Source organism: Sapajus apella, unplaced genomic scaffold (genome assembly GCF_009761245.1).
Source record: "Sapajus apella isolate SASKATOON/1434 unplaced genomic scaffold, GSC_monkey_1.0 scaffold67, whole genome shotgun sequence".
In the NCBI taxonomy this organism is placed as follows: Eukaryota; Metazoa; Chordata; class Mammalia; order Primates; family Cebidae; genus Sapajus; species Sapajus apella.
Genome location: NW_022437007.1, coordinates 9319144 through 9463322, shown reverse-complemented (window position 1 = coordinate 9463322; position 144179 = coordinate 9319144). Strand labels below are relative to the sequence as shown.

The window sequence follows — 144179 nt, the reverse complement described above, 5'->3', positions numbered from 1 at the left end:
ATAATATTAATATATTTTATTGAGATTTGTTGATATTAATTGAATGGCCAAATGATGCTTAATTCTGTGCTAAGTGCTTCTGATAAGGCAGTGAAATATAGGAAACATGGATGGCTTTTCGTTTAGCTGATTTCACAGGAAAGTGAAAAAGGAAGGTAGGAAATTACATGAGGATTGCTGACTTCTTTATCAAGCACAGACCCTGGAAATGCATAAACTTCTATGTATAGTGAGATTTCATTTTTTCAAAAAAAAGTTGAAAAACAACACTAATAAGTAAAATAGAAAAAAAGAATATATAGGAAAAAATTTCTTGTCAAGTTGTCACTTACACAGGTGTCTTTGTGTCTTCACATACAAAGAATCCAGTAAAATAAATGCAAAAGATTGAATAAATTTGGTAATAACAATTTAGGTTGCCTATCTGTATCACTTCCATGTTTTTGCCAAATGACTCAGAGCTAGTAGTTCTGTCTTTCAATTTCAGCAGAAAATAATCATTGGCATTCCAAAGTTGGATAAGCTGAGACCTGCATTAGCTGGTTTGATTAAGGCTGGAAAATACCAAACTTGATTTAATGACAAAGACAGGCTAATGAGGAAGATTATTTAGAAAATGTCTTTAGAGATTTGAAAAGGAACTAAAAGATAGTTTCTCAAGAAAGTGCCAAAGGGGATGAGAAAATCATGATAGAGTCTAGGGCACCATTTTAGAAACTGTAGACAGACAAAGCAATTTTACAGTGTATGTTAACATTAGCATGATATATAGACAAACGGTAACTTCTGATTGGACTGAGATGAACTAGTTATGTTCACCCTCAAAAGATGGCAAAGTGTGAAATTTGAATTAAAATAACTGTTAAGGTTTTCTCAGTACATTCCCTGCAGTGGCTGGTGGTCCACCAAGAGAGAAGGCCTTCTCAGCATTTTCAGTGGAGGAGGTGATCAGGGTATACTGGGTGAACTCCAGGGCCATGGTCAAACTCTCTGAGTTCCTATCTCACCTATATGCCTCCTGAGCTTTGGGGTTTGGTCACATCACTGAAATCTGCACTCTGTCATCTGTGAGTGGAAGGGATTGCAATAAATAATCTCTAACTCCTCTTCCAGTTCTAAACTTCTGTGATGCAAATGACTCTGTATGTTGACTTTCACCTGAAGGGTACTGAAATTAATAGGAAAAATTGTTTGGTGTTTCTTTCTTTCTTTCTTTCTTTCTTTCTTTTTTTTTTTTGAGACAGAGTCTCACTCTGTCACCAGGTGCCAGGCTGGAGTGCAGTGGCGCGATCTCGGCTCACTGCAACCTCCGCCTCCTGGGTTCAAGCAATTCTCCTGCCTCAGCCTCCCAAGTAGCTGGGACTACAGGCGCGTGCCACCACGCCCAGCTAATTTTTTTGTATTTTTAGTAGAGGCAGGGTTTCACCATATTGGCCAGGATGGTCTCGATCTCTTGACCTTGTGATCCACCCACCCAAAGTGCTGGGATTACAGGCATGAGCCGCTGCGCCTGGCCTGTTTGGTGTTTCTTTAAACTTTATCTATTTTGAATCAATTAGATGACAGAAGGCATTAACAGAATATAGCTGTGGATTTGGATTTAATGGGAAAAGACTCAGCCTTTCTCAACATATATATATATATATATATATATATATATATATATATATACCTGCAAAGGACATGTTCAGAAGTCAAAATTCATTTCTAGTAATGATTTCTTCTAAACTAAATCATTATGTAAAAACTGGGTAGAACTGAATTTATGTTGGAATTTGCTGCATGTCTTTTGCTAATCTGGTTCCAGCATAAGCATCAAGGATCTGTGTCCCAGTGTTGTGATAAAAGTTCGTTTCCTGTCTTAAGAATCAGAAAGCGCTTTACTGCTGGTCTGAAAAGTAGAAAACGCACCAGACTGCCCGTCAATTACTAATACCTCAGTAGCCTGTTCCCCTAGGTCACCTCCAAAGAAACATCTGCTGAATCTCCAGGCCTCTAATCTCACTCTTGCCTTCACTTTTATGAGATTTTCTCTAAGGTCATAAAAGAAAATTTCTCTGAGAAACGTACTTTGTCAAAGTTTCTTCCTCGGCTTTGTTGTAAAGATCCTTTAAATGTGGCAGAGAAACCGACAGCCTTTTTAGCTGCCTTTCAATTCTTCTCTGATCCCTAAAACTAGAGTGGCTCAAAGTAAAGTTTTGGAAGGGAGTCTCCTTAGAGTTCACTGGGACCCTGAAAACATCTCTCATGCCTTCATTTTGGAAATATTTAAGCTTCGTTGTCTTAATTGACATGCCCAACAACCTGATCTCTCATTTTCTTCTGAAGTCCAGCAGATAAATTTTAGTCTTTGTTTTCCCAGAATATATTTATTACTAGGGGAACTTGAATAATAATCACCGTGATACGTCAAAAGCTCCTGGTTTCTCAAGGCAACTCCACAGCATGGGCTCTGTAGTTAGATAGGGTTGGGTTCCTTTCCTGTTTCTGCCACTCACCAGCTATGGCCAAGGAGAAGTCACATGATCGACCTTTCAGATTCTTCTTGTATAAAAGATACTAAAATATACAAACACATGCTCACACACCTTTCCCATAAGATTGTTTGAAGATTAAATAAGATAACGTCTGTGATGTCCCCAACAGCTCTTTAAAGCATCAGTCAGTCAACAGACCCCATCAAGGACAAGATAGTAGCTACTTAAGGCTTTGCCAGCCATGAGACCTCCGTAGCAGTTACTCAGCTGCAGCGTTTGAACACAGTAGCTATAGACAGTGCACAAATGAGTGAGTGTGGCTGCACTCCAATAAAACTACTTATGGACATAGAAATTTAGGTCTCATATAGTGCTCATGTATCACAGAGTGTTCTTTTGAGTTGTATTCACCATTTAATAATATAAAGACGGTCTTAGCTTCTCAGCTAGATGAAAGCAGGCAACAGACTGGATTTTGGCCCACAGGCCATCATGTGCCAGCTCCTGCTTTAAAGGCTCCTGAGCTTCCGCTGTTCTCCTGCATGGTGGCTTAGCTTTGCCTGACCCCCCTCAGCCCTTCTCTGGCTTCGGCAGCTCCTCCACTGCCTGAGTCTCCCCCATTGAAACATTTGTTCTTGTTCTCCTCCTGTTTTTGGTTTCGGTTTTTTCTCTTTGCTGTTCCTTCTGTAGCCAGGCCTACACGTCATTAATGTGTTCTTGATTAGGTTTGGTAAGATTCTAACTCCAGTAGTGCATAGAGATCTTAAGTTTTCATAGCTATATAAGTGTCAGGTCCTTTCTCTCAAAGAGCTTGAGAAAATTTCCAAAGGCTGGATTAGAAGAACTGTGAGAGTCACCAGTGTCTCTTATTCTAGAATTTTCTTTCCAAATATGACAAGTTAGAGTCCAGCCAGTTTGTCTTGCGTCTACCGCTGGGTGAGTTCTGTACTTACAGGTCACTCCTTCCTTCCCATCGAGGGTAAGATGACCTTAGTATCTTCTCATTGCTTAGAATGGTAATTCAAGTGTTCCACAGGTCAATCCAGAGTCACTTCACTTTTGTGAGGAATCCCTGTGTCTCTTACTTTAACTGGACTCTGGGTCACCTATCTTGGTTCCACAAATATCTTAAAATGAACTGCCAATTAGTGTATCACCTCTGCTTGCTCACCACCTAAACCTTTCTACCAAACTAACATGGAGAAAGTAAGTAGATTAAAGAATTATCACTGAGTCAGTATTTAGAAGAACAGTTAGCAATAATTGGAGCCAAGATTCCTTGTATAACAAATACTAATCATTTCTCAATATGGCATTCTAGGAAAAGAACATCAGACACCAGAGAATTTCTATTTAAGCTTGGTTGTTATGAGATTTTGTTTTGTTTTCAAATTTCCACATTGGGAATAATATGAATTAATAAAAAACAACGTGGTTTATAAAATAGTTTTGGCTTAATGAGTAGAAAATGAGGTTTAAAATTCAACATAGTAGCCCAATTTTTACATTCTAATATTTCATTGAAATTATTCGATATGCAACTTATTATGTAATAGAATTAGATGAAACCAAAATGGAATCTTTCTGCTCTAGGCTGTGCTGCACACTCTATTATTTTATAATTCAATAAAAACAACCCTAACTATTTACTTAGAGCTTTCTTGGTATTCTGTAATGCCCATCAAGTAAAGATTGTTTTCTATATTTGTAGGATCATGAGCATTTGATATATTATCAGAGTTCCCCAAAATAAGATTTGATTAATGAAAAAATGATTTCATAGGTATAAAACACTACTGAATCTTTCCGAGAAGATAGGCTAAATTGTCAATCATTTATTTAATAATTTATATCAGCAGGATTCTCTTGTAGTGTGAAATGAACGTTAACATTTGCTTGTATGTACCAAAAAAAAAAAATTTAGGGCTGCTCTGAAGTTAGCAGGCAGACAGTGATCCTTTTCTTCCTGTCGTAAGAAGTAGCCTAGAAAACTGGTAGAAGAAGCATCACAGCTTTCGTAAGGAAAGTGATTTCAGTCTTGATCCAAGAGAGGACGTTTATCTTGTTTAAAAATTATGGACCTATGGATGCTAGGCAAGACCAGGCACTTTACATATATTATTCCAAATTCTTAATTTAACTCTGTTACTGTACATCCTGACTTTACTATTTTATATGTGGAGTAACAGACCTCATGAAGTTATGAAACTTGTCCAATGTCACGCTACCACTGCATAGCAGTTGTGATAGTCAACATGTATTCCTGCCATACTTGGTGGCAGTGCTTTTCTAAGCAAGCTATTTATTGCGTTGTTTAATCTCACAACACATTTAGGAGATTGTTGCTATTATTATCCTTATTTTTCAGATGGAGAAAATTGAGGTGAAGTTCAGTTAAGAACTTGACTAACATCACAGAGCTAGCACATGGTAGACGCAGGGAGCAAACACAGGCCATCTGTTCATGTAGCCTAAGCTTTTAACTGCTATGCCAACTCCACTGCCTCTGGGCACAACTGGGCATGGCACCCACTTTTATGTGAATCCAATCCACCAAATTATGAAGTCTCTGTCATGCTAACTATCTGTATGAGACACATACTCATATACACACATGCCTGTATTTCTCAGAAGTGAAAACTCACCATTATAGAAGAGGAAAAATAAGTGTGTATATGTAAGTATGTATGTGTGTGTGTGTGTTTATGTATGTCTATGACATCAAGGATATAGAGAGTGTACTTCCAGGCCTTCCTGCCTGACTGAAATTTAAAAGAAGAGAAAACAGAGAAATTATGATGTCATGTAATCATCAAGTTCATTGTGTCGCCTAAATGAAATCTATCAGTTAACCCAATTATTTAATCATCAAGGATTTCTTTTCACTTTAAAAGTTTCATCAGATTATTTTACCTAAATCCTAACGTACTCTGTGGAGTCTCAAGAGAATGTGGTCTTGTTGAGTGTTTCTTCCAGGATGGTAAGCTGGCTTTTCACCTTATCTGCAAATTTAAATCAAACATTGATGAGAGTAGAGGTATTTTTTATATAACACAATGTAGATGTTCTTGGAAAACTCCATGTGTTTCAAAATTCTGCACTAAAAATAAAAGGACTTAGGGGAAAAAAAATGTGGTGAAATCACTCACTGCTTATGAACACTAACAAAAGCAACAATAAAAAAAATCCCCCGAAATATAAAAGTTTATTTAAAAGACATATTGAATTCAAATGAATATTGCACCTCAGTAATTTCAGACCTTGACTTACAGGGATAAAAGTGAAAGTAGTTGGTGGGAAAGAACTATAAGAAAGCCTTGAGTCTGCTGAGTTACGGGGACAAGAGGAAAATAAAGGGAAATTGTGCCATCAGTGCTTCCATGACAGAGCATATGGTCAGACTGGGCTAAGAGGAAGAACGGGGAGCAAAAGCGATCTAGCATGCCTGCCATTTTATCCTGACATTATTTCCCTAGCGATAGGTGTGCCTGAGCCGATGACATTCCCAAAATGCACAGTACTTATTTGAAAACAGATAAAAACAAAACGGCTGTTTACAGAGTAAAAAGGAATTACATTTCTTCCTTAACTCATTTCATAATCATTAGTATATTTACAGTAAGTATATTATAAAGTGCTAAGCCTCTGTGAGGAATTATTTTAGCAATGTAACTATGATGAGAATCATAGAAAAAGATGCAAGAAATTTTTTTATATATTAGAGGGAAAAACCATTGAAAAGCTTATCTGATTTCCTCATGATCAGCATGATGCACCGTAAGTAGTGATGATACTTAATTTGAAGATGTTTAACTGCATGTCTTCAAACTGTAGTGACTATCACACAGGAGAGTCTTAAAAATATATTTTAGGATTTATAATCCCAAAGGTTTTGCTCTTAAATTAGTTATAAAACATTCTGTAAATACTTTGATATGAAAACTGAGAAAAAATGTTAATTCAAGCAGTTAAAATCTTCCTGTTATAGAGTGTACTGAATTTTGCTATTACTTCAAAGATGCCACAGAATTGCCTCTTAAATCTGATTTTAAAAGATTATGGATTGCACTCATTTTATTTTAAGCAAAGATTTAATGTAGCTTATTAAACACAATTATGTCCAGTGCTATAGTTTTATCAAGGCAGTTGCCGTCCGTCAAATCGGGGGCCAGGAGGACTCCAATGTGATTATTGAAAGTGAGGTTGCTGTTGTCTTTAGAGTTGACCTCTTTGTTTTGGGAGAATTATCAGTATGGGCTCTTGAGTTACAAAAATTTAAGGTAAGCATTCTCCTCCTTAAAAATACCTTGAGACAGCTCACACTTACATAGAGATGCAGTTCATTAGGAAGGTCAGTGGCCTGCTCGGTAACAGAAATTCGAATGAACAACTTCTGGGCTTTTGAACAAGAAGGAGAAATTGCTTCCCAAAAAGAGATTTTAAGAGGAGAGTTGCAGTAACCCAACTCCCACAAGATGTTGTATAATATTTGCAATCCAAGCTGTAGGCTTGGTTCTGATTGAATAACCAAAGTCATGGGCAATGTATTATGGACTATTTTGATTGTGCCCTATGGTCCCTAGAGTTTTTTCTTGGCTGTGGTATTGAGAAGTCAAGTCAGAGGAATATGTCTTTCCTCTGCTTCGGCCCCCACACCCAGTCAGCAGCCCAGGCCTGCGGATTCTCTCAGAATGACTTCTGCATTGGTTCATTTTTTCCCCCAGGGTCACTGTTTTTGCCCGACCCATATCTACCATCTGTCCCACTCTGACCCATTTTTCATTCTACATTTCAAATAATCTTTTAAAAATGCAATCTAATGCATTTGCTCTCTTGCTTCTTAGTCATTTAGTTGATTGCCCTTAGCATAGAGTATTACCTTATTTAATGTGGTTTGTAGAACACTGCAGAATCCTGATCTCTGCCTATTTTGTCTCTCACCACCATTACCTTGCTCTCTCTTACCTCGTTCATGCCTTTACTATACTGGAATTATTTCTATTGCTAGAACATTGGCTTCCAAGCATGCTGCTTTTCTGAAACTCACTTAGCCTGGCCCAGCTCAGCTGTTTCTGAGGGGACCAGGCTCAGAGCACTGATTTCCATTCCCAGAGCACTATATCCCTTCCCTGTTTGCAGCACAGGCTACGCTTGGAACTGATGCATCAGAAGTAGTTTCCCTTCTGGATTGTAAGTTCCTTGAGAGCAAGGGGTGTCCTTTGCACAACACTCTTGTGCCCTTGTGTCTAGAAGAATGTCTGGCACAGAGCAGGGCATCCATAAATATTTGTTGAAGAGGAGGAAAAATGAGCAAATAAATGAACGCATGAATGACGTCACAGACAATCCAGCGATACCAAGGAATCCGTTGGAATTGAGATTATTAAAAAGAAAATGCAGATAGATGGAGAATTTATGTTAAAAGCCAAAAGAGTCTTGAGCTTTAACTTTTAGGCATCATCAAATTTATCAAGGAGATATCAGAAAGATACTAAAGCAAAGACCAGATAGTTCTAAACTTAAGAATAAATATGATGTAAGGAAATGAACACAACCCATAAAGCCAACCTTTCTGAAAGAGTAACAATAAAGAAAGAAGGTAGTGCTAGAGAGGAATGATGAGATGACGGAGTCTGAGACTTTTAACTCTTTTTAACTTTGTGGTGGAGAGAATTGGGCATGATCACCAGTTTTTCTACTGCTTTCTCTGCTTTCCTGATACTTCACAAGAGAAAGTTCATAAGCATTTCCTACTACAAAGTGAAAAGAAACACATTCTAAAAGACTGATTTATGGGATTTTATTTAATATTTTTCAATTTGGGGGAAAGGAAAACTTTCTAACTTTTCAGTCTGCCAGAAAATGAAGCCTTTTTTAATTTATGAAAATAGTTGTTACAATTTGTACTGAAGTGTACAGGCTTCATCCTTACTAAGACAATTTGCTTTTAAGTTTTCTCCTCCTTTTGGCTACTCTTAAAAATCTGAACTTTTAGGTTTAATCTTAAAAAGCTCACATCTCTTTAATCACAGATATTGGCATGTCCAGGTGCCAGGTCTGATGGTAGACATTTGAGAGAGTGAATTGCTTTTATGATGGATACATAATTTTTAGGCTTGCTTCTTCCTTCTTTTTTTGGATATTTATTTATTTTATTATTTATTTATTTTAACTTTTATTTTTAGTTTGGGGTACAAGTGCAGGTTTGTTACATAAGTGAACTTGTGTTACGGGAATTAGTTGCACAGAATATTTCATCACCCAGGTTTTAAGCCTCCTACCCATTAGTTACTTTTCTTGAACCTCTCTGTCCCTCCACCCTCCATGCTCCAAAAGGTGTCGGTGAGTGTTATTCCCCTCTATGTGTCCATGTGTTCTCATCATTTAGCTCCCACTTATCAGTGAGAACATGTGGTGTTTGGTTTTCTGTTCCTGGGTGAGTTTGCTCAGGATACTGCCCTCCAGCTCCATCCAGGTCCCTGCAAAGGACATGATCTTATCTTTTTTATGACTGCATAGTATTCCATGATGTATATGAATGACATTTTCTTTATCCAGTTTATCACTGATGGGAAATTAGGTTGATTCCACATTCTACTATTGTGAATAGTGTTCCAACAAACATACATGTGTATGGGTCTTTATAAGAGAATGATTTATATTCCTTTGTGTATATACCCAGTAATAAGATTGCTGGGTCAAATGGTATTTCTGTCTTTAGGTCTTTGAGGACTTGCCACATTGTCTTCCACAGTAGCTGAAGTAATTTATACTCCCACCAAGAGCATATAAACATTCCTTTTTTTCCACAACCTTGCCTGCATCTGTTATATTTTGACTTTTTAATAATAGTCATTCTAACTAATGTTAGATGGTATCTCATTGCAGTTTTGATTTGGATTTCTCTAATGAGCAGTGATGTTGGCTTCTTTTCATATGATTGTTGGCCACATGTATGCCTTCTTTTAAAGTGTCTTTTTCTAACTTTTCATCTGTTCCTTAAGACCTGCTTTTGGAGAACAGTATATCAGAGAGTATGGTAAGGGATGCTTTCCTTGAGTCTACATGACCTTTTGACATATAGTAAACCAGATATTCCTGCTTATTTAAATTCTAGGACAAGTGCGGTGGCTCACGCCTGTAATCCCAGCACTTTTGGAGGCCCAGGCGGGCAGATGATCTGAGGTCAGGAGTTTGAGACCAGCCTGGCCAACATGGTGAAACCCTATCTCTACTAAAATACAAAAATTACCAGGCATGGTGGCAGTGCCTGTAATCCCAGCTACTTGGGAGGCTGAGGCAGGAGAATCTCTTGAACCCAGGAGGCAGAGGATTATGCCACTGCACTCCAGCCTGGGAGACAGAGTGAGATTGTGTCTCAAGAAAAAAAAAAAAGATGTTAATGCTTAATTAAATTCTAGAATTTAAATGATTGAGGGTTTGAGGGTTGCCTTACTTGAACAATAATCTGTCTCTGTTATTAATACTAGGCCAGTAGCTGGGTCATTATTCTCACCACAGCAAAGTTAATCACTCACCGGTTAAAGAGAGAGAGCATTCAGTTTATTTGGAGGCTGTTTAATCGCCACCTTCTGGGATGACAAGTACCTCTTCCAGTTTCTGAGAACATCGTATTCCACTGCTTGCCAAGGCCTGTTGCCAAATTTGTTATTTTAATTTATTTGTTTTTCCCTTACCACGTTACTACCCTTTCTACAACCAGCTATGTACTGAATTCATCAACTGACCAAACCGTTTCTGAAGTTACCGCTAACGTTACCCATAAAAATCTTCACTAGTTTAGTAGAGACATATTCTGTATTCCTGGCAGGCAAAAGCAAGACAAACAGGCTTCCAAGGTATCAACACTGCGTGCATCTGCTTCAGTGTAATTCATCAGTTGAGCAGATGAAGAATGCTAATTAGTTTGTTTATACGTATGTAATTTAATGAGACTAAACACTTAACTATCTTAAAGTAAGCACAACTTGTTTCCTGTTAGCTGTTTTTGCTTTAATTAAAAAACACTGTTCGGCACATTTCCTGGAAATTATAGTACCGTGCAGTACAGGAAAAGAAATTATTTCAAGGAAAGTTGACTAGTCAATTGTATCCTGCTGCAGCTGGATTAAGTAGGAAGATAAGAATTAAAATATTGGACTTGGGTACCAACATTGAAATCCAGTGTGAATGAGAGAGATTATGTTTAATGGAAAGGTCTATTATAAATTATGTTATGGCAAACATCTAAGTCTAATACTAAAATTCTAATATATGCCAGAATAACGTATTTTAATAATAGTTCTATGCCATCCTCAGATCTAATCTCTAATCTTCCATTTCTTATTGTCTTCCTTTTGTTTTTGAGTATCCTCTTCTGCTAGTTATTGTAGTTAGATTTTGATATAACTGAAATAGTGCATTCAGTTAATATAGCTCTTTTTCCTGAAAATGAATATAAAATAATGGCACTATTATTTGTATAAATAGTTATTTAATTTTATCTAATACATTCTCCTTGATTACTTTCAAGTTGTACAGAAACGATCCCAGCCAGGCACGATGGCTCATGCCTGTAATTCCAGCACTTTGCAAAGCCGAAGCAGGAGGATTGCTTGAGCCCAGGAGTTAAGAGACCGGCCTGGGCAACATAGTGAGACCTTGTCTCTACAAATAATAATGAAAAAAAAAAAACCCACCAAACCTCCTTCCCCTCCACCAAAAGTGGATCTACATAGGCTGTTATTTTTGGAGAGGAGTGACTGGAGAAGATGAGGAAGTAACTTTGCTTCTATAGTCAAAATTACACTTTAACTAAAATGCTTTAGTTAATTTACTCAGCTAATTTTACAATCAGGGGTCAGCAAACTACCAGCTGTGTTCACAGCCTGTTTTTATATATGAGATTGTATTGGAACACATCACTGCCCATTCCTTTGTATAGCATCTCTGGCGGCTTCACGCTGCAATGGTAGGGGTGAATAGCTGCATTAAAGACCATGGAACATGCAAGCCTGGCAGTATCTATTCTCAGGCCCTTTACAGAAAAGGTTAAAGCACTTTTAAAGCTTAAAGATGATCATGGATTTAAAGCTTAAAACAGAAGAAAAGTTATTAAACAATAACAGAATTATGTTGAGATGTAGCAAAGACTAAGAAACAAATATTTATTACATTAAGTCCCAAAACAAATATGGGTTAAAAAAAAATCTAAGAAAAATCCTTAGGTTTTTAGGTCTTGTAGAATCTAAGTAACCATTCCCCTTATCTCCATTTTATCTTTGGACCACTTCAGTAGTCTATTGAGATAGACTGTTCCCATTCTGTTCTGGCAGAATAAATTTTCTACTCATAAATGCATAGGATTTTTTTTTTGTCTTTTCTTGAAGATTCATAAATTTTACATGAGCATAGATTTTGGTTATAACTTTAGGTAACAGAACCCTGGCAGCTTCTTCTGGCCTGCCAGCTTCCATAATCTTCTTCTATACCTAATATCCCATGACATCCCTCAGGGATCAGATACCGAATTTAGCTTCTTTGTTGTCTCAGTTCAGAAAATGAGTTGTTTACTGTTCTAAACTTGTTAGATGACTTATCCATGACAATTTACAGGCTGTTGCCTATACACACTGGGAAGATATTAAGGGCATTGAAGAGCGTAGAAAAGAAAAATACTAATTGAACTCCAACTCTAAAGATTCAAATATAGGGTGCTGTATCCTGGATGATTCATATACCGCCAGCCAATGAGCAGGAGAATTATGTTCTTGACTGAATTTTAATACAAACGTATAAACCATATTTTCAAGATAAATATCTAATCTTAGTTGATAAACTAAGCCTGATTATGTAGAAACTGTTCTAACTTAATAATTATGCGTTTGGAGTTACGGAAAACACATTGGCTCCATAGTCAGATGGATCTTCATTGAACCCTAGCTCTGTCATTCTCTAGCATTTCAAATGAGAGAAAATGACCTAAACTTTTGAGCCTCTCACCCACTGGGGATAGTAATACCTCTGTTACGTGGTTGCTGTCAGCATTAATTTTAAGTATAGAGTTCCCGGCACTCTGTCAGGCACATAGTACTTAGTACACATGTGGTTTACTAAATGCAGGTTCTTTTCCACTTTTTGTTTTTCTTCCCCAAGGAAACAGCTGGTGGACCCAGTTAATCAAGACAATTAGTATTGTTGATGAGCTAAATTCACAACTTGACAGTTCCAGTAACAAATAACTAATGATAAATGGGTTGTGAATTGTGAGAGAATTTACAACTACAGCATCAACAAAAACAGTACAGAGGACAATGTGCTGGAATGGCAGTTCATATGATTTCAGTGGGAAGTGGGTAGTTTTTGACTCACTGCAGTGCTGCCTAGATTTGGATCCAGGGACACCTGCAAATCCCATGGTATGCTCGTAGGGATCAGGAATTCTGATTTTTTTTTCCATTATGATGATAATATTCTTAAATTTATTGTTTAGAGTGATAAAAATTTTCTTTTGCCATAATCATCTTCATGGAACTTTTTTTCATTGAACTTTTTTCTTTTTTAATCTAAATCAATGCTTGAAAACACATACTTGGGGACCATTATACATATTATTTTCCCTTAGGTATTTTTGGAAGCCATTGGTTTTTACTGTTCTGACTTTTCAGAAAGGAAAGCGTAATGAGAATGTATTAGTACAAGCATTAATAAAACATAGATTTAGATGTGGCTTTTGTCATAAAACCATGGTGTCCCATTCTTCTGAAATCAAACTGGACAGGTTGGGTACAAAAAAAATGGAAATCAGTAGTTGATGCTAAGGACATTTGGGAAAAAGTGTATTTTATTTTACAAGTTGAAATATTAAGAGCAAGTATTTTACTAATGTAGTGAAATTCACACAAAAGATCTTTGCCAAATGTCTTGCTCATTTTATAATTGCAATTTCCAGCAGAATTTTTTTTTCGCTTGAAAATGACATGACTGTTGCTTTTTCTCACCTGTCTTTTCCTGTTTTCATCTGTGCATAAAGTCATTCCTCTTTCTGTTCTGACTTTTTGCTGCCCATAGACATCCCAGTTACCAGTGTCCTTGAATTGATAGTGACTTCTGTTTGTCAGTCTCATATAAGAACTACAGCTCATCAAGAGGAGATCGCAGCAGGGTAAGAGACACCAACACCATGTTCTGCACGAAGCTCAAGGATCTCAAGATCACAGGGGAGTGTCCTTTCTCCTTACTGGCACCAGGTCAAGTTCCTAAAGAGCCTGCAGAGGAGGCAGCAGGAAGCTCAGAGATCTGCAAAGCAACCGTGCCCATCTGTCAAGACATTCCTGAGAAGAACATACAAGAAAGTCTTCCTCAAAGAAAAACCAGTCGGAGCCGAGTCTATCTTCACACTTTGGCAGAAAGTATTTGCAAACTGATTTTCCCAGAGGTGAGTGCTTGCCCTTTAGATTTTGAAATTGTATTACTGTGAAACTGTAGAATAATGTTTTTCTAAGGAAAATTTAAACAGTTGCTTTCTCACTTTCAAGGCTACAATAAATGTAGACTGTTTCCTTGAAACACATAAAAATATTATTTTAAAGCAATTGTGCTTAATCTGAAAATGTTTATGATCTTGAATTCTTTTCAAAATAACACTGTATCCTGACAAACTTTATGATTTGGGGCAACTGGCAAATGCCTCTTTATCTCAGCTTCCTTATCCATGAAGTGGAAATAATAATGACAACCACCTTCTAGAGTTTTAATGAGTTTTAAGTAAAACCATCCATAGCTCTTGCCATACCAGAAGCTATCAGTAGTTGTTAGCTATTATTTTAAAATTAAGTTCTTCAAAGAATAACTTATTTTCTGCTGGAGTTTTGTCTCTTAATTTTAAAGAGCATCATTTGATCCCTGCCAGTTTTCAGAGTTTGCCTATACCTGTGTATTATTAGCTCTGATACTTCTTCAAATAGCCCTTCAAGCTCCATAGCATAGTGTCATGTTGAGATCCGGAGCACCTTCTGTCAATCCACCTTTAAGGAAACTTCTGGGAACAGAACATAGACCAAAACAGGTCAAATGTCTTAGGAATAGAGGGGATGTGTAGAACGCTTCTCTCCCTCTGCAGGATAAATAGAAGAGCAGTTGAAGATCTTCATGATGTCTCCCTCCCTCTGTCAGTCTTCACAGTTTTATATAGATTTGTTTAACCTATGAATTTGGCTGAACATTGACTTAATCAGACACTAGCTAACATAACACATTGATAATTTTTAATTGGCTCAATATCAACACTCTACTGAGTGCAAAACACCAAAGAAACAAGACTGGCTGATTTTCAGAACTGAAAGAAATTTCACAGATAATCTTGTTTCACTCCCAGGAAATGCTAGGGAAATTCAGTAATTTGACCAAAATTATACAACTTTCAAAGGGTAGAGCAATTAATTACTATTGTAATCAATCCAGGCTGGAATAACTGCGAAAAAAGAAACTTAAAAATTGAAGTTTGAAGAATGGATAAATTAGACTTAGCAGAAAGTTGAGGGAGTTTATTTCAGATATAATATTAACACAATAGTACTTTGGCTGATAACCTTTGAAATGGAAATACTTAATTATTCTTACCCCACTCTAGTTTCTAGACAGCCAGCATTGGCTAGAGATAACTAGCCCTCCTTAGGGAGTTGGTTTGTGGCACAGTCTGGGAAACAATCAATGCTCTCATTTCCAAGGACAGAGTGAAATGAACAGAAATGAACAGATGGTGATGATGAAGATGGTGATGATGAGGCAGGTAGATAGCTTCTATGCTTTTCCTAAATCCTGTCATTACTATGTTGGCTTCATTATTTTGTTTAATAGATTTTGAATTTCTACAATGGAAGTCATACACATATCGGACTCTTTTTTAAAAAACATTCTGGTTCACTTGATGGTGCCCCCAAAAGTTCCACAGGCTTCCTTCACCATTTTTCATTCATTTTCCATTTCAGTCTTCTGACTGAATAGCTTCAAATGACCTCTCTTTAAATTTGCTGATTCTTCAACTTGATTAAGTCTGCTGTTGAGGCTTTCCATTGAATTTTTCAGTTCAGTTATTCTATTATTGTTTCATCCCGGAATTTTGGCTTGGTTCTATATTTGTGGTTATCTCCTTGTTGATATTTGCATTTTGTTCATGTATACTTTTCTGATTTTATTTCATTGTCTATCTGTGTTTTCTTATAACTCACTGAATTTCATTATTTTGTATTTTTTGTCAGTTAACTCATTGTTCTTCATTTCTTTAGGGTCAGTTACTGTAGATTTATTTATTTATTTGGTTGTGTCATATTTCCCTGATTTTTTTCTGTTCCTTGTAGCTTTGCATTGGTGCCTGCACACTTGAATATGGAGTCACCTCTTTCGTTCTTTGCAGACTAGCTTTGACAGAAAAAGACTTTCAGCAGTTGGCTCAGCTAGAGATTTTGAGAGCTTCTCAAACATTTTCTAGGGATGTGCATGTTCCATAACTCTTTTTCCTGCTCAGGGAGGCGTTTCAGGGTGGTGTGCTTTCTCCTGATCCTGAAGAGCCATACTGGCTTCTGTAAACTTCCCTTCTCTTTTTCCTAGGAAAATGTACTGAAAGACTAGGATGCAATACCAAATCCAAGTTCTGTATGTGTGTGTGTGTGTGTGTGTGTGTGTGTGTGTGTATAAAATTTAGTAGTTTGTTGTTTGTTCATTAGTTTATAAGAATAATCTTTAAGATTTTACTACAGTGTCATGTAACAAAGAGGGCAAGACTATAGGAGATGGAAGAGGTATGTTTGGCATTAGTGACAAAAACTCCTCTCCAACTGAGACATTATCCTTATCTAGTAAATGTTCCAGTGTTGAATACATTTGAGTTGTGTAGTAATCAGTCTAGATGACTTCAAACATCTAGTTATCTTTGAAAATACCTGTTATGTGGTTTTTTCCTGATTATTTGTTGTTTATAGATTTAATGCTTAGTCTACTATTTAGTTTCAGTTGTATTAATAATCCAAAGTAAGATACTTAAGATCGCATTTGACATCACAATTTTTGTTTTAGATAATCAGAATTAACTTCCTGATTATATTTTTATTAGTGAACAGGCAAGTATAAAAATGTATTTTCCTTAGCAAATGTAACAAGTGAGAGGTCATTCCTGAGTAATGAAATACTAGAGCTTTAAAAAGTCTTCTTGATCATGTAATGCAAACTTTTCATTTATATTTTAAGAAATGGAGGCACATAAATTTAGATCTCTTGCTTAAAGCAAAAGGTAACTGGAGAAATGGAAAACTCTCTGCATTTTATTCATAATCAATTGCTCTTCCTAATATAACATAATATAATACAATGTAATATAATATAATAAATATAATATAATATTGTTTGATCTTTTTTCATGGATGTTGTTTCCCAGTAATTCTGTAAGCTCCTTCAGGCTTACAGAATTATTGTAAGGATCTTGAAGACATTGTAATCAATGTCTTGAGGAAGTTTTTAATGGGTCCACAGTCATAGCAAATCAAAAATCACTTACTGAATTGGGTCAATTGAATTGGATATGCTTACATAAATGATAAGACCCCAAATCAAGTACTTAGTAACAGTATCAGGATTTGAAGAGAATCATGAGATCTATAGGTGTGTTCTAGAGTATTAGGTTGCAAGAAGAAAAAAAGAAACAGTACTACAATTTATCTTGTGAATTAAAATATCCTTGGTCTAGAAAAACAGTAAACACTGTAAAAAAGCTAAAAAGCCAATGAAAATAGTGACTTATCCATAAATCACAGCAATGAAATTTCATTAATTAAAATTCACATTGTTGACAGCAATGTTGCATCAAATAGCAGTTATTCCTGAAGTATTCATATATGGTATATTTGTGGCAAAAGTAGATGTTTTAACAATTTAGTCTATTGTTTAGGAAGCCAAAAGATAGTTATTTAGTCAAGAGAAACAAACTTGAAAGCAATACAAACTATTTGCTTTGAGGGACAAGTGTCCCCTCCGTGAATCAGAAAGTCCACAATCTACAACACTTCAGGATCTAGTGATTATACAAATAAGAGGACCTGTTTCTCCAAAATGAAGGCTTTCCCAAATAGTAGGGCATTTTAATGATAGACAAGTAAAAGATCTACAAAACACTGCTACACAAAATTCAAATATATTGAGGTATAAGAAATTAATTTAGAAGGAAATACTGGATTTAGTTCTAAAATCTGAAACCAAAAATTAATATGTAGAATGGTTGGGGTATGGAGGAGTCCTGAAATGGTTGGCTTTGTGTTATGAGTTCCTCAGGTTGGCCGTGTGTGACAGACCTCACTTATGGATGAGCCTTATTTATGATTTTATTGTGGACTCACATCATCTCAGGGTCAGGATATATCACAGGAAATGCAGCACCAATGTAGAAAACTCGATGCACCGGCAGCCTTTACCAAGAAATATTCTGCCTGGAAAACATGTGAGTTCTGTTCCTTAGGGGCTTTGTTTTGAATTTACAAAAATGTTCTAGAGGAGCGATGGTATACGATGAACGTAGATTCCCATAAAAGCCCATTCACTCATATTATCATTCAAGCATGCTACCAATGCTTTGCTCAGACTTTGTTCCTTTTTTCCTTTAGGAAAATAAGTTTTGATTCAAAATGGAAAGCCAAAAATACATTTGCTCCACCAACCCTAGCAATTGGAAGGGGACTATTTCTCCTCCCCTCTTACAATTATAGTGTATATGTTAGAAGGAAAGGACCAGAAAAAAAGACATTTCTGATGGCAGTAGGAAGGAAATGAAAGACAAATAAGGATGCTGACTAAAAGAGTAAAAGAGTATACCCAATGGCTTAATCAGGGATGTAAAGAAGAGTAGAATATCTCCAGTGGCATTGAAGAGGAAGGAGAAAACATTCTTCAGTGGCAGAATTGGTTGAGTTTTCTTTCTTCGTGGTCCATAAAAAGTTCCTGGTTAGGGCAAGCATGGTGGTTCATACCTGTAGTCCCAGCTACTTGGGAGGCTGAGGCAAGAGGATCACTTGAGCTCAGGAGTTCTTGGCTACAGTGAACTGTCATCACCACTGCACTCCAGCCTGGATAACAGAGCAAAACTCTATATCCAAAAAAAAAAAAAAAGTTCCTGGTCCAGAAGCAATTAATATATATAAACAAATATAATAGAAATAGTTTATGTTGGAAACAACCTAAATTAATATATATAAACAAATATAGTTGAAATAGTTTATGTTGGAAACAACCTAAATTTGTTTGTAAATAAGGTAAGAGAGTAACACCTCTGTATTTGGCTTTTTTACTTCACAGATAAGTTTTATAGATTAAGCCTTCAAGACTTTGAGTGGCTCGCAGGTGAACATCATTCATTCATTCATTCATTCAGTAAATATGTATTGAACATCTCCTAGGAGTAGGTACTATTGTAGGTTCTGGACATAGAGGGGTAAACAAAACAGACATTCTCTGCCCCTTTGGAGCTTCTACTGTAATGGAAGAGACAGATTGTGGAAAATTTACAAAGTTGGGGAGGAAATGAAAGAAGACTGAGAGCTCAAGCACAAAGGCAGCAACCTTATTTTATTGAAGATTTCTTTTTTCATATGAATATATTTTGCAGGAAGAAGGAAATCACAGCCACCCATGCTTTCATGGATCTGTATCCACATTAATACTGTGTTACTGGAGTCGTTTTCTAGTGCACCAAGTAGATGGTTCTTGAGAAGTTTAAACACTTCAAGCACCCTGACTGATTTACTTCATGTACAGCGTGACTAATTTAATGTTACCTTCCTTTTTCCTTGATGAGAAAGATGTCTAGGAAATATGCCCATAGTTTCTTTCTCCAACGTATTTCTCAACTGCCCTTTGCCTTTACACAGCCCACCAGGACCTGCTCCCAATCTGCCCGTGGGTGCGTCTTCCACCAGCTTTTCTTTCATTCTGTGGCATATGTTATCCCTTCTCTATATATCTGTACAGTCTGAAAAGTTGTTCCACATTGTAAATATAATTCTCTTCCTCTTTCATTTCTTTTTAGCAATTGTATTTTCTTTCAACACATTTTTAAATTTTCTTTCTAAACTTTGTATATGCATATTTAAAATGAAAAGCCCTTTTCCTGACTCATTTCATTAAAACAGAACCTTTCTCTATTTTGGTTTACTCCAGTACCTCACTTGACTAGTGGAAACTCTACAGGAGATATAAATAGGCCTTAAGGAAAAAGGAATTTCTCAACTTGGAACAGAAAAAAATTTCACTTTCCTCTGGGCAAACTGTAGAAAGAATCAATGGTTCTATATATATAATATATGGTTATATATAGAGACATATATATATATATAGAGAGAGAGATACACACACATAGATACATGTGATTTTTACATGGAGTGTAAAAAAATGGAAAACGCAGCTTATCAATGCTCTACTTTCCACTTATTAGAGACAATCAGCTGCTAAGAGACATTAATAGCTACTAAAATACTATTTATTTATTTAATAATAAATAAATAAATTTACTAATAGGTAGTATTTATTAAATATAAAAGCTTACATGCAAATGTCTTGCAAAATAGGAAAACTTATGAAATTCTCAGAAATCAATAAAGGAAAATAAAACCATAAGGGTTTGATGAGAATTATTGATTCAAAGAAAGGAAATCAGTATAAGCTATGGTAAACTCAAGGCTTATTTCAAATAAATGATCAACTATCTTTGGCAACAGATTAGATTTAAGAGATTAAATAAAAGGAGGAGACGGAGATAACTCCAGAGTTTGCTAAACAAGAAGATGATATGAATGTATAGTTAAGGGCAGAGAGTCACTGGGGCAGCTGAGTGTGGAGTTTGTGAAAGGAACAGAAATTTGTTTGGCTTTGTCCATGCTGAGACGGATGTGTTGGCCGCCCATCCAGAGGGCTTTTCTGACCTACAGGAAGTGATGCCCATGGAATCCTTATTACAGAAGACCTAACACTGCCAAACTGAAGTCTTCTGTTTGGATACACACTCAACTCAGCTATTCTGCGGCTGTCAGTGAGACCACCACCAAAGGCTAAACTGTGGACAGCAACACATATCCAATCTCAGATTAGCCTCAGCTCATTGTTTTTTCCCCAGTTTGAAAACACATAGAAAAATCGGTTCCAGTTTTCAAGGTGAAAATTCACAACATTTGTCGTTCAAGCAGTTTTATAATGCTTTTCCTTCTCTAAAATCTTGAGGATGCATTTTTAAATATATATTTTCAAACAAATTATTATTTAAGGGAATGTTTAAAACATTTCTTTTGAACTTTCAGTTTGAACGGCTGAACCTTGCACTTCAGAGAACATTGGCAAAGCACAAAATTAAAGAAAGCAGGTAAGTCAAATCACTTTAGTTGTTGTGAACCTCTTGTTCCAGTGACTGCTACTAATGGCCAGCACTCACTGAATGTGTCAAATGTCAGAAACTGGACAGAGCTCTTTAGCTGATACTAATCTGAAAGTGAGTGCATCTGTTTTTCACATTTTATAAGTGATGAAACTCAGGTTTATATGAAATGTTTAGAATTGTTTAGCTGTTTAAGGAAAAGACGGAGCTGGAGTTCAAGCCTGGGTTTTTCAGAGCCCATTATTTTAAGCATGTGGTAACAGACTGCTGCTTCAACAAGCTCCCACAAGGCCTATTCTTCGATACTAATGGGTAACTTCTAAAATATTTAACAACAGATAAGTCATGGATCCCAAACTATCAGAATAGACTTCTTACCTGAAGGATGCTGCCAAAGTTTTGAGCAGGGTCCCAGCAGGTATCCCTGCCCCAACACACACCTCAACAACATGTTAACCCTTTAGTATCTGCATCAGGAGGAGGTAGAAGGATCAAGGGCTTAAGAGGAGGGGGACTCGGGGTTCTGTGGATAGCAGGTGTTTATTCATCCTTAGGGAAGTGTTTCAGTATTCTCAAAACTAGTTTGGTTACATGAGTGAACATCAGTTTTGTTTATACCTTTTTTACTGTATTCTGACATTTTCCTTTAAAGGGTTACTTTTTTTTTCTTTTAAGAAACAGGATCTCGCTCTGTCATCCAGGTTGGAATGCAGTGGTGTGATCATAGTTCCAGCACACTGCTGCCTGGAACTCAGGGGCTCAAGCCATCCATCTGCTTTGGCCTCCCAAAAAGCTGAGATTACAGGCATGGGCCTAAAGTTACTTTTTTTGTTGTTGTTGTTGTTTTGTTTTTTTTGAGATGGAGTCTTGCTCTGTCACCCAGGCTGGAGTGCAGTAGTGCAATCTTGACTCACTGCAACCTCCGCCTTCCTGAAAAATGGCTGAAGCCATTTTTCCACGTCAACCTCTCGAATAGCTGGGACTACAGGCACATGCCGCCATGCCCAGCTAATTTTTTTTTTTTTTTTTTTTTTTTGTAGAGACAGGATTTTTCCATGTTGCTCAAGCTGATCTTAAACTCATGAACTCAAGCTTTCACCAGCTTTGGCCTCCCAAACTGCTAGGATTACAGGCATATCCCACCGTGCCTGACCTCTAAAGTTACATTTTAAAAATCTAATTTATTTACTGAATTATACAATTTGGCACATTTACTGCTGACAAAAAATGTAATAGAGGCTGGGCATAGTGGCTCACGCCTATAATCCCAGTACTTTGGGAGGCCAAGGTGGGTGGATCACCTGTGGTCATGAGCTCGAGAGCAGCCTGGCCAATATGGTGAAACTCCATCTCTACTAAAAGCACAAAAATTAGCCAGATATGGTGGCAGGCGCCTGTAATCCCAGCTACTCAGGAGACTGAGTCAGGAGAATCACCTGAACCCAGGAGGCAGAGGTTGTAGTGAGCTGAGATCACGCCACTGCACTCCAACCTGGGAGACAGAGTAAAACTCTGTCTCAAAAAAAAAAAAGTAATAGGCCCCATTTTCAATTCCCTGATATTTTAAGGATTATTTATTTATAAATAAGAGAGTAAATGCTGGTGTTCAAATTTGTAGAACTTAACTTTGAAGTTTTACACACCAGTACTGTTGTCAGGAATGTTTTTTCAATTAATTCATCTGTCTCCTACTCCTGAGTGATCATGCTGTGGATTATATGTGCTTCAGTTTCCTTGCTCACTAACTGGTCCCAGACTACAGGCAGCAGGACCAAGCCAAGAAGGGGTCATGGACAGGCCCGGAAGGAGAGAGCGTGAATCTATGTGTCTGACAGAAGCTTTGTTTACTTACACGAGTAATATGAAAAGCATTCCAGAACGCCTCTGACCTTAATTCCCAGTCAAGCTGATAAGACAGCCTCAAGTCTCCCCCTGTGCTACTGTGTCTGTCTGCTTAAGTCCTTGGCAGCCAGTTTACTCAAAATTTATTCTCAGGGCTTTGTGTTCTGAATTGTTCCTGCAGCTTCTTGTAATACTAAGTTATGATGTGTTTCCAGCAGTATATCTCTCAATATGATCTCAAAACTTAAGCAAACAATAATTACTTTTTGGAAATTTTGAAATTTTTTTGCCACTTCCCTGATTTCCCAAAAAAAAAAGGAAATCTGATTATACTTTTAAATTGTCTTCATGAGAACTATTCAGTTTTTGAAGCAAGATTTTGCTCATAAGCCTACCTGCTGATATGTTAAATGGCTCCTCTGTGCGTTTTTTAGTTTTGGGGTATCCTCTGGTTTATGCTTGTTACTTCACTTTCTTGTTGGCAAGTTGCGGCCAATTTTACTGCTGTCAGTTTGCCAGCTGCTGGACACACCTTAACCCCTTTTTGTGCTGCTTATTCTCTTAAATGAATTGAGAAACAAAAATCCAGTAAATCAACCAATAAACTGCCCTTGAATGAAGGACTAGAGCCGCCCCCTTCATCTTTGTTTTCAGTGAATGAGTTTTAGTACAGCTATGATATCTCTCAGGATTGGTTGCCCACAGAGTTCTTGCCTAGTTTCTTTTTCTGGGATCTTTTGATTACATCATTATGTGTATGAACTCATGCTGGTGTGTGTGTGTGTGTGTGGTGTGTGTGTGTGTGTGTGATTTGTTTGAAGTACACATGTGTTTGCTGGTGCATGTGCAATTCTTACACCCACTTGTATTTTTTGGAGATGAGAGTAGGAATCGTAGTTTGAATTGCACTATGTGCTATTTGGACTAACTAAGCTTCGCTCACGTGGCAAATTTTGTCATATCACTCATCACTATCAGAAATCATCACTAACAATTAGGCAAGTTGTGAATCCACAAGTTGTGCAGTTAAAACTGCAAAAACCTCTTATCAGTGAAAAAGTATGCTATTATATTCTCAATTTCTATTCTGTAAAAACAAGTGCAGTAATTGAATGAAGAATAGGTTTCTTTCATTACTAATTTTTATACAAAATCAAGGATAAAAGTTTAATATAATGATATCTGAGAGATAAATAGAGCCTTAGACTAAGAAGGAAAAGTTTCTATGTATTTGCTTTAGGAAGATACATAATATTACTTAAAAGTGAAATCTATCTGTACGTAGGTTTTTCTTGGTTATCAGAATTACCATCCTCTTCTTGGCCACTTCACATTTGAGGGTGCTAGCCAGGGAAGGTTCTCTTTAGTACGGAGTCTCCTTGACTTACAATGGGGTTATGACCAGATAAACCTGTTATAATTTGAAAACACCCTGAGTTGAAATGCACTTAACATGCTTAACCTACTGAATAGCTTAGCCTTGCCTACCTTACACGTGCTCAGCAAATAAAGTAGCCTACATTTGGACAAAATCATCTGTCCACACAGTGCTCTGGAGAGTACTGGTTGTCTACCCTCACGATTTCATGGCCACATAAGAGCTGTGGCACATTGCCACTGTCCAGCATCACACGAGAGCATTGTACTCCATACCTGTAGCATGGAAGCAAAATCAAAATGCAAACTTTGAAGTACAGTTTCTACTGAATACTTACAGCTTTTGCACCTAGATAAGGTAAAAAATAAAAATTTAAAATAAAAAAAGTCCTAGGTCTGAGACTGTCTGTGTTTATTCTATGTAAAGTTCACTTAAAAGGTAAAGATTCCATATGAAGAATAACAAAACATTCTATGTCATGTATATTTTGGGGTTTCCCAACATTCTTCTGGATGGTACAAGTCATTGCTCCTTTCCCGTAAACTTGACAGTTAAGATTTGCTTCTACAGAAAAGGTAAACTATTTTCTATCATTATTTCTGTATATTACAATCTGAACTTTTAGCATGTGTTTATGAGTTTATAACTTAAAATATTGAAATATTTCTAGGAAATATTTGGAAAGAGAAGACTTTGAAAAAATAATTGCAGAACAAGCAGTTGCAGCAGGTAATAATAGCATTGTTTATGTAATTAGAAGGTAGACCATATACCTGTAAAACACTTTCTCCAAAACTATTCATATTTATTTGTTGGTGACTCTCAGTATGAAGCGTTAAATATTATGTATTCTGTGAATGTGAAGAGTGACTTTTCTTCATACTGCATGTTTTTGGCTTACCTAAGGCATTTTCTCTGTTTATGTTTACTTGCTGAGAAGTAGATAAGGCTGGATGGGAAGCGGGCTCACAGACGTTCACAGGCTTTGATCTTAAACCTAACTAAGTGTTCCTCATTTATGCATGAAAAGTTCTAGTCAGCAAAATAATAAAGAATACTTTTAAAAATTAGGAGCAATAATGGGAAAAATGGTAACAGTGTTCTCACATTAATAATTAGTTAGAGAGAAAAAATTGAAGTGTGACTTTGTCTTACTGTCCTTTCCAAAGTTTTAGTACATGAACCAAGAGGTCGCATTTTTCTACAAGTATAAGATATTGATGATGCTAATAATAACAATGGCCAACATGTATTGAGGCCCTTCTGGGAGCAAGGCCCTATTCTGAACATAAGCCCCACACATTACAACAGTGCTGTGAAGGGGACAGTATTCTGTATCCCACATTACAGATAAAAAAAAATGTGATACTCAGAGTGTAAAGAATAAAGGCGATTATAGACAGGGGAGATCATACAAAGCACCCTTGACATAACTAAGTCCATCTTTAAAAAAGACTCTGTTTTGTATTTCGTAGGGCATTTTGCCAATAAAAATAACATGTTTTATTTAATAAATTTTAAAAAATAAAAACTATATATAACCAGATAAAAATACAAACATACTTTTCCACTATCAGTTCTCACCACAGGACTCTGTAACTATAAAAAATTAAACCTTCAACAACTCAAGACGGCCATCCTAACTGACACCTTCTTACAGTCACTGGTGATAAAAACTTGATGTCTGCCACCTTGAAGAGTCTTCCTTATAAGACCAACAGATGGCCCAGCCCAAACCAAGGCTCCTTTTGTCTTCTTCATCGTATCAACCCTAGTTTGTTAATTCTTTCTCCTATCTCTTTTTCCTTTTGATGATAAATGTTACTTTGTTCTAAAATATTTAATCTACAACATTTCTATTTTCTATATTAATTAAGCATACTATTATGTATAGTTTACAATATTTACTGACTTGTGGAGTGACCTGAGCCTGTGTGCCTGTAGCTCTGAGAAGCGAGTAAACAACAGGTACTACAAAAATTGCCTCTTGGCAAGATGCAGTGGTTCACGCCTGTAATGCCATCACTTTAGGAGGCTGAGGAGGGCAGATCACCTGAAGTCAGGAGTTCGAGACCAGCCTGGCCAACATGAGGAAAACTCGTCTCTACTAAGAATGTATATATATATATATATATATATATATATAAAAGATAGCTGGGCATGGTCGTGTGCACCTGTAGTCCCAGTTACTCTGGAGGCTGAGACATTAGAATTGCCTCTGGGTGGCAGAGGTTGCAGTGAGCCGAGATTGCACCACTGCACTCCAGCCTGGGCAGCACAGCAAGACTTTGTCTCAAAAAAAAAATTGCCTCCTTAAAAACTTCATGTAACTCATAGTTTTTATAATAAAAAATAATACCAATAAAAGCCTAACATTGTAAAAAGACACAGACATGCATAGGCTTGATTATTTCTAACCTTATGCTACTCGTGAAGATGCTATAGAAAGTAAATTATATATTCCAAGCAGATATTCATTCAGCTAACACTAAACAACAAGAATTCTATTTTACTCTGGAAAAAAAATGCTTTATAATCATTTCTAGACAAAATTGAGTTTCATAACCAGTAATTTTAAATTAACTCCAGCATCTGACCCTTTTGCTGCTGGAAACCCTTAGAAGGGAAGAACCTCTTCATGTGGATGGATTGCTTTTGTTGTTAACAGAAAATTGGAGGGCTTTTGCTAAAATGTACTTAATACTAGAATCCAAATTGTTCTTTCATAGTTAGATTTCAGGGAGATAATAAGTTGTGTATTATAGTCAACCAGTCATTCTTTTTTAATTTGGGATTTTTCTTCAGTTACTAGAATGTTAGAAGCTAACTTAGGTAGATAATTTGGATATAGGGGTTTCATTTTGGTTGGAAATGTTATTATCAGACATAAGAAAAGCTAAATCAGTAAGTAACACAATTGAAAATCGGAATAACAGCACAGCTCTACCAAGGTGGCATATTTGATATGGCAGAACATGTATTATGTGATTGCAGGAGTTCCAGTGGAGATCATCAAAGAATCTCTCGGTGAAGAGCTTTTTAAAATATGTTACGAGGAAGATGAAAACATCCTAGGAGTGGTTGGAGGCACTCTGAAAGATTTTTTAAACAGCTTTAGTACCCTTCTGAAACAGAGCAGCCATTGCCAAGAAGCAGGAAAAAGGGGCAGGCTTGAGGATGCCTCCATTCTGTGCCTGGATAAGGAGGACGATTTTCTGCATGTTTACTACTTCTTCCCTAAGAGAACCACATCCCTGATTCTTCCCGGCGTCATTAAGGCAGCTGCTCACGTATTATATGAAACTGAAGTAGAAGTGTCATTAATGCCTCCCTGCTTCCATAACGATTGCAGCGAGTTTGTGAATCAGCCCTATTTGTTGTACTACGTTCATGTGAAAAGCACCAAACCATCCCTGTCCCCCAGCAAACCCCAGTCCTCGCTGGTGATTCCCACATCACTCTTCTGCAAGACATTTCCATTCCATTTCATGTTTGACAAAGATATGACAATTCTGCAATTTGGCAATGGCATTAGAAGGCTGATGAATAGGAGAGACTTTCAAGGAAAGCCTAATTTTGAAGAATACTTTGAAATTCTGACTCCAAAAATCAACCAGACGTTTAGTGGGATCATGACTATGTTGAATATGCAGTTTGTTGTACGAGTGAGGAGATGGGACAACTTTGTGAAGAAACCTTCAAGGGTAAGGAAAATTAATATTATCTTGAATATGAAAGTTATTTTACATTTAACAGCAAGAAACAAAAGTAAAAATATGCGCATTACTTCAAATTTTTGGTAAAACATGTTTGAAACAACTGTAAAAGAATTGTAACACTAATAAACTTAAAACAGAATTCTTTCTGCATTTGCTTGCTTACTCGATTCATTACTCCAAAAGTATTTATTAAATGTAGTCTGCCTTTTAATATCTTTATGGAGAGTTTTATAATGAAATTTGATAAATGTTTATATAAAATATATTTTCAAGTATCAAATACATGACTTAGGTTGAATAACAAGAGACATTATTTTATAACAAACAAGTCTACTTGTTTCTTGTAGGAGGCAACTAAATGGATTTTTAATCAACATTTATTAGCTAGGAAAAAACCAAATAATTTATTTGATTGTTACCGAATGTAGAGGTTAAAACATATTCTGTCATCTCATGGTAGAGAACTTTGGTAATTATTTAGTCTCAGGAAAGAAAGTTTGCTAACTCATAGTTGATCATACAAGCAAAGCTGGGAGAGAGGCTTCACACATGTATACAACTCCAGCAGAAGCACTGTTTGTTCCCCAGAATGAAAACAGATCTACTGTTTTTCTGTCATAAAATAATGAATCAATAATGAATCATTTAAAAATGAGTAATATTGAAAGATATTTATTGTAGCAAAAAAACGAAAAACGAATTATATACATTTTTGTTTAAAACAAAAAATACTATTGTAGCAAAAAATAAAAAACTAATTATATACACTTTTGTTTAAAACCAAAAATACTATTTTACAACTTCTTTTATCAAGAAACAATATATTTTGTGCATCTTCCCATGCCATTAGATATAGGTCTATTCAGCTTTCTTGGAGTCTTAGTGGTATCCCATTATATGGTTGTGCACTACTTTATTTTATTTATTTATTTATTTAGAGACAAGAGTCTTGCTCTGTCACCCAGGCTGGAGTGCAGTGGTGTGATCTCAGCTCACTACAACCTCCACCTCCAGGGTTCAAGCAATTCTCCCTGCCTGAGCCTCCCGAGTAGCTGGGATTATAGGCATGCGCCACCACACCAGGCTAATTTTTGTATTTTTTAGTAGAGACAGGGTTTTGCCACAGTGGCCAGACTGGTCTTGAACTCCTGACCTCAGGTGATCCGCCCACCTCGGCTTCCCAGGCTCTACTTTATTTAACTAGTTCCCTATGGAAGGGTATCTAAGTTGCTTTTGGCTTTTTGCTGCAATAACATACATGCACATCTTTGTCCACACGTGTGCAAGTAAACCTTCTTGTGGTCCAGTATGACCACTTGAAGCCCCATCTCTCTCACATCCCCTGGGTGCAGTCCTTTCTACTGGGTGGTTTGTTCTTTTAATTGTGTAGCAGAAGGCAGGGTTCCTTAGGTTCTGAAGGCACAGTTGAAATGGGGAAGTGGCCTCTCCTAAAACATTCAGATAACTCAATCTGAAGTCTTTGGAAAAATGATGACTTCCAAAAGGTAGTTCTGGAGAGCTACTCATGACAGAAAAAAATATTAGGATGAAAACCGTACCTTTGGAGGCCTTTGAACTTGCATACCTGCCAGATGGAGCAAGTACTAAAGGGAGAAGTGAAGAGAAGAGAAACATGCTGAAAGAGGAGGAAACCAAAAAAATAGAGCAAAGAAAAAAGTAAAAGGGAGGGAGGGAAGAAGCAAGAGAGGAAGGAAGGGTCCGTTTTCATGAGGACTATATTATACAAAAAAATAGAACTTCAGATTAACCAAGTGAGACCACTAACAAAAATTTACTAGCAAAAGTATCAGCATGCTGCTTAGTGAGAAAGCAAAAGCATTTTGCATTGTTCATTGCAAATCTTGATTTCTCTGTACACTCCAATATGCTCTTCAAACGTCTGCATGCATTTTAGAACTCATAGCAAATTGGAAATATAAGAAAGCAAATTGTTCCTTTTCAGTAGGTTGAAAAAAAAAAGAGTTTAAACACAAAGGGATTTTCACTGTATCTACTTCCCCTTCTTTTGTCTCAGAAAGGCGCTGGAAACTTGAATAAACCACAGTTGGTTCTCCTTTCCTTCGTAGGTTATGGACCTGAAAGGCCAAATGATATACATTGTTGAATCCAGTGCAATCTTGTTTTTGGGGTCACCCTGTGTGGACAGATTAGAAGATTTTACAGGACGAGGGCTCTACCTCTCGGACATCCCAATTCACAATGCACTGAGGGATGTGGTCTTGATCGGGGAGCAAGCTCGAGCTCAAGATGGCCTGAAGAAGAGGCTGGGGAAGCTGAAGGCCACCCTTGAGCAAGCCCACCAAGCCCTGGAAGAGGAGAAGAAAAAGACAGTAGATCTTTTGTGCTCCATATTTCCCTGTGAGGTTGCTCAGCAGCTATGGCAAGGGCAAGTTGTGCAAGCCAAGAAGTTCAGTAATGTCACCATGCTCTTCTCAGACATCGTTGGGTTCACTGCCATCTGCTCCCAGTGCTCACCACTGCAGGTCATCACCATGCTCAACGCACTCTACACTCGCTTTGACCAGCAGTGTGGAGAGCTGGACGTCTACAAGGTAAGGGCGAAGCAGGGAAATGATCATTTCACTGGCAAACTCTCTGAGGAACAAGTACTGTGCCTAGGACTTGAATTCTAATGCAATGGAAAGGCCACCTCTGTAGGGTCTTGCAGGCCCAGTCCCAGGAGCAGGTACGGTGCCTTCACTATGTGGGTGTTTTCCAGCCAGAAACAGCTCCGGATCTGCCCAGAAACAGGGATAATTGTTCCGTGAAAGGACTGGCACACTGTCTTCTCAAAGAATGAGCAAAGAATGGAGAGAAGATAGCGTGCTCAAGGAATGGAGGATGGGGTGTAGGACGTGTGAATAGGAGAAGTTTAATAGTCAGTGAGCCTGCCACTTCACTGCGGAAACCGAGTTGAATTATTAAGCATGAGATAATTCAAAGTATGGCTTATCCCAGGAAATATTATCCTTTGTATCTGTAAAAGTAAAGACACATGAGGATTATAAAAATTGCCTTTAAATAGATTACTTCAGTACAGAGTTAATACGATACTTTTCATGGCCAGTTAACAGAAATCAAAATCACCTACTTAAAGCATTTTTGCAGCTTGGCCAAGGGTGGAGACAGTTGAAAAAGAAAGACCTGTCTTCAAATCTCCTTCTCCGCCTTCCTTGCTTGTAAACTGAGAAAGTTAAAAAACCTTTTCCATCACCTCTAAGACAGAGAAAATAATGTTCATTCACAGAGTTTATACACATGAATAACACATATTATGTCCCATAATCTTCATGAACAGGATTGTTATAAAGCTTATGTTAGATAATATGTGATATTCCTCAGCCATACAGGATGAGCCAGGCATCATTGCAGGCTCTGGCAATATAGCAGTGGCGATCCCTGATACCTATTTTTTTTTTAACATAACTACTATTAGACTATTAGTAAGAGAGCTAATGAAGAGATTTCAAGTTCTGCCTGCTTCTTTAAAATGAAAACAGTTTTTACTGATTTAAATGACTTTGCTTTCTTTTAGATATTGGGACTAAGAATAAAGCCTACTTCTCATTTGCGTGGCTTGAATCATCCATCTTCTTAGCTTGCCACATAAGAATCTGGGATTTCAGAGCTGAACCCAACAGGAAATAAATAAATTATTGAGGAAGAAACAAATATTATTGGTGATAATACATAAGCTCTTGTCCTGTTTTGTTCTAGATGTTAGAAGTAAAACCTGATTTTTTAAAATTCCTAACAGGAAATTTCAAACAGAGCCATGATTCCCTTGGGAAAAAAGGAGGTCCGTGTATAATTACAGATAAAATAATTGGCTTCAGTTAGGTTAAGTTTCCTGGCCTCTTGTGGAATTTACTGTATTTATTTGTAGACGTTTTCTATCTTGAGACTGTCTCCTCCCTCAGAATTGTGAGAAGGAAGTCTTTCTTCCTTGCAAGCTGCTGTAATTGCTCACAGAAGAAGTAGTCCTTTCCTACTTTTTGTTTTTTTTATTAAGAATATAGGGTATAATTTTTAAATATCCTAACAAGCATATTGAAACTATGCTCCTCATTAAGGACAACAGGCACAGAGTTCCCTGATGAATCTAACTAGAGCTGTAGCTATATAGTAAATTGCCTTCCATTTCAGTCCTCATTTCTACTTTCTCTTCACTGCTGATATTGCTTGAGATTACTTGGACATAGCTGAAAATAAATACGGAAGGGTTTCAGATATACAAAATGTATAATCATAGTGCCAATGGCTTCGAAAGAATGGTCAGCCTTATCTATTCCAGGACTTGATTATACTTTATTTAGTTTTATTATATTTTTTATTTATTGGGGCATTATTTTAATTTTAGGGCTTTATTTAATTTTATTAAATAATATAGAAATAATATATGTAAATATATAATGTATAAATAATTATATAGTGCTAAATTAAAATAGGGGTTTTTTAAATTTTATTTTCTCTCTGTCTTCCCGGGTTATTTATTTTTTTTTTTTTGGCCACTTTTTTATTTCTCTCTGTGTTCATTTACCCACTGTTTCAACGAATATGTGCTGGATATCCAGAATCTGCCAGCATGGGTGGGCAATGGCTTGAGAGCTAGAGGGTACAATCCCTGTGAGAAGAGTTCACCTACGGAGAGGGAGAGGAGGGCAGAAAGGACAAATGCCAGTTTCATATGACAGGATGAAGGGACACAGTATGTGCAAGGGGCTGCAAGAGCAGATGCAGCAGGCCCCTAACATCAGATAGGGGTAGGGGTAGGACTTCTTCTAATTAGTGTATTTATTGAGCACCCGTGATGGCCATCATAATGAGCACTTCTTATGTACTCATTGCTGAAAAAAAGCTTATGGGTGGCATTGCTGTTTGGTTCATTCATTACTGAGCACAGGTAATATGGAGTGAATAAACCAGACAGAGGGCTTACATATGATTGGGGGGAAAGAAAGACAATAAACAAATGAGTAAGTTCACCGTATCTCAGTTAGTATAATAATGTGGAAGAAAAATAGAGCAGGTTAAGGGGAAGAAGAAGGGCAGTGGATAAAGAGCGATTGCTGTTTCTTAGAAGGTGATAGCAATCGGCTTTTCTAATAAAAGGAGATTTTAGCAGGGACGGAAGAAAAGGAGGGACAACCAAGTGGTCATCTGCGACGAGATTGCGCCAGAAGAAAGGAATAGCAAGTGGGAGCATGTTTGATATGTTTAAGGGATGGTGGAAGGCACACTGGGACCAAGTGAGCAATATGGAGAAGAAGAAGATAAAGTCAGAGATTAAGAGAAAGGTCAAGAAGAAATTTGGAACCATAATAAGGGGAATTTCTGAAGGTTTGCACCTCCTTTCTTTTTTCATTTTTCACACTCATCCTTTCACAATTGAGGCTTTCAGTAAGGACTATAGGGTGTTATAGTTACAATAAGTATGTGGAGGAGACGAAAAATGCAGCTCTTAGAATTACGGAGTTTGTAGACTTCAATTAACTATTTACTTTCTGCAGCCAGTGTCACAGACAGGTAAAAATTGCCCGTAACATCAATAGTGATGATGATGATGATAAGGTTAATACTTCGATTTTAGATAATAGCTTGATATCCAGTGGTCTTTCAAACACCACCATTGTTTTTACCTGCTGGTTCAACATCTTGATTTCTACAATTGTGATTAGTATCCATTAGACATGTAATTGCTATGAGAACCCAAAGGTTCCTTTTCTCTTTACTCTTATGACTATTAATATATTGGTTTTACATTGTACAATTTTACTACATTCACAGGACATTTATTGGGTAGCGACTTGAGGCAAAATACTGTTTTATGATGAGGAGGATATAAAATGAGCAAATGATCCCAACATCTTTAAGCAATTTATTATAATTCAAAAACACATTATTTGTTTCTACAAAAACCATCTTTCATGGTGAAAAAAAAGAAGGTGAAATGATACAATGAGTCAGTGGCAAATCTGGGAGTAGAAGCCAACTGTTACCGTGTTCACGGACTGTGCTGCCTCTCAGTGCAGTGAATGTAATGGGTCTAAATTGTGCACATTTTCTGAAAGAGAGCCATTTATAGGAGTATCTGACATTAACCCTGAACCTTCAGAGGGCCTGAGCAATGAGATTTCTGCTATATGACTTAATTTCTTCTATATGATGTAGCTGTGATTCTTCCTGAGTATTTATTTATGGTATGGAAAATACATTGTGTCTAGGTGGAGACCATTGGCGATGCCTATTGTGTAGCTGGGGGATTACACAAAGAGAGTGATACTCATGCTGTTCAGATAGCACTGATGGCCTTGAAGATGATGGAACTCTCTGACGAAGTTATGTCTCCCCATGGAGAACCTATCAAGGTAAGGCAGATGATACATTGTCACAAAAGCAAACACATATTAGTTGATTATCAAACACATGGTGTATCCGTTGGGGTTTAGTTGAGAGAGAAAGCAAAATCTATAAAGAGAGCACAATCTTCTCTAACTTGTTTACATTGGAAGAAATTTATTATAGGGTATTAAATGGCCTACAGAATCATTGAGAGGACAGAAGAAACCATCTTTAAGTAGGTTTCTCCTGTCCTCTATAAGCTTTCAAAAAATGCCTCCCATAGTATGGGAATTTCCTATCGTCAAAATAAAATGGCTCCTAAAAGCACACTTCACAACTGCCTTTTCAAAAATCTGAAAGCTGATTCCAGAACTATCCCACCAAACTACAGTCAGGAAACTGCCATGTTGCGAAAGCTGCTGCCTCTCCAAAACTGCACCTACTGCAATAATCAGCAAGGTGGCCACCCTGCATCATGACTGTTACAAAATGAATGATGGGAAAATGGACTCTCAACTAAGCATGCCGTAGAAAACACAAAGGCTTCCACAGCTTGAGTTGTAGTGGAGATCGTGCCTGCCAAATCCCATGCAACTGTGCATCTGATTTACTAAGCCTAACTGCATTTAGAAGCTGCAAGTTCATTTGGAAAATGTACTTTTAGTTTTCCAATCCCTGGAGGAGAAGATATTACATTTGAATGGATGTTGACTGCTAATCCACCAATATTTTCCAAGGCACATGACATTTCAGAACTTCTAGATGAGCCAGATTCCAGAATAATATCTTACCACACTTGAGGAAATAAAGTTAACATAGTGGGCATTGGTTTAATAGATAGAACCTAAGCAGATTACCTTTACTTGTCTCATTTACAGTGAATCTGCCCCTTAATCTTTATAAGAGAGTCCTCAGTTGACTACCTTCAGAGATAAGTCTTTGAAGTATTGTGAAACCTTGTCTGGTATGCTATAAAACATATAGCAAAGAAAGAAGATATTTAAAAACAAAACTATATCTACAAGTTTATCCTTAACAATCTTTAACCTTAATAGAAGCTATATGTTTAAGGCTTCATAACGATTTTCTAAGTCTATTGTCATCCCATTTACATGTTGTTGTGCAACATACTTTTCTAAATTTAGTGGTACAAAATCATAAACTTTTATTATGCATGGATCCTGTGTATCAAAAATTTGGATAAGGCATAGCAGGAATACCTCGTCTGTGCTGTTCGGTCTATGGGACCTCAGCTGAGAATATGCAAATGGTTGAGGCTGCCTAAAATAGTTGGGATTGCAAGGATTGGAGTTGGAAGATTCATTCGAAGACTGCTGCTTCACTTACATGTCTGATTCCTTGGTGGGGATGGCTGAAAGGTGGAGGTCAGCTGGGATTGTTAGGGTTGCATATGGTACACTAATATGTATTTCTTATGAGGTGGTTCAAGTCCCACTGAACAAGACTGGTGGAAGCTGCATGACCTAGTCTTGGAAGACACACAGTGACACTCCACCGTATTCTATCGGTCAGGGCAATCATCAGTCTTTCCAGAAGAGAGCGGGTTTAGAGCCCATCAATCAATAGAAGGAGTATAAAGTAACTTGCAGCTATGTTTTAAAAACATCATAACACCTGATTTTTTGAGATTTAGTTTCTATAATTACATATTTTAGAGGAAGACTATGTATTTCTTTCTCTTTCTAAGGTGTTTGAGGGGGGCTTGTAGCATCAAAGTAAATATTAAATATATTTAGACTATTAATATTTTCAGTGATTTCCTCATAAATGCATTTTATAATTAAGATGTATATGTCTGGAATGGGAGAATTTATGGGATTTTTGTTATTTGTAGAAATGTATTTTTAGATTTTTCTAAGTTGGAAGAGTTATTTATAGCTAGTTTCAAAGATAGTTACCTGGGTAACGATAGGTTAGTTTTAAAGACCTATAAAGTGAGTCATTAATCATACCTTTTTATGCATACTAACGTGCAGTACTGGGAAATATCTGACAGCCTTAAGAGGTACCTGTGAAACATCACAGAGGCAGTGTGGAGAGTATTTTTAGTAGGGAAACTTTAACGTGTATCAGAAAGTAGCATACTGTGACTTAAACATCGTCTCATTTAATCCTTACAGTAACACTTTAAAGAGGAATCTATAATTCAGCAGTGGGCAAGAGCAGTCAAGTCTCCTATGTGTCAGGATTTGGAGTCATGTCCACGTGGCTTCAAAGCCCAGGCATTTCCTGCTTCTTACCCTGCTACCTCCTGGTACAGAATTGAAGTGAAAGAATAGAACATATTTTCTTTTTTTTGTTTTTCAAACTCTGTACTTTCCTCTAGCATGTCACATGTGCTAATCATTCATCTATTCACTAATTCCTATTGATTTCCTCACTAGCATCCATCCAGTCAGTCTTAGAAAGCAGCAGGTGGGTTGGGGACAGAGACCAGTGGGCTGAGGATAACAGTGAAAGTCAGTAGGTGACAAGTGAACATGGAAGCAAACTTCTAGTACCCCTCCGTTCCTCTTCCCAGAAGCCTATATGTGAAATGGGCTATGCCACAAGTGGTTCCAAGGAGAAGATGCCCTTAGCAGGTTTCTACTTAAACTTTTTCCGGGAGCCAGAATTCTGCCTTTGCCTTTCGTTATTTCACATGGTAGTCTGTTACCAGTGAAAAGAGATATGCTCAGGCCACGATGTCTGTCTTCAACACATTGTGTTTTAAATCTTGCTGATGAGTTTGAAAAGCTCTGTAAGAAAATTCTGGGGTTGAGAGTGAAATTCAGAGCTGGAGAAGGGGAAGAGGGCAGCACGGGGTGGAAGGACTAAAAGGGACGCTTGTCTTACCTGCATGGCTTCGGTTTTTATGAGCAGAACGTATTCATATTTTAATTATGAAATAAGATTAAAATGCTATGGTAATTCTAACATATAATAAACTAGAATAACTAAATATAGGCAGAAAACCTGGTTTAACCAGAAGAGTGCTCACAGAGAGCAAAAATTCCTCAATTGAAATATGTTAAAGTCATGGCTGATATTTAAGGGCAGAAGAGAGTCTTTATCTAACTGTCTGTCTATCTATCTATCTATCTATCTATCTATCTAATCTATCACTCGTTATATGTGTAAAATCATATTCTCCTAAAGGATACAAAGCCAGATATATAATAGATATCTAAGTTTTGCTTGTTAAATAAAACCTTGGTGAAGAAAGTTATTTAAAAATAATCAAACCCTGCATTTTATAGGTGAAAACATGAGCAGAGGGAAGTAAAGAGACTTAAGGAAGCCAGACTACCAGTTACCGGTAGAGTTTGTTAGAATGCAAAGTTTCTGATTCACAGGCTAGTGATTTTGTTTGAAAAGTTTGTAGAATTCATATGACATCTTAAATGTAAATGAGTCTGGAAAGTTTCTAGCAGATATCTGAAATTAGTTACTAAAAGTAGGCAGAACTGAAGTCTTCTGATTTCCAAATTATACCTAAGTTACTGAGTTCTTGGTCTTCGTTCAAAATGCATATATCTAATACAACTTTTTAAAATGGTGGAATAAACATAGAGTTTGAAAACGAACATGATATTGTCATTATGATTTAACATAAACCCACTTTAGCTTGCTTTGTAGCAGCAGTAATTTAAGCATTTGTGAAACCTTTCAGATCATCAAGTAATCAGACCTTTTGAAAATTTCATTGTTAAATATCCTGCTTTGGCTAGGCAAGGTGACTTATATTTGTAATTCTATCACTTTGGAAGGTTGAGGCAGGAAGATCACTTGAGCCCAAGAGTTTGAGAATCCACAGGGCAACATAGCCAAGACCCTGTCTCTACAAAAAAATTTAACACTTAACCACGTGTGGTGGTGTATGCCTGTAGTTCCAGCCACTCAGGAGGCTGAGATGGGAGGATCATTTGAGCCCAGGGGTTTGAAGTTACAGGGAACTATGACGGTGCCGCTGCGCCACAGCCTGAGTGACAGAGCAAGACTCTATCTCTAAAAACATAAGTAAAATAAGATAAAACATTCTGTCCCAGTGGCTCTCCAAATACTGGAGACTTCGAGAATTCCTAAAATTTTGCCACAACACATCCTAGGCTGCCTCTTTTATCAAGGCGTGTAACAAATCTGACTTTTTTTTTTATCAGTCTGGATTTTTAGTTTAATGTGTATAAACATTGTCATCTGGACTTAAGTAACTTCCACTTTCTGCTTCCTCTGTCATTTTCTGCTTAAATAGTACAATTTCATTTCCCCAGTTATGTCATTAGAATAGTGGAATAGTGTTCGGTATAAAGCGGTTTTGAGGTAAAATGTCTACAAAACGTGTTTAATGTCCTGAGACCTACCTCCATTTGCCTTTCTTTGTCAGGGTTTGGGGAAACGACTCTAGGAGTCCAGAAATTATGTCTGTCTCACTTGATGGAGAGGTGGCAGGTTTACATAAACAGCTCATAACCTCCTTGCTGTGTTGCCGTGGTACCTATCATCCCTGTGCATGGTAACTTGTTTCAGGTGTTGAAGACTGGCAAAATTAAGATAGTTTGTGTAATAAATCTAAATGGAAAAGAGTTAAGAGGTGTGACTATTGATTCTGTACTAGTAATTTTTTTTTTCTGAGACAGTCTCGCTCTGTTGCCAGGCTGGAGTGCAGTGGTGCAATCTTAGCTCATTGCCACCTCCGCTCCTGGGTTCAAGTGATCCTCCTGCCTCAGCCTCCCAAGTAACTGGAACTACAGGAGCGAGCCTCCACATACAGCTAATTTGTTGTATTTTTAGTAGAGACAGGGTTTCACCATGTTGTCCAGGATGGTCTCGATCTCTTGACTTTGTGATACACCCGCCTCAGCCTCCCAAAGTGCTGGGATTACAGGCATGAGCCACTGAGCCCAGCCTGCACTAGTAATTTTTAATTGCATATAAGGAGTAGAGGGAAGTTGGCTGGAGGTTTTGAGGAAAGGGGTGGTGTGCTGAGGGTGAATGGTAACATAATTTAGAAAGGGTATTCAAACATCACTGACAAGGAGGAAGTGTTTTACCAGTGACTGGGAACATCATGTTATTTTTTGCTTTCAGATGCGAATTGGACTGCATTCTGGATCAGTTTTTGCGGGCGTTGTTGGAGTTAAAATGCCTCGTTACTGTCTTTTTGGAAACAATGTCACTCTGGCTAACAAATTTGAGTCCTGCAGTGTACCACGAAAAATCAATGTCAGTCCAACAACTTACAGGTAGTAATTATGTTAAACACCTAAAATCTCTTGTTATTTATGTGCAATTGTCATTTTTCCCCATAACTTTTTTCTTCCTTAATCATAAAGAAAAAAGAAAAGTGATAAATTTTATCATCCTCACTTTAACTGTTTTTACACTACTTATTAGCCTCTTAAGAATGACTCACCTGAGGTGTTCGTGGCCCAACTATAATCCATGACAGATATTACATATTCTTCCATCACTCTTCTTTTAGAAGCATATATCCATACTCTCAGTATGTAGATAGGTGTTCTTACATCACCTAGTATACTGCAGTGAAATTCTGGCACTAACCACCCAGACTGAGCAGTCATAACCACAAGTTATAGGGCATAAAACCCAACAAGCCTGCCCTTAATTCAGATGCCAACCATCCTTCAGGATCTAAGTGTGCATTTAGACTGAATGAGCTACAAATTTGGGTGCTCCCATGAACCTCTCAAGTTAGATAATTAGTTAAAATGACTCACAGTACTTAGGGAATTGCTATACTTACTATTACGGTTTTTTAAAGGATACAAATGAGGACCAACCAAATGAGAAAACAGAGTGAGTAAGGTCTGGGAGGGTCCCAGATGCAGGACTTTCATGGAATCAGAACTTAACTCCCTCTGATCACATCAATGGGTTCACAAAGCAGGAAGCTCCACCTCACTGAGCTTTGAGTTGGTGTATAGAATCTTATTGCTTTCATTATGTAGGCGTGATTGGTTGAATCACTGGCCATGGGATCGAACTCAGTCACCAGCACCACTCTCCTCCCCAGAGGTTAGGCTAGCACAAAACCCCAACCTTCTAATCACAAGACTGATTTTTCTGGTTCCCTGCCTCCATTCTGAGTCATCTCATTAGTATAAGCTCAAATATGATCCAAGGGCCTCATGGAAAACAGATACTCCTATAACTCAAAAAAATTCCAAGAGTTTTAGAAGCTCCCTCCCTGCAATCGAGGACAAAAGCCAGTCAAGCTCCCTATCATCAAGTGTTTTTCAAAGATTGCAGTTTTGTGAATTGGCAGCAAGTGTTAACACAGAGGAGCCATGTGTCATCTCTCATCAGAAGAATCTCCTTTTTCACTGTCTCCTTGACAACATGTAGTGTACACCCTGAGTCTATAAAATCTGTCACTTTGGCATCACTTATCCACTTTTAACCAGACAATAAACCAATCCGTGGTAAGTAGAAATACATCTATCATATACATTTTGTCTCATTATAGGAAACTTTAAAGTAACAAAAAAGGTTTTCAGATCTATGGAGTAGCTAAATTATACCAAGCAAGTTAACTTTTCTATTATCAGAAATAACTCTTTAATAAAATATCATCTTCTTGTCTTCTCCCTTCTTCTTCTTTTTTTTGAGACCAAATCTCATTCTGTGACCCAGGTTGGAGTGTGCAGTGGTGCAGTCTTGGTTCACTGTGAACTCTGCCTCCGAGGTTCAAGTGATTCTCCTGCCTCAGCCTCCCAAGTAGCTGGGATTACAGGCACCCACATCCATGTCTGGCTAATTTTTGTTTTTTTAGTAGGTACTGGGTTTTGCTGTGTTGGCCAGGCCAGTCTTGAACTCCTCACCTCAAGTGATCCACCTTGGCCTCCCAAAGTGCTGGGATTACAGGTGTGAGCTAATGCACCCGGGCTTCTCCCTTCTTAAAGTACCAACATCCTTCCCTTTCCAGCCCAGACTCTCAGTTGATAATCTTGCCTCATATTTCACAGCTAGACTAGAAGTCAGATAAGAACTTTGCCATCTTCACACTGTAGGTTCCCTCAGCAGAGCTACCCCAGTACCCATCTCCTCCTTCTTTGTTCCCCTTACATTGGGCTAGCTCCCCTCCTGCCCCTGGTTGATCCAGTTTTACTCTGAGTGATATTTCCTCTCACCTTCTCAATAACTTTTCTGCAGAACTTAACTGCTTTCTCTCTATGATCAATTTCTCTCTGATGAAATGATATTCCCAACAGAACACAACCGTATGTATTAAAGCTCTTGAAAAAATAAAAACTTTCTTGTTTCTTGTTCTCCTGCTACAATTTTAAATTTCTGCTCCTTTTTAATAGCAAAACTGAAAGACGTTGTCTACATTCACTGTCTCTATTTTTTCCACCACTTATTTTCACTTCAACTACTCCAGTCAGTGTTTCCTCCACTGAAATGGTTCTTATCAGGGTCATCAGTGTGCCTTGCTAAAATCACTTGTCAATTTTCTCTCCTTATTGTCCTCAACATCTCAGTAGCATTTGAAATGGCTGAGAACTCCCTCATTTAAACATTTTCTTCCTTAAATTTTTGGCACCGCACTCACCTAGTTTTCTCACTACCCCGTGTCCGCACCTTCTCAGTGTCTTGTTGGCACTCCTTCCCTACCAAACCTGTGCTGCAGTGCCCAGAGCCTCTGCGTCTGAACTTTTATGACTGTACCCATTTTTAAAAAAATCTTTTGCCCATCCTATAATTCTCCATGGAGCTACAGATCATATATCTATCCTATTCCATATTTCCACTTGGATGACTAATTGACATATTAAAATTAACTGGACCAAATTAGAATGAGTGATTTCCCACGCAGACTGATGAAATCCACTTCCCACCCAGGCAAGCTTATCAATCACCTTAAAAGTGATATCACCATCCACCTAGTTACTCAGACCATCTACTTTACAGTGATCATTTCTTCTCCTATCTTTAACGAGCCACTCCTGAACTACCATAGGTAGAGCAACAACCTTCTCCCCACACACCCTCACATTATCTTGTCTTCTCAGTTCGCGCCTGCATCTGAAATTGTCTTATGTAGTATTTATGTGTTAATTTCCTGCCTCCCTTTGCAGAATGTTAGCTTCCTGTGGTACACATTCTATATCCCCAGCTCCTAGATCAGTGCCTGGAACACAGAAGTAAAGCTATTTCTGTGTTTACTGGTTGATTATTGACTCCTGGATATGAAAATAACTCAGTATAGACTGAGAACTAGAAAAGTCTCTGGGGTTCATTGTAATGGTAATTGGCCTATGGTCCTATCGGGTGTAATATAGGTAGGGATAAGAATCGATGCCCTGAAACAATATGATTCCACTCTCTCCGTAGGCATTAAGAGGAATCATCCTATTAAGCAGGAGTCAGTGGCTTGTCCTTCCACTGAGAGCTGAGCTTCCCCTTCAGTGTTCACTGATGCATTATGTGTGCATGTGCATATTGAAGAATCCTATCTTAAAACAAAACCTCTACATATAAAAAGTATATTTTCCTTTTTCTTTTACATTATTTTTAACAGTATAAAACTAACTTTTTCAAAAATCTTTAATTTCCTATCTCAAAGTCGGGTGGTCTTGAGTTATGTCAGGAGACACTGATATTAACTACTCATTTTTCTCCAAAATATAATTCAGGATCTCAGGTATTTCATCAGAGGACCTCGACATATTGACATATATTTCTGGCCACAAAAGAATGCTCATGTCTTAAATCTTCGATTCACTATACTGGGAATGTTACTAGAAATGCACGTGTAGGTTTTTATGCCATAGTGTTATTTTTTAAATAAACTTATTAGTGTAGTAACACATGTCCATTTTAGAAAATTTACAAAATTAGTAAGTTACTTAGTAAATAATAGGAAAAACTCATAATCTCACTACCCAGAGATAGTAACTGTTAACATTTCTTTTTTTCAGTTATGTCGATATGCACATACATGAACGATATTGAAATTTGAGTTTAATTTACATTAAACTTTATTCAGCTTATTCGCTAAAGTCAGTTCTACTTTTTATAGACAAATATGATATGGCTTTCTTCTCTTTTGTGTTGATTTCAATACTAATTTACTGTCCTTTTATGCTCATATATTTATGTCTTGCCTAAGGGAAAGCAGTAGTTAATACTGTTTTATTTAGGCAAATATAAATACTTAATGTGAAATACTTTTAACAACATTTTAAATTCCTTTCTTAGAGAGATACTTCACTTTTTTTTCCATATGTTAGGAAAACAATATAAATAATTTAAATTTCAATTAAACATCCATGCTTTGGGAAATTTAGTCAATAGTAGGGGGCATCATTTTAGTTTTACTCAAAGTATAGGACAAGAAATGGATGCTAAAGAAGGCGTGCAAATATCAAATGCAATTTTCTTTGGAGAGCTTTATTGGCAATACATTAAATTCTGGAATGATATTTCTTTAGTAATAAAATAATCTGTTTAATATTGAATGTAGCTCCCTTAATATATTTGTAAATACAGGTAAATTTAGAACACAGAATACATACATATACCAAAAAAAATGTTTATCTCCAAATTTCCACTTCCAAATTATAATCAGTGATTCAGAATGTGGCATTGTAATGACGTTTATACATTCCTGTCTTTTAAACATTGTAAGGAGTTTTACTCTAATTTTAGGGGATAATACTCTGCATTTTGTTGGCTTTTCTTGACTTGAGGAAAACAAATAGAAACTACATTAGATAGTGTTAAAGTTTCAGGTCATGGATTAAGGATAGAGGTTTATGTGGTGACCCAAGGATCATTAGAAACAAAAATGGCAAGTGGGGAGGATGCGTGGATGCTGGCCAGTGTGTGGGGTAAACAGGCCTAGGACCTCTTGTTTGTAGGACAAGTCTGAGCACATGGTGCTAGAGAAGCAAGAATTGAATTTTGTAAGAAGAAAGAACAGAGTGAATAAAGGAATATAAGAAAGATAACAGAGAATAGGAGAGTTGATGCAATAATTTGGGGAAAATGATGTCTGCTGAAGAAGATGTAGAGAAAAATGTCCACCCTATGAGGACATCTAGGCTGTTGCTGCCTTTTTTGGGTGTTACTATCATCAAGCTTTCATCTAAATGGTTTGTTTTTCTAAATGGTTTTTCTTAAATATTCTGATTTTTTTAAAGACAATATAATGAACATTTCTAACTCTATGACATTCTAATTATGTTTGTCTGTTAAGTTTCTTTAAAAAGCATAGAATTTGTATTCAGAAGACATGCCTTAGAGTCCTAAACACAGATACCAGATGTGTGATCCAGAGCAAGGCCCTTAATAAATTCAGATGATGCGCTTTAAAGCCACTTGTAAAGGCTGAATATTTTTATATAATACATTTAAATATGAGATTGTGATTGTAATGAACATATTTAGTAGGAAATGTTGGGTTGTCATAGGTAGAAAAAATAAGTTTATCAATCACCTATAGTTTTATACATTTCTATTTATTAGACTCATAGTTCTATACATTTTTATATTTAATTTTTAAACGTATAGAAAAATAACAAAGCAAACAAGATGACACTCATATAGCCAATACTAATATTTAAATATCAACATTTTCCCATATTCATTTCAGATTTCTGTTTTATAAAAAATAAAATGTAAAGTAAATAGATATTAATATAATATAATAAAATATAAAATATGACCTGGTGCCTGTCACACACTCTGACACAATGGATCCTATGTGCTTTATAGTTTATACGAGCTGAGAATATATGCTGTCTGCAGGCAATCTCCCAAATACAGATGCATGTTCAGCAGCTTCTCCACAACTCATCAATAAGATGTCATTTCTGCTTTCCAGGAAGGAAAATGGATAGAGAGAGGCAGGTATATCACTTTCATTTAGGTCCTTCCAGGTAGAAAAATAAAGCCAGAGGAAAACAGATTCCCAATCAACATGTCCATATCCTTTATATGACTTGCCTTGAATCCACTCAGTGTTATGTTTCTGAGATAGTTTCCTTGATAAAACATAAGTCTAGTTATAAATCTAGATCATTCATTTTAACTATTGCTAATGGAGTGGTTTACTGGTAAACCAGCTTTGGAGGATGAGATAGAGAATCCATGATTCGAGCATTTGTCAATTTCTGTGGTGTTACTATGTACACTCCGGCAGCTTTCAGGCTATGGAGGGCTTAACTGTCTTACAAAGTTTCTGAGTATTTAACAATTGGCTCTCACAAGCCATGTATGAACTAGATCCAGCATGTTACTATATTTGCATGTGATATAATATGTATTCCAGAGTATGAATAAGTCAGACTCCATCTTCTATCCATGGTTAATTAGAGTGTATCCAATTTTTCATTATTACAAATAGTGATTCAATAAATATCTTTATACTTATGTCTTTAGATAATATAACTAAAAATGGTATTCCCAGACCATAGGCCATATCCAGTTTCAGCCTTACTAACCATTAATTAGCTGTTCAAATTGATTTTACCAATCTACACTCTACCAACAGTGTATGAAGGGTGCTATTCCCCAAAGCCTGATATTGTCAAACTTACTGTTACCTGTATGATAGGCCTGGTGTGATTTCTAATTGATGCTTAGTCAGTTTTTAAAAATCAATTTACTTAATTTTCACAACTGTCCTAAGGAATACGTACTATTATTATCCCGATTTTAAAGGCTGGATAATGGACATCTTTTCTGCTAGATCTATCAGACTTTGAAGCTTATACTTTTAAACTGTAATTCTATAACTTTTCATTATATATTCTCAAATAATAGCCACTCAAAAATATTTACAAATTCATGATTAAGGCATCATTTTTATTAGTTTTGTTTTGCAGATTACATATTTATTGATGCACTGATGAAAATTAAACTTTCATTCTTGAGACAGATTTCTATTCAGTGGTTTCTTCAGTAGATAGATGTCACAGCACCAAAATCTCATTCAACATCATTATTGTATTTAATTTAGACATGACATTACAGACCGGTGAGTAGAAGACCATGGCCTGTTTGGGTAAATATAATACATGCTTCTCTGTAGAAGTTGGTTGAGAGCCCACAACTATGTGACATTTTTCATGCATGGCCTGAGTATTAGATTAGAGAGGCTTATTAGGTTCGCATTTGATGGAAAGCTAGGGAAGCAAATGGGAAGAGGTGCCAACAGCTTAATCAGTAAGATTAGAATTTAAAATGGGTTTAGCATAATTAACAAGCAGTAAAATAGCAAACAATATAATTTGGTGAACAGATGAATTTCGGGAGAAAAAATACTGTTAATAATAATTAGTAAGCAGAGTGCTGATATGTACAATTAAATCTCATTTGAGTCTTAATTTGATTCATTTTTACAAATCTAGAATTTACAAAAATTCTATTGAAAGATTCAAAAGTTGTTCTCACATCATTTTTGTCATTATAATTTTGGTTCACAATTTCCTGCCCACATGATTACTTTTTTTGTCTGTGATTATAGTAAAATTTACAAAATTAATGAATTGATAAATGGATGTCTTACCTCTTTCAACTTAGGAAATCTTAATACTATTATGGCTATGTATGGATACTTTGCTATTATTAAATCTTTGGATTATTTTTTCATTACTATAAATTGCACTGTTATGTGGATATTATCTTTGCAAAAATATTTTATAATTTGGTTCTAGTGTAAGTGAAATACATTAGTTGACACAATTTTCTTATTGTGAATTGATTCTTCATTGTACTCGTGTGAAGATGTCTGTTAACTTCATTTGTCTTTTCCTGTCAATCACACGTAAAATCACTGGTTTATTAATATTCTCAGTAACATTCAGTTAGTTAAGTTGTCCTTTTTTTGAGTGGACAAACATTTATGTCAGTATTTTTATTTTAATATTTTCAGATTACTCAAAGACTGCCCTGGTTTTGTGTTTACCCCTCGATCAAGGGAGGAACTTCCACCGAACTTCCCCAGTGAAATTCCTGGAATCTGCCATTTTCTGGATGCTTACCAACAAGGAACAAACTCAAAACCATGGTTCCAAAAGAAAAATGTGGAAGATGGCAATGCCAATTTTTTAGGCAAAGCATCGGGAATAGATTAGTAACCTATATGCCTATTTATAAGTCTTTGGGGTTTGAAGATGTGTAGACCCTCTGAAAGCACTTTAGGATTGTAGATGGCTAACGAGCAGTATTAAAATTTCAGGAGCCAACTCACAATCTACTCTTTCTTTCATTTAACATAACAAAATGTGTTCACTTCAGTACTTCAGCTCTTCTGTTAAAAAGAAAAAAAAAGAAACCTTAAAAAGTTACTTTTTGGGTAGTATTTCTGTTATATAACCATCATCACTTATTACCTGTACTCAAAATTCAGCATCTTGTACATATATCAGATAATTGTAGTCAATTGTACAAAGTGATGGAGTCACCCACAATCTGATATCCTGGTGAAACGCCATGGTTATTAAAGTGTGCTTGTGATAGTGTTGTCTTAAAAAAGGATTTTGAATAGAAATTACATTCTTTGACACCGTAAGTTCTTTCAAACTTTCAACTCTGCATTTTATTGCATTTTCTCATTTAACTGTTAGCATATGCTTGAATATAGGATGATCTTTTTTTCTCTATTGCATTTTCTTCTTTTTTTCTTTTTTAGAAAATAAGCAATTAGGGGTTAGATGCAATATGAATATAAAACAGTTCTGTAAATATCAAATATTATTTTTAGTTGTTGAAGTTACAAATACTCTCCATAGTAATGTGTGTTATAACAATAAATATTTCTTTTGTGTGACTTTTTAAAATTCTACAATGGTAAAGGCTATTTTAATTCATATTAGTGTTTAATTTCTATTAATTCATTTTACTATCATGATAGCTAAGTATTCAAGATAAAAGAGGTTTGTATCTTGTAAAGTGCAGTAATATAACTCTAATCTAATTTAGCTGAAAGCAACATGGGAATAAAGTAATGATCCAGAGGACCCACCGTAAAGGACATTGGTAAAACATTCACACATGTGCACATACATGGAGGCACAATTGGAGCAATGTGGACCTACTTCAGCAGACATCTTCTGTTGCCACGATGAGCCATTTACAGTTTTAAGTAGAAAATCTAGGTATGGAAGTAGAAATAAGACTTGTCCTTTTGTGGATATCTCATTTTTCATGAGTATTTGGGATGAACATTTTGGTGTATGTTTATGTGCTAAGAATCAAATTTTTGTCTCATTAAATGTACATATAATAAGTTTTTTTAATTCTGTTTGAAATATCTTGATTTTTTTTAAGAGACTCAGTATTGATAAAGCAAATAAGGCAGTGACTACATTAGGGAAATTTCTGCTATTTTTTTCTAGAGCTTCACCTTTTTTCTTTGGTTTTACATAAACCTTTAAGCAGCTATGATCTTTTAATTTTAATTATGTCAGTTGAAGTTTTCTGGTGAACTAAAATATCTACATTTTGGTTGAGGATAAGGATTTGATTTTTAAAAGCTCAAATTTAAAGTAAGAAAAAGATGAACATTAAACAGTTTTAAAATGAATATTAGCAGAGCCATAGATATGCTAAACTCTTAATTGGGGTTCTGAGAATCAGTTTAAAAATTCTTTAATTGCCTTCATTTGTGCCCAGGCTTCTCCACAGTGACATCAGGAATGGTTATTACTGATTGGCCTCTAGTATTCCGAGGGTACCGCTATAGATAATACAATAATGTTGTTTACTAAGGGATAACCCAGTGTCTTACAGGACTGACTTTGACTCAATGAACACTCACCCTATTATTGGAAAGTACCATAGGCCTTGAGAAAGTATAGTTACTTTCTCAAATATATGAAGTTAAATCACTACTTACAAGGAAAGTAAAAATATAAATACATTTTTCTTTCTGGGACCAAACTCTTATAGGGAAATAATAGAAACAAAGAAAATGTAAAAGCATAAAATGGAATGTAGTCTTGATCAAACATTTCTGCAGACCTCAATTTGCTAACGATTTGTACTCAAAAAGTTTATAATTCAGTTAGAATTCAGAAAGTGTTTTCTGTGTTTGTGATAGATTAGCATATATACAAAATAAATGTGGGGAAATGTATGTAATCTTGATGAAAAGTTGCATGGGAGTTTCTTGTACTATTCATGCAACTTTACTATAAATTTGGTATTTTATCTAAATAAAAAACTACCAAAAAATATTTTCACTGAGAAATTAAATCATCTGTGATAGGTTCTCCAGTCCAGCCTACAAAGGCCCATTAAATACAGAATAATCTGTGGATCTTAAAGAAGATGAACATACATTTCTATGACAGAGTACATATGAAATTCACAATTTAGATACTAAAACATTTAAGGAGTTTCTTTTTTCTCTATCTTATCTGCTTTGAAGCGTAGAGATTAGGGAGACACTTTTCAGATCCAGACCAGTGATGGTAGCCAGAGTAGAGACCCTGGAGCATAGATTCTTAAAATAAATAAGGGAACAAAGTCAGAGCTTGTGAGGTATTGAGGATGGGAAAAAAAAGTGGACAAACAGGGCCTGTAATCAGGTTGGGGACTATGGGTACTGAATTACATTGCCATTTAACTATCCCAAAAATAAGATTGGGTCTCAAGACTGCTTCCCTAACAGACTGTTTCTCCTGAAAATCCAGGGGCTGTTCCTTCTGTTCTGATATATAGTTTCCATTCATGGCTTCTTGTCCCGTTATTTTTTTGTGTCAAGTGCCCTATATAAATTAGCTCCTTAAACATATTTCTCAAGCAAGCACGGAGTTATACTGAAGTTTTCTAAAGATGCTTTGCATCAAGAAGCAAAGGGAAATACAGAATTAAAATGTTTCTTCCCATTTTTTGCTTTGCCTTTCTATATCTATCTAGACTTTGTAAGAAAATGCAAAGCATATATTTAAGAAAACCTAAATACAAATAGATTCATTTACTTATTTTCTTTTATTCATTCATCAAGAATTATTGAATGCCTACTATGTGCCAGGAATATTGCTATATTTTTGAAATTTAAAGATAAAGTATGGCCCAATTAATTAAGAAAGGAAAGCGAAAGACAAATACAAGACATGATTACAACATTCTGTGTGAGCACAAAGTAGGGGACTCAGTGCTTAGGGAAGTCTTTGGTCTTAGAGTTCAACAAGCAGAGAAGAGGAAGGGCATGGTCTAAGCAAATAAATTACCACACACAAAGAGATGGGGTCTTGAGGGTGCGTAGCACTTTCTGGACAGTCAGTTGCCTGGGATGAGCTGGGAGGGGGGAGAATAATGACAAAAGACCATCTGGACAAAAATCACCAAGGGTTATGTGTGTCACGTAGAGGTGTGCCATGAGAGTTATTACTATTGTAACATTAATATATAGTAATTAATAACTATACATTGCACAGCTTTACATGACCTTAGTTATCAACATTATTACCATAATAGTAATATTAACTACAATAAGAGCTATCATTCACTTGAGGCACTTTTTCAAAATAGATCTTACAAAAGAAACAAAAAGAAGCAGTAAAACGAGAAAAATCAGATCCATTGGCTTCTGTTTCCCTCTCCAACAGTTTTAAAGCTACTAGATAAAAGAGGGATCAAGTCTTCAGGGAAGAGAATGGTATGATCAGATGTGTGTTTTCCAAAGACTATCAGAAATAGGATACTTTTCAAGACCTGGGAAATATTTGTATCCATGGATAAGGATAGATACGATGGGTATTTACTTGCACAGGTGACTAAAGCAACATCTGTTTATGGCTCAAGAGAAAATGATTTATTTTATATCCTGGATATTTTGCCACAAGCATGAGCAAAAAGCTGGGATGTCTGGCCTTGGAATTTTATATCAGTCTCAAGGCTATTAGTCTTTCAGATTCTTTGGTAGGGAGGGAAGAAGAGTTGCCTCAGCATTTTAACTAACCTGTCTGCCAAATTTCTTCTTCCTGATATTTCCAGCCACAGCAAGGCAAAGACTTCCCAGCCCTGTCCCAGGTTAGGTTAGAAGAAGGCATGGGATGGAAGGAGGTGGTTGTCTGTGGTAGGCCTCACAAATGACGCAGATGAATAAACAAGAGTGTCTAGTCCAAGTGGTGTCTGAGGAATAGACATCAGTTCTCAGAGATTACCCAGCTGGAAAACTGCCCAGATGGAGCTTTTCATGCAAAGCCCCAATGAAGTCTAGTGCCGTAGAATGCTTTAAATCCATGGTCAAGCCCCTGTTGATGCAAATGTTAGTAGCCCCAATGAATTAGTGCAGTAGTGTTAGGTGCATGGGTTTGACCTACATAAATCATTATTAATAAGTAAAATGGAATCTTTGACGCCTATTTGTTGAGGAGCTTGTTTGATCACTACCTTTCACTGAACAATAAAACATAGATCATTGATGTCACCTCATTTTGCACTTTGATGCTATTTCACTCTTCAGGTGGTTGTACTTGGACAGTTAAATGAAGTCCGACTTGAAGGGTGCAGAGATGGAGAACGTGGCACGTGTGAGAGGTGGGAGGGCACAGAGGCCTTGCAGTTCCTGTGAGGAGGGACTTACCATCTCCTCCAAAACAGAATTTCAGGGCTGCAGAGACGGTAGGAAAGTGCAGTTCTCTTGAGAAAACACAGGCTAAAAGCAGGGACTGCTTAACTTACTAAGCAGAGAAAACCAAATGTCATTTTCAACCAAAATTTACAAACATTAGAGTTTATGGTCCTCGTTAGGATACTTTTCAAGACCTGGGAAATATCTGTATACTTTGGTGAGAAGAAGAAGGATCAATTACTAAAGCTGTAAGATTTCAGTAACAAAGGCAATCAGTCCTTTGTCATCTGTGTTGAGTTTGGTTTTCTTCTGTTTTTAGCATGTCAGCTACCAGATCTTTGATGAACTGTTGCTCTCCTTTAAATGTTTCTTTTATTATATTGATGGTATGCACTCATTCAATATCCTTATTTTAAGCCACGTTAAGCACTATACATTTAATTGCCATCTGTATCTCCCTCTAAGCAGCTTGGCTTATAACAGCCACACCTGCCTCTGTTTTGACTAGCCTGCATAACCCACACATTTTTCATTCAAAACTATCCTATTACCTTCTTATTTATGTCCATTTCTTTTCATATACAGTGTCTGCCAATATAGTAGCAAAAGCTTTATCAATGTATAGATTTCAATTAAAAAAAAACCTAAGCAAAAGGAAAAATATGTGATATTCTAAAACCCACATTTCTTTTATCACCAGTACAGTTTTTTCCATCATCGTAAACTTAGTTTCATGAACATGTTAATATCTTAGATTTAAACATTGGGGTAGAAATCAGGATAAAATTTAAATGGCATATCGAGGACTTAATCTCAGATATTCTGGTTGAAGATAGATAAGGTTGTGGCTGCCTTTCAAGTTTTTTTAATTTTTTAAATTATATAATGTCAGAAAATTAAATCACAAATGAGTCTTCCAGATTGTGAGGAAAATTACTTGGCTGAAAATGACATCGCATAATGTCCAAATCTTAAAGTATCTGCTCAGATGTTTGTTTCATCTGAAATGCTGCCAAATCCATCTGTATTGAGGAAAGAGCTATGAGGCAGTTTCAGAGAAAGTGAAAACAAAACACAGCAAAACAGAAATGCTATTACAGAAATTGGACAGCCCAGCGTTTTAAGCATTGCATACCTGGTACGAAAGCAGCAAAACTGAAGCTCTCTGGAAAGTTATGGCAATAGTGGTCTAGGAATTCTGGGCCTTTAGAAATAATGTTTCCCAGTGATGCAGAAATGTGCAGCATCCAAACACTGTTTAATCACAATGAGCTGCCATCTTGCCTCGTTAAATTGTATCTTGTAACATAGAAGTGAATGAAAATATATTAGGATTTGGGAATTTACTATTCCTTGACCTCCTTGCACATATAAACTAAAGACATTCTGGAAAATATGAGGACTTGATACTCACTGCCCTAGAGCACTTTTAGATTCCTGCACTCTATCAGTAAAATATTGTAACACAACAACTCTTTAGGCTGATACATGCTGCTCTCAATCCATATACTACATATTAGGACAGCTTTTCTAAATGAGCATGAATATGAATAGAAATTCTAGTATTTTATTCACCTACCACAGTGAATCATCTTTATATTTTACTTTGTAAAAACTGCTATAGTTGGCCAGTGAGTCTTCACTTTTATTGAGTCACATATCACTTTGAGAGCTGGATAGATGATAAAAGACATAAACTATCAGCCCTCCAAAAATGTGCATATGGACCCACACCAGACACATATACTTCCAGAGCTTGGGGAAACTCACTAAAATGTACTCTTCGGCCACCCTAGTGAAGTACAATAGACCATATTGTCTAGATGGGACAAAATAATAAATTTTGACTAAGAACTTATTGTTTAGAGAGAGAAAATAGTAAATGATGTTTGAAATGAGAACACAATAAATAACTGACAAGTCTGTGACTTTTGGTTTAGATAAGGACACTTTTGATTTTGAGGAATGAAAGAAGTTAGGTTTTTGGTCCTGATGCATAAAATGACTCATGGAGTTTCACATATAGACAATAGTTTTCTTTTCAGCAAATATTTAACATGCCTCTCAACATATTTTTTGCCAATTTTTGGTAAATATGCATTGCTATAGATATACCAGTTTTTTGGTTATGTTTAGTAACTAATTTCATTTTTTCTCTCTATGTAAGTATAGCTATTGGACCTTACATTGAAAGCCTTCTTTGTACTAACAATCATCGTTTTATTATTACCTTCATAGTTGCTTTAAATGACACATTTATTTCGAGTTCTACTTCCGGCAGAGTTGCAAAGTCTATCAGAATGTTATCTCCTGTCTCAGAAGCTTGTTAGATATGGCTGCCACCTAAATACTGTAATAAAAGTGTTAAAAATAAAAATCTTCTTAACATTAAAAATGAGTTATGTTTAAAAAGGAAAATAAACTTGGAATCAAGAAAAGACAATATTGTCCCAAGTTATGCAAATATATTTACTTTGATGTAGGTCTTGCTACTAAAGAGAGAGAAAACTTCCAACACAACAGTGTGGAAAACCAGGATTAACAACTATTATGTCAGGCATTTGCTTGATACAGGTCAATGTATTCAAAAAGTTATTCAATGTTTTCAAAAAGTTATTGTTAAATAATGTACTAGCATAATCAAACTACATTTCTTTCTAAAGCTCCTATTTCCAACAAAACTCATATCATACATGAAATAAAAAATTTTTTGAAACCTAAATTTGGTAATAAAATTTTTACTTTTTTTTTTTTTTGAGACGAAGTCTCACTCTGTCACCCAGGCTGGAGTGCAGTGGCACGATCTTGGCTCACTGCAACTTCTACCTCCCAGGTTCAGGCAATTCTCTTGCCTCAGCCTCCTGAGTAGCTGGGATTACAGGCATGTGCCACCATGCCCAGCTAATTTTTGTGTTTTTAGTACAGACGAGGTTTCACCATGTTGGTCAGGCTGGTCTCGAACTCCTGACCTTGTGATCCACCCGCCTCGGCCTCCCAAAGTGTTGGGATTACAGGCGTGAGCCACTGTGCCCGGCCTACTTATTAAAAAAAAATTTTTAAAACTCAGTTTTTCAAACCATAAAGTCAAAACTTTTATTAAAAAACACTAACTTTAGGCCGGGTGTGGTGGTTCACCCCTGTAATCCCAGCACTTTGGGAGGCCGAGGCGGGCAGATCATGAGGTCAAGAGATCGAGACCATCCTGGTCAACATGGTGAAACACCGTCTCTACTAAAAATACAAAAACCGGGCTTGGTGGCACATGCCTGTGGTCCCAGCTACTCGGGAGGCTGAGGTGGAAAAATCTCTTGAACCCAGGAGGCGGAGCTTGCAGTGAGCCGAGATTGCGCCACTGCACTCCAGCCTGGCGACAGAGCAAGACTCCGTCTCAGAAAAAAAAAAAAAAAAAAAAAAGCACTAACTTTAGAAATAAAACTGTGCTTGGCTTATCCAAGTGTAGTGGTTTATACCACAAGCGAGGGGATAAATTTGTCTCCATTACACTTTGTTGGGAGACAGTTTTCTAAGTCTCATGAATTTTATAGAGGGCAACGGTACATACTGCCTTTGTTTTATATTATCTTTTCAAAGATGCTTGTACAGCCTTAGAAGACAGAGATGATGTCTCTCCCAAGGACAAGGAGCGAGCAGGCTTACTGCCCATTTTTAAAGATTTGTGTTCCTAAACTTAGGGTTTATCTTCTGCACTGCAATTCACTGTGTGCAGGGGTAGTTTATTTATTTTTACATTGCTGTGTGGGACCCAGTGAACCAGTGCACGACAATGCTGATACTCTTGGTCAGATGCTATAGGTGTGTGAGTTAGTGAAGTTCTCTTTCTCTGACCTAGGAGTCTCATGTCTTCTGCCAGCATTCATGAAATTGTGGCAGTCTAGCTGGTTAACTTGCAGGTAGAGTAAAATCTCAGACCCTTATTATTGACAGTTTGGAAATGAGGATGGGATGCTGACAGAAACTTGCCTTCCTGGAAGAGAAAGAGTAAGGCTATTGTGGGCTGATTAATGGGATTAGAGGGAAAAGTTTATGGGAATCAATGACAAATATGGTAACCAAATTATAAATCAGCAGAGTGAGAAATGCTCCCAATTTTATTTCCTGTGACTAAGAGTGAATTCAGAAATGTTGCATGTCAAGCATCAGAAAGTAGGTTCAAAGACAATGACCTAAACAATGGCTTGTTTGTTATTACCTCTCACTGGGTGAGCAGATTCTCTTTCCACTGGGCCATCAGCCTGAAGTCTACTCCTCAAGCCTCAAGTCAACAAGTTAAGTTGCTGAAGTTAGAAATGTAGCCTTGGAAAACTCTTAGAGGTTGTAACACATAACCATCTTGGGTTAGAGGAAGGTTGTGACGTTCTTCAGACAAGAGTTACAGATATATCCATTTTAAAAGCAAAACTTAATCAAGTAATTATTCTAAATGGAAAAATTTAAGTTGCACATATTTTTGATATACAACATGATCTGTTGATATATGTATATATTGTGGAAAGGCTAAGTCAAACTAATTTACATATCCATTACCTCACACACTGTTTTTTTGGAGCGAACATTTAAAATCTGCTCTTCATCACACACCGAGGTCTGTGGTTGGGGGGGACTAGAGGAGGGATGGGGGTAGGGAGTTGGGGAGGGATAACATGGGGAGAAACGCCAGATATAGGTGATGGGGATGGAGGCAGCAAACCACATTGCCACGTATGTACTTATGCAACAATCCTGCATGTTCTGCACATGTACCCCAGAACCTAAAGTGCAATAAAATATATATAAAAATAATAAATAAAAAAATAAAATCTGTTCTTGTAGCAATTTTCCAGTATGAAGTACCTTGTTATTAACTATAGTCACCACACTGCACAATAGATCTCTTAAATTTATTTCTTCTAAGTGAAATTGTGTATACTTTGACCAACACAGTGTACATTGATACTGACCACAAAGAAGAAAATGCATGACCTCTATGAGCAGAAACCAGGTAAGTTATTAGAACTTGGCTAGTTCACTTGAGAGAGGAGGGCGGTACGCGTAGAACGCTTGTTGAGAAAGAATGGCAACAGCTGGGCTGTCTTAAGGCCGAGCCCTTCCTGCAGTCTTTCGTGCCAACTTTGGATTCTTTTGGAGATGACAGTCAAAGGCCTCAGAGTGTTTTTCAGTAGGTCCTGGCTTCAATGGGAGCTTTGTACCTTTTGGAAAGATTTCTCTATTGCTGACAAAGTTCCACAGAAAGGCATACATGAGGCATTGTTATGTTTTAAACTATGTCCCCACAGAAGTCCTAGCCTCAAGTACCTTAGAGTGAGTCCTTATTTGTAATACTGTCATGGTAAATACAATGGCTTAAGTTAAGATGAGGTCGCCGGGCGTGGTGGCTCACTCCTGTAATCCCAGCACCTTGGGAAGCTGAGGCGGGCAGATCACGAGGTCAAGAGATCGAAACCATCTGGCTAACATGATGAAATCCTGTCTCTACTAAAAATACAAAAAAATTAGCCGGGTGTGGTGGCACGTGTCTGTGGTCCCAGCTACTTGGAAGGCTGAGGCGGAAGAATCACTTGAACCCAGGAGATGGGTTGCAGTGAGCCGAGATTGCACCACTGCACTCCAGCCTGGCGACAGAGCAAGACTCCGTCTCCAAAAAAAAAAATATATATGAGGTCATACTAGAGTAGGGTGGGCCACTAATGCGATATGCCTAGTGTCCTTATACAAAGGAGAAACTTGAACATAGAGACACCAGGAAGAACATCATGTGAAGATGAAGGCAGAGAGGCAGTATTAGTTGGACAAACCAAGAAACACTAAGGTGATTTTCAGCAAACCTTTAGATGATAGGTGGGAGGAATGGAACACATTCTTTCTCAACAGTCGCCAGAAGCAGCCAATGATGCTGACACCTTGATCTTGGACTTGCAGCCTCCAGAACTAAGAAACAATAAATTTCTGTTGTTTAAGTCACCCAGGCATTATGGTTCTTTATCAAGGAAGCCATCGCAAATGAATACAGGCATTGACTAATCTTTGGGCTTTTGATGCCCCCGAATTGGATTTGCGATGCCGATGAGAGTGACTCACTGGAGAATGAGAGACTGACATTGTAGATAACTTGATGAGGCCAGACCTGTAGCCTTGGAAAACTCCTATAGCACTTGCATTTAAATTAGAAAGAACTTAAGTATATTAGCTTGATAATGTGGCACCAAATGTCTCAGATTAAGGTGCATCCCTTTATAAAAAATTGTCCCTGTGCCAGTCAATCCCATGTCAGGTAACGGGTAAAATCCATGCCCACAGTTGGAATACAATGCTGCTATGGCTGCTTGGTCAAGGGATCCCCAAAGTTGAGACAGATAGTGTCAGCAGTGAGGACTCTGCCACCTATTAGAGTGTTGGGCACATCAAATACATTGCAAGTTCATTTGATTGAGCTGCCCCTGTGTGCTCATAACTAAAAGTAAGTGCCCCTCCTTTATTGATAGAAAGATAATCTCTCCGTCTTACCCCTGACCCACCCCTCTCTCTACTCTGATCTCAGCTACTTTAAGGAGAGAAATGATTAGCGGTGAGGTCAAGCTCTCCCTGCCTCCAAAATGAATCAAAGGCCATAGCAGCCACCCAAGTATAGCAGGGGGCAGAGACTTTGGGGAGGGGAGGGAATTATAATTGTATGCCTCTGTTGTATACTGACAACCAGGGCCCTTATCAGGCTGGAACATGCAAACCTTCAGTTAACAGAGTTTGGGCAGGAATCAGAGTAGAGAACGGAGGCAAGTGTGACCTACGTTTGTGGTCTTTTTGGTTAATTCAGTGTGTTATTTTTTGTCATATCCACATCTGAATACACATTACAAACTGATGTGCTCATACTGCTTTGTCCAGGAAATGCCAGAAAATCTTCCTGATCAGTAACAGCAGTAAGTAGATAAGTGCAAGTACCTAGGGGGCCCCACAACCCCCATGACCTCTCTGAGCTACAAGTCTCCATGTCTGATAGTCTTTGGTGATTGAAGCCTCTGATAAAGGGGGTCAGCCTTCAGCCAGAAGTCTTTGTTGAGGTCTGGACTCATCACCTCCTTGACACAGCTGTCAAATCACCTTGATTTAAAGACTTTTTAGCTTGCTACTATGATCCTTCAAAACTAAATACCTGACCCATGAAAATCTTGTGACTCTCCAGCCTGATATTTCCATTTTGGGGTGCGATGACTCATACTCAATGATTAATAAGATGGAAAGGGCTTAACAGTCCCCACTTGGTAAGTGGAAATGGTATATTCAGAAATGCACCTAGCCCACTGCCAGCAGCACCTTGTCTTAACATAAAAAGTAGCAGCTATGACTCTGGGGAAACCTTTATTCCTCACTTTGCCATTTACAGCAAAGCTGCTGACTCAATGGGACCTTCAAGTCACAAATTTTTCCTGTGTGTCTGTGCCTCTTTCCCTGATGGTTCAGCTGAACTGAAACCGAACAGTGTCCTATTTTTACTTATTCTTAGGTTGTTACTAATGTCCTAAGTGTTTGGTCTGCTATTTGGAATACTACATATTGGCAAATTGAAGGCATCCATTTTGGGGATCATGAACTCTGGATACAAATTGCAATTGATCATTTCTGTACTGTTCATGTAAATTACAATGGCAAGGACCTGTTCTGTAAGGACACTGGCTGGATCATGCTGCCCAAGTGATAGTACAGCTTAAATGGCAGCCTGGACCCGTTTCAGTGTCTTTTCTTGAAGCTTTTTGGGTCACTGGATAATGGGCTAGAGCAACATATCCCAACACATTGTCTCCAGAATCCAGATAGACCCACTAGGCCTTGTTCTTCTTTCTTGGTTGTAGGAGGGGCCAAATGCAATAATTTGTCTATCACCTTAGAAGGAATATCTTGACATTCTCTACTCCACTGGACCCCTAGAAAGCTTACTGAGATAGAAGGCCCCTGAATTTCAGTCCAATTTATTTCCCACCCACTGATACACAAATGTCTTACCAATAAGTCTAGAGTAGTTGCTACTTTTTGCTTAGTATGTTCAATGAATATAATGTCATCAATGTAATGAATGATTGTGACATTCTATAGAAGGGAAAAGTGATCAAGGTTTCTAGGAACTAATTTATGACACATAGCTGGAGAGTTGATATACCCCTGAAATAGGACAGTGAAGGTGTATTGCTGGCCTTGCCAGCTGAAACCAAACTGCTTCTGGTGGGCCTTATAGGTAGGTATGGAGAAAAAGGCATTTGTCAGATTGATAGCTGCATACCAGTCACCAGGAGATGTGTTAATTTGCTCAAGCAATCAAACCACATCTGGTACAGCAGTGGAACTGAAGTAGCCATCTAATTAAGCTTAAGATAATCTACTGTCATTCTGCAAGAGCCACTTGACTTCCACACAGGCTAAATAGGAGAGTTGAATGGGTATGTGGTGAGAATCACTGTCATGGAGGGTTGGGTGGCTACTATGCCAGAAGTTGAGGAATTAATTACACTGGGGCCTGGGAGGCCACTTTCACTGGGGGCTGGGAGACTTCTTCCACTGGCAAAGAAGACTTATCAGAATTTAGAGACTCACTGTCTCCAGCTTCATCAGGATATTTGCACATGTCTTTATCCTTAATTTATAGAATCTCATTCTTTCCAGTTGATGCCCTCACTTTAACATAGACATCCTGCAGGCTGGAAAGTCAACTTCATCGCAATTCAGCCAACTGCTGAATGAGGTTTTGTATTTAATTTTTAGCAGTTTCAGTCCTGTGGCTATAGGAGATAAGGGTCTTTTTCAGAGTACACGTGGAAACTCTGATTATTTCTATGGCTGGGAATTTGAATCCCTGGGGTGTTCTTTTCTTGTGCAACTTTTCCAATGACATTAGGACCAACCAGTCTATACTGTTATATGCAGTAGTTTTCCAGAAATGTTCAAAAGTATCATATACAAAGTTTCCCCCCTCCTTTCTTCTTATTACTGGTTCATGGGAAGTATACAGTGCGGGCATTTTGCATATCTCTATTGCCAGATGATGTCACTGACTGTCCCTGAACTCTTTACTACTGGAAATAGAGTCCTTGGTATCTTTAAATCTAATCAGATTAGACAGCCAATCCCATAAACCTTGGAAGGAATGCAGAAAACTCATTCTTTTTTTTTTTTTTTTTTTGAGACGGAGTTTCGCTCTTGTTACCCAGGCTGGAGTGCAATGGCACGATCTCGGCTCACCGCAACCTCCGCCTCCTGGGTTCAGGCAATTCTCCTGCCTCAGCCTCCTGAGTAGCTGGGACTACAGGCACGCGCCACCATGCCCAGCTAATTTTTTGTAGTTTTAGTAGAGACGGGGTTTCACCATGTTGACCAGGATGGTCTCGATCTCTTGACCTCGTGATCCACCCGCCTCGGCCTCCCAAAGTGCTGGGATTACAGGCTTGAGCCACTGCGCCCGGCCTAGAAAACTCATTCTTAATCTGTTCCTTTAAAGTCAGTCTCCATACCAAAATCTGTATTAGAGTTCTCCAAAAATATGTATTAGTTATAAAAAACTGACTCAGGTAATTATGGAAGCTGAAAAGTCCCACAGTCTGCTGTCTGCCAGCAAGCCAGAGACCCAAGAAAGCTGGCAGTAAAATTCAATCAAATCTGAAGAACTGAGAATGAGACGAGTTTATCTAAATCCCAGTCCAAGGGCAGGAAACAATGAGATGAGACAGTGCTATGGTTTGGCTCTGTGTCCCTACCCAAATCTCACCCTGAATTGTAACAATCCCCACATGTCAAGTGTGGAATCAGGTAGAGATAATTGAATCATGGGGGCGGTTTACCCCATGCTGTTCTCATGATAGTAAGTTCTCAAAAGATCTGACGGTTTTATAAGGGGCTCTTCCCCATTTGCCGGGCACTCATTCTCTCTCCTGCTGCCCTGTGAAGAGGTGCCTTCCACCACGATTTTAAGTTTCCCAAGGCCTCCCTGGTCCTGTGGAATTATGAGCCAATTAAACCTCTTTCTTTCTAAATTACCCAGACTCAGGTATTTCTTCATAGCAGCATGAGAACGGACTACTACAGGTCTAGCTCAGGCAACAAGGGAGAAAAAAAAGACTGAATTCTTTCCTCTACCTGTTGTTCTATTCAGGCTTTTGAATGGATCAGGTGATGCCTACCAATACTGAGGAGGGTGGTCACACCACGGAGTCCTTCAGTGTGATGCCAATCTCATTCAGAAACACCCTCATAGACACAGACAGAAATAATATTTAATCTGGGCTCCCTGAGGCCAAGTCAAGTTAACACATAAAATTAACCATCATAGGAACGATAAGAGATTTTCAAGTGTCTTCAACCTCAGGAGTAGATCATGATGCCTGCATGAGACTAGGAGATGTTGCCAAAGTGAAATCATCCTTGATTTCTAGGGAAGCTTCCTTGAGAGGTAACTAATTAATCATTTATGCATACAATACAAGCTGTTATCCCTGTGATGGGAGCCATACAGGAAAAATTTTCCCTGACTTTAGCTGAAGGGATTAAATACACCACCTTGACCCCCAAAGGCATTGAGCTAATACAAAACTTGCAGGCCAGGGTCCTTATGAATGATAATAAAATCACCCTAGACTTTCCCCTTGCAGGCCAAGGTGACATCTGTGTAATTATGTATATACCCTGCTGAATCTAGAATAATGCCTTTGGCTAAGTGGGAAAATCACCAGAGAAACTTGAGGAAAAATTTACCTGGTTTTCTAAGGTAGACTTGGTGGTTTAGGGATTTGTTCAGCTGGCTGAGTCCAGGACTGGATGGGGCGTTGAGGCAGAACATGACTGAGGTCAGTTTCGCAGGTTGGCCTCATTCTACCTCTTGGAGTCCTGTCAGTAGTAACTGCAATTAAATGCTATATAAGCCAAATTGAATAGATTTAGGCCCAGCTCTTTTGATCAGATAATCAGAGTTCTGATGGGGTGATGCATCCATGGGAAAATTCTCCAGAAGGCAAGATGGTGTAGAAACTAGAGGAGAACATTGTTGGGAGATGGCCTCTCCTTTTCATTCATGTCTTATGAGCAGAGATTCTGAGTGTCTTTGTTCTGCACCAGCTTTCCTGGGATATTTGTACAACAAATTGTCTTGGAAGATAGAGATAGGATTTCTCTCTGGAACAAGGGGCAGGCATGCTTACTATTCAGTATAAAAGATTCATGTTCCCTAAGTTCAGGGTTCCTCTCCTATAATGTAGCCTACTGCGTGTACAAGTGCCACCTGGACCTGTTTTCATCACTCAGTAGAATTGAGACTCAAGAAATTGGCTACCTTGGCTATCGCTGTTGCTGTGAATAATACATTCTTTACTCGCTAACCCAGAAATCTTATGGTTTTTGCCAGCATCTACGAATGCAGCAGGCTAACTTATTAACTTTCAAGTAGGATCAGGTTGGGGTATCATGCTAACATTTTTAAGTGAGATGATTTCGCCAGGCACAGTGGCTCATGCCTGTAAACCCAGTCCTTTGAGAGGCAGAGGTGGGTGGATCATGAGGTCAGGAGATCGAGACCATCCTGGCCAACATGGTGAAGCCCCATCTCTACTAAAATACAAAAAAGTAGCTGGGTGTACTGGCGTGTGCCTATAGTCCCAGCTACTTGGGAGGCTGAGATAGGAGAATCCTTTGAAGCCAGGAGGTGGAGGTTGCAGTGAGCTGAGATCGTGCCACTGCATTCCAGCCTGGTGACAGAGCAAGATTCTGTCTCCCAAAAAAAAAAGTGATGATTTTACAAATAATTCGAGATCACTAAAGAATTTAGTCTTGCTAAAGAATTTCATTGTATTTGGCATCATTGTATATTGGCCCACAATGTCTCTCCAATGAATGGTTTTCCTTGAGTGGCAGCTGCCTCACTTGGATGGTGCAAATATTCACCATTCATTGCATTCCCCAATACTCACTTTTACCTCAAATCCACCCAACCTGCCTCATCACTTTATATTTCCTACTGAGTCCCATGGTCATGGTCTTTGCATGCCTAGATAGTACAGCAAACCTGTCCTATGAAAATTAATAATAAAACTAAGTGTGAATGTTCACTGTGTAACATCTTTCCTTTACATGATCCTATATTCTATAATAGGGCTTTATTAAATTACTTGCCTTGGTTCATATAAATGTGATTTGATTCATGGTCAGAAGAACTGTATGTGGCTGTCAGGAACATAGTTTCCATAAAGTGAGGTTCACTTTAATACGGTTCTCCCATAATGCTGATCTGAGGTAGCTGTGTGTATTTGTTTTGTGGATGACACAGTAGTGCTGGGTTTGCATCTGAGCTGGCCGAGTGGCACGGACATTAATAGCCATGGGCTGAATCCCCAAAGCGTCTTTCAGCCAACAATTTGGTAATTGTGACTCCTTCTGAACCCTCTTTCCAATGATTTTGAGAGCAGATAGAGTCTCAGATCACACCTTTGCCTCCTGTTCACAGAAGAATAACTCTCTTGAATGGAACCTGATCTTTCACACAAGGGCAAGGCACAGCCCCTCAGCTGTTTGGATGGATAGAGTGGGGGATAAATAATTTCCTCATCTCCTTGCCCAGAAAAGGATGTTCATGATACAGGGAACAGGCTTATCATCACAGTAAGCAATCTTCAGGCTGCAATGTCCTCAGTTGGTACTGTGTTTTTGAAAGTAGCCTAATCTTGCAATAAAAAAAAATTCGAGTGACTGACAGGAGCGATTCCTTTCTTCCATATCGTATAAGGATGGTGGTGATGGGGATAGGGATGGAGCTCCCCCAGCCACTCATGACCTGGATCAAAAGATTGCTGTCATTTTCAATGTCACCTTGAGTATACATATTTACTGAGTAGTTGGGGAAGGAATCTTAGGAAGTATGTGTGGCAAATTGTTAAATTCAGTCCTGGAGGAGGCACGTATCCCTTCTGTTCATATTCTGTTTCCTTGAACAAATGACATGGCCAACCTCACTGCAAGGAAGGCTAAAAGAAGATTGGAATGATTAGCATAATTGGTACAGTTCCTGCCACAAGTAATTTACTGAGGGCTAACTCAGTGCCAGGCAATGTTCACTTCATGGTACACATTGTTTGAGAGTTTCACATATCATGAGATTGAAGGTTTTTGTCTAGACCAGGCCCATCTTGAAGCCTGGGAGCAATGTAATCCTGAGTGTAAGTGACAATAAAGGAAGAATGAATGTGGCAAGCCATCTGAGCCTGCATGGGAACAATCTGAAGTCCCCTCTTCCTGCTCCCAAATCAGGAAAACACTGATAGTGCTCCGTGGATTGTGTCCATCAATTACAGAGCATACTGAATCAAAGCCAGAATCCTTTAGCTACAGGTAAAGCTGAAATACACCTGAGTTGAGAGCAACACAGGCCCTGCTTATTATAAATCTGAGTGGTTCCAGGTGGGAGAGAGGTAGGACATCCTTAAAGGGATATACCAAAACAAAGAGGACTTTTACCACCTGGCAAAGGCAAGGAAGTATCTCTTACTGACAGGTAAAGAAAAATGTGGATAGAGGGTGCCACTTCTCTTCTGCTGCAGTGTGGGATGAGAAGAGACTTCAGAGTTCCTTCCTCTCTCCCATCTTTAGTTAAAGAGAGAATACACCAAGTTCTGGACAATCAGTTCTTGCAGTCTGTTTGCCTCCCACCCAATCAATTCCATACCAAGTGTAGCTTCTTCCCAGGAGGAGTTTTGCACTAAGAGCAGGAGTCTGGCCATGTACTTGCTAAAAGAAGCTCATTACTGCCACAGCTGGAAATAATCTGTACATAATTTCCTTATATTTGATGCAACCTGCTTAGGAATCTCTTATAGTTTTTTACAGGGAGTTTCCTGCACATTGGGTGCCATTTACTTTTCAACTTGAAGATCAAGTGAGAGAAAACAGGAGTACTATGAATTGGACTTCACATGGAAACCAGACAGTGCCCCTCTAAATGTGGCCCACCTGCTTGAGAGTCATTGGAGGGAGGGAGTGCTTGTTAAAGTACAGACTCCCGGAAACAATAACTTATTTATCAATTAAAACAGCAGAGTTGGGTTTCAGAAGTCTTCATTTTAAAGAAATACCCAAGATATATTTATCAACATTTTCAATCCCAGTAGCCTACTACCGTCCCTCCCTAAGGGCTGGGGTACTTCTATTAGTATTTGCCCACGGGATGGCAAGCTCTCCTAAAAGCCAACATTTCCATAACTATGCGGATTGTTAGATATGCATTTCAGTCCATAGTTTCCCTACTTCCTGGACCATGGACATATTTAGGGAGGCAGAGAAACACCAAGCTTCCTAGAACCCTTTCTATGTTGTTTGTTCCTGTCTCTTCTAGGCTCAATAGGTTAGAGTGACAATATGCATGGTTCAGGACACTGAGGCAAGAACAGAAGAGATAGATATCCCCTTTAATGCCAGGCCATACACCATAGGGTTATACCTCAGACCAAGGAGAAAGGATCTTTATTAGGAATCTGTACCAGGAAATAGTAGCTAAGCCAGAAGATGAATACCAGAAGATGAATGATAGAATTGGGATCTAGAAAAGTCAATCAATTTGTTTATAATGGTTTTACTGCATTTATACTCAATTTTAAGCAGTATGTTCAGTGTAATTGATGATAAGTAGCAGTATTGACTTTCACTCACAGGTTATAAATGAGGTGTGACTCATCTTCTCTGGATGATTTCTCCCTGCCCCAGAGATGAACAGTTCCATATGCCGCTTCACTTTTTTTCCCAGCCTTCTGGCTTCACTGATGGCTTTCTCTCAAAGCTCATTCTCACCTCCCAGGATGAACTACTTCTGTCTACATATTGCTGACGTTCAAATGTAATGAAAACATGGGGAGGTTAATTCATGTAGCGAAACAGATGCAGGATTTTGATGGTAGTAGAAGGAAGTTCTCTAGCTGTGGGAAGGAAGGTAGGAACAAACTTTAGACCCTATAATGCACTTACCAGCACAAAAAGCAAAGATTTTTTTAACTCCCCAGTTCAAAACGATTAAATAATGCTATCTCCTTGTAAAATGTCACCCCAAATCTTCATACTTATGTAATATATGCAGCCCAACTAACCCAAATCAGTGACCTTTGCATTCCTTTTTATGGATGAAATGAGTAGAATTCACACATGGTTTATGGTTCTCTCATGGTCTTTCCAGTCTTCCTCATAATATTGTGAGCTACCCAATATTTATCTGTTTCTTTTTTCTTTAAGTCAGCTATAGCTGGTTTCTGTTGCTGGCAAACAACAACAGAACAAACAGCAAACAACTGTGGCTAATGGATGAAACAATTTCCCTAATAATTAATCCTCGGGAAATGTACCTTCTTTCAAAGAAAGCTGTGGCTCTGAGAGGGGAATCCTACCTTATACATATGCAGCATCAATATTGCCATTTTCTCAGTGAAACACAGCATGGCCAGCAGGAGAATATGAGATTGACACATACAGTACTAGGATATATGTAGAAGTAGAGTGGGAGACTTTCCACTATTATTGACATCTCTGAAAGATTAACACAGAATTGACATCTCTGAAAGATGAACATAGAAATGTAACTTCTAGGTCTGCTTTGTCAGCTCAGACTTCTATAAGAAAATACCATACACTGGGTGGCTTAAACAACACAAATCAATTTCTTACAGTTCTGGAAACTGAGAAGTCCAAGATCAAGGTACAGGCAGATCCAGTTCTTGGTGAAGTCCCCCTTCCTGACTTGCAGATGGTTATTCTTTTGATGTATCCTCATATGGTAGAGAGGAAGCTCTGGTCTCTTTCTTTTCTTGTAAGGACACTAATCCCACCTTGGAGGGACAAACTCAATGTCTTCATCTAAATAGAATTACCTCCCAAAGGTCCTAAACACCATCACATTGGAGGTTAGAGCTTCAACATATGAATTTTAGAAAGATACAAACATTCAGTTCATACCCAGATCTCTGAGATGTCTCAGGATTTGTGTCAGGAAACATATGTGACATACTGTATTAGCATCCTACTGCTGCTGTGACAAACTGTTACAATCTTAGTGACTTAAAACAACAGACTTTTTTTTTAGCTTTATAGCTCTAGAGATCAGAAGTTCTAAAATCAAAGTGTCAGCAAGGCTGCTTTCCTTCTAGCGGTTCCAAGAGGTGATCTATTGTCTTTCTTTTTGCAGCATCCAGAGGCCCTCTGCCTTCCTTGGCTCGTGGTCTCTTCCTGGCATCATTTTGACCTCAGCTTCCATTATCACATCTGCTTCTCTGACTTTGCCATTCCTGCCTCCCCATATAAGAACAGCTGTGATTAAATTGGGCCCACTCAGAATTCAGAATAAGCTTTGCCTATCAATTTCCTTGACTTACTCACATATGCAAAGTATCTTTTGCTTTGTAAGGTGACATAATCACAGGCTCTGAGGATTAAGATATGGACTTCTTGTCAGAGAAGGGGTGTGGGAGTGGGAATTATTCTATCTACCACAGCATACCTAATGGTTACATAGGAAAGAAAATCCACATAAAGCTTTGGATGCCCTAATTCAGTTTAGTCTACCATTCCATTTTCTTTTAATGTGTAGAAACCCCTGGTTTCACTAAAATCAGCTTTACCTAGGATCAGACTGAAGAAACCGCAGACTTCCATAGCAGTCCAAAAATGTAGATCTAAATTGCCTTAGAAATTATGAGCAACTTTTTTATTTGTCTCTTGGCAGGAATGAAAATGAAAGTAACAGGTTGCAAAGAAGAAATAAGAGCAGTTCAATAAACAGAATGCACATTATTTTGGTAGACAGAATATAAAAACATACCTTAGGGTTGATTTTCATTTACTTCAGTTAACAGAACACATCTGGGGCTGCTTTGTTCTACTGACTTTGGTTCCTGTCTGTGGGACTGGAGTCATAAAAGAGGACGGAATCAGAAAACCATGGCTTATATTCTTCATAATGCCAGGATAGGATTTAAGCAAGTTTTTTATCTCAAACATGGCATATGTGAAAATGGATTATTTACATTTTTATAAGCAGGATGCTTAAATGAATAATAAAAGTCACATGTGTATTTGTCCATTTTTATGCTACTGATAAAGACATACCCAAGACTGGGTAATTTACAAAGAGAAAGAGGGTTTAATAAACTCACAGTTCCATGTGGCTGGGGAGGCCTCACAATCACGGCAGAAGGCCAAAGGGACGTCTGACATGGTAGCAGACAAGAGAATTAGAACCAAGCAAAAAGAGTTTCCCCTTATAAAACCATCAGATCTTGTGAGACTTATTCACTACCATGAGAACAGTGTGGGGGAACCACCCCAATGATTCAATTATCTCCTGTTGGGTTCCTCCCACAACACATGGGAATTATGGGAGCTACAATTCAAGATGAGATTTGGGTGGAGACTAAACCATATCACCATGTATCAATGACTGTAATATGTCCTTTACAGATATCATCACATTTAATCTCTATAATTGCTTTATTTGCAGGAAACATAACTAAGGTTCAGAGAGGTTCAGTAATTTGTCCACAGCAGGGCCAAAGGCTAAAACACCATTATGAATACCACTCATTCTCTTATCTCCTTTGTGGTATTTACTCATATTAAGAATGATCAAAATTCATATAATTCAAATAAAGAAACATAATAAAAATAGAAAATTAAATATATGTTCTATATTACTGCATATAAAGTGATTCCAAATGTGTTAACTCATTTGATCCTTACCAAAAATCCTACAAAACCCTATACAAGTTGCTATTTGTATTACCTTATTTTCACAGATAAAATAAGTAAAGTTTAAGGAAATGATGTGAATTCCCCCAATTTATATATCTATAATATTGCAGTTATTTCTCTTCTAATTTCTTTCTACTCTACTAGGCTTTATAACAAACACCAACTGTTGATTCTCCTGACAAAGAAAAATAGAATGATAACTTCAGGAAAGAGTTAAGAGTTTGGGTTAAGTGATCTGCAATGGGTCAATGAAGCAACTGAAGACCCTAATTAATGTGTGAGCCCCTCACTGCTCTGAGCTGCAGGTCTGCATGTGCAAAAACAGCAAAACACTACGTACCTGATAGAAAACCACAGGGAATAACTCCTATGAAAGTACTTTGTAACTTGCAAAGTTTATTTAGAGCTAAGTTTTCCCGTTTTTTTGTTTTTGTTTTAACTAAAAAGCATTAGAATCATTCCACTGGAACAAATATTGCTTTACTTTCCAATTTTTTCAATAGGGTATTGATGCTTCACAAGTGAAGCATCACTAATGGTTCCTTAAATGTGGCCAAACCAGTTTAAGTCTTTGTTTCTGTTTTTCAGATTGATATTCTGATGTTCTTTGTCACATGGGGAAACTATCATATGGAGACACTGTAAGTCATAAAGATCCTTCAAGATATATTCTAAATGGCTTTTTATTACATATGCATGTTTTATAGGCATACCAGTATATACATGCAATGCAATTCTTTTGCTTCAAATGTCAATAAAATTAGTAAGATTTTAATACATCAGCACAGGCTAATTTTAATGTTTTATGTTGCTAATGAAGCACCCATTTAGGAAAAAAAGCTCATGCTTTATGTAAACAGATTAATGGACAATTTTCCTCCGTTTCATTGTTTTTACTCATGCTATATTTGTTAGAAAACTGATAATATAGTTGTATGTTATGAATCTAGTTAGATTTGGATTTTACTTTCAACAACTACAACAAAAAACAGTAATCCGAACATGAAAAGTCTATGTAAGCAAGAGATTTTCCTGCAGATTGTCACTTGTCCCTCAGTGTTTCACATGTGAGTATTTGGCTTACTGTTACTCATTCCAAACAATCAGTAACAGAGTTATATAGTCCTTTAAATTTTACAAGACACTTTCAAACACGTCTCATTTGATCCTCCTAGTACCTTAGTTGAGCAAGGTGGGCCAGGCAATGCTATCACCATTATAAAATGGGAAGTTCCAAGCTCAGACAGGTTGACTTGCCAAGAAAGTAACTGACAAGGCTGATCTAAATCTTTCAGTTTGACTTGGTTCAGCTCTTTTCACTATGCATTCACTGTCAGCGGACTTGTTACATTTACATAAAGTGGACAAACGGGGTTTAGTCTCACTAATAGTTGACTTCAAACACAGCAATAACAACCAGCACCTCAAAAACAATACAGCTAACAGTTTCCGAGGGCTTAACATTTGCTGCTCATTGTTTTAAGCATCACACTTGCAAACCTGTGAGATAGGTAATATTTTTAACCTTCTCAGCACTGGAGTATATTAACCTGTTATTTTTCCTATTTTACAAGTGAGGAAACCATAGTTCAAATACATTAAGTAACTTGGCCAACGGTGAAAAGCAGGCAGTCTGACTAAAGAATCTGTACAATTAACTCCTACATTAAACTGTCCTCATAGCTAACTTTTGTTTTTTAAATCAAATAAAGTTACAAAGAGAAGCAACCAAGTACTTGAATTAGTCGCTCTTATTCTCTGCTATTTCCTATTTATATCCATAATAGTAAGTAGTTTAAACATAGACTAGAAAAGCACAATATTTTAATATAATATCTAGAGGCTTTTGAGAGTTATGGATAGCTTTTGAAATTGAGATTCCAACTACAGCTGGGTAAGACTATAGTAAAGAAAGTATATTTAGCTCTAGCTTGATGGGAATCTTAGTATCCTCCAATCTTTCTGAGGACAACAATTCATTACTTTACTAATTATTCTTCTTGGCCAAGATTTGAGTTTTCGCTGTTCCCCAACAAGTTCGTAAAGAGGTTTACAGATATAGGAAAATAAAATTTGATTAAATGACCTCTAAAATACTAAAAGATTGATATACTTTGCTAAAAGTGCTCCAAGTATATCGATCTTTCACATAATCATGATAGATCCATCCTTACTAAACTAAAGAAAAAGATTAATATAATCTTAATCCTATCCACGTACAAGCTTAGGCTATAAACAAGGTAACAAGTTAGTTTTTATTTTAATCAATTTGACTTCAGAAGCATAACATTAGACCTCAGTCTGGTATTCACAAGCTTTACTCAAAAATAAAACATATTTTGTTTAATTTCAGATACTCCCAGTATGATATAGCGATGTTTTGATTTAACTTAGTGCTTTTAATTATTATAATATCAATACAAAGCATCATCTTTAATTTTCTTTTTATTTAATTTTCATACATAAATGTTTGAACCCTATAAATAAATATACATACATGTGTATGCATGACTAATGTTTTTTATTTATAAATTCTGATGACAAGATAAATATTAAAAGAATTTGATGTAGAAAAAAGTAATTTAAAAAAGTGCTTCTTTTAATATTCAATACTAACTTTTCATATGACAAAACTTACAGTTCATTGGCAAGTTAACAAGAAATCTGAATGTCACCTCTTTTGGAATCTGAGTTTTTGGATCTCTTTTTGTTCCATTGATCTAGAGTCACATCACAGAATTTGTCACTTAGAATGTGCTTTTTTCTTTGCTTGTAAGTATTCTAAATTCCTTGCTTGAAGTATTGAGTGACTGTATCAGCAAAAATCATGACAACAGATGTGATTATTATGTGACTAACCAACACCAGCAGCAGAAGCTTCACAAAGAATCAATATCGGGCTCTTGGCCACGGAGATCAAAGAGGCACATGAATATAAAGCAAATCATAGTTGAAATTAAAGAACATAAAATGATCCAAAAATGGAAGCTATGGTTCCATGATAGAAAAAACTGACAAAACACCAAAGCTTCAAGAAACATATGCACAGACCTTAAGAAACATATGCACAGACCTGGGAACACCCCCAAATATGTGTCTTCCTTTATCCTTAATCAAAGGCTTCTAATTTTCGAATTAACTGGCAACGCTTTGAAAACAAAGGTTACAAGACTTTTAATACTTAACTTACCAAAGTGATTTATTTTTATTAGCTGAAAATGTGAGTCACTTCAGCTGACATTTCTGAAAGCCACAGATTAGCTTTTTATTTATTTTTCATTCATTAGACTGATCTTCGTGTTGATTTTAGGGCGGGCTAAGCCTTCCCTAAGCTCTTCCTTTTCATCTTTAACTGATTCTCCTCAGCTTGGGGCATACATACAAGAATGCAATGCATTGTTCAGAGAATATAGCATAATTCACTTCCTGATACAATTCCTATGCTACAGCTCCTGGCCAGCAGTGGTGACAATAGGTAGGGCCTAGCTTTTAGAGGCATGCTGACTCCCTTTGGGGATCCTCTATAACCGGCAGGCATCCTTCTGTCCCTGAACATCACAGCCTGTGTAACATCTTGTGGGTCAAACAAAAGTCAGCAAATGTTTAGTGTCTCAAACTTCTTTTAGATTCAGAATGAATATAAGACAACTGGAAAACAAAACAGTATAAACATTTACAGATGAAAAAATGTGTTGGACAAAATGACAATAAGTGCAAAAAGCCACTGGACAAAAGGAACAGTGAGGGTAGAAGAACACAGAAGAGAGAGAAAGAGACAGAATGAGGTATTGGCAGAAATGCTTGGCATTCATTTCCTCTCATATCTTTCTCTGAGCTTTCCTCATTTTTCATTCCCAGAGAACAATTCAATCTCCTTGTCTTTTGCCTATGTAAAGTTTAAGGTGTAGGCACCAAAACACACCCTAAATGAGACAGCATGGGTCCATTGCTGCTTAAAGGTGAACAGATAAGGGACATAGTTTTTTCTAAAGAAAGTTTTTTTAAATAAGTTAAAAATTATTTTATCTATGTTATTAAAAAGTCAAATAACAACAGATTCTGGTAAGGTTAGAGAGAAAAGGGAACACTTATGTAGTGCTGGTGAGGATGTAAATTAGTTCAGCCATTGTAGAAAGCACTTTGGCAATTTTGCAAAGAACTTAAAACATAAACGGCATTTTACCCAGCAATCCCATTATGGGGTATATTTCCAAAGGAATATAAATCATTCTACCATAAAGGCACATGCATGCCTATACATTCATCGCAGCACTAGTCACATGGAATGAAATAAACTATTCGCAAAATGAATAGTTGTGAGTATATGTGAATTCACTGTATGCAAAGACATGGACTCAATCTAGATGCCCAGCAATGGTAGACTGGATAAAGAAAATGTGGTACATAAACACCATGGAATACTACGCAGATGTAAAAAAGGATGAGATCATGTGCTTTGCAGCAACATGGACGGAGCTGCAGACCATTATCCTACATGAACTAACAGGAACAGAAAACCAAATACCGCATGTTCTCACTTGCAAGTGGGAGCTAAAACATGGACACAAAGAAGGGAACAATAGCCACTGGGCCTACTTGAGGATGGAAGGTGGGAAGAGGGTGAGGATCAAAACACTACTTACCGAGTGCCATGCTTATTACTTGGGTGACAAAGAAATCTGTACACCAAATCCCCAAGATATGTAATTTACTGATATAACAAACCTGCGTATGTACCCCTGAAACTAAAAGTAAAAAAAAAAAATCAGTTATGTAAGAGTAAAAAACTTCAGTTATGTAACAGTAAAAAAAAATTCATATGTGTAGAAAAATAAAAGATGGAGAAAGTTATAAGAAGTAAGAGTCATGGTCATTCCAGCCACTGGTTCTAATTACAGATGACAGCCATATCAACACTTCCTGTGTTTCCTCTTGGACTGTTATTCTTACAGCAACATGTATGTGCCTTTGTTATTACCCACATAGCACCTTACTGTACAGCGCCTCTAAAAAAATGGAAAATGATTACATTCCTGTGTTTTTTGTAAACCTGACAATACCTTTCTGCATCATCGTATGTCTAGTCACCCTCTTGTTTTTTCATGGTTGTGTAATGTGCCGTTTTAATGGTTCAAAATTAGTGGTTAATGTTTGTTAAATAATGGTTAAATTTTTAATAGTTGTTTAAAACAAGGTGTTAGTTGTATGAAAGGCTGTAATCTATTTACTCATTCTACCACTGATGGAAATTTTTTCAGTAATTTGTTGTTTTGTTTGCCATACCACTATTTCCATATCAGTTTCCTTCATCATATCTCTCTGGGTGCTGATGCCAGCACAATCTTACTGTTTTGAGATTTTCTCCAAATATATTGAGACTGTTCTCACAACAAACTATTCACATCTTAGAATACCCTCTGGCTTCTCAGGTCCACTTGAGACTGACCTCACTTTTGACCTTGCTGTAAAAGTCAACTGGAGTCCATACATGTCAGGTACAAACATCTTTAATAAGCTGCCACTTCCTGTTCTCTCATCTCTCTATGGCAGGACTCAGAGCATTAACTAACCTAAGTGCCTGGTAGAATGTCGGCTGGAGGTAGAATAGTTAAAGTCTGTGCATTTTGTACTGGTCCTTTTCTAGTTCTAGAGGATTACAAACTCCCTTGAATTGCAGCTCCGGGACATGGTGTAGGGAACGGTGTCCCACTGGGATCAAGCCTAGAACATGGCTGGATCTTGTACCGTTTAGTAAAGGGCAGGACTGGATTTAACATGATGCCCACCAAACTACGTTACTGAAAATTTTTGGTGGTTCACTCAACTAGTCTCATTGACTAGAAGTAAAAATGTGTTTCTCCCAATATTACTAGCTTTAAATTTGCCGTAAAACTGTCGTGGGACCAAGCCACAGAAGAAATGTTTATCCGCAAAACAAAGAAAAGCATCAGGATGCCAATAACGGAGGACATTCCTTTTAAGGCTTGTCCACTGCAAAGTACACACAGACACACTCACACAAACACACCCTGCCCCCTTTTGCTTGTGTTACCACTGAGGGCAGATCTCTGAATAAATAATACATTTAGTAGGTCCACAAGAGCTGGATTTCCTCTGCTCCAGAATTCATGCAAGGAGCACGGCTGGGGATTCTCCACTGTCATTGTTACGGCCTCAAATGAAGGCCTTGTCACTGGGCGGGGGCGGGAAGGCACTGGAGCGCAGCAGCATTGAGAGCATCCGAATTCCCTCCTCTGTCCCTGATTGGTTGAAGATCTGGGGGGCACTGACCAGCCCCCTGCGGCTCGACTCGCCATTGGCTGGGAAGAGGTGGCAATCAGGGCGGGCCGAGGCGGCTGCGCTGGCTCCAGCTCTCTGCTGCCTCCCCTGCCCGGTTGCGCTGTCGCCGCCGCCGCCGCTGCCTGGGTCCCTTTGGCCGGCCTTGCCTCTGCGTGCGGGCTGCCTCCCCGGCTCCCGGTGCAGACACCATGGTAAGTGCTCTCAGTCGGGTGCGACCGGAACCTCACCCTTCCACTGCGGGCCTGGCAGCAAGGGAAGTGGCCGCGCAGCCCGAGCTTGGCTCAGGGGCCCTGGAAGCGCACCGCCACCCACGGGAGCAGCCTCACTCCTCGCCCGCGCCCAGGCAGGGGAGGTGGGAACGCCGGGAGTCGTGGCGGGGGCGATCGGTGCCTTTGCTTCCCAAGCGGGTTCGCCGCGCCACACCGCAGCTTTCTGAGCTCGGGAAGGGGAGGTGCGGCCGAGGCGTGTGGTCTTCCCGGCTCCGGCGGGCGCAGCCAATGTAGGAGGCTGAGCGCCGGCGGCAGGGAAAGCTCCGGGTTCGCATCCCAGCGCTGCCCCCGATGCCCAGCCTCTCCCGGAGCGGGGACAGGTGAGGGAGGGTAAGAAGATAGCGTGGGGGTGGGGCAGATGGTGACGGGGAGAATCCACCAGGGATTGGGGGTGCTGCTCCCCCACGATATACTCCCTTTGGTGCACAGTACCCCTAAGGAAGAGGAGCCATGGGCGGGGTGAAAGGTTAAGCCAGCGCCTTTGGAGCAGAGGCAGTAGCCTCGCCCCTAAGCCGCTTCCCAGCTACAGCGGGTCCCTGAAGCTCAAGTCTCTCCCTGTCCCCGCAGTACGGATTTGTGAATCACGCCCTGGAGCTGCTGGTGATCCGCAATTACGGCCCCGAGGTGTGGGAAGACATCAAGTAAGTGGCCGGCTCCCCTGGCTGTGGCCCCGGTCGGCGCCCTGCGTGGGAGGCCCCCCGCGCCTCGCCTGGTCCTCAGCCTGCTCTCCCGGTTGCGGGCGCGCATTCTCCGAGGTGCCTCCGCGCGCAGCTCACGGCTGCAGCTGCGCTCCCACGCTCCGGGACTGGAACCAGGAGGGGAGGGGCGACTGGGGCCTGGCTGCGAGGGCGAGAACCGCCGAAAGGAGCCCCTTGGGGTCACCACGGCTTCCCGACCCCGCCTGAGCGTGGGAAAGCGTTGCTGGCGCTCTCAGGCTCTGCGGGCCGGGCAGCTCCCACGCGGACAGGGCCCCGAGGGACCACACTGCCTCCTCGAGGTTCCTGCGCCCGGAGGCCTTAGAAACAAACGGAAGACCTTGGCTTCTTTATGATTTACACACCTGGCATGTTAGGCCTTTTGGTGTGCTAAAACAGATTATTTCTTGAGCAACAATGAATTAAGCACATTTATCCATTCTGAAATAAAGTGAAAATTGGAAGTTTTTCATTCTCCCCAAATCCCACTGATCCCCCTCCCCCCCCCCTTTTATTTTTTTTTTTTTTTTTTTTTTTTTTTTTTTTTTTTTTGCTCTACTGGTGCGAAGACTTAGAGTTCTAGGAGGCATTCTAATTTCAGTCCTAGAGCTTTGAGCCCAGTACTGGGGATGTGAACGGAAATGCCACACCCACCTGAGAGTTTAAACCTGTTGGAATGACTGATGGGTCAGCATGTCTGCAGGCAGGTTGATATTTCACTCTAATAAAGTTCTTTCTCCTTTTCCCTCCCTCACTCTCATACAATTTGCATTTAACTTATTTTATAGCTAACCACTACCAACAAACTACACCAAAACCGTATTTATGCACTTTCATATTAGAGCAACAGTCAGACTATCACATTGTAACAAAGGTGGAAGTAAGGGTTACCTGGGTAGGCAAATGGGAATACACTGTTATTATTGACTCTGATTTCCTGTATTTACTGATTTTATTTTGTTATCTTAGGTAAGTGAGGCTTCCATGCTGTTTTTCCCTAAACACATTACGATTATTAGCAATCAATTCTAATAGGCCTTATTATGCAGTAACAGGATGGTGATTTCTTATAACTACCTGTTTCCATGGAAATGACCAGGATTATATATTAAGCACTAAATGCAACTTTTCTTTTCCCTAGATTTGTATCACTGAGCATTTCTTTCATGTTTCAGAAACAATTTATGTTATCCACAGGGCATATCTACATATTATAACCGGAAACCACGATTTGGCAATTATGTGGTCGAATTCAATGAGAACATAGACACCAAAAGTTACTTGGGTTTTGAATTTTGCTTAGCAGACAGATATCAGGAAAGCAGACCTCAAAAAAAGACTGTTAACAGTATGACTTAACTACAGAACTATTTTTAAGCCATTTCCTTTGTAAATTTATAAATGCTATATATATATATATATATATATATATATATATGTCTCCTCAGCATGATGCTTTTGCATCTGTAAGATGGAAATTCCCAAATTTGCTGTTGGATATGCTATGACAATGAATATGGTTAGAATTTTGAGAGCACAATAAAAGATGGCTATTATTATTAAACAGTCATTATGTAATTTAACCAGATTTAGATTGTATATCCTAACCATTATCACTTTAGATCACTGTTAAATACAGAGATGAAAAATAATACTTTATAGAGAAATGTATCGTTTAAAAAAGTTAAATTATCAAGAGATTTGTCTATATTGGTCATATTTTCCCAGAGACACTCCAAATATGCAAAGATTCAATTGATGAGAATTTAACTCTGCAAAATCAAAACTGAGAATATTGTTCCATTTTACTTTAAAAAATTATTTAACTTACTAATGTATCTTTAAGTAGCTCCCAACAGTATTCATGATTTGTCTAAATAATAAAAATTCCAATCATCCACAACATAATTTTTCTGGTAAAAATGAAACAAGTTATATTGGTCTTTCCTTAAATAAAATTACCTCAAGGCTACGCCCCTGCAAAGGAAAAACTGTGTCACACTAGCGATGGTAATCCAGGTGTTGGTGTTGATTGTATGTCTAAGCATCCTTTGGTAGATTCCAGCTGGTCCTGGGTGTGGTTTAGAGTCTGGGCTAGAAAACATGGTTGAACTCTCTGCACTGAGGGGATTAAAGCTGCTCCTTGGTTTCCAACCCAGTACCCTTGAGTAATTACTAAATTCTCCCTGGAAGAGCATTTGCTTTCCACAGAAAAGAAGCTTGCTGCCTGGGGAGAGGAGAGGAGAAGCTGGAGGAGTGTAATTGAAAAATGCTCCTTGGGTGATTCTGGTTCCTCCTCCCCTCCCCACACTCTGCTTCAGGGAATATTAAGGCAGTCATTATTCCAAGCTGCTTTCTTGAAAAGAAAGCATCTTTCTATGAGAAATTGAATATAGGAGGAAAAAAAAAATGTGTCTCAGTAAGTACCAAACCCTTTGTTTTTTTCTTTTGGTCTTTGAGAAACTATCTAAATTGATGTTTATACAAATTTACGTGATTCTTTTTTGGTTCACTAGGAAATGGGCATCCATCCTTCATGCGAAAGGATGGGAAAAGATGCCAAACATTTAATGACAAATAAAACCCTAGGTAACAGATTCCAGACAGCAGACAGAAAAATTCTAAGTGGGTAAGGGCCAAAAATGCTTCATTGTAAACTCAGTATCCACTTACACTCTTACCAACAATATAACCATTTCACAAAAGCTTTAAATTCCTCTTAAGAAGAAGAAAAATTGTCTAGACCAAGAGCCAGCAAACTTTCTCTTAAAGGGCCAATAGCAGATGTTTTAGGTGTTGCAGGCCAATGCAAAATTGAGGATATTATGTAGGTAACAATATAACTGTTAAAATATAACCACTTAAAAATATTAAAACCATTGTTAGCTCCTGGACCAGGAAAAAGTGGCCTACACGTGGGCTATAGGCTATAGTTTGCTGACCTCTGATTTAGACCATAACAAATGTAAAAAAGCAAAAGAGACCTCTGAATCTATTTCAAAGCCTGTTTTGTTGATTTCCTTTCAATATTCAGATAGCGCTTTTAAGAAGCTATGGTTCCTAAGTAATGACAAAAATAAATTATCAGGGTAGAAAATAAATAAAGTTAGGAGTGATGCACCTTAGAAAAGCACCTAAATACTTGATTTCCCATCTCTGTTAGCCTTCCATTAGCCTTGACTAAACTCATCATTGCATCAAATTACTGGGTTTACTTTTAGATTAAAATTTTTTTTTTCTTCTTTCTTTCTTTTACCTTGGTGGTAGGGCAGGGGACAGTTAGAGACAGGGTCTTGCTGTGTGCCCAGCTGGTCTCAAACTCCTGTTGTCAAATGATCCTCTTGACTCAGCCTCCCAAAGTACTAAGACTATATGCATGAGCTACCACGCCCAGTCCAGTTTTAGATTTTCTAACCTCACCGAAACATACAAATTATGAAGATAGATCCAAAACACTGAAAAATCCAAAGTGATTAAAAGTCTATAAAAGTATGCTGTACTGATTATAAATCAGACAAAATGTTTATCTTTAATGAGCGTAGTCAGTGTTTTAGGCACGGAAGATAGAAAAGCAATGATGTAATCCTTGCCTTCAAAAAAAAAAATTCTGGAGATTTCAGGATATTTTAGTCTTTTTTTTTTTAATTTTCCTGCCTATAACTCAAATATGGAAATGTTTTGTCTGTTAGATAGCATATACTTCCAGTTTTGAAATTAATGTGTCTTGTTAAATTTGCTAATCACAAATTAATCACTATGGTTCAAATAAGGAAACACTTTGCTATAAACTAGTTATGGGGCTTTCCACATTGCCTAAACTTTCCAAGCCTCCATTGCATAAAGGAAAAAATAATACTTTATAGTGTTGATGTAATGCATTGAATAATGTCTACAACATGCTTCACACAGTTCTTGACAATAGCTGAATAAATGATTATTATTTTTTATTTTACTTTAGAATCAGAGTTTTTAAACTTTCCACTTCCTCAGTTTACTTGAAAGATACGAAAACTCTCCTTTAAAAAATTTTATTGCAGGCCGGGCGCGGTGGCTCAAGCCTGTAATCCCGGCACTTTGGGAGGCCGAGGCGGGTGGATCACGAGGTCAAGAGATCGAGACCATCCTGGTCAACATGGTGAAACCCCGTCTCTACTAAAAACTACAAAAAATTAGCTGGGCATGGTGGCGCGTGCCTGTAATCCCAGCTACTCAGGAGGCTGAGGCAGGAGAATTGCCTGAACCCAGGAGGCGGAGGTTGCGGTGAGCGGAGATCGCGCCATTGCACTCCAGCCTGGGTAACAAGAGCGAAACTCCGTCTCAAAAAAAAAAAAAAAAAAAAAAAAAATATTATTGCAGTCTATATTCTATCAGTCTAAATTTTTTTTTGCATTCTAGGATAAGTAATCATCATCATTATTTTTCATTATTTTGTTTCGAAATGCAACATATGCTCTTAATATCCATTGTATCAAAGCCAATTAAAAGGAACAAAAGAGCACCTCACCATGTAATGCCTTGTTTTAATCAGATTTTCATATTTATGAAGGTGTGATTTAAACTTCTATACCTTTCTGTAGACCTGTGTAAGTAGAAATAAGCCAATGTATATTTTAAAGTAATATGGGTACTTTATATTATAAAGCACTTACAAATTTCCAAAGTTTTATTCTCTTTATAATTTTGGTTGACTGCTACAACATCCATTTGAAATAGGAAAAGACTGTCCAGCTCAATTTTTTAAATAAGAAAGCTGAGTTTTCAAGAGGTTATTTTCCCATATGTAATTACCTACTATCCAAGAGAATTTTATGTAGGAAGCTGAAAAGTGAGAACTTCAGCCCTTGTTCTTCTAGTGTCAGGTTTAATGCTCCTTTTAAGATATAATTGTGAAATAGGAATTAATGTAGTATAAAATGAAACCACATTTATTTTCTTACCCAGAAACTTCCTTAGTACAAATAAATACATTAATATACAGACTAAAGAAATAAGTAAACCAGATCGTTGTTAGGATCAGGATCCTTTTCTGTAGAAAGATCTGCCAGTTAGCCTGAAAGACAGGGGAAGGCATTGCATTGTATTGTATGTTGGTTGATAAGCTCACTAATGTTTGAAGCTATTTTTTGCAGCTGGAACTGGATGCCCAAGAGTATACTCCATCACCTACCTGCTGCTGAGCTCTTTGCACAGGGCTCTTCCAGAATCTGGATTATGTCTGTGAGCAGCATGGCAGGCACCTAAGTGATAAAGCGGATCGTCACATGATCTCAGCGGTTTTGTGGGTGTTTCTTTTGCGTTCTATTTTGTTTGCTTTATTTTGGTTCTGATGACCTGAGATATCTCCCAGAAGTCAATCTGGGTCTTGGAGTCTTTCTTTAACTTGCATTCTGCAATTTGTTAGAATTAACAAAAAATCGGAGGAGCGCATCATTTCATTTGATGTGTCAGAAGGATCTTGGCACATTACAATGAGCATCAGAAATGAGAAAATCTGTATTCTCACTCTTAATATACCCAGATCTTGTTTTGGCTAACATTTACTAAACAATTTTACTATTTGCAAAAACAATGCCCTTTCTACTTTCTCCAGCCTAAGGGACTCTAGCAAATGTTTCGCTTTAATGTGTTCGAAAGCTATAGTTAAGAGTTGATGCTGTGCAGACATCAACAGGAAAACACACTTAAGGAAATGAACGCCATAAAGAAATCTAACTGGCTAGATCCGAGGGTGACAGCTCAGCAGACGTGAGTACCTGCAGCTTTTCCGTTCTCTCCTTTGCCTCCTCGTTCATTAAAGAGGAAATGGTGGGAGAAAAAATGTCTTTATTGTTTGTGTCTAGCAAAATGGAGCATCTTTTTCTGTATCAAACTATATCAAAAGATAGTGAAGTTAAAGCGGTTTTTGGTTCAGGTGAAAGTAGACATTCTGAAGTATTTATTGGACCTCCTTGTTACTGTGGCTTTGGTTCTGTTACATATTCTGATCTACTTGCCCTTCACTGTCATATCATGAAATATGAAATTGTTAACTTTATTGAAATTCTTTGTGGTCAATCTTCAGTAACCCATACATGGAAACCTTTCATTCAACTTGTCCTACATACCCTTAGTACTCCAACTTCATGGGCTGGAGTTGTTATTTTCAGCCGTACTGAGCCTTACATTTGTCAGTTTAACACCTGTGCTTCTTATGGTCTCCTGCTCTGCACCTTCCCCAACCCTCTTGTAAATGTCAACACCTCTCAGCTTTGAGATGTCAAAACAAATGTTACTTCTTAAGGGAACCTTCTCTCATACCCAAACTTTTCCCTTCCCTTCACAGTACTGTAATGCAAGAGTTTGCACTTAAATATTTGTGTTATTGATTGACGTCTATCCTCCTTAACTCTAGCCTCCATTGCTCTTTTTAGAGTGCTCTCTCTCCCTCTCTCTATATATTCAATACGATATCAGGCTCTCTTTCTGTAATCAAAATATCTTTCACATTTTTGATTTCCAAAGAATAGAGCACACATTTTTATCAAAGATTTTTTTTTCTGCAACCAGAAAATTACGTCAGCATGGGACATCTTCAACTACCACTTAAATTTAAGCTGTTTTGAAATAGACATTTATTTTTCTCCCAGATTTATTGAGATAAAATTGACAAGCAAAATATATATATTTAAGGTGCATAACTTGATGTTTTGATGTACGTATGCATTGTGAAATAATCACCTAAATCAAAAAGATTGTCATATTTGTCACTTTACATGGGTACCCTCTTTTGTTTGTAGTGAGAACACATAAGACCTACCCTCTTAGCAAATATCAAGTATTCATTATAGTATTGTTAACATAATAGTTCATTGTAATTGTTAGTAGTCACATTGCTGTGCAAAATAAACATTTCTTGTATCAGCAAAGGCAGAAGATACAGCAATATAGCAATACATAATAGCACTTCCTTTTGGAAAGTTCAGAGTTCTTTTATGTTTTCTCAGGTCATATGTGGATATATTGGAAGGACTAAGAACTCTGTTGTTAGAATGACAACTTCGTATGTCAATAGACAGTTACTAGATTGAATTCAGGACATGATTGAATCCCTTAGCAAGTATCTAAAAGGCAGGGATGTGTGATGCTGTTTAAAGTCAGTGTCATAGACTGTAGGTAAATGTTTAGAATACTGAAATTAAATTCGAAAACCAGATGGGCTCTCACCATGTCGTGCTGTTTTGAATGTAATATGTCACGTTTATTAAACACATACCGTGTGGTTCTGCAGTCACAGTCCTACATGCTTTTTGCTCATTATCTCGATTAATTCTCATTACCACCACAGAAAATCGATTCCTTCATTATCTTCATTTTGCAAATAAAAGAATGGAGACTTTAAAAAAAAAAACCTGCCTCAAACCCTCAGCTATTAATTATTAGAGCTGGGATTTGAACTCGGATAGAGTTGTAATTATCATGTTATGTGTTTTCCTCCAAAGAGAAGGAAGGACCTATAACCTTCTTCTTTCCAAAGACAGCTAATTTAGCAAGGACATGAGCAATGTTCACGTGTATTAGTACCGCCTGCTGGTTTTCTTTTCTCTTGGAATGTTCAAGCATGCCCATAGGTGATTTTTGACAGTAATATTTTTAAAGGTAAATTAACAATGGAGCATACACACAAGCATCAAAGCAAATCCATTTGTCTGATAAAGCTGCTGACAGTAGCTCAGCAGCTCAAATGAAAATTGGTTTGTGGATATGTTTCCGAAATTGGAGAAATTACCAGTAGGAGTTTCTTGGGTCAAGCTGGTCACAGAAAGAAACAAGGGGATATCAAGAGTGTTGCTGCTTTGCCTAAAACTAAGGTATAGGTGTCGCTCATGACAGCGTTTATTGTTACTGTTTACAGTGCTTGGATGAGTGAACTCATTGACATGAAAGGACTGACATTTACCAACTAAAAAGTGGTTGAAGAACAAAGCTGTTACTGGATTTAAAGGGTCTGTCTCTCCCCTCGGCAGCTCCCTCAACTAGAGTCTCTCCTTTGGGGTTCAAGCTTACTGAGAATCATTAGATTGGACTATTGAAAATTCAGAGGCTATTCGTGCTTCACAACCACTTAGGAAAAAGCAATATGAAGCTTTGCTTTTTAGATGTTTTATATAGTTACCATCCACAGTTTACAGTGGGAGATTTTAGTTTTAATAATGGTTGGGCACAATGCAACATTATGGTACCATTTCAGCTCACTACAATGGACCATTCTAGGATTTATTACCAAGACGACATCTACATACTGTTTTTTAATACAGCATATGCTCTGATAATGTTGCTTATGGGATCAATGGTCTCTTGGAGCTGTCATTGGTCAGACTGATTGTTTGATCCTGATTGACCTTTTTGCCCCAAGAGCAGACCTTATGTTGAGATTATGTTTTCAAGATTCCTGTATTCAGGCTCTCCCATTTCAAAATACTCCATGGGAAACTTCTTTAACTGAAATATAGCAGTCTTGTCATATTCTTAACTTACTTAACATACAGAAGCAAGAGCTCAAGGTCAGAATATGAATTCAGTTCACATATTGTAGTTAAGAAATATCTCCTTGTATGTGAAGTTAGAAATGTTGCCTGGACATTTTGGACAAATTGTATACCTAGTTTTAAAAAATAAATAACAAAAAACATTCTTAATTTTGAAAGCACATGATGGACTTTTGTTAATAATGTTTGATTGCTTTGTTTGTTTTTGTTTGTTTTAGTTAGTTTTGTTTTTGTAGCGAGCTTGGAAACTTGGGGAAATCAATTTAATTAATTAATTCACTCATTTTTAAATATGTATACCTTTATTAAGCACATGCTCAATTCCAGGCACCTGGTTAGGTACAGGTGATTACATTTTTTTTTTAAAAAACCCCAGCTTACCAAACACCACCACTATAAAAATACCAACTATCTCCTGGTGGAAAAGTAATTAGTATTAATACAGAATCTGCTTAAATTCCAACAAATAAGAGTAAGTAGGAAGTTGATTGCTATTGGGCAACTATTTCACTTATACATATTCAACTTCTAAAAAGTTATTGTGGCTACAAATACAAAGAATGTGATTATTTCTCATTTTGATCCCAGGTGAGAATTTGATCTTTATTTTTAAAGCTCTTAGGGAGACAAAGCTTGTTTGTTTTTTGGCTATTTTAGTTTTTAAGTTCTATCAGCGAATCTGCATACTACATGCACATTTAGTTTAATTATTTGATTCTGAATAAAAATTACTAAGATTTTGTTGTCATTCCTCCCTTCTCTTCTTCCACTTACAAATTCCTCTTTCCTCTTTTCACTTCTTCCTTCATCTCCAACTACTACAACCTACCAGTTAGAGGAAGTATCAGGCATTAAGTGTGTGAGAAGTACTGTTCTAAGGTTTTTGCATAGATTAATCCTACTAACGAATACAATGACCAGAGGTAACTGCTGCTGTTCGTCTGTTTTACAGATGAGGAAGTGAAACACAAAGAGGTGAATCTGCCCAAACTACACAGGGGATTCGCTTAGTTGTTTATTTTGCATACTGTGTGAGGAGAGACTTTGACTTATGACAGAGATGAAATCAAGGGAATTTCTCTTTATCTGGGTTTACCTGTTAGCCAAAGAAAGTGCTTTTGAAATTTTATCCAGCCTCTCTAGATATTTACTATTGTCTACTGACCTCTTTCATTGAGTAATTCACTGAGTAGAAAAAGTTAATTAACCCAAGCAGGGACATTACGTATGTAAATATGGCAAGTCATGGTATTTGGAAATAGTGAAAGGCTATGTTCACTTGGGATTAGGTAGGGCTTTTACAATTAAAAATACTGATAGCAGCAACAGAATGTAACACAAACTAGGATACATGAGAATTTCAGTGCTGTTGCTTATTATTTGATAGATGAGCTCTTGAACACAGTTTAATACAATTTACTTACAGCTTCATATGGTATTTTTTGTCATCTAAGAAGCATTGAAAACTCTTGAACACAGTTTAATCCAATTTATTTATAGCTTTATATGGTATTTTTTGTCATCTAAGAAGCATTGAAAAAATGACAGTATGTCCAGAATTTTCAGGAAGATTTAAAAAATGTGGTTCTCAGAGAAACCTGTGGTTTTTCTCACATGTAAAATAAGTATAATTTAAATAATAAGGAAATTGCATAATTTCTCTATTGTGTAATTATATAATTACATAATCATAATGTAATAATGTATATGTAATACAACAATTTAAACAAAATTGGAACTCAAAAAATAATTCTGAAGGAATGAATGAGTCTAGAAAATTTTATTAATGTACTTGGCTGAATTTGGATAATTTAAGCCCAAATCAATTCTACTTATCACAAAAATAAATTTTAAATGGTTAGAAATGTTATTCCTATCTTTGCTTTTGAGAAAAGAACTTAACAGTGAGGGATGGAGAATTATGAGGTAATATTACTTGAATTGTGTAAATTGTTTATGTAATCTAAATGCTAGCTTACTTTCTAACTTTTCTTACATATACTGGTTGCCCTCTGTGACTTCAGGTAGCAGATGAAGAAAACAGCTGTAAAATTAAGAGAAAGAAGTGTGCAATGTAGGGAAGGAAGGCATTAAAGCTTTCCTCAAAGGACAGTGGCAGCTATATTTTGCAGAGTGCTGAGAAATGGTTATTATCACATGTCTGTGCTTTCTGGAGGATAAAACATTTGACAGCGTGACGTCCAATTACATATAAATGTACCTAAAAGTTAGAAGAAAAGTTGTATTGAGGACTGAGAGACAACAGAGAAGGCTTTGCTGACTCAAAATTTCTACTAGCTTCAAAGGCCATATTGTCTGAAACTATTTCTCTTAGTACTCCTTTTTCACTGTAAATTTTCCTTCTCAGTTTAGTGTTTTAAACCACTTTACACTAAAGAGTTTGTGATATCTCCAATTAGCTTTTGCAGTATTTCCAATTAACATTTCCCCTGAAAGGAAAGAAGATGAAAAATAGGCTAGAGAAGGAAAAGAAGTGGTCCCAGAAAGGTTAGGTGTAAGGTGGTAAGAACGGATGTTTCCTGCTCAAGTTCTTGCTCAGATGTCGCTGTCCCCATGAAGCCTACCATGAGCACATATGTATGTTACCCTCATATGTATATGGCATCCAGCCCCTTCCTCTTGCATTTCCACTCTCATGTCTTCATCCTGAGCTGCCTCTTCCTGTCGCATCCATCACTTCATAATTTATTATATCATTTGTTATATATCATGTTTATTACTTATTACTTGTTTCTGACAGCTAAAATATAAGCTTTATGAAGGCAGGGATCTTTATTAATATATTAAAAGTGCATAGGAAATCATTGGGACATAGTAGGCATCCAAATGTTTGTGGTAAAGCTCTTCCACCAGAAAAAAGAAAAAGAGAAAGGGTATCCACACATTCCGCCAAAGATATAAATAAAGAGTCCTAAGTACTTTGAATAATTCAAAGGAATTCAGAGTGACATTTTTAAGAGAAGATTATTATTTCCTTCTATGTACTACTGTTTGATTTCTATTTCAGTCCCCACCAGGGAGCATTGACACTGGTCATTTCAGGAAGTAAAGCTTCAAAGATAAGGGGGCTTATTTTAATAAAGAGAGAGAAAGGAAAGGAGGAATGCATTGACTCATAATTAGGGGATTTCTGAGGAAAGTTATTTTATGCAGAGAGACTGGATTCTGCTTGTACCTCACTTATTTATGGGTTACTAGAGATTGGTGAGTGTTTCAAACAAACTGAGTTTATTACAGAAATTTATGTAATTGACTTACTCCAACTGGAAGAAACGAAATAGTGAAAACATGAATAAATTACTACTTTATTGTATCTGTAATTAGAGTGTTCTGTCAGAGGCTCCAAAATTTTAATCTATCCATCAGTGTTGTTTCATAATAAAATGTTAACAGCAAAATGACAAAACAGAGGGTATCTGTATCCTTCAAACCAGGAATCCCATTCCTAGGAATTTGTGCCATTTTTATGTAGAAGCGTAAGAAGCTACAAAGATACTCATCACATTTTTTACACTTGTGGAAAAAATAGTCATCTTACTACCTACCAAGACTTCAATATGTCTACAATGCAATTTTATGCAGCCATGGTATAGAAGTATAATTATTGATATGAAAAGATACTCATCAAATATTCACTCAACTGAGGAGGTTTTAAAGCAGTATATTCTATATATAAGTATATTCAAGCATGAACAACTTGGAAATTATGTTAGCAGTGATGGTGGATGATAATTTTTTTATTTAGCTTTTCCTTTCCTGTACTTTATATATATTTCTACAATTAGAAATTAGAATGCAGAAAATATATAGTAGCATTTATCAGAGGATAAGACGATGTTGGTATATTATATTTTTATAATTTTTAGATATCTCACTGACTTTAGATATTAAAAAGTCTTGAGGTTTTTGAAGAGTTGTGTCGCTTTTGTATACCAGCTGTTTATGTTTGGAAAAAGGAAGAAGAATTTCCTATTTTATGCGCAGTGCTGTAATTGTTTGAGTGGATATGGGGGGGCACTCAGTCTAGTCACTGGGAATATGTATAATGCTTTAACTGCTTAGAGCATACTTTTGTACACTTTATCTTTTTACTGATGTGGAAGGTGAAGTATCTGTTGCTCCCACTTCAGAAAAGAGAGGTTTTGTTTGTTTGTTTGTTTCCTGAGACAGGACCTGGCTCTGCTGCCCAGGCTGAAGTGCAGGGGGAAGATCATGCCTCACTGAGGCCTCAACCTCCCAAGGCTCAAGCAAGATTCTCCCACCTCTGTCTCCCGAGTAGCTGGGACTACAGACTTGTGCGCCACCATTCCTCCCTAATTTTTTTGATTTCTAGTAGAGAAGAGGTCTGGGTATGTCACCCAGACTGGTCTCAAATTCCTGAGCTCAACAGATCCGCCCACCTGGGCTTCCCAAAGTGCTAGGATAACAAGCGTGAGCCATCATACCCAGTCAGAAAAGAGATATTTTAATGCTTATGTACTTTATGTGATTTGCACAGGTTCATTTAGCTGGTAAATCCTGCTCTCTGAAATGCAGATCTCTGTACTAACCAAAAACATGCTTTAAAAAAAAAAGTTATGCTGGGTGCTGTGGCTCACGCCTGGAAGCCCAGGTGGGCAGATCATTTGAGGTCAGGAGTTTGAGACTAGCCTGACCAACATGGTGAAATCCTGTCTCTACTAAAAATACAAAATTAGCCGAGTATGGTGGTGCATACCTGTAATCTCAGCTACTTGGGAGGCTGAGGCAGGAGAATCTCTTGAACCCAGAAGGCTGAGGTTGTGGTGAGCCAAGATCGCGCCACTGCACTCCAGTCTGGGCAACAAGAGTGAAACTTCGTCTCAAAAAAAAAAAAAAGCTATGAATAAATTCAGGAAAATAAATTATATGCTCTGAAGAGACAGAGGATGTTTTTAAGACTATCTGCATACTAAGACGTGGATATAAGACATACCACCATTTGGAATTTTTCCCTTGAGCATACACAGGTATGGGCATCAGTGGCAGCTGTGACAGCACAGCTTCTGAAGGAGAGAAAATGACTGAGGCCTGCCTTGACAATATTTAAGGAGTTATTTGAGCCACTGTGTTGCAAGTTCACCTAATTCTATTAGCTTGTTTCCTTTATTCTCCTGGCAACATACAGGGATTTAGATGAATTGGATTGAGTGTAAGAGTGTTAAGAGGCTGACGTCCAAGCTCCGTGTATTTTTGTGACGTTAACATTGGCAATGATATCGGGAACTTAGTTTTTTTCTATAGTTGGCTGTTGTACTTGAGCTCTCCAGTGCTCTGTTCTGCTTTATTTTTCTCCAATGTATAATACTTACCATTATATGTTATTTATTAATTTTATGTTGTGTCTGTCTTCCCAGAATATAAGTGTTGCAAGAAGTCAGGGATTTTTGTATGTTTTACTCAAGAGTGTACCCCAAGTGCCCAGAACAATGTCTGGCACATAATAGGGACTCAACAAAAACTTGCTAAACATTTATTAACCCCCAAAGTTATTTAATTGATTATATTTAATGGCAGGTATCGTATTGAGCAGCAGAGTACTATGTCCCGTTAGTCTTGCTAAACTATACTTAAATATATCATTTTAATTTAGGGAGGGGGACATGCATCATTTTTGCTTTCTCACTAGAATTTTAGGTACATGATACTTATTTAAACAGATATGCCAAGAAACAAATTCTATTTCAGAGATAAAACCATTGTTTATACTATTATTATACCTATAGTAGCTATTTTTTATAACTTCAACTTTTTTCTTCCATCTCTCTCTCCTGTTTTTGTTTTCCAGAAAAGAGGCACAGTTAGATGAAGAAGGACAGTTTCTTGTCAGAATAATATATGATGACTCCAAAACTTATGATTTGGTTGCTGCTGCAAGCAAAGTCCTCAGTAAGTTGAATGCACCTTTCCTACTTGTCTAAGTTACACGTAGAAGCTCAAAGAATGCATGGTTCAAGATCACAACGTAGGGTTATGTAAGTTGTGCAGAGCATTTGTACAACTTACATAGTTGTGTGGCCGACATTCATATATCATGTTAGGCTCAGGCTTCGCTGAGTCTTATTTTTTTCTTTTACAGGTTCTTTAGAGAATGGAAAAGAGTAAATGTGCTCTTGTTGTTGTTATTGTTTGAGAGACGATCTGGCTTTGTCACCCAGGGTGGGATGCAGTAGTCTCAGTGCAGTAGTGGCCTAACCCCCTCTCACTGCATCCTCCGCCTGCCAGGCTTAAGTGATCCTCCCAACTCAGCCTCCCAAGTAACTGGGACTACAGGCGTGAACCAACACACCCAGCTAATTTTTTTGTATTTTTGGTAGAGACGAGGTTTCGTCATGTTGCCCAGGCTGGTCTTGAACTCCTGAGCTCAAGTGATCTACCTGCCTTGGCCTCCCAAAGTGCTGGGATTGCAGGTATGAGCCACCATGCCAAGTCCAGTCAGTCCTTTGTCTCCCTTAATAGGAAACCATGTATCCAGGAAGGAAAGAAAGTTATTGATATTTAATGTAACAATGTCAGTTGTGGTTTAATGTAACAACATCAGTTGTGGTGTCAACAATACAGTAGTTATTCAAGTACAATATATGTTCTCTCCAAATTTCTTTTGCAGTCAGGAGTTACATTAGCTATTGATAAAAGAAACGTGAAACTGAGATCTACCACAGACAAATATCTTTCTTAAGAAGGCAGAGTTTTAAAAACTTCATGGAGAAAAAGTTGCTCTCTAAGTATTGTCTATTATTCCCATAGTGCTTATTTATTTATTTATTTTTAGATGGAGTTTTGCTTTTGTTGCCCAGGCTAGGCAATCTAGGTTGACGACAACCTCTACCTCCTGAATTCAAGAGATTCTGCTGCCTCAGCTTCCTGAGTACCTGGGATTACAGGCATGCGCTGCCACACCCAGCTTATTTTGTATTTTTAGTAGAGACTGGATTTCTCCATGTTAGTCAGGCTGCTCTCAAACTCCTGATCTCAGGTGATCTGCCCACCTCGGCCTCCCAGAGTGCTAGGATTACAAGCGTGAGTCATCGCACCTAGCCCATAGCACCAAATTTTTAACTGGGCTGTAGTTTGGATACAATCAAATGAGGCTTTTAGCATTGCTAAATATAACTAGAAAAGCAAACACTATCTATAATAGAAACTTTTTTTAAAGATTGGTAAATGTTTAATAATAACAAGAAAAATATCTAGCCCCTTTAGTAACCAAAATGGAAACAAATATGAAGAAATTTTTTTTCTTATCAATTTGGCAGTTTTAAAAATGAAATATCTAGTGTAACAATAGAGTAGAGTTAATGGGAAAATCATACACGTTTTTAATGTGATGGTAATTAAGACAACTTTTGAAGAAAAAAAAAGCCTTTTAAAAACATATTAAACCCTTCAGTTATTTTTCCTAAATAAGTTATTAGACTTATTTGCATTAAGATTTACGCATGTGTTTTCATGTCACAGTTCCTTATATTATCAAGAGCTGAAAGAAAAAGCCTACATTTTCAATAAGAAGGGATTGGTTAAATAAATTATTGCATCCATATGTTGAATCAGATAGCAATTAAAATTGAAACACAGCACTTTGGGAGGCCAAGGCGGGTGAATCACTTGAGTCCAAGAGTTGGAGACCATCCTGGCCAACATGGTGAAACCCCCTCTCTACTAAAAATACAAAAGTTAGGTTTGGTGGCAGATGCCTGTGGTCACAGCTATTCAGGAGGCTGAGGCAGGAGAATCACCTGAACCTGGGAGGTAGAGGCTGCAGTGAGCTGAGATCACACCAGTGCACTACAGCCTGGGTGGCAGAGCGAGACTCTGTCTCAAAAAACCAAAAATTGATGCAGAAAAATCACAGAAAATTTAAGTTTAAAAAATATTAATGATTGTTTAGTAAGAAAAAAGCAGGACAGCAGGATACATACTATATGTAATCAGGTTATTAAATATACATATTTATATTAAGAAAGACTCTTGTAACAAAATATTGTCATGTGCATTCTTGATGATGAAAACAATTGTGTTTTCTCGAAAAGATAAGTAGTACCTCAAAAATATGCTTTAAAAAGGTAAAAATTAAGTACAGGATGAGTATTTCTTGTCTAAAACTCTTGGGACCAGAAATGCTTAGGCTTTCAGAATTTTTTGGATTTCAGAATATTTTCATATTCAGAAGAAGATATCTTGGGGATGAGCTTCAAGTCAAAACACAAAATTCACTTATGTTTCATGTACACCTTATAGACATAGGCTGAAGGCAATTTTATATAATATTTTAAATGATTTTCCATGTGAAACAATGTTTTGACTGCAATCCATCACATGAGTTCAGGTGCAGAATTTTCCACTTGTGGTGTCATCTTGGTGCCCAAAAATGTTTCAGATTTTTGAGCATTTCAAATTTCAGATTTTCAGATTAGGTATGCTCCACTTATAATTTGTAATATAAGCTGAGAAACTGGTTGCTTTGCTTGTAAATGCAAATGTATACCATTAATATGTTTATACATTGCCTTCTCTGACTTCATTGTATTGTCCTGGCCAGAATTTTTCATATGATCCATGTTTGCCATGCACAAAAATTGAAGACATCTAAAATTATTTTAACAAACATTTATCTTCATTCTTTCTATGAACAATAGTTCACCTATTACATGCTTTTTTTCCCCCCTCCCTTCTTGAACCTGTAAAATAGATCTTAATGCTGGAGAAATCCTCCAAATGTTTGGGAAGATGTTTTTCGTCTTTTGCCAAGAATCCGGTTATGATACAATCTTGCGTGTCCTGGGCTCTAATGTCAGGGAATTTCTACAGGTAAGCATAGCTATTGGAGGGTCTTGAACACATTTTAGCATTTTTTGCTACATATTTTTTTCTTTAATTTCTGGTTGCTGATACTAATATGCAAGTTGTAAATTAATGTTCCCTGAAAAACTCCACATGGTCTTTTGTGATCTGTTCACTTGCCTTTTTTTTTTTTTTTTTTTTTTTTTGTAATTGTTTTTTATGCTAGTGGTTGTGGTTTTATTTTTATGTTTTAGACATCTTATATGGTCTTATTTTTTATTTGCAAAACATTCCTGGTTTGTAGATATAATCAAGCAATGTATCAGTATTTATGAAATTCTACCTGGAGCTTGTTGTTAAGGAAAAAGTAGCAGGGTTTTCAGGTCTTCTGTCACCAAAACATACTTAAGATCCATTAGCATGAGTTACATATTAATTAATCAACTATACTAAGGAAAATAGGAAACAGTCCAAAGTCAGTTTCAGGTGAAAAAGATAAATAATGCAGTCAAAGGCCTTTGTCTTACATTCCTGTTAGAATTGCCTTAAAAGATTTTGCTAGTAAATTACACATTAGATGAGAGACTATTTCTGGATTGACTATACTATTTTAAGCACTGGCATTTGTGAGACCCTCTTCTTGAAATGTGTTAACATTGAAAATTATGTGGTTGTTTGCAAAGGATATTTCTAAACTGGCTGCTGAAAGCAGCCAGATCTTGCTGGAAAATGATGTCAGTGCAATACTAGCTGAACCGAAGCCCAGTTTTGAGGGAATGTAAACTACTTTCAATCCAGCTGCATTATTGATTTAACAGCCAAAATAAGAACTTTAGTGTTTAATCAAAATGTCTGTTGTTTACATAGTGACATTTTTCTTGTAAACTTAAAACAGCATTAAATCAACTTGGAAACTGGTTTGCAATCTCCTGCCATGGTTTACTAAACTACTGGTGTCAAAAAAAGCTGCCACTTCCAAATGAAGTAGCTGCCAAAAGATATTTAAATAAAATTGAACAGCCAGCATTTAATGGGATTATTTTAAATGGATTAAAGTTTGATACTTAAAATTTTGGGTGGATTTTGGGTTTTTGAATACGTACGTCACTTTTTAGTACTTTTGTTGACCACTATCAACTTACCAGCAACTTTCATTTGACCTGTCTGACTTTTAACTCTCTCTCTCTCCATGGCCATGTTCACATAACAAAACAAAGATTCAAATGGTTTTATTAATTTTTTTTTTCAAATTTTCCACCTCTACTCATTGTGACCACCTGCTAAGCTAATTACGGCACAGTAAGAGAGCAAGCAGCCTTTTAGGTGTGTTTCTCTGTGTTCTGGTGCTGCTTTATTCAACAGGACAGCCACTAGTTGCAAGAGGCTACTCAGCATTTAAAATGAGATGTGCAAACTGGGCGGTGACTCACACCTGTAGTCCCAGCTACTCGGAGGCTGAGGCAGGAGGATCACTTGAGCCTGGGAGACGAAGGCTGCAATGAGCTATGATCACACCACTGCACTCCAGCCTGGGTGACAGAGTGAGACCCTGTCTCTACATACATACATACATACATACATACATACATACAACAAAGCACGATGTGCTCTAAGTGTAAATACACACCAGATATCAAAGACAGTATAAAAAGAATAAAAGATGGCTTATTCATAGTTTTATATTGATTTCACGTTAAAATGATAATATTTTGAATATATTTGATTTTATAAAATTTAGTTAACATAGCTTTAAATTACACACTATTTTAGTTCATTTTTCTTTCAATGTAAGAGGAAACAATGAAGAAATGAGAAAGTTAGAATACCATAAAGTTTTCATCAATATCATACATTATGATTTAGTTCCTTTTTTCTCCTGGTTTTGCAATTGTACATAGCAATGGCAAATTGAATATGTTAAAATACTGCTTTTCTAAAAAGTAGATATTTATGTTATCATTAGGCTAATTACACAGAAATTAAATGGACTTTTCTTCGGTGTGACTATGAAACAAAGTCTAATTAACTTTCATAACACTGTTTTCACATCCCAGCACACATACAAAGATTGACATTTTTGTTACATAAATTAATAAAATATTCTTTATGGTAACTTTAACTTTTCACTAAAAATTTAAAGACTTTTAGTTCTGTTTCAGCTCTGGTTTTAATCAGTCACCCCATATTTAGATTCTATTTCCCAAATACTGAGCTTTGAGAATTCTGCCACTTTTCTCTATTTCCCCCACACTTTTTGGGAGAGTCTACCATTGTCTAGAGATTGGATGGGTGATTCCTCCAATCTCTTCTCCATTCTATAACTCGAGTGCTTTTTCTGAAATTCAAATGTATCTCATCATATCATTTTCTTGTTCAAACTCTGGAGTAATTTTTTATTGCTCATTGGAAACTGTCAAAATATTTAAAACAATTGAAACCTTCATCCTCTCTCCATCTTTCCTCTCCCTCTCCCTCCGTCCAGCCAAACTTAACCTCTTTTAGAACCTTGCATTTATCTTGTTCCCACTATCCTCTCAGCTTTTGCACAGGCTCTTCTCTTTGCCTGGAGCATTGTTCCAGGGCTTTCCCCCTAGATAAATGCTATTAATCCTGAAGGTAAAATTACTTCTCTAGGAAGGCCCCATTCCTCTCTCCAAGCTCCGCTCTATCTCGTCCTGGTAACTAACCACTCTCTTATTGTCATAAGACACTCTATTTCCTCAGCCACAGTAGCTTTCACACTGCGTTATCATTCCCATTTGATGGACTGGAACGTAAACTTCAGGAAGCCAGAGATGATGTATAATCTCTTAATGTTTGTACCTCCACAGATGCAGTCTGTATATCTGGGATTAAATGAATATCTCTTTTGTAAAAAAATGAATATTTGCTCTTTGTGCAAAACTAGAAAACACACAATAGGAAGCAAACACACCAACAGATCAGCTGAATTATTTTACTCAGGATAACCCATTTTGAGTGAGACCTGTAATTATATTTACAGATGAATCATAGAATGAAATATGAAAGAAGAGAGATACACTAGACCAATTTCCTTTTCAGGTGAACATAGTAAATTACTGTTTATTATTTAAATTATAGGGCACATTGCTTGTATCTATTGACACTTTTAAAGTGTCCATTCTAATATTTCCATTTTAAGCTTTAAGGGAACACTAAAATAGCTACTGAAATCATAACACGGAGACTATTTGATTATGCGTTAGCTGAGCAACTCTGACTCACTCATCACAGCAAGCAGAATTTCCTTGGAAGTTGTCTGACCACAGCCTTTCAGTTGGATACATTATTAAGAATAGGTCTGTCATATATATACACATATATATATATATATATACATATATATATATATACACACATATACACACACACACATACACACTTATACATACTATACCATTGTTTTCACGTTTCTTGAAATAATTTAAAATTTTTTTCTAAATACTAAACACAGCATATAATAGGCAATTAATGAAACAGTCTTTGAATAATAGAATTAATTAATTCTGAAGTGTATGTGTTTTTAAAATTATTTGGTCCAGTTTTATCAGGATAATACCTCTTCTACTTAAAATTATTTGGTCCTGTTTTATCAGGATAATACCTCTTTTACTTAAATTTTATATTCAAGGACATGCTGTATAGAAAACATCAGTAGCTTAGCTCCAGAAACATACTTGTTTTCTCACATGGACTTTACCATTTCCATTGATAGTTGATTTAGACAACGAATACTAACATATCTTCCACCTTGAAAGGCTTTGGTGCCAATATCTAATTCATGACCCTGCTCATGCAGTCTCTCCTGTGCTTCCAAATTCAATTTTAAAAATTTTGCCTTATGCTTATTTTAAATCACCCTTAGACTTTAACAAAAAAATGGCTAAAAGTCCTAAATGGATAAAGTAATAAAATATAAGAAATAGTTTTAGATAAACATTGTAGAAATACTCCTCTAGGTATTTCACAGTTTAGAATTTATTTTTCTTAAATATCCAGTGAAACAATCAATTTGTGGGCTGATGAAAAAAGTAATCATCTTTGGCATTTATTCTTTGGTCAATTTAATACATGAAAATATAATTTATCAAAAAGAGAAAAAGAAGTAAGCCATTTTTAATTTGATTTTTGGATCTTATATATTTTACTTAGATATATTATCTTAAATACAAGACCATATTTCAGTAAGAATTTTATCTAATTTTTCCACTTTTTTATTCATAAATTCAAAATAAAATGTGTGGTTCCGTGTTATTGTTACAGTCAATTTCTATCAGAAGCTTCTAGTGTTCTGACGAAAACGCTGCAAAGAATGCATGGGATTTGAAAGCTTCATAAGAAAATAGCTGATAAGAAATGGCCAATTTAATGCTATTTTCATCTTAATCCACACTCGTCATTACTCTCTAATGTCCTTAAATTACTGCAACAGTCTCTCCTATCTCACATGCATTTCTGCAGTATGATTTTGCCTCTCCCTCACAGGAGGTGAAATTCTCTTTTCCTTGAATCTGGGTTGGCTTTAGTGATTATTGAACTAAGAGAATGTGGCAAAAGTGACATATTCAAACTTCCTAGGCTAGAACAGAAGAAGTCTTGGTTTCCTTTTGGGTATCTTGGAACATTTGCTATTGGGATGGTATCTCTAGAAACCCAGACACATGAAATGAGAAGCACAAACCACACGGAGAGGCCACATGTAGACTGGCACACAGATAGCAGTTCTAGCTGGGCTCCCAGCAAAGAGCTAGAAACAACTACCAGCCGTCTGACTGATCCATCTTGGAAAACAAACCAGCTACCCTCTTCTGATAATTTCAACCCAGTTTCCATCTGATTCCATCTCAAGGGAAGAACTTTCTAATTTAGCTAGACAACCCACAGAACCACGAAAGATAACAAATAAATTATTAGAGTTGTTTTACATACAGCTGTGGATAACTAGAGCAGTACTCTGTGCATTATTTTTAACTCTATATTTTATGTCTGTGTTAATATATGTGTGTATGCTTGTCCAATGAAGCAAGAGCTGTGAGAATGCTGTGTTTGAGAAAATCTATTACCTGTGGGAATGGGAGCCATATCAGTTCCAAACAGGGCTGCTAATTCAATTTCAATGGTATTACATTATTACTACATCATATTGTCTTTACCTCCCCAACAAATTTGCAGAGTTAAAATGAAATTAAAATGCACAGTGAAGGCTGCTAGGTTGACTATTAAAATATACATAGGGAAATGCAATTGTAGAGACCAGTTAGGATTTAAATTATGACCTAAGTATGCATATAGAACTCAGGCAAATAGTTAAATAAACATTCTTTCATTATTTGCTGGAGACACTGGCTTCTTCAACTACTCTTGATATGGTGACAGTTTCAGTCGTTCACTCAATTCATATTTATCAACCAGCGCGTCTGTTCAGCCTGCAATGGGACTTTTTTCAATTCCTGTTGGCTCCAGGTTTTGGCTTATTAAATACAACATTGGGATTTGGCCACCAGGAACAACCTGCGATTGATGACTGATCTAATTCTTAATGTTTGTGCAAAGGGTTATTTTGGGAAATATGAGGATTTTCCTGAACAGCTGTAAAATTCTAATACTTCCCTAAATTATTTATATTTCTTAAGAAAAAAGTGCGCCATTCACTTTATTTTTAACTTTGGAATTTCAAAAGGAACTGTTTTTCTCAGCATCCACAATGCCAATTTCTGTAATCCGCGATTTAAAATTTGACAAGTAGGGATTTAGCTTTATTTTTAAAAAACTTGTGAAGGAAGATAAGAAATATTCTAGAATTGTAAGGCTTTTCAGTTTGAATAACTGGTATATATTTTCATAATTTTTCAAAATATTGGTTAATTGTTACATGTAGTATTATATAAGCTGGATTATTTTTAACATGCGTTTAAAAGCAGTAGAATAAGTGAAATGTTTTAAATATCTTTCTTTAAATATTTCCCTGGAGAAGATGGTAATGATAAATTGATATAGCTTTAAAGTTATTTCCATTTTAATGATTTTAGTGACTCTGGTACAGTTTCTTTTTAAATAGAGATTTTCAATATTTCTTTTAGAAACGAGTATCTATATCTTTTCTGTTGAAAAGCTATTTAATTTTCATGGAGCAGCTCCAAGAATAAAACGCAGGAAAAGTATCATGAAAGCATTCACTTCTTACTCACTCTGATCTCATGCTATTTACTTTGTTGCTTCTCATTATCTAGGGTTTGGTTTTCATTTTCTTGGGTCTACTTTGTTTAAATGTTTTATCTTCAAATTCCAAAGTGAATTTTTTCTTATAAAACTTAAAAAAAATTTTTTTAATTACATGGTTCTCATTAAAGAATGTTGATGCTGGTCCTATTTTTCAGACGTATGGGGGATATAAAGAAAGGAAATCCTGTGCCTCATCCTCCTTCATTGAAAAACAAAAAGAGGTTTGCAATGACTAATTTTAAAGATTTCTTGCAGATCTAAACTGCAGTAGTATTCTCAACATAGACAACTCCCTTCTCCCCATCCACTAAAACAAGGATTCTTAGAGACTGAAAATGTCTTGCTTTCAAAACTTTCAAGGCAAGGTCTTACCCATTTCTCTGGATCCTTTAAAAATTGTAATTAGATGTCCTTGAAACAGGAGAATTGGGGAGTTGACTTCTGAGGACTTTGCCATGGTAATTATGTATGAACTTATTTTTGGCATGCATGTTAGAAAACGAAAATGTACATTTATTTTGAAACATTCCAAGATCTTTAAAAATGTGAAACTTTAAAGTATTTCTCAAACAAATGATAAATTGTCTTTTGTTTTCCAAATCTGTGACGTGTACTGTATCTGAAACTCCAGTACAGTATCCCAGAATATCAGAATGAATTTTTCTCCTGTAAATGATAAATACGAGTGATAAAATAAACCAAAGGCTGCAAAATTCCTGAGTAGAAAAACCACATTCGTTTGCTTGTAGAAAAACAGTAAAATGATATTAGAACATTAAGAAATGAAATTATGTATTTAAATCCTTTCGGTATCTCAAGATATCAAAATAGATGAATGGATCTGCTCTCTATGTTTTTTTATTTTATAAAGCCTAGAAGAATGAATCAAAGCATATTTGAGGTTTACGTCATTGTTTCCTAGGAATCTGCTTGTGCTGCAATATAAGAGTTTACATTTTTCCGTTGTCTTTTTTACTTTCATGCATATGGACATACTTCTTTAATCGGCCACGCAGATCTTTACTCTCTGTAAGTGCTTCCGTGGGTATATTTAGAAATAACACAAAATATCACTTTTGATACGAAACTGTTATTCTCCAGAATGCATTGTTAGAGCAATGTGGATGAACCATCATCTTTGTTTAGATACCATTATCAAATGTAGAAAGGGTTTTTTCTTGGCTATTGTAAGAATCTTTTTGTAGCCTTTGACGTTGCTGCAAACACATTGAAGCCTGTATATGAGGATGACAAATTTATTAGCAATATAAGTGTACTTCAATGAAAATAACTTAACTTTTAATCATTAATCCCAATTTTTGTAATAGTCTGGCTGTGGTAATTAAATTTTGAAAGAGTAAAGCCAAGTAAAGAAGGTTGTAACTCAAGAAATCCCAAGAGTGTTTTTTATATTAGATACTATCTAAAGAAAATCAATATTACATTAAGTGGTGTTCAGTCTTTTATGATTCAGGAAAGCACTTTACTTGTTCAGTTAATTAATAGTAAATTCAATAGAACAGTACATCTCTGGAAAGTTGGTTACCACAAAAATACAGGAAAGATTAACATTCCCATTGGTGTTTTTGGTATCCGGTGAGGGGGCACTGCCCATCTTTTGTGACTCGGGAAGCACTGACTTGGGCCATTATGTCCGCTCTGACTTACCTTAGCTTCAGTGGTGCCAGTAGCAGTAGTATAAATCGTTACTGCCTTATACCATCTGCTTGAATGAATGTAGAAATGTTTTAGCAATCCAGTAAAAATAGATGAGTATGAAAATAATATAAGCACATTGATTTATGAAATATGTAAGCATTCTACTTAGAAAAAAATTGAAAAAATATTAAAATGCCCATTTCAAGTTACTGTTTGGTTCAATTTCTCTCTTTCTTTCTTTCCTTCCTCCCTCCCTCCCTCCCTTCCTTCCTTCCTCTCTCTCTCTTTCTTTCTTTTCTTTCTTTCAAGATAGAGTCTCACTGTGTCACCCAGGCTGGAGTGCAGTGGCAAGATCTCAGCTCACTGCAACCTCCGCTTCCTGGGTTCAAGTAATTCTCATGCCTCAGCCTCCCAGGTAGTTGGTACTACAGGCGTACACCACCATGCCTGGCTCATTTTTGTATTTTCAGTAGGGATAGGGTTTCACCATGTTGGCTAGGCTGGTCTTGAACTCCTGAGTTGAAGTGATCTGCCTGCCTGGGCCTCTCAAAGCGCTGGGATGACAGGTGTGAGACAGCACGCCCAGCCTCAGTTTCTTTTTTAAGTGAGCTACAACATAATACCTGGGCCGGAATATATTAGAAACATATTCTAAATGCAGCCAAAAGCTCAATTTTGACTTTGTGAGGAAGGCAGATAAAAATAAAACTCTCTTGGGAGGTTTTTTTTTTCCTCACTAGATTTCTTTCACGACATGTTTCACAATATACATAAGTAGAAGTATAAGGGGTCTGGGAGGGTTATAAAGAACAGAGTCCTCAGGTCTTCCATTCTATGGGAAGAGTTCTAATGCGAATGATTTGTCACTGGAGGAACCCCTCATACTATTCAACCAAGTAAAACAGTTTTAGGACTCAGGTTTGTAGGTTGTGTATACTTAGTGTCTACCATATTGGATTATTTTCACATGGCACTAGCAGCCTCTAGAGGCAATCAGGATGAATTGATGTTTTGGGTCAGAATTAGCCTGACTTGAACAGGTGTAAATGTGGGGAAGGGAACAGAAAGCACTGTAGATACAGACAGTTCAAAAAGTCACCAGATTTATCCAGTTGAGGAGACCATTGAATTATTTATCTGGATTAGAATGTCAAACTTCATGACTCAGCTCAGAGCTCATCTTCATTTTGAGGTATTTTAACTCCATTATCTCAGCCTGAGTTGTTGGCTTCCTCATTTGTTCATCAAAAGCCACTCTGCACATCCATTTGTGATATAAACCATGAGCTGCTTAATCCTCATCATGGAGATCTGCATACAAACATCTACCCTGCCCCCCAGCCCCCGTGACACAGTGTGTGATACGTAATGCACATACAGGAACTTTATAGAGTGAATGCATGATTGAGTGGATGCACGGAAGGGACAGAAAATTAGACAATGCCATAGGTCCCCTGGTAGAGTATTGCTCAAATGCGGACACCCGCAGAATCATCTCATACTCACTCCACCGTCCTCCCAGTAAGCTCACTGGATTTTTCTGTTTTTCTAAATTGACCTCTCTGAGACATTTGGAATGAAAGCCACAGTTCAATTTTGGCATATCTCCAGTGCTTTTATTTTAGATACATTATTTTATGCCCATGACATTTTGAAACTGGTTTTTTTTCTTCTCTTTAAAAATAATCATCAGTTATGACTAGATGACTACTACTTGCTTGGTGTATTCATTTTTATTGCTACCATAACAAATGACCACAAACTTAAGTGCTTAACACAACACAGATTTATTACCCTATGGTTTTCTAAGTTGGAAGTCCGCTGAAGGCCTTCAATGGACTATATTCAGAGTGCTGTATTGGCAGAACTGTGTATCTTTATGTCGGCCTTTGGAAATAATTGTTTTCTTTCTCATTCAGGTATTGACAGAATTCAGTTCCATACAGTTATGGAGCTGAGGACCCAGTTTCCCTGACTGTCAGCAGGCAGCTGCCCTAGAGTCCTGGGGACCTCTTTCCAGTTCTTGAACAGTCTCCTGCATCTCAGAACCAGCAGATGCTGTTGAATCCTTCTCATGCTCCCATCTCTTTGACCTTCTGTCATTGCACCTCTGTCTCTCACCATGTAGCAGGGAAAGCTTCTTGATTTTTAAGTGCACAGTCAGTCATGTGACTAAGTTGGGCTCACCTAGATAATCCAGGATAATCTTCCCAGCTCAAGGTCCATAACCCTAATAACATCTGCAAAATCCCTTTCATCATGCCATATAATGTGTTTACAGGGGTTAAGGCAAGGGAATCTTTCAGAGACAATTATTTTGTCAACCACATCTGAAATATGCTAAGTGCTTTATATACATTTTTAAAGTTGTCTCCATTTTGCCAGAAGAAATAAAGTCTTAGAAATATTGGGCAAATTAGCTACCGCCCTATGAAATGACAGTCATTACTTAAACCATGTCTACTTGATCCTAAGTCATATTGCTCTTAATTCCTATACCATGCTGTGCTATGTGTGTATCCTACTATATATGTGCAGCACACACACACACACACACACACACACACACCCCAACAGGTTATGAACTAAGTGTTATTTGAAACATCATCTCGGGTCAAATAAAATATATAGTTTGCACCATTTCTTCTAGTCATATTTACACCAATTAGTTTTGTATATTAGTAATATGGGACTGAGGGGAATGTGGCATCTTCCAAATTAATGGCAAGGCTACAAGAGCAGAAAATATTTATTGGCCAGTTTCTAAGACTTACATTTCAAAAGGTATTTATTTCACAGATTAGCTATGAAAGTCCACATTGATGATAGCCTACTAAAGAACATGAAGAAATTACATTGCTTTAGTTTCTAAAGTAGACGTTTAATTTCTAACATTTAGAATAGTTAAATAGAAATCACAAAATAATATGTTTATATTTTATATGCTTATAATTTGGGCTTAGTTTTTTCAGTTGAAAATTTTTAGAATTGCAGTATACACACGAGGGGAATATGGGAGCCCTTTGGGCATTTCCTGTTGTTGATCACAACACACATAAAAAACTGCCCCAAGCTCTTGTAGATGTCAATATCTTTTCCTTAGCCCTTAACTATGTGTTTTCCGCTTCAGGCATTCTTTTTAATCCCACTTATTTATCTTTTCTTAAAATGTACTAACTATTCATAGCAAGAGATGGTTTTCTTAATTCTACTACCTTAGTTTTGTTTTATCTGTGGTATTTGCCTTACTTATATCTCGGTGAAGTGAGTGAAGGGTATGCTTCATGTGCTGCGTTGCTGATCTCCCCATTAGACTCCGATTTGACCCTTGTTTTCATATCTTGCTTTCTCAGCTGTCATTGCGGAAGCCTTGTTTATTGGTCTCTCTTTCCTCTTTGCTGCAGAACCTTGATGCTCTGCATGACCACCTTGCTACTATCTACCCAGGAATGCGTGCACCTTCCTTTAGGTGCACTGACGCAGAAAAGGGCAAAGGACTCATTCTGCACTACTACTCAGAGAGAGAAGGACTTCAGGATATTGTCATTGGAATCACCAAAACAGTGGCTCAACAAATACATGGCACTGAAATAGACATGAAGGTAACAAACAGCAATGGAGATTTCTGAACACAGATGATATCTAAAACTGTTTTAAATGACACTCTTTAAATTTACCTACAGTTATCACTGTCAGTGCTCTTCCCTGGCAGTATATGTAATCCAAAACGGTGGACAGACCAGCAGTCTTCTATATTTGGCCTCGGAGTGCATTATACAGAATATTTTTTTCCTTCTGGCAGCAGATTTTTCTTTCTAATTATATATTGTTCAAGGCTACAAGAAATTTATTTTGCATTCCCTGTGAATACACACCAGCTGGGAAGCAGAAGAATATGTGACTGACAGAGCTGTGGGTTTCAGCATGCAAATATCCATATTATAGATAGTCAAATTCTAAGATAATCTAAAATTAAGTGTATTTTATAGATCATTATCTTTTTGTCGATTTTTGTCTGCCCCAAAATACAGCTGGAGTGTCTCATTTTGTGAACAAAAGTGTTTGTTTTTGTTTTTAATCAAGTTACTTGGTGAAAGAAGCCAGGTCTGGTACTTTAAAAACTGTATTGTTATTGGTAATACACAGTCTTAGTTTTGAATGATAATTTCAAGGTACTGATAGGGCAACTGTGCAACAAAGAGAACCACTATTTTTTTTAATCTCTGGCCCTTACAGTCTCTCCCAGCCAGGTGCTTTTTATGTGTTCAGCATGTTCATACCCAAGAGTTAATTCTCAGTGGCCTTAAACTTGCGGCCAAAGTGGGGAGAGATACTTTTTCCCAACTTTTCCTTATATATATATATAGAAAACCTAATAGACAGTTCTTTCTTAGAGATCAGAGTTATGTTCTAACACACTCAGGAAGTCTAAAACTCTTAAGTGGAGTGTTAACCAAAATTGTAACATTTAAATTGATTAGATTAGAAAGAAATCCACGCATTTAATCCAGTAACGTTACATTAGAGTTCATGGTTTTCTTTCTTTCAGAAGTTGGCATCAGTTCTTACGTGGCACTTGTTGGTGATTCCCAGGTGCATCATTAGTTTTCCTGCAACTATTAGTAATGGTAAAAACCACAATTACTTTTGCACCGACCTAATAGAAAGTGGGACTGTGTATAACATGGCATTATCAAATTCAGACCCTCACAAATTAAAACCTTGGTTGAAGTATCACAATTTATCCATGATTGGGCACCTCACTGATATTCAATCAAAATAGTATATATCTCTCATTTCTAATCTTTTGATCTTGATATTACACTAGCACAGTATCTATATGGAGTGAACCTATATGCATATTGTATGCACTATTGGCTTTGTTCTTATTTAACCAGACTGAGAAAGAAGCAGGTTCATAGAAACTTCAGAAAGAAACACAAATTAGGACAGACTTGGAAACTGCTAATACTGGCATTAGAATACTTGGCATGGGAAATTGCTGGCATTAGCAAACTGTGTGATATTCAAGTATTTACTCAATTATATGGTTCACTTTATACAGTATTTAAATTTTCTTCTGACCATTTATTCAAGTGCTTCAATATGAATTTCTGAAATATTTGCATTTTGTAAGTATATTTTGTATGTTTAACTTTTTCGAAGGCACTGTTTTGACTTCTTGAGGCATTTTCACATCAAGTGCTTAAGTTTATCAGGCCCAGAGATACCAGGCAATTTGAGCCACATAATTAATACTAGATCATGTCATAAAGTGACATATCAATGAGAAGTTAAAAATATGGTTAGAAAAGCCATTTGTTTTGCCAGTTTGATCAAAGCAAAAAATTAGAATTGAATGATTAATTCATAAGTTTAGGATACATAAAATTCAGTTTCTCTACTTAAATAGAAACAGACAGAGTAGAACACCAAAATTAGGCCTGACTTTCTTGCTTTGTCTATGATTTTGGGAAATCAACCTTAGTGATGTAAAATTTTCAAATTATAAATAAGGATACTAATACTTAGCCAGTATAGTAAGTTATTCTGACAGTGAGAGTAGTAATATCCCAGTTTTGCGATAAAATATGTCCAAAACAGTATATGCAATAGCATCTATAGTTATTGTGATTTGGTTTTCAAATCTCATAGAATGTGACAGTGTACTCCTGAAAAAAGAAAAGTGAACAACGTTTTGTTTTCATTTAGCTGTAAATGAAGAAATGTTGTCCCAACCTTTTCCGCTTTGGGTCTGGTCGCTGTTGAGATTGAGTTTTCCCTTTCTAAGAGGACTCATTGCTTGCAATTTAACCTAAAAAAAAAAAAAAAGAAGGCCGCGATGGCTCAAGCCTGTAATCCCAGCACTTTGGGAGGCCAAGGCGGGTGGATCACGAGGTCAAGAGATCGAGACCATCCTGGTCAACATGGTGAAACCCTGTCTCTACTAAAAATACAAAAAATTAGCTGGGCATGGTGGCGCGTGCCTGTAATCTCAGCTACTCAGGAGGCTGAGGCAGGAGAATTGCCTGAACCCAGGAGGCAGAGGTTGCGGTGAGCCGAGATGGCGCCATTGCACTCCAGCCTGGGTAACATGAGTAAAACTCCGTCTCAAAAAAAAAAAAAAAGAAAGAAAAAAAGAAAAATTCTATACTTTAATGCTTTAAAAATGTAGCATTTTTTTACATTATTGATATTAGCTCACAATTATGATTACTTCCTTAGAATGAATTCCTAGATTTGCAATTAAATCAAATAATCCATAAAATTTTAAGGAATTTTTATGTATATTGTCAGTTTATCCTTCAGAAAGATTAATCAAAATACTCTCTCATCAGTGGTATTTGAGATGCCTCTTTTTTAGTACCTCACCCAATTTGGTATTGTAACTTTTTTTTCTGTGATGAAGTCTTGCTCTGTCACCCAGGCTGGAGTGCAATGGTGCGATCTCAGCTCACTGCAACCTCCACCTCCCGGTTCAAGCAATTCTCCTGCCTCAGCCTCCTGAGTACCTGGGATTACAGGCAGCCACCACAGCACCCGGCTAATTTTTGTATTTTCAGTAGAGATGATGGGGTTTCGCCTTGCTGGCCAGGCTGGTTTCTAACTCCTGACCTCAGGTGATCTGACCGCCTTGGCCTCTCAAAGTGCTGGGATTACAGGTGGGAGCCAGCAAACCTAGCCTGGTATTGTAACTTTATACATTTGCCAATTGACGGTTAAAAATGACATTGCATTTATTTTGAATATGCATCTCTATCATTTTATTCCCCATTGTTTTAAAATAGCGTTGTAATTTTGTTTGATAGCGCCAGCTTGTATGGCTTTCAGGCTGTTGGCTATGCAAGTGTGCTTGTCTGAGAAGGCGGAGCCCACCAGTGCTTTTTAAAAGAATTCTACCAAAGAGAACTTATAGCATTCTGGGGAGTTGATACCAGATTTGTAAATTTACAATGATTATTCGCTCTTCAGATTTAATAGATCAAAGTCCAGAAATATTTTTTCTATTTTAGACATATGTAGTATTTCCATACATGTACTGAATTTGTGTAATTAATCTTCTAAATGCAGTTTTGATAACTCATTTTTTATATTTAGGTGTTTTAATTAAACTGAAATGCAGATGATTCATGCCATTTCCCCCTTTGATATCCAGGTTATTCAGCAAAGAAATGAAGAATGTGATCATACTCAATTTTTAATTGAAGAAAAAGAGTCAAAAGAAGAGGATTTTTATGAAGATCTTGACAGATTTGAAGAAAATGGTACCCAGGAATCACGCATCAGCCCATATACATTCTGCAAAGCTTTTCCTTTTCATATAATATTTGACCGGGACCTAGTGGTCACCCAGTGTGGGAATGCCATATACAGAGTTCTCCCCCAGGTAAAATGACAGCACACTTATTGTAAGCAATCAATCAGTGTTACCTATTGTTTTCACTTTTAGCCCTCTAGATAAATATTAAGAGAGTGTTTGCCCGTGATTTTGGTATTTTAATTTCATTTCAAGCCATATGCATTTAATATATCATTGTACATTTTAAAAGATAAACTCGTGTTTTCTTCTTCTGAAAATGCATTGTAAATTTGTGCTAGCTTACATTTGAATGTTAGCCATCTGAATCTATATCAGATTTCATGTTCTTGCAACTATTTAATGCCCATTGAACACTGAGTTGTATAGATTGCGATTTGAGTTCGTAGTTCCACTAACTGTCCCATGAATTAAAATAATTATAATTTTCTATTTTTAAATATAACTGAGCTGTTTTAATCAAGTGATTAATATCAAAGTATAAAAACTATTTTAGCTGATTAGATCCCCTTTGCTCTCTATCTACATTTTAGCTCCAGCCTGGGAATTGCAGCCTTCTCTCTGTCTTCTCGCTGGTTCGTCCTCATATTGATATTAGTTTCCATGGGATCCTTTCACACATCAATACGGTTTTTGTATTAAGAAGCAAGGTAATCAAGATACTATTTCATTAAATGTGAGAAAGATATGTTACAAATTAGAAATATTCAGGAAGGAAAATTGCTACATTCTCTGAGAAGATAAAACCCAGATCTCAAAAAAAGATCTAATTAAAAGGCAATGCTATTGATTTTTGGTTTGCCTGAGGAGCAGTGTAACTCTATCAGCTGATTAAAATTAACAGCGGTAAATTTTAGAGATTGTCTTTCTGAGATGGCCTCGTTTCACATCAGAAAACCAACATCTTTTAATCCCTTTGCAGCTATAGTGCTTTATTTCAAAATCAGAACTAAAAAGGATTTTTTAACCTCACTCAAAACCACTTATTTATTCTTTCTTAAATTGTCTATTGTTCCTAGTAGCATTTTTGTGTGTGAAAAAGTGATAAAATATTCACACAGCTGATAATTTAGATAGTGCTGGTGTCTCATAGTTTTTGCTCTTGGGACAGATACAGCAAAAGTCAGTTTCCTAGAGTACCCATTTAATCCTTTCTGCATTCAGAACTGACTGTTTCCAGGGTTGGGGAATAGGGAGGCTTGGTTCATTCTTTGGTAGTCTGGTAATGTATGTTGTAACCACACTGGAAAATCAGGGTAATAAAAAAGATTCACAAAAGCTTGAAATAAGTATATGAAGAGTAGCACAGTTACTGTCCTGAATTCAGGAACAAGTCACTTTTCTGCAGTGCTGCAAGGTGGCCACTAGGCTTATTACAGGCAGAGCTCTGATGAAAGGCCCTGTCCTGTTCTAATGATGCACTTACTCTGCTTTGTGATTTGGTGGGAAATGAGATACGTGTGTCCTTCCTGTTACTGAATTGTTCAGTAGAAAGAAAGGCATTTGTTAATGGTTATGTCTGGCCTTTTCAAGGAAGGATTGTTGGATGTAGAGAAATTAGAATGTGAAGATGAGCTGACTGGGACTGAAATCAGCTGCTTACGTCTCAAGGGTCAAATGATCTACTTACCTGAAGCAGATAGCATACTTTTTCTGTGTTCACCAAGGTAATAATTTTTACATTAATTATATTGGCTCTCAGTACCTATCTTTAGCTAACAAAGGAATGCCGTAACATTTTATTTCTTTACATTTACATATTCTCTGAGGTGTAATTAGATTTTACAATCCTTGTTATGTATTACTTTATAACAAGGATAATATTTAATTTAATATTTTGCTAATAAACTCAGGAAGAATCACATACTCTGTTATTTGTTATATCTTTATACATTTGCAGTATTTATGCCATTAGACCATGGGATAAATAATCTGCAGTAACATTTTGTACCTTCAAAAGAGGCATTAGGTAAGCAATTTTATAAAGCATCTAATAGGATGGCATAATGAATACATAGGTATATTTGACACCAAAAAATTATCTTTTCTATGATACGTTAGCAAAAAATCTAAAAGGACTCTCATTATTTCTGGGTTTGAACGATTTTAAATTAAAAATATTTAGCTACTCTAATCCAAATATGCTGTTCCAAATATATTATACAATTAAAATGTAGGTAAAATGTTATTTTTAATAAACATCAGAGAAAAATAAAACTATAGATAGTTGTTTTTCCAATTTGGGAAAGCATTTTGCTAGGAAATACATGGGAATTCAGAATATAAAAATTATGTCTGAATTTGCTTCAGAACAATAGAAAAGATATTGAGAGATGATTATTGTGAGGGGATTATGGTGAGATGATATTCTGTGTATTCATAATTTTGTATAAACAAAGTATATGTGCATTATCTACTAACACAGTCAAGAAAGCATGTTTTGGTGAGCTATTGGTTACATATTTAATTTGAATTCCACCATGATCACTTTGCACTTAAAAATGTGGTCTTAAAATTTCTGAAAAATATTATAAACTTTGTAATAGCCTCCTTTCATATTATTACGGTTGTATTACACATTACATAATAATATATAAGAATAATATATAGTTAATTTGTAATATGTTAGAATATATATTAGGATGATATAAGAATAATATGTAGTTAATATTTTGATAAATATATTCAAAATTAAATATTGTTTAACTATAACATATAAGAATAATATATCAGACAATATAAGGATATAGATGTCTTTTTCATGAGGAATAAATATCATGAAAATAAAAGAAACGAAATTAGGAAACATAAACCCTTTTTTAAAAAATTAATAAGCTACATTGATCTAAAGATGTCCCATCTGCTATCAGTAAGTGTTTTCTTCTTCTGCCTCTTTGCAGCTTAGAAGAATATCAGCTTCTCATTAGGGACAATTTCTATTTATGCAAATAAAGCTTTCTTCAGAAATAAAAGCAGAAAATTTGGAGTTTATTTGTTTATTGCCATATGCAGACATTGGTCACCCAGTGAGAAAATTGCAGATTGTCCTACGGGACACATACATGTATGTGGGAAGATTTTTACTCACACTACATAAACAAAAGCTCAATTAAAAGTAGTTTTACTTGTAAAATAAACAATTCTAAGATGATTAGTGTAAATTTAGGAAAAATGTAATAGTTCATTAAAATAATGATATAGGACATTTTTAGAATCATGAAACCTTTATGATTGGATTAAGTTTTGTAGCTCCGTATGAGCTTTTTAACCATTCATTTTTGAACTTACTATCAAGTTTTTTCTCTGCTCATGGGCAGGTCTTACATACCTTTGGCTGATGATCTAGTTTCTTTCCAGATGCGTCTTTTTCTGCAAATGGTCTTACATATCCATTTTACCAAAATCTAAAAAGACTGTGTGTTTCATTAATGAAATCTTTGATTTTTAAATTTTCTTTATAGGCATTCTAATTTTTGCTTTGCTTTATGAACATTGCTACTGAGACTATATTGCATTAATTCAAAATTCCGCAGTCACCCCTTTTGAAGAATTTTAGATAGGATTAATTCAAAGTTCTTCAAATTATTAATCCCATATTCTCCAAAGTCATAACTAAATTTTGTCATTTTAGAGTAATTATTATTCTAAGTGGCCGGAAGTAATGATGTTGCATTAAAAAAAATTCAAGTCAATGAAAAATAATCTTAGGTCACTTTAATCAATTAGTACTTTTTTTTTTTTTGAGATGGAGACTCGCTCTGCCGCCCAGGCTGGAATGCAGTTGTGGGATCTCACCTCACCGCAGCCTCTACCTCCCAGGTTCAAGCAATTCTCTTGCCTTAGCCTCCCAGGTGGCTGGGACTACAGGCGTGAGCCACCTCACCCAGCTAATTTTTGTACTTTTGGTAGAGATGTTGTTTCACCATGTTGTCCAGGCTGTTCTCGAACTCCTGGCCTCAAGTAATCTGTCCACCTCAGCCTCCCAAAGTCCTGGGATTACAGGCATGAGCCACGGTACCCAGCCTCAAAAAGTACATTTTCAAAAAGCAATTAACGTTTTACTAATCAGATCATCACTGAAATAATAAACATTATTATGTTGTTGGGAAAATGACACAAGGTACAATGATGATGCATAAAATGCCACAAGATTGAATAATACTTCAAATACATGAGAAAAGTTTGTCAAAGAAAATGAGAACAGAAGACATGAGAGCCAGAAGTAAGAATGGTACATAGATGTAGATACGTAAATTACGTGCTGAGGATGGGTCATAAACATGGTTGGGAATTTTTAGTCATTGTGTCCAAAAGGGAAAAATAACCAGTTACAAGATTCATAGAATCCAGAAAGCAAGGTGAAGTAGTTTCTCAAAAGAAGCATCATTATTCCTGAGAAAGAGGATAAAGATAGATTTTTTTCCTCTCCTTATAATGAGAAAAAATTTGAGAATAATAAATTATAGCCTGTATGACATACCTGAATGTTTATCACAGAGATATTTTCTACATGATCTTTTCACTTTAGACTGATGGCACCAAAAAGTGCAACCTGGCAAAAATGCATGTCAAGTTCACTGCTTTTTGGTAGATGTTTAAATATCTAAGAAAATAAACTCACAATCTTTGTTCAATTCTCCATAATTTTATTGTCTTCAGCCTGATCTTTTGAATGGGATGAGGTGGCAGGATCAGACTCCTTGACAGAAGTCAGGGTTGCACTGTCATCTATACAAGTTGAGACTGATCTTGCCTCATTTCTCCATATGACAGTGTCATGAACCTGGACGATTTGACAAGGAGAGGGCTGTATCTAAGTGACATCCCTCTTCATGATGCCACGCGCGATCTTGTTCTTTTGGGAGAACAATTTAGAGAGGAATACAAACTCACGCAAGAACTGGAAATCCTCACTGACAGGCTGCAGCTCACCTTAAGAGCCCTGGAAGATGAAAAGAAAAAGACAGACACGTAAGAATGTACTGCTTGGGGCTCCACTGTTACCCATAATATATTGTGACTCTACTATATTTAAGACTGAGAACCAGTCATGGGAGCTGTAATAGCTCTGGAGTAGTAAATAAAATCCTTCACATTGCTTTTAAAAAGAAATTATGCTTAAGGAAATAAGTCAGTCTTAATGGTGGAAATACATCATTTTTTGGAGCCAAGTTGGAATAATATCTGCCAAAATATCTTTTTGAAAATCATGAGAATAACTCAAATTCAAATTTAGTTCAAAAATTAAAGTTTATCATTTATGGATGCATTCTTTCATACAAGAGTTATATATTAACCATCTTCAGTATGCCAGGGACTGCCACGTGCAGAGAGCGGCTCTGCACGATGAACTTAGAATCGGCCATTACATGTTTAAAAATATCTTTTCTGGGACCTTGAACTTAAGGCTAGAAAGAAATGAATCTGACAAATTGTGGTATCATATGTAATGACAATAATTATATCTATAGTGACATACATTAGCAAAAATATCAAAATATAAAATGTATTTCTATGAGTGGTGGATTAAATTATGAAATACTGGGCAAAAATATGAAAGATAATACTTCATTTTCAATAAATGTATTTAAATAAGTACATAGCATGCATACTACTTGGCCTTGCTTTCATATGCTAATTAAAAGCACCACATCACTGATATTTATAAGCTATTTACCCAGCTTCTGATGTGTTCGTTTTTTAATGTTTATATAATAGGAAGCTATCTTGTTGGAGAAGTGAAGCTGATCTGCCTTCCTTCCCATAAGAGCTATTTCAGTCTACTTCCTCACCCAAGGATTGGTAACAGCATTGCTTTGTACACTTCTCTTGCATTGATACATATGTAGTTGCCCATGGATGGATGCTGTGCACACAAGTAAACACATCAGTTAACTCTATTAACAGCAGGGGTGAAATAGAGAATGCCATTTTACCCACCTGTCTTTATTTACAGCTTCTTAATTCATGTGTCTTGGCCTTGTGTAATGAAACTGAAAGCTGTATTTAGTTCCTTTAAGACCACTCTACTTTTCTAAAGGTCCTAACTTGCACCCAGTTTAATCTATCCAGGTATTTTGCAAATTTCAGAAAATATATGAAGCAGGTAGCTCAAATTCTCTCACTTCTAGAAAAATAACTCAAAGTGTATGCTTTATTGGTATGTGCTACAATTTCATCTATGAATATTACACATTTTGTGGAGCTTCTAAGACCTTAGGACTAAGGTTCAAAGTCACACGAGTTTGTAGTCTTGAGTTACTCAATATCCTGTTACTTTTTTTTGTATTAGAAAACCATTTAGGTTTTATTTTGTATTGTGACTCAATGTACTAATATCTACATTCATGATAAATAGATAAATGACCAGCACTATAAAGAGTGTATCCTTTAATTTATGAAATATCCAGATATTCTGTACTGAAAAAGCTCTTAATTCACATTTTTCCTAAATTATCAGCTTAAACAGAGTATTAGCTTCTCTTCCCAGACCAGGAGTCCAAAACTGGGAGTTACTGGGAGTTAAACAGTGGACTTATCTTTAATAAGAGTAGCTGATAAGTACTTATCACAGAACTACTTCTTTGAATTTCCCAAAGTGGGTTTCACATTCAGGAACTATTTGCACCATTTTGAGTTACTACGCTTCAAAAATCCTTATATTATTTTTTAGATTATAAGATTTAGAATTTGGTTTTTGTAGATATTTGGCTTTCAAGGTGATGTCATTAGAAACTATTTACTATTCACTTTCTTTGAAGGTAAGTAGTTCTACTGTTCATACTTACTATTCAAAATAGCTTTAATATTTTATAAAACATTCAATGTTTAAAAGTTGAAAATGAAAGACTGGAGAAATTCTACTACGACTAGGAAACACATTGAGAGCTCAGCTCCATTTTGTGTATTTAAACTTCCCACATACACCCTTTCACTCTAGGACAAAGGCAGGAAGAAAAAGGCAGTAAGTTCTCATTTGTTCCTCTTAAGTCTTCTAATCCAGAGCCCACAGGTCCAATTTCTGCTTCTTTCCCTCTAAATTCAACAGCTGTCATCCTTCTCCTGTTTGCTTGCCACATCTGTCCCCTTAGCATGATCCCCGATGCCACCGTAGTAGTTTGTGCCTAAACAAATAAAATATTTTATTGTCTAGAGCAATTTCCGCTGGTTTTGTCAGTTTCTTCTATGGAGGAGTGAGGCATGAATAAGACTGGAGAGAAATTCTGCTGCTTTTAATATTACTTTTCCAAAATCAAGATATATTTCTTATTCTAAGAGGCAAACTCGTTTCTATTACTGTGCTTTTCATACCACGTTTTAGGTGTTGTTAATGACAGTCTTCATACTGAAACTATCATAATAGCAGGGTCAGAATACAGGACTAGAAATGAAAACTTTGATTTTCTACCACCAGTCTTTTTGTTTTGTCTGTTTGCTTGGCTTATTTTGATTTGGTTTGAACTAGTTTGGGCTTGCGGATGATTTATGTGATTAGAATGAACAAATAATTTATATTCTCTTAAGTCCTTGCTTATAAATACGACAAATATTTGATGCTAATTTTAGAGGGTGTCCTACCAGAATCCAGGCCTTTAAAGTATAAATGACATTGCACTTGTGCGAAAGGGACAGCAGAAGCACTAAAGGCTTTCCCAGCATTTCTTACAGTGACTTTCTCCTGACCCCACTGAACAGATTGCTGTATTCTGTCCTTCCTCCGTCTGTTGCCAATGAGCTGCGGCACAAGCGTCCAGTGCCTGCCAAAAGATATGACAATGTGACCATCCTCTTCAGTGGCATTGTGGGCTTCAATGCTTTCTGTAGCAAGCATGCATCGGGAGAAGGGGCCATGAAGATCGTAAACCTTCTCAACGACCTCTACACCAGATTTGACACCCTGACTGATTCCCGGAAAAACCCATTTGTTTATAAGGCAAGTCTTCATCATCGCTGACTACAGAGCTATCCAGGGGCTGGCGTTCTGAGCCTGCCCATCCGGAGGCCATGCCATCACAGTTCTCTGACTCCAGCACTGCAGTGAGCCTCCCTGTATTCAATGCTTTACCATTTTCTTAAATAATTGCCTCTTGTTTTAAAACTGTCTCTTCCATGTAACCAAAATGAATGTTTCATGGAGTGGGTGATTCCCTGGTTAAAATGAAATGTTCACCATCTTATTTGCACTTAGGCTAACAAGTCTGGACAGGCTGTTTATCACATTTAGTATAAATGCAGCATTTATTTTAGTGCTCTGCAAGAGACATTCTTACTGAAAAATATAAATGTTTTGTACAGTAAAGAAATCATGGAGCATGAGAAGGGCAAAGGGGACTCAGATTTGCGTTTAGATAACATCAACTTGAAGAAGATAAACATTTATAAGGCATCCATGCCCTTTGTTTCATTTAAAAATAAATATAATATTGGAAAAAATAAGTCAGTGGAATATTGCTACATAAACGCAAGAATGTTAACTAAACCATCCCTAGGTATCTAGGGTAATATAATTACACAAGGACTATGTATTTTATAGTCGTTTTCTGAGGTACACTGTAGCAGGTGGTGAGCACATCATAAAAATAAATGCTTAATGACCATGATAAATTACTGAACTTCAAATGGTGGCTCTCTGTGCCATCAAACCATCACTGTTTTAGGGAGAAATGAAGTAAAAAATTATTCTTCTGAATTATTAGATAGATCTGAGTTGAGAATTTCATTGCTTACTAAAGGAAAAGAATTCTATGTCTGTACCTGCCCATCATCAAAGACCCCAAGTGTCTGTCATGTGTGTAAATTATAAGTAATTGCAAAGTTTCATTTTGTTGGAGTTAAATGTATTAGAATTTTAAGAGAATTAAAGAAGTTTAAAGTTACTGGTAGCCTTGAAAAAATATATGTTTTTTATTGGGGTAACAAATGAAACAGTCTTTTTTATGCTAACCAGTGACCATCTAAATATATGTACTATGTTAGGTGGAGACTGTTGGTGACAAGTATATGACAGTGAGTGGTTTACCAGAGCCATGCATTCACCATGCACGATCCATCTGCCACCTGGCCTTGGACATGATGGAAATTGCTGGCCAGGTTCAAGTAGATGGTGAATCTGTTCAGGTTAGTAAGTGAAGTAGATAATGTAATGATGGTGTGTAAACCTTTTTGGACAATTGATTCATATTGTTGACCAGAAAATCAATAATATGTATAAAGAAGGGCATCTTGACAACAAAGACTTTAAGTATTTTATCCAGCCCAATGTACTACATTCTTTCACAGGCATGGAGATTTGTCCACCTATTTGAAATTATCTAGTCTATTTCATGTACTGAAAATCATGGGGATGAGAAAAAAACTTCTTGTACCTTTATTTAAAAATAAGCCTCTTGTAGTTTATTTTAAAATCTCTTTCATGCCTCATGTAAGTTACTAGATTCACATCTTTGAAATCTTCAGATTCAAATGTTTCTCTTGAGTCAAGATATTTCTCTAGGGAGACAAAGATTTTGTGAGGGTTTTTGAAGTCTGTAATATGCTTGGAGTTCTTATGGAGATCTCTTATGATGTTATGTGATGACTCTACATTATTCTGCAATATAAAGTAAGCAAAAATTCATGTGTTACAGGAAGAGAAAACCAAACACCGCATGTTCTCACTCATAAGTGTGAGTTGAACAGTGAGAACACATGGACACAGGGAGGGTAGCATCACAGACCAGGCCTTTTGGGGAACTGGGGACAAGGGGAGGGAGAGCATTAGGAAACATACCTAATGCATGCAGGGCTTAAAACCTAGACGATGGGTTGATAGATGCAGCAAACCACCATGACACATATATACCTATGTAACAAACCTGCAAGTTCTGCACATGTATCCCAGAACTTAAAGTAAAATATTTTAAAAAATCATGTGTTAGTGATCAAAGTGATTGAAGCAAAGCTTTGTTGTTTGCAGATAACAATAGGGATACACACTGGAGAGGTAGTTACAGGTGTCATAGGCCAGCGGATGCCTCGATACTGTCTTTTTGGAAATACTGTCAACCTCACAAGCCGAACAGAAACCACAGGAGAAAAGGGAAAAATAAATGTGTCTGAATATACATACAGGTGAGAGAAAATGTCTTGGCATTTACTAATTTGCAAAGGAAATGTGTGTTTGTATGTGGTTTAATTCTCTGAGGGGTTTTGTTGCTTTAAAAGAGTTATCACCTCCACTCTTCCCCACCGCTTGTAGAATTGTTTATTTTTCATTTGAGAAGATTGCATCATTATTTCCATTTTATGTGATTTCACATCATCTTAGAAAATCTTGTTATGATCATTGTTTGTAAAGCTTTGAGTTACCTCTCGGTACAACTTTAGCATTTGTTCTTGTTGTCTCCATTTGTAACATGGTACATGTCACCGTCTCCATAAAAACCTTTGTGTACTTCTGATCCTACTCCCCTTCCCTTGTCTTCTAGGTGTCTTATGTCTCCAGAAAATTCAGATCCACAATTCCATTTGGAGCACAGAGGCCCAGTGTCCATGAAGGGCAAAAAAGAACCAATGCAAGTTTGGTTTCTATCCAGAAAAAATACAGGAACAGAGGTATGACTAATCAAAGCATAATTTGTGTACTTAAGACAGAGTATAAATATAGAAAACTAAAGCATAATCACTGAAAATATATTTCACTTGAAAAGAATTCTTGCTAACAGAAATTAACTTTTAAGTAAAGCAGCAGAAATAACTGAACATAAATGAGCCACTTACAATAATAAGTACTTTTTAGGGGATGCTTTAGTGACTTTTGTCCTCTAATGAAATGAAAACCAAAGCCCTGGATTGAGAATGCCTGTTTTGGTTTTTGTTTTTTTTCTTGCTGTTGTGGTTGTTTTGTTCTTCCTCTGTTGTCTGGCTCAAAGGTAAGTGGACTGTGAGGGGCTCATCTGGCCTCTTTTCTCAGCTCCCTAAGTTGGTTCTGAGATCACCATCATGGTTAAGTAAGGGGTGTAGTTCATGGGAGGTGTCTTAACCATGAAGCTTGAGATCCTTTTAAGGGCCAAGCTATCTTCCTATGGAGTGACTGGAGGATTCTGGAAGTCCTAGCCCATTGTCTGTTTCTCCTAGATTTATTAGGGACTTTTAACTTGCTAGAATCTGATTCATTCTTCAGGGAAGATTTAATTTCCTTCTAGTACCATGGTTATACTCAGGCAGAGCTCATGCGCTAGAATGGACTTCAGAACAGCGGCATATCCAAAGCGGAATCACGCCTCTCACAGAGGCACTGCACACACTAAGGTCACAGCTAGCCTCTTCCTAGCCTTTTGAAATGTGTGGCATCAGAAGCAAGTTTGATACTTTGTTACCCTGTTGATGTGTTGGTTCTTCATGGGGGATAAGACTACATGCTTGTATTTCTCTTTTAGTATGTACACATTCTCTAAAAATGCTTTTAGAGCATAACAATTTCTAAAGGGGAATAGAATGACAGAATTTGAAAATTGTATCTTCTTTCACCTGGTTTAACATTAAATCATTTTCCTATGAGGTTCTTATTGATGTTCTTCTCATAAACCAAACCATAACTACCTCAAACGTTGGTCATCTTAGTTGGGTGGTCCTGTTTTTCCCAGAATTATGCTGGAAATCATTTACAGAAACTGTAGATGTGAACGTGGATCACATCCTCACAAAAAGAAAAATACATTTAATTGATATGATGAACTTCATGATCACTGCAAATCAATCCCTCATATCTTACGCTTTTTCAAGGACACAAAGCAGGATGATGACTGAATCTTGGATTGCGGGGTGAAGAGAAATGCAGATGAGGTTCCAGTTTACTCCTAACACGTGCCAAGCCCAGGAACGGTTATTCCCCATGGATAGAGATTTTGCTTTGTCTTTGTCGACTACCCCAAGCTTTTCTTCTGGGTATATCTCTCACTATCCATTATTCAACTTTAGCTCTGCTTCTGATTATGTTTTAGGCTTTAGTATATTATCTAAAATTTGGCTTTTGATGTGGATGATGTGAGCTTCATGTGTCTTAATATCTACTACAAGCATTACCTAACATGGTAATCTGCAAGTAGTGGGCACCCAATAAATATTTGTTGAATTTAATTAAATGAAACTGAACAGTATTTGGCCATGTGTATATTTATATCATGGTTTACCAAATCTGTTTAGTCCTCCATATATATATGTATATTTTAATGACTATAATATGTAATAAAGTTTATATCATGTTGTTGCATATCATTATAGAAATCGTTTTCTAAAGGAGTGAATTCTAAGTTTTAGGAGAAAAATGCAATTTATTTTCAGACTCCCAAAGTAAGAATTAATATATCATGCTGAGAAAATAGTGACTATTTTGAAGTCTGTTACTTTCCTTTCAGAAATATTGAATACACATTTCTGTTATTAAAGTATTTGATTACTAATTCGAATCATGTGGCAATTATAATTCACCTAAAATGCTATCATTTGTAATTGTATCCCCCGTATTAAATCTCATTAACCACAGGCTGCTGTTACAGAAAGCTGCATCGTTTCACACTGAGCTGTTACATTAGTTCAGGCTAAATGTTGGGAGCTCCAACCACATCCAAGAATAGATCTGGAAACACTCTGCTCGGATACTACTGCTTTAAGCCCTTCTTGACCTGGTATTCTCAGCAATGAGCTCCCTTTCCTTAGCTTAGAAGAATGTGATTATATCCAGGACATCATGTTCAGAAAACTTAGTTTAATTTCAGCATAGAATGCATTACTATTGGGATAATTGGCCTCTAATTCTTAAATGTCTCTGATAACTTATTAATATCGATCTTTATAAAATAGAGTGCAACTACTTTTGTGTAAAAATGTTTGCCTTTAAATTCAGTATTTCATATTAGCACATCGATATATGTATAAATGTTCCATGTTAACGTGTACAAGAATCTGTAATAAATTATTTTTTTCACTTGTCTCTACACAGTTTTTATTTCAATAAAAATGTTAATATTATTTTTCATTTTATTCATGCCATTTTTCATAAATACATTTTGCCTATTGCAAACTTTAATTTTTATTTGCTACCATTATAAATTTTCACTGACTCCTCATAAATAGTGTATTCTTAAATGCTGTATTTCTTTTTTGGACCAACAAAGTGACAGGAAATAAAGACTGGACATGGAAGGTGAAACACTTAAATACTGAATGTCATCAGCTTACTTAAAATACTCTCAATCATTTAGGGATAATAGACATGTATACAAGTAATAAAAAAATGTGATATTCATAATGAAGAAATATATTCAAATACGGAAAGAATAGAGAAAGCGTAACTCGAGAGAAGAGGGTGAAGTGGGGATACTTGTTATGCCTGTTTTGGGGGAGATTTAAGAATACTCAGAAACTAGTGACGCCGTCATCCTCCCAGAATCCTACATGTATTTGTTTAGCATCTACTTTTGGTAGGCACTGCTTGAGGTGTTTGAGATGTACCATTGAACAAAACTCTGTTTTTGAATACCTCATATTCCAATTTTTACATCTTGCATGTTTTAAAATCTCTATTTTATTCTGCCGACACTCTGCTAGTCCAGGCACTCATCCTCTGCAACTTGAACAATTACAAGACCTTCCCTATAAATCGGTTTCTCATCTTTGCCCTCTCCATTCCGCCGTCTCACATTGCTACCGAAGTGGTCTTTTACAATTCCAAATTGTTCTCTTGCCTACAATCACTTTAATGCTATGCATCATCTGCACACCTTAGCAAGGCATGCAAAAATTGTCACCTTTACCAGCCTTATCTGCTGGTTGCTACATTTATAGTTTTACGCTTTGCTCGTCTGAATACCCTCTACCCCATACCCTGCTGCAAATTCATTTCTCACTAAGACTCAGCTCAACGTCCTCTTATTGGAGATTTCCCTATTAGGCAAGTTCAGCTTCCTCTATTGTTCCAGGATATTTACAATGGTTCACACATTACCTGCTTATATATAGGATTCCTTATTAGGCTTTAAGTTTCATGGCTAAAATAGTTCTTCTTTCCCCAGAGAGTCCTTGAACCTTCCACCAAATAGGCCCTTGACAAATATTCGTTGAACAAAGGCATGGAGGGAGCAGTCTCTTAGAGCGGTGGGGCTAGAAGCCAGATTTGAAGGGAATGAGGAATAATACATGAGATTGGAGAAAAGAGGAGGCGCAAAAATGCCACTGTTAAAATTTGTGCTTAGAGAAAATCGTGCTAACATTGGTGCAGGGGCTGATTCAGAGGGAAAGAGCCTGGTTTAAGGGTGGCATTAGGGGGCTACTGTACTTCATGCATAGGCCTGCTTCAAGGTGATTGCAGGGCAGGAGGCTAATTGAAGAGCAGTTAAGATTCACATTAAAAGTGACTGATTACTTACGGACCAAAGGGGATGAGAAGAAGGTTAGGGCCACATAGAAGGCTTCTGGCTTCATCAGTGGGTAGCTGATAGTTCCATTACATATGGTGGAGGATATAGAAGGGTAACTGAGCTTAGGGGAAAGGTGCCTAATATTAGGCATGGCTTTGAAGCTCTGGTGAAATGCATTTTTAAAAGACAATGATTTTCAGGTAGCATGAATGTGTAGAGAGAATAGAACTTTTTTTTTTTTTCAGGTTGGACCAAACTGCTTTGAATTTCCAAGCAACCCATGACTAGTTTCATGATATTGGTAAAGTCACTTAACTTTTGTGTAAGCCAGTTAGGTCATTGTAAAAACAGGGATTATGATAACCACTCACTAGAGTTGTGATCAGATCGAGTTGAAATATGAAGAAATCAGAGGAGTTGGAACTTTGGCTTGCCCTTTCAGGAAGACTAGAAAGGTAATCTAAGAAATGCAAATTTACAAATCATTGGTAACAGGCATTGTTATCGTTGAATCATGGACAGCAGACGTCATGAAGAAACAGGAGGTCAACAAGAAAATCAATGAACACATTATGTTTGCCAATCCTTGAAACAAACCCAATGAAAACCACCAAAAAATTATAGCCAAATGTTGTGAAAAGATAACAGTTTATCAATTGGAACTGAATTGTTTTAAATTTTAACAATTAAATACCAATTTAAAGACATATTTTTAAATTATATATATTATATATTTATGTTATGTATTTATTACATATTATATATATTCCAGCACTAATTTATTATTTCACTCAGTTTAAATCTGTGTTTGATTCACCAAATGATATGTTCTATTTTCCTTGTCATTGAAGGGAAAACTAATTTGCTTACCTCCCGCATAGGTGTCTTTTCTTTTTTTTTTTTTTTTGTACCACCCTCAGTAATGGCTTGTAGAACCTCTAGAGGGCAGCAGAGAATGTTGTTTGTAATTGAAGTCTGGAAAAGACATGAAAGGACACAGATTCTCTCACAGAAGAGTTCATCTTCTTGTCTCCCAGCTGTCACTTCCTGTATGCAACCTTGAATTCACTCCTTCCATCTTCCTCAAGTTCAAAGGAATATAATAAAAATAGTTATTTCTACCCATTATGACCATTCATATAGCATGAAATCTATCCACATGTATCTTGTTCAGAAGTGTCACCCAAATATTTCCTGCTAATTCTACGGGATGCTAAAACATTTGCTACAACAAACCATTTGTAATAGGAACAACTGTCTTGTACTATATTTTTAGAAGCAAGCTAAGTTGCATGTAGCTCATGTTAAAAGTTATTAAATACAGATAGCATACTATTTATTTAAAAGGATAAAATTGGGGGAAAAATTCAGTAATTTTATAATAAAAAATGCATTTATGATTCTTCCTTGCTATTTCTACGATATCAGAAAGGAGAAAAATACTGCAGATTAACAAAACAAAATTTAACAAAAAACAAAACCCTGAACAGAGAATCAAAAGCCTGAGTCCAATTCTGGTAAGGAAATCTTGTGGTCTCTATAAATCACTTAAATTTACAACTCAGTAACCCAGTCTGAAAAAAGGAGCTGGTTATGGTGGTAGTCAAAGTTAATTACTGCTCCAAATTTCTATCATTTGTTGGTAACAATTCCAGGGTTTTTGTCTCAGAGGCATTCTAACCAAAGTGACTTCATCTTTGCAGAGGCTGGGTAAAATGAGACTGAGAGCTGCTAGGCTGCATTCCCAGGAGTTTGGGCATCCTTGATCACAGAATGTCTGTAGTTAAGAGAATAGGTCAATAACGTTTGCCAAACAGACCCAGGACTTAACAGACTAGGGAAATGTCCAGATGTCCAAATATCTTAGGAACAAAAGCATTCTTAAATTAAGAATACATTTTGCTTTAAAGATAATAATAAAGATTCTTGTAGAAGACATTAGTTAAACAAAGATTCAACTCATAAAACATCATGCAGTAAAGAAGCAGGCCAAAACCCACCAAAACCAAGATGGCAATGAAAGACACGTCCGGTCATCTTCACTGCTTGTTATATGTTAATTATAATAAATTAGCATGTTAAAAGACATTCCCACTAGCACCATGGCCGTTTACAAATGCCATGACAATATCGGAAGTTACTCTATGTGGTCTGAAAAGGGGAGTGACTCTCAGTCCTGGGAATTCTCCTCTTCTTTCTTGGAAAATTCATGAATATTCCACCGCTTGTTTAGCATTTAATCCAGAAATAACCGTAAGTTTACTCAGTCCAGCACCCATGCCACTGCTCTACGGAGTAGCCATTCTTTTACTCCTTTACTTTCTTAATAAACCTGTTTTCACTGTACTCTGTGGACTCACCCCAAATTCTTTCTTCAAGAACCCTTTCTTGCAGTCTAGATGAGGACCCTTTTCCAGTAACTCTTGCGCTAGGACTTTGGCCCGAACCTTTTGGGAACACAGTCTAAAGTTTTGCAGCCTAGTCGTGTTGAGTAGATCAACTGAAAGACTGGAAAGCTGACTTCTAAGAAATAAGCAAATCTGAAGCAAACACCTGGTGAGGGCTTTTGACTCCAAGCTGAAATCAATGACTGAGTCCTGATTAGCGTATAAGAGTATTCGTGTATGTATTTCTACTAAAAATGTGACTTATAATATTTAATTATATTAGCTAAATTTAAGTGTTTAATAAACAGTCACATTTTTGATGACCTGAAAAGAAGGAGAGAATATATGTTTCTATTTCAATTATATGTCTTCACACAGTTGCTGTGGTACAGTCTACCCCAAATAGGGCTTAAATATAGGGGCCGTACTTGGTGGTTCATGCCTGCAAACCAAGTACTTTGGGAGGCCAAGGTGGACAAATCACTTGAGGTTGGGGGTTTGAAACCAGCCTGGCCAACATGGTGTAAACCTGTCTCTGCTAAATACAAAAATTATCCAGGTGTTGTGGTGGGCACCTGTAATCCCAGATACTCAGAATGCTGAGGCAGGAGAATCACTTGAGCCTGGGAGGTGGAGGTTGCTGTGAGCCAAGATGACACCACTGCACGCAAGCCTGGGCGTCAGAGCAAGACCCTGTCTCAAAAAGAAAAAATGAGGATAGGACGTGTCAGTGAGTATTATCTATAAGTTAGGGTTTTTTTCAATGTTATTCTTATGAAATTTATTTCCTGATTGTGTAAATAGTGACCACAGTTGCTTACCAAACAGTTTGAGATTAGGGAGAAAGGAGTCACATAAAAGTAAAGTATTAACTTACAAAACACTTTTGAACTGTTGTAAATACCAACCCTTTTGTGATTTTCCACATCACATGAATAAATTTTAATGTATTAATAATTTTTATATACCCATGAATAGAATACCATCATACTGTTCTGAACAACAGCACCTAAATCTGACACTGTGACTACATATAATATTGGACACATTAGAACAAACAACATAATCAAAGAGATTTTGTTTATTTTTGTGTAAAAATCATTACAGTCTAAGGCAGGCAAGGGTGAAACCAGCCACTGAGTCCTCTGCTCCAGGGCACCTGGGGCTCTGAAGAGGAGGGGGCAGGGGAGTCCCTGAGGAATCTGTGTCCTGGAATCCGAGATGAGGTGAGGGCAGGGCCTGAAGAAAAATACAAGTCTCAGGAAATATGTAGATTTCAAATTGATCTGACAAAAAAGTCTAGTGGCCTGTCCAAAGAAGCCGGTGGTTGGAAGCGTTAGAGGCAGGAAGCATTTTGAAGTTACGTGTGACTGGCATTGGAAGCCTTTTGCACAGTGCTAGTTTGTGTGTGCAGTGATGGTTTTGGCACCTGTTTAATAATTGTATATCTTCAATTGTAAGTATTGGACAGGATATTGAATAATGGGGGTTTGCAATTCCTTAATATATTTGTATATTTTTTCCTCTAAAGCACAATGTTTTTAAGTCTGTTTAGAAAACTGCAAAGGTCTAATGGGAATACAATGTGAGGCCCAAATGTAAGTCACATATGACATGTAGACTTTTAAATTTAAAAAATTCTAGTGGCCACACTCCAAAAAGTAGAAAGAAACCAGTAACATTGACTTTAATAATGTTTTATTTAACCCAGTATAAGCAAAATATTATCATTTTACATGTAATACATTTAAAACCATTAATTAAATATTTTACATTCTTTATGTCATCCTAACTCTTTAAAATCAGTGTGTATTTTACATTTTGCAGCATATCTAACTTCAGACCAACCACATTTCAAGTGTTCAGCAGTCTCATGGAGCTAGTGCCTATCGTATTGGACAGTGCAGCTCTAGATATGCAGGCTATTGATTGGATCTTTCATTCAAAACAATAGTCTTAGATCCTTGATTGTTGTGTTTCCGCCTTACCAGAAAATTAGATGAACCTTGCTATTTATAAAAACCAAACAAGTAGCTGAATAGTTGAAGGGGTTATTAAATTAAGAAAAAAGGAGTATATGCAGGTTTATACTTTTTATTCTGATTTATAAGACGTAGTTCTGAATAGAGTGTTTCTTTTGAACTTTAATATTCTGTATACTACAACATAATATAAACAGAGGTAAAAAGAGTAATAAAGGAAAATGAGTTCTACATGAGGTATTTCTCGAATAACGTTTACGTAAAAGAAATTGTACTATTTTATAATTTGTTAACATTAGCAACTTCATGATTTGAGATGATAAAGGATATTACATTTTCACCTGACAATTCTTTTGTTCTTCTGCAATCTTTAATGAGAAGCAATTATAAAGCACTAAGAAGCACCTATTATCTTTTGACAAAGTTAAGACTCTTTATAAAGATCTAGTTCAGCAGTCAGTTACCACCCACCTCATATTTCTTTTTTCCATTTGTATTCCTGTTAAAGATTGTTCTTTCCCTGTCAACCCAACTTATTTTTTGCACTTGGCAGTAATATTATCAAAGTATTAACTGAAAGAGAATTATGCAAAAGATGACTACCAAAAGATTTGTACCCTTGAATACATATGAACGATTTTTACTAGATACATGCTTGGTAAAGTACATCGGAACGATCAGAACCCTTCAGACCTCAGGAGGAGCAAATGGTCCTGTCACACTGACCATATGTTCTTCTGCGAATTTACCAAAAGTTCTTCCTGATTCATAAACATTTGAAATTCAAAACTCATTGTTTACAGCTTGCTGGATTTCTTGATATGTAAAGCATTTTTACAAAGAGTGTGTTTAAAGATAGTGTTAATGCTATAATAAAAGTTATAAATCTTGCTTTTAAAATATATATTTCATTAAATATTGTGCTGTATTATAACTGACCATTAAACAATAGGCATGAGAGTTGAGATCCTTGCTGCCCCTCAGGGTCACAACTACCAGCGCGGTGATCAGGGAGCAATCCTGCAATTACTACAAGCTGAATGGTGATTTGAACGTTTTACGTGTTTAATCCTTGCAGCAATTTTTTACGTATATACATTTATTATCACCTCCATTTTACTCATGAGGAAACTGGAGCACGTAAATTTGGGGAACTGCCCGAATATTAAACATAGAGTGAGTGGGTAAAGCCCATACCCATACGCAGACAAATGGATTTCAGAGCCCAAGCTTCCAACCAGGATGCTCGGATGTATCTCACAACACATCAAGCAAGCAACTGCCAAGTGGTATACATCTGATGGGAGTTTTAACATCAGATGAGTGTGTGTCAGGTAACAAAGTGATAGTCAGGCAAGCAGGCAAGGAGTGTGAAGAAGATATGGCAGGTGGTATTGACCCTAAACTTTACGACTAACTCTGAAGAAAAGGATGTGGAAGCCTGGGGCACAAGCAGTGGAGGCTGAAGCAGGGAAGGTGAACACACTCCCCTAAGGATGGATTATAACACAGCAATTGTAAAGGCTAGGCCAGAAGAACCCATATGTTGTACGGGAGGAAAGACATCTTGCTACTAATTCACCCCTCTATGTAGAAAAGGCTTACATTCTTCTGCCTGAAACCCAGATTAGTTCTAGAGTTTTCAGATGTTGAGATTGGCGAACTCCCAACAGCAAACCCTGATGGCTGCACAAACAGGGAAAGGATGGCCTTGACCGTATCCTTCCATTAAGGCATCTGCTAAGAGAGCAGACTTGCTGGATAAAGAGACAATCCTCCAGGAAGGTAGTCAGCCTTAATCTTCCTCACTCTGCCACCATGACGAGCATTATAATCTTATTTGTACGGGTGTCTGAGCAAGGGAATTTGGGGCAGGGAGGGGGCTCTTTCTAAGGCTTATAACAGGTTCTTCCAGAAACATAGAAGACATTTTTCAGCTTTCCCAATCTAAGTTAGGTCTGTGTTTCCATAGTATCTGAGTATAAGACCATTGCTATTCTTCTCTCTGTTATAATTTTAATGATTTACTGTCTTCTTGTCAAATAGACTGTGGGAGAAGTCAGGTCAGAGACTGTACATCCACTCATGAGCCCCAGCAGCCAGTTCCAGAGCCTTGCCACACAGTAGGGGTTCAGAATTGTTAAGTATCCTTCCTCCAAATACTGGAGAACAGTTGGTGAGGAAGAACGGCATTTGTACAATGTGTAAAGTATCTGTTTTCCACTTGATGGTTGTTCTTTGCCTTGGATGCAGGTTTATTTATTGGAATGGCCTTCCCATCACATACAGTGCGCACGCATGGCTGATACCATGTTGCAGTTTTTAACAAAGCATTGTTGAATTTTGAAGGGTAATATCAGAAGGGAATAGCTGTGCAGAATATAAAACACTCAATTAAAAATTCTTCTGCCTGTAATCCCAGGACTTTGGGAGGCCAAGGCGGGCCAAGAGATCAAGACTATCCTGGCCAGCATGGTGAAACCCCGTCTCTACTAAAAATACAAAAATTTGCTGGGTGTGGTGGCAGATAGTTCCAGCTACTCAGGAGGCTGAGGCAGGAGAATCGCTTGAACCTGGGAGGCTGAGGTTGCAGTGAGCTGAGACGGTGCTACTGTCCTCCAGCCTAGCGACAGAATGAGACTTCATTTCAAAAAGAAAGAAAAAGCTCTTCTTCTCAAGTTTCTAAATTCCCCCAGCTATATTCAGTCACATGAAGTCTCAGTGCCAGCCAAAGGACACCTCAGCAAGGAGTCTTTTCCATCTTCACTCTTCACCAAGTTCCATTGCCTCTAAATCCCTCTTGGCCTACCTAGAGGTATCGTCCGTTTTCTTACATTATTGATGTCTAGAACATATCACAATTTATTATGAAGTTGAGGAAATCATTTTTAAATTGTTAGCAATTACCGTTACTATCAAATAATAAAACATTGTTGATATATTTGAAGACATCTCAGAATTCAAGAACAGTGTATGCACTTTCTTTTAAATGGTACCATAAAAAACAACGTGATTTGCATATGTTTGCCATAAGCAACAACCACTCTAAGTGAAAAGAAAAAGGATCTTGCCACTGGTTTTCATGTAGTCATTTAGGAATTGCACATTATTTATATGGGTTTGTGTGTTTATCCACATTTTAATGACTAGATTTAATTGATTTAAAATTACTATCAATATATTACATTAATCACTAAAATATTACATCATTAAAAATCATTTAGAAAGTTTTGCTCCTTTTAAAACTAAAGCATGAATCAAGCTGAATAACAGTAAAAAAGTATCAATATTTTACCATCACTGACACCATTGAATAATACTGTTTCAATGATTGAAAAACTTCATTTTCTCAAGTACAAGTTATTTAGGCTGCCAAATTATACTGAAAACAAATATCAAACGTCTCGAAAATATAAAATCTGCATCCATTCTTCTATATCAGATTGCAAGAGAAGAAAGGACCTGATTTACTTGGTGATTCATAAAAATCTGATTTCAGCAGTAAAAATAATAATGGCCATATTAGATTATAACCCATATTATTAAGAAAACTTCCTGAACTCATAATTATGTAAGTAAATGACTGAAATAATAAATACATGAGGGAGAAAGGTCAACTTTTTCTTACAGAATGATTTCAATAAAAGTAATTATGGACAATCAGTACTTGGGGCGAGGGAAAGAGAGAATTTGGAGAGTTAGAGAAATGGATCTAAGATGGAGTGAAATTAACCAATAGGTTAACCTAGAACTAAACTATTCTATATCTTTGTAAGATTCCCTTTACCATAAAAAGTGGTTTGTGTACTTAAAAGTGGTTCTCTGTTACGCCATCCTGGGTATAATAGAAAAGTTTCTTTTTCTCAAAGTATTCTCAGGGAATAACCCCGTGCTTATAAGTTACAGTTTTTTTCCCAGTTTATATTTTTGTGTAAAAGATCACACAATATGGAGTCCTCCTTTTTTCACTCAATATCATAGTTCAGTATTTCCCCACATATTAAGAATTTTCATGGAGTAAATGTATAATGTTCACATAAAATTTCATCTTGTAGCTGGACCATGATTTTCTCAACCATTTTAGCATGGCCAGACATCGACACTCAGAAGCTGAGAATGGATTGGGTAGTGAGATAGAGCCCGTTTTTCATGTGAATTTCAGTTGCCTAGGTGGAACAACTCTAATACACAGAAGCAAGACCTACTTGGTCATTCAGCACATACTGATTGAGCTCCCACAATGCGCCAGACTCTGATCTAAGAGCATGGGTCAGATTGATGGAAAATTTAAAAAGCTCCATGCCTTCAGAGGTCTTACTTTCTAGCAGAGAGACAGAAAATACACCATAAATTTATTAGGTTAGTGCTAAAGCAATTGGCTTTTTGCCATTAAAAGTAATGTGCACCAACCTAATAACATAAAAGTAAATTAAATGATAGAGGATGATGCATTCTATGTAGAAAAAAATAAGAACAGAGTGCAAAGAAGGGGCGAGGCTAATTGCAATTTGGAAATTGGGAGCTGGGGCTGGCCTCGATGAAGGATGAAGGTGATGACTGAGCAAATACTGGAATGCTGTGAGGTAGGTATTGCAACTACTCAAAAGAAAAGCAACTCAGGGAAAACCTGTCAATATTTGGGCTCATGAGAGGTTCCATTCACTTGTGTTCCAGAAACCAAAAGAAGAGAGTACCAGGAGCATCCAAGCCTTTTAGTACCTGCTAGTTTAGTTTTAAGAAAGAAAATGTATGTCCCAGGGAAACTGGCAGTTCATAGCTGTGCCTCAATCCAATGTAATAAGCAAATATTTGTAATACTCTACACGCATTGCTATTCTCAGCCATAAAATCTTTTTTTTTTTTTTTTTTTTTGAGACGGAGTTTCGCTCTTGTTACCCAGGCTGGAGTGCAATGGCGCAATCTCCGCTCACCGCAACCTCCGCCTCCTGGGTGCAGGCAATTCTCCTGCCTCAGCCTCCTGAGTAGCTGGGATTACAGGCACGCGCCACCATGCCCAGCTGATTTTTTTGTATTTTTAGTAGAGACGGGGTTTCACCATGTTGACCAGGATGGTCTCGATCTCTTGACATCGTGATCCACCCGCCTCGGCCTCCCAAAGTGCTGGGATTACAGGCTTGAGCCACCGCGCCCGGCCCATAAAACCTTTTTATGCCTTTTGCAGTTGTCTGCTCCCTGTCTCCTGGTAATGGTTTTTGATGACTATGCATTATTTCATTATATAGCTTATCCACAACTTTTTAATAGTGCTTCTTTTGTTGGACATTTGGATTAATTCTAATTTTCCATTACTATAAGCAATGCTACAGTGATATCCTTGCTTATATAAATTATTTTTTTAAAAATATGAAAATACTAAGAACTGGCCAGATGTGATGACTCATGCCTGTAATCCCAGCAATTTAGAACGCTGAGGCAGGAGGGTCACTTGAGCCCACAGGTTCAAGGCTGCAGTGAGCTATGATCACACCCCTGCACTCCAGCCTAGGTAACAGAAAGAGACTCTTCCTCAAAAAAAACCAAGAGCTCTATTTGCAGTTGACAAGTTGATAATACAGGAAAATGGACATACTCCTTAACTACTAATTTGTCTTTAACTGTGTGAAGGGTAATGTGGAAATACATGAAAAACATATTAAACATTATCAAGATATCCTTGAAATTTATTCTCTGAAAATAATATAAAATGGGCAAAACATTTTGTGATTAAGAGTGTTCATTGCAGTATGATTTGCAATATTAAATGAAAACAAATTTAACATAAAAAATAAATTAGTGCTATATCTACATTTATTTTGAATTACATGGAAAAATTATCATATTTTTAATTATGATATATATTGTGATTTTTATGGCATATTTTTTTGGTGTCTTTGGTGGTGTGACGTTTGTTTTTATAAACACTTTGAAATACACTTGTAATAGAGATATAAGTACTCTGTTAATGTACACAGTACTTTTTGTTCTTTTAATTGCATTTCTTTTGTAATGTTTATTATGGCTAAGCATTTACTAATGAACTGGCGTCCCGAGTAGCGTTTTCTTCTTTGTCTTGTAGACTTTTTGAACACCTTTGACCTAATAGAGTCATATATTCTGTGTATTAGAGATATTTGTGCAGTTAGTTCTTTGTCCCCAGCATGCCCAGGTCACTAAGCTTGGTTTTTTCTACACTTGTCTATTTCATACCTATAAGACCATGCATCATGCAACTGTGTGTCCTTCCCTTCTCCAAATCATGTTAATAATGAGTGCTTACAGACACCTTTAAGAGAATCATGCACAAGACAACAATCGTGCAATTTCCAAAGTAGAAGTAGCTACTTGGTTTTCTTCCTTCCTCTCTTTCTATTCTCTCTCTTTCTCGTTTTTTTTCTGTTATCTTTCCCTTGTTTGCTGTATTTTTTCATATCTCTATGTTATTTTAATCTAAATTTTGTGGCTTAAAATAGCATATTCATCTGGGTGCTGCTTCTGTTCTATATAGCCTGGCTAGAATCACTCATTCAGCTATATTTAGCTGGCAACTGTCCAAGAAGACTTCAGCCATTTGTTAAAAATCTCAATATTCCCCCATTTGAACTTTTTAACTGTATGTGACCTAAACAAGGCAGCTGGATCCAAGTATTTCAAAGGGTCAAGTCCCTAAATGCAAGCTCTTAATGAGCCTCTACATTACATTTGATCTGCTTGGTCAATGCCAAGCCCAGTGTGTAAGAGGACTACCGAAGTGTATGAATACTGGGAGGTATGGTTCATTGGGCATCATCAATATAACATCTACAAAATAATATTTTTTACTAATGGGCCCCAGAATGTGCCCAGCTCCCAATGTTGTGATGTACATGTCTCTTCATGCTTTTATGTGAGAATTCCTGCTAGGAATGGCTAAAGTCTTCTTGGACAGTTGCCAGCTAAATATATTTGAATGTGTCACTCCAGCCAAGGCTATACGGAACAGGAGCACCTTTCTGACCGTCTCATTCAAGAAACTGCAGTCACTTTTTCTTAATTTGTGATAGGGTGAAGGTCTTGGATAAGAATTCAAAAAAATTCCTATAATCTGTTCATTCTCTTTTGATCCGATAGGACTTCTGATTACTCAATTTAATTCCCCTTCCAATTCTTCTAGGCGAATCTTCTGGCTGTTTTGCAAACACGCTATGCAAATACAAATCTGCTGCTGCCAGCATTTGCCTTCAAGCCTCCTTCTCTTTATTTATCCAAGTTCTAACAATCCAGTCTACAGGATTCAACTGTGTTGAGAAACCCAAAAACTTTGGTAATTATTTCTCTTATATTCTCTAATTTTTACAATAAACAGTCTGAAAATGAATCATGTATTGCTTTTCTTTTTATTTTCTTTCTTCTTTGTAAAAAAATTTTTTAATGTGAGGGCTTGTTTCCCAAGTAGAATTCAAGAGAAAGAAACAAGGGTATAGTACCTTTCTGCTGTAAGCAATTACCCTTCGAATAAAGTGCATAGCAGGATAAGGGACATAACCTGAAGGTGGCTTTGACTTGTTGTTAATGACAGAGAGAGGAGACAGCCAAGGATGCCCCAGCAAAACCTCTGCCTTGGAGCCTAAAACAGCCTAAAGGCTGAAAAACCGGACTGCTGGCCTGCCCTTTTTCGACTGATTCTTTCTGAATAATGACCCCCGAGCACTGGGAAGATAGGGTGGAGCCACGGGACATTTGCGCGTCTTTTGCAGAGGGGCGGAGCCTGGCTTCCCTTGTTCCTGGATCGTGACCTGGTTTCAATCTGTGGGATGAGGGTCTGCTAACTGGAACCCCTCTCACTTTGGCTTTGCTGAGAGTCTTTTTTCCTTTTCGCCCAATGAATTTCATTCTCCCTTCATCCTTCAAAGTGTCTGCGTGTCTAACTTCTCCTGGTCTTGTGACAAGGACTCGGGTTTTTCCACAACATCAATAAAGGCAGAAACTCTGCCAGCGATTTAGAAAAATATATTAATTTATTCAAGACATCTTAGTGGTAAGTGACAGAAACATGTATAACCGAATTGTACGCTGTAGTTTGTTAGCCTATGAATTTCCAAATGTCATTTAAAATTGACATTTGAATCATTTGAGTTATTTTTTTAAATTTAATTACGGTCTTCTTTCTGCAGGTATTTAATTAGTGCAGATGTATAAGCTCTGATGAAATAATAGATTTGCATAAAAGTTGCTGGACACTATTATAGGAGTAATTACTGAACCAGTTTTGGAAATTATCATGTAACTTTAGCAGTGCTTAATGTTTTCTCTTATTTGTTCTTTATTCCTACTTCCAACTCTGGTGAAATTTATCTCGGTTGATTCTAATGAAAATTTGAGATACAAATCTCTTCTCATCTGACTTCTATTCCTCCCATTTCCCATCCTTTACTCTGATTTTGGATAATGTATAGGCATTCCACTGAGACCCTTTTAATTCTTGCTAAATCTTGAGACTTCAAAGGAAACTTCCTATCACTGTAAATCTAAAGGTAATGTCTTACATGTCAATATTCGCTCTTTCTTCAGATCAACAGTGAAGCTTCCTAGGCTTTCAGAATGTTAGTAATGGGATGACTTAATAAGATAAGCAACAAAGTAGATTCAGTAGTCCTTACATTAGGCATCTTTTCTAAAGTTGGCCATTTATTTCCCGCTGACTACATACATTTATTTGTTTTCTGAATTATTTCAAATATTTGTTCTTTTCTCTGTTCATGATAAAAAAAAAGTTCATAAACCTCTGAGGATCACTATTCATAGAAAAATGGTTAAAACATAATTCATTCACCAGCACTTATCTGGAATCTATGCTTACTTAGAATACTCTTTCCTCAGTAACTGTGACATTTGCTGTGATTACTCTTCTTACACCACAACAAAACAATGTAAGAAGCTGGTCAATATCTGTGTTAGGGAGACGGCCAATGTCTACCTGAAAGTCATGCAACATACCCTCCATCCTGTTACAGGGGATGAAGTTGAAGAGTGACTGTCCATTCATTCTGCTGACTCCTTTGGCCTCACAATTTCTGTAGCAGGTTTACTATCTTCTGAATCCAGTCAGAATTACACAGATACCTAGTCATCTTTCAGCTGCAGTTTCTTCCTACTTTTCCATGATTTCCTCTTCTCTAAGACATCTCAAATTCCATCATGCCCTTCAATGCCTACTGAGCTCTTAAAGCAAAAAGCACAAATTAGTTTGGAAAAAATTTTTAAAAGTCTCACGAGATAATGAGGAATTTCTGAATTTCAATTTGACAATATGTAGTCAAAGTAAAGATGCATCTACCAAAAAATTTTAGCAATTTAACTTCCAGGTAAATACCAAAAGGAAATGTATACAGAATTTTATTGCCTTATTTTTGTTATAAGTGGAAATCTGGAGCTATGTAAATATACATTCATAGGAGAAAATCAATCAATCAATCATGGTATATGTATGGATGTAATTTAATGCAACAGTTTAATAAACATGAACGCACTATAAACAGGTAAAAGTGAAAAGTAGGTTTCAGACTAATGTGTATACCATGATCTCATACACATAAAATCAGGTGGAAAAATGCCAAAATATAATGTTGGTTAAATCTGAATAGTGGTTATATGGCTGTTCATTTCATGACTTTCTTAAATTTTCCAAATTAAAAAAAAACCAGAAATCTTTTATTATAACACACAACTTCAGTGGAGAGATTAAATTTTTGCTTTATATACCACACCTCAGTTGATGCTATCATGTTATTTCCCAAACCTTCAGGCACAGATTTTCTATATAAAATGCATTTCCTGCTACTATGATACTTACCAGAGGCCACCACTCATGAAACTTCAGGTTCCATCTGCAATAGAGGGAGCATAACCATAATTCAGCCTTCAAGAAAGAAATTTTTTCAACAACACAAGATTCTAGGTGTGTTAGTCCATTATCATGCTGCTGATAAAGGCATATCCAAGACTGGGAAAAAAAAGAGGTTTAACTGGACTTACAGTTCCACATGGCCTCAGAATCATGGTGGGAGGCAAAAGGCACTTCTCTCTCTCTCTTTTTTTTTTTTTTTTTGAGACAGAGTCTTGCCCTGTCGCCCAGGCTGGAGTGCAGTGGCACGACCTCAGCTCACTACCAGCCTGGCTAATTTTCATATTTTTGTTCAGAAGTGGTTTCACCATATTGGCCAGGATGGTCTCCAACTCCTGACCTTGTAATCTGCCTGCCTTGGCCTCTCAAAGTGCTGGGATTACAGGTGTAAGCCACCGTGCCTGGCCAAAAGACACTTCTTACATGACCTCAGCAAGAGAAAAAATGAGGAAGATATAAAAGTGGCAATCCCTGATAAAACCATTAGATCTTGTGAGACTTATTCACAACCACGAAAACAGTATGGGGGAAACTGCCCCCATGATTCAAATTATCTCCCACCAGGCCCCTCCCATAACACATGGGAATTATGGAAGTACAATTCAAGATGAGATTTGGGTGGGACACAGAACCAAATTATATTACCAGATATCATTATGAAGCACTGACCGTCTGCCTCCCAACCAATTGAATGTACAATGGGAAAAATTCCTTGTTCATTCTCAACACTCTGACCAGGAAATATCAATGTTACATGAATGTTCTTACCAGAGAATCACTGACATTGGTTTAGTCTGTATATAGTATTCCTACAAATGTACTCCTCTAGCCTGAGTCTCTATCATCTTGAACCACTCCCTCCCCACTTTTTTTTCTTTTCATTTTTGAGTTGGAGTCTCACTCTCTTGCCCAAGATGAAGGGCAGTGGTGCGATCCCGGCTCACTGCAACTTCTGCCTCCCAGGTTCAAGCAATTCTCCTGCCTCACTCTCCCGAGTAGCTGGAGTTACAGGCACCTACACCACTTCCAGCTAATTTTTTTGTATTTTTAGTAGACATAGGTTTTCACCCTGGTGGCGAGAATGGTCTCGAACTCCTGACCTCAGGTGATCCACCCACCTCGGCCTCCCAAAGTGTTGGGATTGCAGGCATGAGTCACAGCGCCCAGCCTAAATACACTTATAAAAGAAGTTTTAGGTTTACGAAAAAAAAAAAAAAGAGTGAAAAGTATAAAGCTCTCTAAACCCCCTCAACAACCCGGTCCCACAGTTTCCTCTATTATTAACATCTTGTATTAATGTGGCACTTTTGCTGCAATCAATGAGCCAATATTGATACCTTATTACTAACTAAAAGCCATAGTTTACATTAGGATTCACTCTTTGCTTGTACACTCTATGGATTTTGACAAATGCATAATGACATGTATCTAACATCAAACTATCACACAGACTAGTTTCACTGCCCTAAAAATCCTTCATGCTTCATCTATTCATTTTTCTCTCCTTTCCTCAAGCTCCTGTCAATCACTGATATTTCAAAATTCTTTATGGTTCCATAGTTTTGTCCTCCCTGGAAAGCTATATCGTTGGAATTATATGGTATGTAGCCTTTTCAGATTGGCATCTTTCACATAGCAATATGCCTTTAAGGATCTTTCACATCTTTTCATGGCTTGATAGTTCATTTATTTTTGTGTTGCTGCCCTTTTATTGCAATCAAGATATTATTAAATGCTTTCTGGCTGAGGATACATGCTCTTTCCCAGGATGCTGGGAAGTGAATGCTCCATTAGTGTAGAAATATCTATTGTCCCTTGTATCTCTACATTATCTTTTCAGGCGGCTTCCAGTAATGCCGGGTTCCCTGGGTTCTTTATGAATATTCTGTGGATGAATCACCAGTGATAAGTGGCTATACAGACATATGAATATGATCAACATAACCTGAGGAAAAAACCCAAATGATGATTTCAATCTGCTTTTCTTTCAGGCGGGTCATCAAGGGATACTGATTGATATAGTTTCTTCAAATAGTCAGAGTTGTTTGGTTAACTTCAGAGTTTGCCTTCAGGTTACTTCTCCACTTCCAGGGAAAGCAAATCCAGGGTTTGTCTCAGCATGGATCCTGACCTATACCCCAACTTGAGAGAATTAAATGTCTTAATTATCCTGCCCTGAGGCGCTCTCTCAGGAAAAGAAAAATTGCATCCTTTCCCATTTGTCATTTATGTGCTCTCTTCCCATTTCTCACAGTTTCTCCCTTTCCATTTTCACCTGTCTTATCTCAGACTTGTCCTCTTCAGGTGAGACTTTTCTGGTTCAGTCATTCTATCATCTACAGGCAAGTAGCAGAAACAGCTGTCCTTGAACATCACCTTTGTCCATTTTCGAGAAGGAGTACAGTTGGAGGGGTAAAGATTATAGGACTATCTACCAGAGGCGGTGGGCCAGCATTTCCAGCCAGTCCTCCGTTAGCCACATGATGTGGAGTCCTCACTCGCTCTATCTGTTCCCTTAGGAATATTTATACTTTCTGAAGAACTGGCATAATGTTTGCATGGTGATTCTTCCCAGGACGCAGGACACACAGTGATCCCAGATCTGGTACAACTTGATGCAGTAAAATAAAAAGAATTTTTTTTTTTTTTTTTAGACAGAGTTTTGCTCTAGTTGCTCAGGCTGAAGTGCAATGGTGGAATCTCAGCTCACTGCAACTTCCGCCTCCCAGGTTTAAGTGATTCTCCTTACTCAGCCTCCCAAGTAGCTGAGACTACAGGTGCCCACTACCATGCCCAGCTAATTTTATATTTTTAGTAGAGACGGGGTTTCTCCATATTGGTCAGGATGGTCTTGAACTCCTGATCTCAGGTGATCCACCCGCCTCAGCCTCCCAAAGTGCTGGGATTACAGGCGTGAGCCACCGCACACGGCCAAGAAGGATGTTTTTGAGGTGAGAAAGTCAGAGATTATCCTCAGATCTTCATCTTCATCCCATATCCCAGAAACCTTTTCAAAGGTATTCCCCTGAGGGAATGTGTTCTCTTTCCGGGTCCATGAGGGGCATAGTTTTAAGGGCAAGAATTTCCCGGCACCATGGCCCCCTCCCATCTCTCTCCATCCAGGAGATTCAACGGTTTATGTTTGAATTTCGCAGGCACCGGAAGAAACTAAAAGTCAATCACTCCAGCAGAAGTTCTAAGGTACTCCTTTCATTGGCCCAGGGTCTTGGAGAAGTTGGGGGTTTCTCCCAGAATAAAAGTCCATGCTCCTTCACCTGCACAGGATTTTCAACTTTCTGGAATCCTGGGATTTCCCCTCTGGAGTTCCCTTCCACGGTCTTACTAGAAGGCTTTCTCTTCTTCTCCTTTCCTTCTCTTTTCTCTACATAAATAAAATCACCTTTCTGCAACAGTTTTTTGGGTCCGATATTTTACTTTGCGAGCATACGGTGTAGCTGAAGCGGCCCCACCGCTTATTCTTTAAGAGGTTGGAGGCCAAGAACCCACAACATCCAAGAAGAAACCAGTTACACCTCCTTCATTGTCCCTCATATTCAGATAAGGTATTTACTTAGGAGTCAGCTCAGCTCCTCATGTCTCTAGCACATCCATATTTTAGTAAAGATGTTTTGATTCCAGTTTGAGGATGGTAGGGGATATACTAAGATACTTAATGTTAAGCTTCTTACCTGATATTGGTACATACTAATAGCAGTGGCATATCACCTTATCAATAAAATGCAGTTGGTGGGAACCAAACTGATCGACAATCTGTTTTTCCAAACCTTTAAGGAGGCTTAAATTTTAATAATCTCCATTCTCAGCTAGTTAGCTCTTCCATGACATCAACCCCATTTTATCTCTTTCAAACAAAATATAGATGCCCCTTGAACAACGTAGGCTTGAACTTCACTGCTCCACTTATACATGAATTTTCTTTCACCTCTGCCACCCCTGAGATGGCAAGACCAATCCCTGCCCTGTCTCCTCCTCCTCAGCCTACTCAATGTGAAGAAGACAGGATGGAGAGCTTCATAATGATCCACGTCCACTTAATGAATAGTAAATGTGTTTTCTTCATGATTTTCTTAATAACGTTTTTTTTTTTCTCCAGCTCACTTTATTGTAAGAACACAGTGTATAATACATATAACATACGAAGTATGTGTTAATTGACTGTTGGTGTTATTGGTAAGGCTTCCGGTCAACAGTAGGCTATTAGTAGTTAAGTTTTGGGTGAGTCTATAATGATATGTGGACTTTCCACTGCACAGGGGCTTGGTGCTCCTAATCATTGTATTGTTAAAGGGTCAAATGTACATGTATTTGTTGTTTTCTTAACACAGGAATATTGGAAGATAAATTAGTGAGCCATGTGTGATACTTCATGTTTCTTATAATATAGACTTCCTCAAGTTCAAAAAAAATAGGAGAGTTTTCTCTATTATACTCTGCTACTTGACCCACTTCATGTTAGATGCAATGAAATTTGTGGAGTCCTTTTATGAATCACTGAAAATACAAATTGTTTTAAGATTTTTCAATATATTGAATAAAAGGGGAAAGAATAGTATCTTCTAGTTTAGCTTATTAAGGGGTGTCCAACCTTTGGGCTTCCCCTGGACGACACTGAAAGAATTGTCTCGGGCCACACATAAAATACACTAACACTAATGATAACTAATGATCTGGAAAAAAAAAGATCCGTGCATCATTTTCATGATCTCCACCACTACAGATAAGAAAAAAGTTCTTACATTCAAAGGGTTGTATATGGCTATAACTAGAATCAATATTTGGGTAAGTAGGCCAGGCACAAAGGCTCATACCTGTAATTCCAGCTATGAAATTGGGTGGCTGAGGTGGGTGAATCACTTGAGGTCAGGAGTTTGAGACCAGCCTGGCCAACACGGCGAAACCACATTTCTACTAAAAATACAAAAATTAGCCAGGTGTGGTGGTGGGTGTCTGTAATCCCAGCTATTTGAGAGACTGAGGTAGGAGAATTGCTTGAACCAAGAGGCAGAGGTTGCAGCATAGGTTGCAACGGCTGAGATCACACCACTACACTTTATCCCAGGCAAAAGAGCAAGACTCCAACTCAAAAAAAAAAAAAAAAAAAAAAAAAAAGGGTAAGTAGAGGAATTGTAATAAAGTCGGAAGCTGGACGCCACATCTGTGGGAGAATTTCTCCAGAGTATTTACCCAAGATTGGGATTTCTGAGTCATGAGATATTCATATTCCTAATGTTGCTACTATCAAATTGCACTGGCCTCATTTCCGTGGAACTAGCACTTGCTTTTCATTAAGTTGGAAAACAACATTAAGACTTTTAGAAGTTATTCTCTTGTATCTGAAAGAAATTGCAATAACACCAAGAATAAATTAAGAGATAGAATTCTTTGACTTATTATTTTTTTGTTTTTTGTTTTTTTGACTTGATCATTATCTCTTAAATATATGTGAGAAGTCCTCTAAAAGTCACCGTTAATTGAATATTCTGAGAGACCAAAAGTAGGTCTATTACCCGAGGGAAAGGGAAAACACTGAAACTCTTAAATTTCCTCCCTGGACTAAATATGTAAATAGAAGTACTTGGGGAAAAAATGAGAAAATGCCATGTACTTTCAACATGATACAGATTTAATTTATTTTCAATTAGATTTATATTAAGTACCACCTGCATGGGAAACATAAATTTCTGTCTCTCCAAAAGACATTTACAATAGAAAACACCAGATGAAAGAGGGAAAAAAAAAGTGTGTTGAATCTTAGTGAAAATAAAAATTCTTTAAAACTTTATAAAGCATAAATTATACATATTATTTCTTGAATAAATAAATATTTTGTCTTTTCACATACAGTTTATTTATTGGGTCTAGTTTACATAGTCAGTCATAAAGAATGTCTTTTTTTCACTACACTAATATTCATTCATTTTAAAAAGTATATAAGATGTCTGTTACATAATCCTGACTGTTCTAGGTGCAGGGAACACAAAGGTGAAAAAGATAGTGCCTATTTCTTTATTTCTAATATATGTATAAATGTACATACATACAGAGACAAATAGGCAGAAATATTTATAAAAAGATATATATCATTAATGGCTTTTATTGAACTCTCAAAACTATAGCAAAGTGACATAACAATGAATTAGTCATGATAAATCTGAAGGTATCATGAAGAGAAAAGCAAA

General features: G+C 37.1%; 3 protein-coding genes across 14 annotated transcripts in view; 2 read left to right on the top strand and 1 right to left on the bottom strand.

The window, feature by feature from the left end:
• Positions 1 to 54126, top strand: part of GUCY1A1 (guanylate cyclase 1 soluble subunit alpha 1) — a 70149-nt gene extending 16023 nt beyond the window's left edge. The window contains exons 2-10 of one of the 11 annotated variants that reach the window (XM_032248604.1): positions 13598 to 13641; positions 13727 to 13914; positions 20810 to 20871; positions 24774 to 24832; positions 27098 to 27807; positions 29910 to 30395; positions 34068 to 34211; positions 39274 to 39428; positions 47087 to 54106. In XM_032248604.1, the coding sequence (XP_032104495.1) occupies positions 27427 to 27807; positions 29910 to 30395; positions 34068 to 34211; positions 39274 to 39428; positions 47087 to 47288 (1368 nt within the window). In that variant the 5' untranslated portion in view covers positions 13598 to 13641; positions 13727 to 13914; positions 20810 to 20871; positions 24774 to 24832; positions 27098 to 27426 and the 3' untranslated portion in view covers positions 47289 to 54106. Of the gene's footprint in view, positions 1 to 11112; positions 11131 to 13034; positions 13915 to 20809; positions 20872 to 24773; positions 24833 to 27097; positions 27808 to 29909; positions 30396 to 34067; positions 34212 to 39273; positions 39429 to 47086 lie in introns of those variants that run through there. The other 10 variants (XM_032248603.1, XM_032248600.1, XM_032248601.1 and 7 more) reach the window with 10 other exon arrangements.
• A 21700-nt stretch (positions 54127 to 75826) lies between these two features.
• On the top strand, positions 75827 to 122308 carry GUCY1B1 (guanylate cyclase 1 soluble subunit beta 1). 2 transcript variants are annotated; one of them, XM_032248594.1, is made up of 14 exons: positions 75827 to 75996; positions 76642 to 76715; positions 91122 to 91222; positions 94023 to 94141; positions 105421 to 105618; positions 109173 to 109403; positions 109868 to 109984; positions 110868 to 111001; positions 114108 to 114305; positions 117030 to 117267; positions 118311 to 118451; positions 119290 to 119444; positions 119801 to 119927; positions 121098 to 122308. In XM_032248594.1, exons 1-14 carry the CDS (start codon positions 75994 to 75996, stop codon positions 121119 to 121121), a joined length of 1860 nt encoding a protein of 619 aa, XP_032104485.1. In that variant the 5' UTR covers positions 75827 to 75993; the 3' UTR covers positions 121122 to 122308. The 2 variants fall into 2 exon arrangements, with proteins under 2 accessions (XP_032104485.1, XP_032104486.1); XM_032248595.1 differs by lacking the exon at positions 75827 to 75996 and adding an exon at positions 76038 to 76394.
• A 21361-nt stretch (positions 122309 to 143669) lies between these two features.
• The window catches only part of ASIC5 (acid sensing ion channel subunit family member 5), a 41309-nt gene continuing 40799 nt past the window's right edge, over positions 143670 to 144179 (bottom strand). Inside the window, exon 10 of the mRNA XM_032248592.1 lies at positions 143670 to 144179. This exon is cut by the window's right edge and continues 209 nt beyond it. The gene's annotated coding sequence lies outside the window, so the exon portion shown is untranslated.

What these genes read in the sequence shown, in the direction of transcription:
- GUCY1B1 (XM_032248594.1), top strand. An exon ending in TATACAGAGTTCTCCCCCAG is followed by an intron (nt 109,404 to 109,867) that starts GTAAAATGACAG and finishes TCTACATTTTAG; the next exon opens with CTCCAGCCTGGGAATTGCAG. An exon ending in CTTTTTCTGTGTTCACCAAG is followed by an intron (nt 111,002 to 114,107) that starts GTAATAATTTTT and finishes TCCATATGACAG; the next exon opens with TGTCATGAACCTGGACGATT.